The sequence below is a fragment of the Lepidochelys kempii genome, chromosome 8, assembly GCF_965140265.1.
Source record: "Lepidochelys kempii isolate rLepKem1 chromosome 8, rLepKem1.hap2, whole genome shotgun sequence".
In the NCBI taxonomy this organism is placed as follows: Eukaryota; Metazoa; Chordata; order Testudines; family Cheloniidae; genus Lepidochelys; species Lepidochelys kempii.
Genome location: NC_133263.1, coordinates 95,237,121 through 95,379,000, shown reverse-complemented (window position 1 = coordinate 95,379,000; position 141,880 = coordinate 95,237,121). Strand labels below are relative to the sequence as shown.

General features: G+C 46.4%; 6 protein-coding genes across 10 annotated transcripts; 1 reads left to right on the top strand and 5 right to left on the bottom strand.

The window, feature by feature from the left end:
- Positions 1-2,179: 2,179 nt before the first annotated feature.
- On the bottom strand, positions 2,180-13,539 carry TTC4 (tetratricopeptide repeat domain 4). 2 transcript variants are annotated; one of them, XM_073357609.1, is made up of 10 exons: positions 13,390-13,538; positions 12,374-12,491; positions 11,951-12,112; positions 10,913-10,990; positions 7,525-7,649; positions 6,518-6,604; positions 6,169-6,383; positions 4,896-4,977; positions 3,501-3,583; positions 2,180-2,423 (listed from the first exon to the last, which is right to left on the bottom strand). In XM_073357609.1, the coding sequence occupies exons 1-10, from the start codon at positions 13,495-13,497 to the stop codon at positions 2,321-2,323; spliced, it is 1,161 nt and encodes a 386-aa protein (XP_073213710.1). In that variant the 5' UTR covers positions 13,498-13,538; the 3' UTR covers positions 2,180-2,320. The 2 variants fall into 2 exon arrangements, with proteins under 2 accessions (XP_073213710.1, XP_073213709.1); XM_073357608.1 differs by lacking the exon at positions 2,180-2,423 and adding an exon at positions 2,445-2,826 and having other exon boundaries at positions 13,390-13,539.
- A 1,968-nt stretch (positions 13,540-15,507) lies between these two features.
- On the bottom strand, positions 15,508-41,309 carry MROH7 (maestro heat like repeat family member 7). Of its 3 annotated transcripts, XM_073357605.1 has the most exons (22): positions 40,938-41,309; positions 39,962-40,065; positions 38,707-38,790; positions 37,707-37,795; positions 36,788-36,914; positions 35,678-35,773; positions 34,561-34,665; positions 34,287-34,422; positions 33,057-33,169; positions 31,849-32,001; positions 31,194-31,348; positions 27,411-27,549; positions 26,334-26,497; positions 24,988-25,125; positions 24,725-24,839; positions 22,911-23,051; positions 20,961-21,122; positions 19,546-19,701; positions 19,160-19,282; positions 18,889-18,991; positions 18,293-18,355; positions 15,508-15,920 (listed from the first exon to the last, which is right to left on the bottom strand). In XM_073357605.1, exons 1-22 carry the CDS (start codon positions 41,170-41,172, stop codon positions 15,685-15,687), a joined length of 2,937 nt encoding a protein of 978 aa, XP_073213706.1. In that variant the 5' UTR covers positions 41,173-41,309; the 3' UTR covers positions 15,508-15,684. The 3 variants fall into 3 exon arrangements, with proteins under 3 accessions (XP_073213706.1, XP_073213707.1, XP_073213708.1); XM_073357606.1 differs by lacking the exon at positions 18,293-18,355; XM_073357607.1 differs by lacking the exons at positions 18,293-18,355; positions 18,889-18,991 and having other exon boundaries at positions 15,826-15,920.
- A 13,029-nt stretch (positions 41,310-54,338) lies between these two features.
- Positions 54,339-56,681, bottom strand: PARS2 (prolyl-tRNA synthetase 2, mitochondrial). 2 transcript variants are annotated; one of them, XM_073357602.1, is made up of 2 exons: positions 56,509-56,681; positions 54,339-56,022 (listed from the first exon to the last, which is right to left on the bottom strand). In XM_073357602.1, exons 1-2 carry the CDS (start codon positions 56,679-56,681, stop codon positions 54,567-54,569), a joined length of 1,629 nt encoding a protein of 542 aa, XP_073213703.1. In that variant the 3' UTR covers positions 54,339-54,566. The 2 variants fall into 2 exon arrangements, with proteins under 2 accessions (XP_073213703.1, XP_073213704.1); XM_073357603.1 differs by lacking the exon at positions 56,509-56,681 and adding an exon at positions 56,272-56,500.
- Positions 56,682-60,037: 3,356 nt separating this feature from the next.
- TTC22 (tetratricopeptide repeat domain 22) lies at positions 60,038-84,049 on the bottom strand. Its single transcript, XM_073357601.1, has 7 exons — positions 83,483-84,049; positions 72,749-72,804; positions 70,572-70,687; positions 69,663-69,781; positions 66,552-66,713; positions 63,847-63,999; positions 60,038-63,199 (listed from the first exon to the last, which is right to left on the bottom strand). Exons 1-7 carry the CDS (start codon positions 84,047-84,049, stop codon positions 62,669-62,671), a joined length of 1,704 nt encoding a protein of 567 aa, XP_073213702.1. The 3' UTR covers positions 60,038-62,668.
- A 1,635-nt stretch (positions 84,050-85,684) lies between these two features.
- CIMAP2 (ciliary microtubule associated protein 2) lies at positions 85,685-102,114 on the top strand. The gene is made up of 10 exons (XM_073358312.1): positions 85,685-85,734; positions 89,723-89,810; positions 90,378-90,548; positions 90,730-90,846; positions 93,653-93,790; positions 94,979-95,122; positions 96,289-96,453; positions 99,071-99,199; positions 100,436-100,566; positions 102,015-102,114. Exons 1-10 carry the CDS (start codon positions 85,685-85,687, stop codon positions 102,112-102,114), a joined length of 1,233 nt encoding a protein of 410 aa, XP_073214413.1.
- Positions 102,115-108,856: 6,742 nt separating this feature from the next.
- Positions 108,857-137,568, bottom strand: DHCR24 (24-dehydrocholesterol reductase). The gene is made up of 9 exons (XM_073357600.1): positions 137,285-137,568; positions 120,013-120,168; positions 118,520-118,625; positions 117,878-117,996; positions 117,524-117,787; positions 114,819-114,962; positions 113,877-114,074; positions 112,426-112,604; positions 108,857-111,306 (listed from the first exon to the last, which is right to left on the bottom strand). The coding sequence occupies exons 1-9, from the start codon at positions 137,513-137,515 to the stop codon at positions 111,153-111,155; spliced, it is 1,551 nt and encodes a 516-aa protein (XP_073213701.1). The 5' UTR covers positions 137,516-137,568; the 3' UTR covers positions 108,857-111,152.
- Positions 137,569-141,880: the final 4,312 nt, after the last annotated feature.

Here is a 141,880-nt window from a genome sequence, read left to right as displayed (position 1 = left end):
TCAGTATCTGCAGGTAAAGAGATTCTTTACTTCCTTTGGGCCAGGGACCTATAGTGTTATTGACCCTTACTGTTAGGAAATCTAGCCTCTAGCTGATCACATTACGTCTAACTATTCCTCCCAAAAAAAGTAAAGGCCCATCACACTGGCTGCTATGAAGTGGATCATTACTTTGGGGTTAATGAAAGTGGCTGCCCATGAAGTGGTGCTCACAACAACCCTCAGCCATCTCTTTAAACCGGCTATACATGTCTAGTTTTTAGGCTGTTCCTCATCATTTGATTCCTTCTGCATTGTTGCTGCTCTCTGCAGTACCTCACAGGTGGCTCTGTCTACCTTACGTGGAGTTAGTCAAAGCAGACTCTCCAGACCATCTTACACTGCCACTGAAAGGGGCTGTAGCTCAGCTACAACCAGAACCAGGGAAGGTTAAAGAGGCAACAGGTCAAAGACTTTTTTAAAGGGAAGAGTCAGGAAGCTTCCAAGCTTCCTGTGATCTTGTGTTTTGATGACAGACTGATAGTTTCTGTACGAGCAGTTGCCTGGCTTATGTAGGCAGCACCTGTGATTACTTTAAAAGGTATCTTTGGTATGTGGCACGCTTATTTGATCAAGCTATCCAGATAGGCTGTCTCCAGTGTGTGCACTGAAGTACAGAAAAGCCCAGTTATTTTTTTTCTGAATGGGCAAACAGGTTCTCTTGACCAAATAACTAACTTTGGATTAAACCCTAACTTTATACTGTATCTAAATAAAGGGGCATATGAGTACAAAATGGCCCATCACACTCGATAGGAAGCAAAATTCACCTCTGTTGACTTATGAACTAGGCACTTGGCTTATGTGCTGTACCATGGAGTGGATCTGTTCTGTGTTTATTGACAATGCTTTGATTGCGTAAACAAAGTTAAAATACTAATAGTTGTAGCCTTGAGCAATAGTCATTCCACTCAACAGTGGTGACAGCTGACCAGCCTAACTCCAAAGCCCCTCTATCGCTGTTAATTACTGGAGTTACTGAAAGATAGCATGATTGTGAGGGTAGAGCAGGGAGGCGGTGATCTGTTTTCTCTTCCCCTAGACTCACCACCTAGTTCTTATCTGTAAAATGGGTGTACTATTTATGCACAGTGAGGTGCTATGTAGATGTAAAGTAGTGTTCTGATACAGCTGCTTAGAGCTGCTAGATTAAATCCAGCCTTGATGTGAGATGCTCCAACCCCTTGAGAATCCTCTTACGGTGGGTTACGTTCTTTCGGGTAAAAGTTATATCAGCTTCTGTTAGAAGCTGGATTGTTTTTAACGGCTGATGCATTAGTTGGACTACACATGCAGTGTATCTTTCCACCTGTTATTGATCACTGTAGCTCTGGAAGTGGGGAGACCAGGGAGCTCTAGGTTAGAACCAATATTTTTAAAAATTATAAAAAATCTTAGAAGCTAGAGCAGCCTGCTATTGTAGAATCAGAATTCACTTAGTGCTAGCCCTACGTGACTACTGATTATTGAGATACACGAGGTTGTTCTCTCACTTTGAAACTACTGTATGGTATTTCCTTGAGGATATCGGCACAATTTCCCATTCAGGAATACAGTAAGGAAACTGAGCCAGCCTAATTCATTAGGCACCAACCTGTCTACTTACCATAAACATATTTATTTGCAATCTACATCAGACAAAAAGAAAGGGTAGTGAAAGATCAGTAAATGTACAGCTCTTAATAAAGAGCTTGGCATTCCTTCGTTCAATAGCACAGTGCATTAGTGAGTGAACTGCTGCTGAATTGATTTGACTGCTCCGGGCCAGTGGATTAATGCAGAGTCATCCAGTGCTACTAGAGGATATCCCAGTTCCACTGACTTCAAAACCAGTTAACTACAACCATTCCAGTGCTGGAGGTCAGCAGTGGAATTCTTCACTCCTCCACAATGCAAGTACATTGAAAATTGAGGTCACTTCATCTATAATTAAGGTTTGGCACATATGCAGAGCTGCTATTCATACACTGCACAAGGCTTAAGGGAACAGCAGTCCATTTCAATAGATTAAAGAAGACTACCATCCATTTATATATTTCGCGGGGGGGGAAGGGAACCAAGCTTCAGTCCGTATCCACTCAGAACTCGGTGACTTTGTTCCAAGGGGAGTTCTATATGTGCAAGAACTGTAAGACAAAGGTCCAATAGTGGTTACATTTATTTGAAGTAGAAAAAATTATTAAAATATACAGGTGGAAAGACTGAGTGTTCCCACTTGTGGATATGAACAATACAGCCCACAGCAAGGGTTTTTCTCGTCCCTTTTTGTGCTTGCACTTGCTCATTTTAGTCGATGCACCTTCTTGCCAAAAAAGTAATTCTTAGAGAAAGGAGAAAGCTTTACTAAAACCAAAAAAGTAGGTGTCCCAGCCTTTACGAAGTACCTGCAATGAACACAAAAAAGTAATTCATCCTCCTCCTTTCTACCCCAGCGTTATACAGAGTGAAAGCTTGAGCCCCTCTTCAACAATTAAAAACATTGGCTTCATGAGGGCTGATGACAAGAATTTTTGGCTGAATTCGCAGCGCCTGTTATATTGAGATCTGTGCATGTCTGGGGAGAGTGGTTCCTGAATCAATTCCTCTCCCCACAACTTTTCTAATTAAAATTAAGATAGTATTGTCACCCTGAACGTCACATTCATCCTGCCAGTGTAAAGCTGCAAGAGGCCAGGTTAGTGGCAAGGATTATGCATGCTGCTGAGTTTTATGGAATGATAGTTAAGATGCAGTCCTGAACAGCAAGATTCCGGGTCCGAGTTTTTATTGGTGACTTTGGAGCAAGATCTGTAGCAGGAAAAGAAGTGGTATGCTGACTCAGCACAGTATTCCTTCCCCCCACACACAGAGGATAGATTCTTTTTTAATCTAAAGGCACATGCTATTTTTTGTTGTTTTACACTGCAGGTTAGGGTCAGCCTGTCAGCTTCTGAGGAGCTGAAGTCAGTTTCTTTATCAGCATGGGTTTTTCTGGATCTCACATACACACTGTGGGCTGCTCATGTAGATACAACCATTTTTAAACAGTACCAGACACTTGATCCCTTCAATACACTCAGTCCACTGAATTCCATGCACTTGATTATTTCACTGTTAGGAAACAGCATTAATAACGGTGTGTGTGTGAGCAAAAACAGCAGACCAATGACAGTGCAATTTTCATATAACCCACTGAGGTGTTAAGTAAAGTGGCACAGAGGCAGCTTTCTACTGTTTCTGCTCTTCCAAACACACACACATTATGGATGCAGACCTGAAAACTAGCGCGCTCTGCCTCTCTCGTATCCATAAGCAGAGGAGGAATAAACCACAAAAGGTCTGACCGGGAAGTGTGATTTGTTTTGTAAAAAGCCATTTAACCCTGTAGAGGAGGCACCTGAATTTTACACGGAGAGCGCGACTCTACTTCTCCTCACGCGACAGATGAACGAACAAAACGCAATTCCAGGCCACTTGCTCACCTTTGGTGCTGCAGCACTTGTAGCAGTGTGTTTTCTGTGTTCAGCTGGTACATTTCTTCTCTTGCTTCATCTTCAAAATACAGCTGGATAAGATTTGGCATAAGGTTAAATATTTAAGATACTCCTGTGGGCAAGCCAGAGGTACCAGGGACACTAGCTAAAAGCCTGCTGAAAGACTTGTCATGATCATACACATGGTCAAACAACAGAGCATCTGCATGCGTGTTCTCTAGTCTCTAAAATGGATGTACCACTAAGGGCTCTTAGAGCTTCATATACCTAAAAGGGACTAGCAGGGGGTGGGGGAAAAAATCCAGAGACGTAGAAACCTTTCAACAGCTTGTTTTGTATAGATTGCAGGCTTTTTATTTATTTACTATCTACATGGCTTTCCCTATATAAACCAATATATACTTGATCTGTTATGACTGCTCTTGCATAGGACTGTCTCCAGCCAAAGAACAGTTGCATTAAGAAGGTGAAGCGCTCTGCCTGTCAATGAAGTGATGGGGTTATGGGAATCAAAGCTTTGGGACCACTTTTTAAAATTTCATCCCTAGTGTCACTTCATTATAGTTACCCAAGGGATAAATTTAGCCTGTTTTGTTTAAGAATCATTATTACAGCAGCTAGGTCTAAAACAAAACTTATCCCGACGTATTTAAGCCCCTTAGATTGCATATGCCTGTTGGCACTTATCAACAAAATGTCCATCCTGATAAAGTAGTGCCTGAGGAATTATCATGCTTTCAGAAAGGACTGCTCAGTGCACCAAGGGCCATCAATGCTGCCTGGGGATATGAAACTGTAGTGGGAAATAACTATCCCACATACTTGTATGTGAGTAATTCATGTTGGAATATACTGAAAACTACTGTAAATGTAGTCAGAGCCTAATTAAATTCTAAAGGGTTAATCTCATCAAGTCTCCATAGGTAATAGCATTCAACTCAGAGCTAGGCTACTTAATTCCAACAATTACCCCTATGCTTTTCTATCATGTGTTAGTGTACACATTATTTTGAACACTTTTCAGTAAATTATGGATTAAAAAGTTATTAGGTTAACAACCTATTGGTCTACTTCTTATTACATACATGGGAATCCAGGCAATAAAATAGCTCATAATAAAAAATATAAATCCAGAGAGAGAGAAATTTCACATTCTTACTTTAAACAGTGTTGTGTATTTCTAACAGCTGCAATAAATTTAGGAAGCCTCCTAGCCTTGAAATGTACAAATGAATTTGCGGCCCACACCTTTATTTCACAGGAAGGCATGCTAAACAAAAATGTTACATATATATTTTATATACTTAGCTGCTTATGAGAAACTAATTAAAAAAACCAATGTACATCTAAAATATAAAACAGAAGAAGGGTTAAATTTCCTACCTCTAGGTTGCTGGGATGATATTTTCTTTCCGAATCCCAAGGAGGTAACTCAGCAAACATCACCAGTATATGATCAATAAATCTAAAAGTCAAGGTGGATCTTGTTATGACCCTAGTCACAGCATTATACAGCATTCAGTAGCTACTATAAATCCATGCTAATAAATCTACTAGTTCAACTTCTCTAATTCATACATTTAAATATGAATGATGGCAAAGATTACAGTAATAAGCAGGTTAAACAATAGCTTCAAGACTAATTATCTGATTATGTTCAGGCCAATGTAAGTTTCAGAAACATACTCTTCACATACTGAAGTTTATACTTTGCTTTAAACACATACTTTCATTAACAACCTTCACAGTGCAACAAAAAATGTTACCAATAATGCTACCAAGGTTACCATTAATCTTTGATTTCAACGTTTTCAGGCATACTGCCAAGATAAATGTATATTTATTTAAAATTGATTTCCCCTCTCTGTGTTACTAACAGTGCCTTAGATCAGAATGAAAAACTTTCAAAATCTAATTTACATGGCACTGTTTATGCCGCCTGTTTACTTTTTGCACTTCAGTCATTTTACATAGTGAAACTGCTCTGGTTTGTCAGATTCACTTTCACTTTCTTGGATCTTGAACACAGTACAATGCTCTTGCTTTCCAACATTAGGACAACATTAAAACCCCTTACCTAACTATGTGCAATGAGATTTAAAACAAAAAATAATTAATATTACGTTTGGTTAATACACATGCCACCATAAAGTGTTATGAATTTCAAGTTCATTAACTTGTAACCCTGCAGGGCTAGAAACTAAAGCTCATATCAAGAGAAGGGGAGTTTCCCCCTTTCTAATGTGATGCAGCACTCACTTCAAGCCTTGAGTTAACAGGACACTATCAGGTCTCTAAGAGCTATTTTAGGTCATTTTTGGAGGTGTTTTATATTTATCAGCTTTAACTTCTCTCTTCGTTTGAGACCTGCACTACTGGACTCCTGGCACCTAAGGCATCTGGTGGCTTCAAAACACTGTCCTGATTAATTCCTAAATAGAGTTCTTGTAACATATATGGTATCGAGATTTCAGTAAGACATGCTTGAGATAACCTGTCACCTTTACATCACTATCATTAGATTTCCACACTCCTCCCCACTATGAACTCATAAAATCTAGATTTTGGCCCTGAACTACTTTGGAAGTCTGGTGTTATTTTGGCAAAGAAACAGAATATCTGATATAATCATTATTTCACATGAAGCAGAAATCACCTGCAGTCCTCGTGAAAAGCTGAGATGAAATCCGTTTGCCCATATTCGGGATAGAGGAAGAGCACAGGCCAGTTTAGATTGCCATTATCATCTAAGTAGACCTTTGTGCCCATAGCACTGTCAGAATTCAGTCCATTTAAAGACATCTCAGCCAGACCATCTGATATTTCATCTTCCTCCTTACAGGCCTCTAGAAACAGCTTGATATTCCTTTCCTACATTGAAAGAATCAATTTGAGAACATGACCTAAAAATCAAAGTTTAGTCACTTGAATATCTACATATGAAGAGCAACTTTTCAAAAAGACAACTTTTAAAAGAGAATCCTAAACACATCTTAGGCACATACCTTTATAGCAGTGAGTAAGACTTCCTTTTGAGACTGTTCCTTCTTCTCCTTCAGTTTTGCTTTCCTTACATCCCGCTGTTCAGCTCGCTGCACGTAATACAAGTTTGCATCACAGTCATGTGAAATAAGTCAACATCCCTCATTATTCTATTTTACTGAAAAGCTGTGAAACCAATTTGGGTCACCAGAAAAATTATCATTCCTCTCACTGCATCTCTTTACAGTGACATGGCTAGGAATCCCCATTCAATTCCACTTCATGGAAATGCTAGGTGATTTTTTTTTTTTTTAGTATTTTACTCACACTTTGTCCTTATATAGCACCTTTCTTCCACGCTCAAAAACTCTCTACAACCATTAATTAAACCTCCAACATCCCTTGTGAGGGAGGCAAATATTGTTATCCCCATTTAACAGAAGGTTAAAGAAGGTAAAATTATGCTAATTTCATGCCCAAGATCACCCAATGGTCAGCGAGAGACAGAAATGAACCCTGGACTCTGGGGACCTAAGTCCCTTGCTCTAACCGGCGGACTATACCTTTCAGGTATGGGAGGAAGCATTCTCATTCTGTGACAATAGTAGGGAATACCTGGCTAATTTCTGTCAATCATGATTTAAGAGGTCTCTTTCTTTATCTACAGAACCAAAGCCATAATAAGCAGTTCGGTCTCCAATATGGCACCCTGTCCCTTGTTAGTTACAGTGATGCTGGCTCCACTAGCTGTAAAATTGGATGCACTGAATTTGGACAAGACCTATACTCAAAAGTTAAAGATTGGAAGAGACCCATTAGGCTATCCAATCCATCTTCCATGATCTTTACATCCTGCTGGACAGAAACTGTATCACCCTCTGGAAAAAAATGATAATTAGCATTTATAAAGTGCCTTCCATCTGAGGATCCCAAAGTACTTCGCAAACATGAGGTGAGGTAATGGACTAATGGTCTGATCTGGCATGGTAAATCCTATATTGCCATGGGCAGGTTTTGTTTTGGTTTTTACCTTTAATCTGTCAGCTTTGGCTCTCGTTTCCACAAGTTTCTTTTCCTTCGAATCTATCCTCAGACCCTCCTCACACCATGCCATTGCTTCAGGGAAATTCTTTAATTCCAAATGACACAAAGCTCCTGAAAGAAATTTTAAAAATTCAGACACAGGACCAGTGTATAAATCTATTTATACTAGGGATGGGCAAACTTTTTGGCTTGAGGGCCACATCTAAGTATGGAAATTGTATGGCAGGCCATGAATGCTCACAAAATTAACAAATTCAGAGATATTAAAATAAACTTTATTTAATAAAGATACATTTTAGTGGAAATAAACATAAAACCTGATTTACTATTATAAATATACCATCATAACTTATTACAATAATTAAACTGAACTTACCCCCTTTCCACGCCCTTTCTCTCTAGCCTGGATTTGTTGGGCATCAACTTCCAGTCATTGGAACTCATTGAGATTCACCAGCTCCCTGCGCTCAGAAATCTCCCACATAGGTTCTGACAGCCCACAACTTTGAAAACTGCTATTGAGCACTCCCTGGCCAACTACTCTTTGCTTTATCGTCAACAATGGAAAATTAACACTACTAAAACATCAGAGTCACCTAAGCCAACAAGCAGCAGGCACGTGGGCTTGCACGTTCCAGGCTCTGATGGCATGTGAGGTGTGTTTGGGTTGTACAGCCAGAGTAACATGCATGTCCTCACGCTGGTCACACAGGTCCTGAACACGTGGGAGTGCCAGGCAGATGGAGCGGGGCAAGTCAGGAGCAGGGCAATGGAGCTTGAGGGCTGGATTAAAAGGTCTGACAGGCTGGACGCGGCCTGTAGTTTGCCCACCCCTGATTTATACAAAGAGTAGTCTATATTCCCCTCAATATAAACAAGCACAACTATGAAGTTTAATGACTTAAATGCGGCTATTTAAAGTAGCAAACACCATGCCTACTAGCTTGCTTTCACAGGATCAGGCTCAATGATAGGATTTCAGCAGGGGTAGCAAGGAGATAAGTGAAACAGAAGTCTCTGAAAATTGGCCAAATTCTTTGACGGTGTAACTGCTCTGAAATCAATGGAGTTATATGTCTTTACAACAACTTTAAATTTAAACTGCAGCAATAACCTTTTGGAGCTTTACTATTTTAAAGATTTAAGACTTGTCTCTTCTAGGAAGAGATCCTGAAGACTGAAGTAACAGAAATGGGATGAAATTCAATAGTACAGCATACAAGGTCATTCATTTAGGGTCTAAGAAGAAGAATTCCTGCTAGGGGGCTCATCAGTTGGAAGCAACAGACGAGGAGAGAGACTGATCAAAGATGACTAGGAGTCATCAATGTGATGCACTGTGAAAAATGCAATCCCAGGATGTACCAGGAGAGGCACTTCCAGTACAGATAGAGAAATATTAAATGCTATCGTATAAGGCACGGGTAAGACCTCATTTGGAATACTGTGTACAGTTCTGGTCACCCATGTTCAAAGAAAGATTAATTTAAACTAGAACAGGTGCAGAGAAGAGCTTCTAGGATGATCTGGGGAAGAGAGGGCCTATCTTATGAGAGGAGACTGGAAGAGATTCAACCTAGCAAAAAGGCGGCTGAGAAGGTATATGATTCCCCTCTATAAATACATTGGAGGGTGAAGAGCTATTGAAGCTAAAGGACAATGTTGACACAAGAACAAATGGGTATAAAGTGGCCTTGAACAAATTAAGGCTGGAAATTACAAGAAGGTGTCTCACCATCAGAGGAATGAGGTTCTGGAACAGCCTCCCTATAGGAGCTGTGGGGGCAAACAACTTAAAATGAATTGAGAGACAACAGAACAAATTTATGAGTGGAATAGTATGACAGGGTTGCTTGTGATGGTGGGAGGCAGAGTTCAGCAGCCCTGGGGATCCTTTCTGGTTTATGTGTTATCATAGAATCATAGAATATCAGGGTTGCAGGACCAATCCCCAAGTAAATCATCCCAGCCAGGGCTTTATCAAGCCTGACCTTAAAAATATCTAAGGAAGGAGATTCCACCACCTCCCTAGGTAACGCATTCCAGTGTTTCACCACCCTCCTAGTGAAAAAGTTTTTCCTAATATCCAACCTAAACCTCCCCCACTGCAACTTGAGACCATTACTGCTTGTTCTGTCATCCTCTACCACTGAGAATAGTCTAGATCCATCCTCTTTGGAACCCCCTTTCAGGTAGTTGAAAGCAGCTATCAAATCCCCCCTCATTCTTCTCTTCCGCAGACTAAACAATCCCAATTCCCTCAGCCTCTCCTCATAACTCATGTGTTCCAGTCCCCTAATCATTTTTGTTGCCCTCCGCTAGACTCTTTCCAATTTTTCCACATCCTTCTTGTAGTGTGGGGCCCAAAACTGGACACAGTACTCCAGATGAGGCCTCACCAATGTCGAAGAGAGGGGAACGATCACGTCCCTCGATCTGCTGGCAGTGCCCCTACATATACATCCCAAAATGCCATTGGCCTTCTTGGCAACAAGTGCACACTGTTGACTCATATCCAGCTTCTCGTCCACTGTAACCACTAGGTCCTTTTCTGCAGAACTGCTGCCTAGCCATTCGGTCCCTAGTCTGTAGCGATGCATGGGATTCTTCCGTCCTAAGTGCAGGACTCTGCACTTGTCCTTGTTGAACCTCATCAAATTTCTTTTGGCCCAATCCTCTAATTTGTCTAGGTCCCTCTGTATCCTATCCCTACCCTCCAGCGTATCTACCTCTCCTCCCAGTTTAGTGTCATCTGCAAACTTGCTAAGGGTGAAATCCACACCATCCTCCAGATCATTTATGAAGATATTGAACAAAACCGGCCCTAGGACCAACCCTTGGGGCACTCCTCTTGATCCTTGGGGCACTCCACCTGATCCTGAAAGTTCACGCTTCAGGGGTCAGGAAGGGATTCTCTCCCTACCCTGCCCGGAATGTATTCTAAGCAGGATAAAGCACCTCAGTAACGGATTTTCTTTCAGACGGAGAATACAGTGACAAGCACAAGCGCATTACAAACTGTCAGCCATTCAAGGTAGATAAACAAAATTATATTATAAAATGGAAACAAGTTAACTAACTTATAAAAAGTACATTTAGTCAAACATAATAAAAAAAAATCTGTCTACCCATAAGAACAGTATGTAACAAATTATCCTTACATAGCATTTTGAAACCTTGTCTTTTGATTAGTTAACTGAAACATCCATGATCATTGTGTTATTATACACAGAGTAAAATACTCCTTGAAAAAAATATAGTTTTGCAAAATAAAGTGACCCCCCCACCCTTTAGTTAATCTGGATTTAGCATTTCTAAATTACCTTTGTACTTCAAAATACTGCCATACTATCCATTTGTTTTTAAAATCTTACCTCTTATTATTGCTTTGAGATGGTTGGGTTTTAGCTTTCTTGCTGCAATCACATCACTGAGAGCAGAACGGTAGTTACCTATACAAAGCAAAACCTGGGTCAGAACATTTCACATGAACAACTTCTAAAATACAAGTAGACTTGAAGGCAACAGAAATCATTAGCCTGAGCCACAGCACAATGCATCTTCTATGACCACAAGACAGGTACAGATAGAGGTTGCACATTAATGACAATAGAAATAAATGATTGGGGTAAATCTGGTGCCCAGGAAAGTGAAGGGTGGATAACAGGAACTAGGACAGTCAATGCACAGACTACTACATTTAACATACAACAGACTGTTCTCAATATTTATAACTTCCTTGTTTTGTTGCATGGATCTCAGTGGGAGCTATGAGAATACACAGGCCTACCCAAAATCTGATGCACATGTATAGTTCTCTGTCTCCTTATCTCTTCTCTATAGAACCAGAGTTTTATCACTGTCCTCCTGCACCCAACCCCTGACCCAGGTTCACGGTGTTACTGCCAAGCCAGGACCTTCATCAAAGCAGCTCTAGGAATTAGCCCAGAGGAGCCCAGCATCAACCTGTTTACTTCACACTCCTCCCCAAAGCACTTTGCTTCGGCCACAAGTTTTAAATTTAGCAATGTGCAAAACAGAAGCTCCAAGGTTTGACCCCTGCAAAAAGAGTTAGAGCCACAGGGCTACATCACCTTGAATGGCCCCTTATGTTAAATAATCTGCTCGACCTTGTATTTATCTGTGACACTGAGTACCATTCCCAGACCTGAGGAACAAGAGACCTGTGTAGCTTGAAAGCTTCTCTCTCACCACGAGAAGCTGGTCTATTAAAATATATTACCTTGCTCACCCAGTCTCTCTGAGAGCCACAGGGACAGTTCTTGACTGTCTGAAAGTCTTTTAAAAATTTGTAACAGTGAAAGCACATGACATAAACAGGCAAAGCAATTTAGTCATTTCTGGTTACACAGAATCTAGGTCAGATATAAAATGCAACATAAGGACATTACCCAGATAAAACTGTGTGGCAGCTCGGTTAGTATAAAGCACAGCATTCAAATCTTGGTCACTGCATTTCTTTTTTAACCCTTCAGTATATGAGATTACAGCTTTCTTGTAGTTCTTTTCCTTGAAGTATTCATTCCCCTCATTCTTATAGGTGTTTGCTTGGTCTGCAAACACAAAACAAAACACCTTTCATTGTGCAATGCAATCAACAAATCGCCCCTGCCTATGACCTTAGCATACCTAAAAATTCAAACACCCCTTAGATACCCAATCCCCACTCACAGAAAAGCAGATGTCTAGAACCCACCACACCCACCTACAAACAACTAAATCCTCAAATCCCAAGGATAATCCCAAAGGGCAGTAGCACAACACCAGAATGGTGTGAAAGCAGAGATTTAAATTTTAATGAAATTATGAAATACCTTCAGGAGATCGATCCTCATCAAAAATGATTGACTGAAGGCATGCCAAATCAGGATTCTGTTCAGGATCAATTTCGGCAGGGGATTTCTTCATAAACATGGGGATCTTGTCAAATTCCTATTAATAACAGCCAGAGTGGAAAACACAATCACAGAATTGGAATTAAGTCCACATTTGGAAATCGTTAAGTCCTTATCAGTATGGTCTTGCAAAATATTCTCTTCAAGCACATCAACCCAGTCAGGGCATAGGTAGCCAGTACTACATTGAAGGAATGGAAGAAGCCATTCAGAGCACACCCACCTCAATTTGGGAGCAAAAGCCCCTCATCTGTGATTCATCTGAAGGAAAGAGGAGTTTCTCTGTCAGCATTTCAATGGGACATTTCATATCCCACACAAGATTTTTTTTTTCAACCTCTGTTGTTCCGATTGTCCCAGCATTAGGCCCACAAACTTTGGTGCCATTACTGCCTCCTCACTAGGGGAGATCCACACTATTCTCCAGGGCCCAGACTGATCTGACACCCGCATTTGGAGACACACACACACCACCTGCCAGCTCTGTCAGACCATCACAATCCCTCTCCAAAAGACAGGAGACCCCTCCCTGGCCCAAGCAGGACACCCTGCCAATACCCGCTCCTGTCTTTGCGCACCTCATCACTAGGGCCAGCTCCTTCCCCACCACCAGATCCCTCTGCCCCCATCTCTACAGCCGAGACCCCCTGCCCCCAAACACCCCTCCCATCTCCAGGGATAGTCCCCTTCCCCCCATCGCTGGGAAGCAGACCCCCTGCGGTCCCCAGACACCAGCCTCCATCTCTAGGGACGGCCCCCTGCCCCCCAGCAACGTGGACAACACCCCCCCTCCCCCCGGGCCTCCTGCCCCACCGCCCCCCACCCCTAGGGACAGCTCCCCTCCGCCTCGCCCCCCACCCCTTATCTCTAGGGACAAGACCCCGCTTGCAGGGTGGCCCCCCTCCCGCCCTGTGGCCAAGGCCCCCGGCCCGCACCTGCTCCCAGCTCTCCGGGTTGAAGCCCCCTGTGTAGCGCTGGGTTTGGAATTTGTCGAGGAAGGAGGCCGGCCCGGCCCCCTCCGCCTGCCCCTCGGCCGCCTCCATCGGCTCCGGCTCCGGCTCCGGCCGCCCCCCCGCTTGCTCCTTCCTTCCTGCCGCGCAGCCGCCGCCGCTTCCCCCGCGGCCCGGCCCGGCGCCCTCCGTTCCGCCCCGCCCCGCTCCTGCCCGAGCCCCGGGGCGGCGCTTCCGCTGGGGCCTGGGCCAACTGCCCCACGGGCACCGGACAGCCCCACCGCCCTCCCCGCCTGGGCTCAGGGACCGCTCCCGCCGCCCCCTGCAAACCCCGGGACAGCCCCCCCGCCTGGGGTCAGGGACCGCTCCCGCCGCCCCCTGCAAACCCCGGGACAGCCCCCCCGCCTGGGGTCAGGGACCGCTCCCGCCGCCCCCTGCAAACCCCGGGACAGCCCCCCCCACCCCCCGCCTGGGGTCAGGGACCGCTCCCGCCGCCCCCTGCAAACCCCGGGACAGCCCCCCGCCTGGGGTCAGGGACCGCTCCCGCCGCCCCCTGCAAACCCCGGGACAGCCCCCCCCCACCCCCCGCCTGGGGTCAGGGACCGCTCCCGCCGCCCCCTGCAAACCCCGGGACAGCCCCCCCCCACCCCCCGCCTGGGGTCAGGGACCGCTCCCGCCGCCCCCTGCAAACCCCGGGACAGCCCCCCCCCACCCCCCGCCTGGGGTCAGGGACCGCTCCCGCCGCCCCCTGCAAACCCCGGGACAGCCCCCCCCCACCCCCCGCCTGGGGTCAGGGACCGCTCCCGCCGCCCCCTGCAAACCCCGGGACAGCCCCATCGCCCTCCCCGCCTGGGCTCAGGGACCGCTCCCGCCGCCCCCTGCAAACCCCGGGACAGCCCCCCCCACCCCCCGCCTGGGGTCAGGGACCGCTCCCGCCGCCCCCTGCAAACCCCGGGACAGCCCCCCCCACCCCCCGCCTGGGGTCAGGGACCGCTCCCGCCGCCCCCTGCAAACCCCGGGACAGCCCCCCCCCACCCCCCGCCTGGGGTCAGGGACCGCTCCCGCCGCCCCCTGCAAACCCCGGGACAGCCCCCCCCCACCCCCCGCCTGGGGTCAGGGACCGCTCCCGCCGCCCCCTGCAAACCCCGGGACAGCCCCCCCGCCTGGGGTCAGGGACCGCTCCCGCCGCCCCCTGCAAACCCCGGGACAGCCCCCCCCCACCCCCCGCCTGGGGTCAGGGACCGCTCCCGCCGCCCCCTGCAAACCCCGGGACAGCCCCCCCGCCTGGGGTCAGGGACCGCTCCCGCCGCCCCCTGCAAACCCCGGGACAGCCCCCCCCCACCCCCCGCCTGGGGTCAGGGACCGCTCCCGCCGCCCCCTGCAAACCCCGGGACAGCCCCACCGCCCTCCCCGCCTGGGGTCAGGGACCGCTCCCGCCGCCCCATAAAAACCCAGGAACAGCTTCCCCGCAGGTTAGGGAGAGTTCCTGCTATGTCATACCCACCTAGGGACCACTCCCCCCACCCCCAGCCTAGGGTCAGAGACAGCTCCCCAACTGCCTAGGGATAGGGCTGAGTACCTGCTTCCCCTCTCTCCCCTCCACAAACCTAGGATCTGGGGGACAGGGACACCTCCCCACCTAGGGACAGGGCTGAGACACAGCCCCTCTTCTCCCCCCATCCCCACAAACAGGGCCAGCTCCCTCTCAGTCCTAGGGACAGGAGCAAAGAGAGGGAATATCTCCTGCCCCCCAAACACAACAACCAATGAGGAAAACCCAGAGGGGGAAACAAATGCATAGAGTCAGGTCCAGATACTGCCCTGGAAGAGTGAAGCCTGCTCCCCCACAGGAACAGCTCTACCCTTGGTGGGGGTGGTAAGAAACCACCCCAACTGTGTGGGTCAAGAAAGCTCTCAACTGATAGCTGGGCAGCAGAGAGCTCAGTGAGTAAAGAAACCAGAGACGCTCTCTGAGGAAGGCACTGGGCACTAACATCCAGCTATTACATGTGGCCAACACCCACCAACACTATAATTCTGCTCCAGAAAAGAAGTCAAGATTGCCTGGCAGGCTTTGTTCGCAGTAAACTCCCAATGCTCTTTATTACCCATGTTCAGTTCACTTTCTTTGGCATGTTAATGACCCTTCCAGAGTCCCTTTGATTTTCCCTCTGGTGGGAAAACAGAGCAGGCAGCCCACGTTGAGAAAAATAATCAGAGTCTGGCTGTGTCTGCATGGGGCTTAGTGGGGCATAAGCCCTGGCTTTCTTTTTGAGCCAGTTAGTGCTTGGCAGCTAATTTCCAGAGGTTGAGGGCATTGAACAGCCTGGATGAGGTGCTTTCGGTAGGAGGAGGATTTGGGGGGCTTTTGTGTTTCTCAGCAGAGTCACTGTTCACTTTGTGTTGCTCAGCCAGGCCGTACTTTAATTTCCAGTAAACTGCCAGGACACGTTCACGTGCCTGAGCAGCAAAGATACACACGGACGCCTCAGGGTCATGTATTAAGCCCCCGAGAGCTGAAACAAAAGACAAAATGTTTACTGGAAACTACAGAACTGTCATAAAAACCATTTATATCCAGATATGCACCGCACACCGGGGTCTTTGCATATTCACATTCAGCTGTCTGAAATACCATTCCTAAAGCCCTGCATTTCCCCCTCATCTACAGCACCTGTAACATATATCCCCCCCCCCCCCCCCCGGCTAGATCCTCTGCATCCTCCTACTCATCGGCAGCACCCACGGAACACTACCATAAAGTACTTAAAAGTACTTGCCTGACAGGACTTTGTTATGCTTGATGCCTAAACATGTGCTGGGTGCTTCACAGAAACTAGTCTAGACACTGTGCAGGTCCTGAAGAAATTATGATATAAGGCCTCAGTACTGCAAGTTGTTCCATGGGGGCAGATGCCTCCACCTGCAGGGAGCTTTACTGAAGTCAATGGGATTCTGCATGAGCACAGTAATCAGATCACGAGGAACAACTTGCAGGATTGATGCATAAGTTCAGACATAACACAACAAGTGAGGATAATAAAAGGGGAGTAGGTGGGGGGAAGGGAAGAGCTAGGAAAATGGTTACATTAATAAGATCTCACATTAACTCCATGAGGCATGGACACATCTATGAATGCTCAGATGCCACTCTGGTGCATGGGATAAAAATATCTAGACAGACAGCCACCCCAAGGAGCATGGAAGAACTTACAAAGGCAGTAGTGGGAAAATTAAAAAAGGGGCATCCAAGCTGATGACGGTGGCACAGTAGTGGAGATGGTGCATGAAAGGAGATCAAATCAAATATACACTTTGGGGCTGACTGATGTAAGGCTTTGAAAGAAGCTTGAATTTGATATTGTCATAAATATAAAGGCAAGGCTAACCACCTTTAAATCCCTCCTGGCCAGAGGAAAAACCCTTTCACCTGTAACGGGTTAAGAAGCTAAGATAACCTTGCTGGCACCTGACCAAAATGACCAATGAGGAGACAAGATACTTTCAAAGCTGGGGGGGGACAAAGGGTCTGTCTGTGTGTGTGATGCTTTTGCCCGGAACAGAGCAGGAACGCAGGTCAGAACTCCTGTAAAGGGTTAATAAGCAATCGAGTTAGATATGCGTTAGATTCTGTTTTGTTTAAATGGCTGATAAGATAAGTTGTGCTGAATGGAATGTATATTCCTGTTTTTGTGTCTCTTTGTAACTTAAGGTTTTGCCTAGAGGGAATCTCTATGTTTTGAATCTAACTACTCTGTAAGATATTCACCATCCTGATTACAGAGGTGATTCTTTTGCTTTTTCTTTAACTAAAATTCTTCTTTTATGAACCTGATTGCTTTTTCATTGTTCCTAAGATCCAATGGTTTGGGTCTGTGTTCACCTATGCAAATTGGTAAGGATTCTTATCAAGCCTTCCCCAGGAAAGGGGGTGTAGGGCTTGGGGGATATTTTGGGGGGAAGACGTCTCCAAGTGGGCTCTTTCCCTGTTCTTTGTTTAACACGCTTGGTGGTGGCAGCATAAGGTCCAAGGACAAAAGGTAAAAATTTGTACCTTGGGGAAGTTTTAACCTAAGCTGGTAAGAATAAGCTTAGGGGGTCTTTCATGCAGGTCCCCACATCTGTACCCTAGAGTTCAGAGTGGGGAAGGAAACTTGACAGATGTGGAAGGTGAAGGGGAGCTAGTGGAGGCATTCTAAGAAAGGGGATGATACAGTCATAACACAGAGATGGTTTTGGTTCAGGATTTTGGATGGATTGGACGGGGAATAAACTGAGTATGCAAGGGACCAGACAGAAGGAGTTTGCCGTTATCAGTCTGGGAGAGGATTAGGGAGTAGGCAAGTGCTTTTGCTATCAGAGCAGAAAGGAAGAAGCAGAATTTTGAAGAGTGATGGAAGAAGCAGCAACCTGATTTGGTCATAGCATGGACACTGGAGAGGAGACAAAGATGATTCAAGGTTACAGGTCTGGTTGACAAGAAGGATGGTGGTGTTGCCTACAACATTGGAAAAAGGGAATAGAAGAGTTTAGTTCTCATTATACTGAGTTTTGAATTAATGGTGAGCCAAACAATATAAGATGTTGGAGTATGTGTAAAAAAAGAGACTGAACTTTGAGAGATCCAGAGTGGATTTGAGAGTCATCAGTGTTGATAGAAGTGGTAGTCAAACACATGCGAGCAGGGGTGCCAACAAGAATAAAGCATAGAGGAAGAAGAGGTATAGAGTCAAACTATCACCGATACTATTTATACAGTTCCTTGCACAGCAAGAGTACTGATCTTTGTGCATATAAATCCCAGTGCCTCCTCAGACACACATACACACTCAGACACACACATACTCATCCAAGGCCACAGGAATTTAAAAATGAAGTCTTTACTTACCATTACTTATGATGTCCAAATCTTTCATTTCCATCATGTTGTCCATGTGCATAACCAGGAACCCTGAACATGCCATTAAAAGCAGGGCATTCCCATTACTCTCCCACCCTCCAATAGGGACTTCCACAGTTTTTGTCTTTCTCACAAGGATGCCCTCAGGTATTTGGACAAGTTCCTAAATCCTGAGATGGAAAAGCTAAGGAGATAGGACTTGATCAAAAAGCCCACTGAAGTCAACTGGAGTCTTTCCACTGACTCCAATGAGCTTTGGATTGGGGTCATACTGAGAGGCTGGCTTTCAAGATGATGACATACATTTTTGTAGAGAAATTTCTATAGGAGCATCCAGGGGAATTTTGGAGGTGCCCACAGGATTAGTTGCTGATGGGTGGAGCCCTTAGGGGTATTCTGATAGCATAAAATCCAGGAGTGACTCCTGTTTCTGTATTGCACCCAATACTAAATCCTATAAGGTCAAGAAATCAGGGTATCTGGCAAAAAGCAATTAACTTGCACTACTAGAGGGAACAGCGCAACAGACTGAAAAAGTGCTTCTATGGAATTGGCTAAAGAAATGCAAATTCTTCTGTATTTACCTATGAACATGGCTGCAGCCCTTCGTAAAGAGGGGTGTGTGCTGCTGAGGTAGCACTGGCTTTGGAACAAGAACCTTTGGACATTTTCTTGACGTGTCTTCACCTAAGACATCAATAATGCACAGAATGAAAGCTTAATGACAGGGATGACCCTACACAATCCCTCATGACCCTACCCGCACAGCCTGATAAATGGGTATCTTACTCTGTGTAAACCCTCCCTCAACCAAATCAACACACAGTTCTAACAATGAACGCAGAGATTACTTACAAGGTACTGACAGATTTCATCCACATCTTCTTGGTGATTGTGCCAGGCCTTCCTGTTGCCCACCTGTTTAGGTAGTCTCCATTCCAGGAGTCGAGAACATTCATCCAAGGCATTCTTACATTTCTACAAGACAGGATGGAGTTCCCACAGTTAAAAGACTGGAAATTGGCAATATTTTCCAACTGTTAATAACCTGCAATGAAAATGAATCTTCTGGAATTTCTTCTTCACAAGGTGATAGGGAAGCTCTAAGTTTTTTCCAGAAGGAAACACATTAGAGTAGATAGATTAGGAGAAGATTCTACATTGAAAGGTGGAGCAGGAGAAAGAGGTGTCTGGGGATAGTGATGATTGAGGCTCGGAGCTAAATGACTGTAGGAACTTGCCTCAGCCATGTCAGGGTTGCCCTCTTGCAGGTGCAGAAGTAATGGGATCAAGCTGTCCAAGACATCCTCCTCTTTCATAAGCCCCCGACTCTTCTTCACCTTCTTGACCATTTTTCCAAACAAGGAAATGGCAGCAGAACGCACATTCGCTCTCTCCTGAGAGACACACAAACAGAGGAAGTCAACAAGACAGGGGTCTTTTTAGTGAACTGTTGTACTCCTCTTGGTTTGTAATGAAAATTACTGGACTGTTTATGCTGCTCCATGATCCACATCAGGGTTTTTGACAAAACAATTTTTTTCACAAAAAATTTCTGTGGAAAATGTGTTTTTTGATTGAAAAATGTTGGCCAAAAGATTTCAGCGGAAAATGGGAATTGCAGTGCTCCACAGGAATTGTAGTCTGCGCCTTGTATTCCCATTCTCCTCTATGGGCCAAGATCCCGAGTTGGACTACATTTCCCATAATTCAGCAGTTCTTGAGCTGTGAGTCGGGACTCCCAAAGTGGGTCACGATCCCTTTTTAATGGGGTCGCTAGGGCTCGCTTAGACTTACTGGGGCCCAGGGCCAAAGCCCAAGCCCAATGGCTTCAGCCCTGGGCAGCGGGGCTACGGTTGCCTGGGGCTGAAGCCCTTGGGCTTCGGCTTTGGCCGTTCCTACCTGGGGCAGTGGAGCTTTGGCTTTGCCTCCCCAGCCCCACCTGAGGGTGGTGGGACTTGGGCAGGCTTAAGCTTTGGTCCCCGTTCCTGGGGTCCTGTAGTAATTTTTGTTGTCAGAAGGGGGTCGTGGTGCAATGAAGTTTAAGAACCCCGCCATAATGTATCACACACACAGCCTCCCTTTTTGGTAAGGGAAAGCTGTGCAACGTGGTGTTCGCGATGCATGCTATACAGATACAGGGCTTGATCCTTCAAGGTGCTGAGTCCCTCATCTCCTACTGACTTCATCAATCACAGTTGAGGGCACTCAGCACTTCACAGGTCAGTATATATGATAAGAGCTGAAATTGCTCTTCTTTCAACCCTGCGACTCCTTCGGTTGCACAAAGTGTGTTGTGTAATTGAATATGCTATGTACAACATGCGCAGCTGTAGCATGTGAGTATCACACCATGAACAGCCCCCATCACATGCTACAGTAGGGGCCTAACCTGTTAGGCATGGCTACAGCATGGCCTGTGCCTCCAAGTCAGAGACAGCAGGGTCCACTGGGCTGGGACAGGCACAACACAAATGTGGTGGGGCAGAAACAAGAATGAAGGGAATGAAAACAGGAAGAGTGACATTGTTTCATTTCTGTTATTTGATACAACTGAGTGCTGGTGTGCAATGGACATGCTCCTCACCTCCCCTTCCCTCAGCCCTTTCACACTAAAGTGCCACAAGTCCTCCTTTTCTTTTTACTGTTGTCTTACATCATCAAAGAGGAGCCTAAGGGGACTGGTGATGCAGCCAACATAACTTGCTCCATCCAAGCCTCTGAGAATCTTCTTCACATCAGCAAGAGCCTCCACAACCAGCCTCCCGTCCACTCCACACAAGCTGTTTATCATGGCTGGCACCAGGACATTTATCTCCTATACAGAAGAAGTTGATGCAGTAACCACCCCACACTGTCTCACCAAGGATTCTGGCTTTCAGTTTAAAAAGAAAACAATCAATGTGAGACATTAATTATCAGAGAATTTTTCCAAATACTGAAAAAGCCCTCAAGAAAATGGCAAGGTTAGCTTAAAATGGACTTTCCACAGAATTCATACCCTGTTCCCTGAAAATTACAGCCTACATCACATTCTTTCCCCTCCCCAATTCACTTCTTTGTCATAGCTATGGTGTGAGGCTTTTTTTGGCTCACCATGTGTGAATACAGGAGGCAAACAATAATAAAAACCCTTTGAAACAAAGCTGACATGAGGTTTTCTTTTCCCTTTTGTGTTTATTTCATTGCTAATGAAATGACTGATTTCTGCTCACGTTTGTATATAAATGTATAATACTAGTCCTCTTTAATATAATCCCGTGGTTTTCAACCTTTTTTTCCATTTGTGGACCTCTAAGACATTTTGAATGGAGGTGCAGACCCCTTTACAAATCTTAGACATAGTCTATGGACCCCCAGGGGTCCGCAGACAACAAGTTGATAACCACTATTCTAAGTAATCAACAATCTTTCACAGACCCCTTAGACATAGTCCATGGATCCCCAGGGGTTTGTGGGCCACAGGTTGAAAACTACTGCTATAATCCATAAACAGTTCTCAGATTGCATTTTATCTGGTAATGCAGAAATTTATTTCCTACCCTGTCTCTAGTGTGCAGTGTTAGATACCCAATGAGCAGGGCCTTACAAAATTCATGGCCATGAAAAACGTGTCACAGACCATGAAATCTGATCTCCCCCATGAATTCTGGTCTTTTGTGTGCTTTTACCCTTTACTATAGATTTTAAGGGGGAGACCAGTGTTTCTCAAATTGGGGGTCCTGACCCAAGAGGGAGTGGTGGGGGTGGGGTCGTTATTTTAGGGGGGTCACTGTATTGCCACCCTTACTTCTGCACTGCTGCCTTCAGAGCTGGGTGGCCGGAGAGTGGCAGCTGCTGACTGAGGGTCCAGCTCTGCAGGCAACAGCGCAGAAGTAAGGGTGGCAAGACCACACCATACCATCCTTACTTCTGCGCTATTGCTGATGGCAGCTCTGCCTTTAGAGCTGGGCTCCTGGCCAGCAGCCACCGCTCTCCAGCTGCCCAGCTCTGAAGGCAGCACCACCGCAGCAACAGCACAGAAGCAGTAGTGCAACCCCTCTTCCATAACTTTGCGGACCCCCCCACTCCCACCAACTCCTTTTTGGGTCTGGACCTCTACAATTACAACACCATGAAATTTCAGATTTGAATAGGTGAAATAATGAAATTTACGTTTTTTAATTCCGATGACTGTGAAATTGACCAAAATGGACATGAATTTGGTAGTGCCCTATCAATGAGAACATGCCTCTTCCTTGAAAGTTTCACTGATATCCATAGTAGCACTTTCAAGTCCATCCAGTTAAAAGGTTTTTTTATATGCTTTGCAAAGCTGAGATCTGAAGCAATATTAAATGCTGCTCACTGATCCCAGATCCAGGTAAATGGTTCTGGGCCTGCTTTGAAAGGGTGGGATCTGGAGCAATTCTAGATGCTGTTCACCTAGCCTTGGTCCAGGCCAGCAGTTTTAGTTCTGCACCAACAGGAATGGAATCTGTTTCATTTCCATCAGCAGTAGTTTCTTAGTGCTGAGAGAGTTACTCTAGATTTCTACTAGTGTTACTGATACTTCCGGAGCAATTACACAGATATTGACTGCGTAATGAAATGGATTCCATCTCACCTTCCCTGGCCAGTCTGCCATGGTGATCAGTCCTTTGACGCACAACGCTCGGATAATTGGATCTGGGTCAGTCAGTCCTTTCAGCAGACGGATCACAGAATATTTTTCTGGGAGCCGCTTTGCCTGTGGCATATGGAGAAGCTAAAAACACAAAGAGCAGGCCAATTACAGGCTGTAAAACAGAGGGCTGTCTGTCTGTTCTCTGGATGAACATTACCATGAAATTGTTGTAAATGCTCCAGCATGCATGAAGTCTATTTCCATGCCTAGAGGGGAATGAAGCCTGCTCCTTGTGCTCAAGGCAGGTAAGAATTTCATTCCATATGTTTATAGACTATCCCTCAGTGGGCATGAAGTCTATTCCATGCACCAACAACAAGTGCAAAAACCGTCCCTTGTGTCTGCAGTGGGCATGATGCCCATTCCTTGGGCTGACATAACGAGATTTTTGAGATTATGCAGGTGAATCATATGCTACCCAAGCAATGATCTCAGACCACTCACTCATGTGTGGGAGTCAGCGTGCTGGCCACATCCCCTTTCTGCTGTGCAACAGCTTTGTTGTTCCCATGCAAGCACCAGCCATGAAATTCTGGCCCCAACCAAGTCCAGGGGAGTTTGCAATAGACTAGGGCTGAGCTTCACTTTGGAACCCTAAGTGTAGGTCAATACTGGCTCCTCCCATTCCAGCCCCCCAGCAGTTACAAGGGAACTGGTGATTAGTTCTCAAGGAGAACGTTTAATGTCTTCACCTTGGCACCAAATGCTCCTATTTTGTTTCTACAGAGTGCTCACTGCTAATATTTATTTAGAGGTATTTCTACTATGCTTACCACAGTACCTAAGAGCTCAAGGGCTGTCTCTCTAATCCCTCCATCTCAGTAAAACCATGGCTAGTCGTTAGATTCTCTTAGAACTATAAACATCCATCACAAGGTAAAGGAAATTTACAAACATTCTTCTCCTTAGTTCGAACAATGAAAAATCTGTAGGTCAGGTATGAGCTGTAGCAGCAGGTGGCAATAAGAGTTGGAACTATACACACATTTTGCAAAAGGAAAAAGGCACTTGGGATACACACTGGACAAACATTTCAAAATAATTTGCCATTACGAAGGTGCTTGACTGTCCTAAAGGCGAAAATTCTCAAACATGGGTGCTTAAAGGTGGGCATCTAATTCCATATTTAGGGACTCAATTAAGCAGCTTGATTTTCAGAGGTGCTGAGCTCCTGCAACTACAGACTGCACTGGGAACTCCGGGTGCTCAGCACTTATGAAAATTGGGCTACTTATTCAGGTGCCTAAAGACAGAGTGGGTACTCAAAGCTAGGTACCCACATTTGAGAATTTTGGCCTGTCTATAAAAGATACTTACATACTATAAACCTACATTTAGGAAAAGAGAGGGAGCACAAACCAAAGCACAGGACTAAAAGGTTTCTATTCTGGTCTCTGCCACAGACTTCTTTATGTGACTTGGGGAGTTAAGGCCTTGTTGACGCAGTTTCCCCATCTGTAAAATGGGGTTGATAACACTCATCTACCTCAATGTGCTGCGGTGGGGAGAAATGTTCAAAGGGCCTTGAGATCCTCAGAAGGAAGATGCTGCAGAAGGGCAAAGTATTATCGCTATTTCTGACACACGCACATAGTCTCTTGAACACTCTCAAAGGCTATCCAGGCTTTCCCCAAATGCTCAGTGAATCAGATATAGGAGACACTTGGAGTTTGAGGTCAGCTGATGAGCCTAGAAAGGGAAGATGCAGCTCATGGTCTTTTGTACCACAATAGATGCAAGCCAATAACTTTTACCTCAATGAAAAAGGCCATCGCTGTGAGCTTGTGCTGTTTATCACCTCGTTCGAGGAACGGGACCAGAAGGTACAAGATCCGCCACAGCTCACAGCAAGAATAGTGGACCATGGCTCTGTGGGAGCAAACAGATGCCCTTATTACGGAGGAGGTGAGTCAGCGGGGTGTGTGTGTGGGGAAGTTGGCAGAAGGGAGGGATGGGGGGAAGTTGGCAGAAGGGAAGAATGGGGAGATCTGGCGAGAGCAAAGCTCTTGCCTCTCACCTTGCAAGCAGGCCTACCCCGCGATGGTGCTCCTCAGAGCTAGTGAGCAGTTCCCAGCCTCCCTCCTTCTCAACAGAGGTGAACTCATAGTGGCATCCCATTTTTAGGAGAAGGGTCTTCACGGTCTTCACAACACAGCTGCATTCAGAGTAAAACCCATATTAAAGCAACACTGGCCTTGCTCAGAGCAATCCTCTATCCCATCCCCCCAGATACCTGCATTGTGTCAAGACGGGACTCGCAGTACACTGCGATGTCATGGAGATGGCAACCCCAACCCTGCCCTGCATGTCCAATGCACAGTCACGGCACTGAGGCCTAAAACAGGCAGCATGGCCAGCCCGGTACTGCACACGAGACCTCCAAGGCCAAGCCCACACGGCTCCCATGCTGTACCTGCACTGCTATAACTGAGCCGTTGAGCCCAACACCATGCTGCGTGTAAGCGTACTGCACATACACAAAACTCCGCTATATCAGTGACACCCCGCCCTGCACAGCACACGTGCACGGAGCTGTAACATCACTGCTTGTAAGAGGGAGGAGCATTGGGGTGCTGAGGGGTGGCTTCACTGGAGTGAGCGTATGGAAAGCATGGAGCTACGATAGAGTCCTATAGATAATTATTTATTTGTATTACGGTAGCACCCAGGAGCCCCAGTCCTGGACCAGGACCCCATTGTGCTAGGCGCTGTACAAAGCAAGAAGTGAAAGATGGTCTCTGCCCCAAACAGGTTACATCTCAGCATGAGACAAGGCAGACAGACAGAGCCAAGCAAACAATGAGCCAATCCCAGGCCGCATGGCAGGCAGTGGTCTCAGCACCCCAGCAGCCTGACTGCTGTCGAGCTTTTTGTCGGCATTGTGGCAAAGGAGCGTTTAAAGAAGGGATTGGAAGTAGCTTGGCGGATGTGTATGCGGAACGCCACCCAGGTGAGAGGGTCAGTGAAGGTGCTTGTTTGACGGAGGCTGGCACTGGGGGCTGACTGGAGGTAAGAGTCGACCTCTCAATAGTGAATGAAAGATGATATGGATAAGGGATGGTGTCCCTAGTCTCTGTGTGCCAGAAGCTGGGAATGGGCAACAGGGGATGGATCACTTGATAATTATCTGTTCTGTTCATTCCCTCTGGGGCACCTGGCACTGGCCACTGTTGGAAGACAGGATACGGGGCTAGATGGACCTTTGGTCTGACCAAGTATGGCCATTCTTATGCTTGTATGATAGGGAGGGTGGGGACAGGCCATAAAAGGCCTGGAACATGATGACAAGTAACCTATCCAGGCAGCTGAACCCGGGGAGGAGTCTGATATATACAGTTAGCATCTCGACCTTTCAGTAGTTACCATGCAGGGAGGAGCTCCTTCCTGGAGACCCCACTGTCGGACAGGCTGAGCCCAATGCTATAGTGCACCTGAACAAGCAGGGCCATCAGGAGGCGGGGATAGAAGCGTGTCACCATCTGTGTGCACATGGATACAGATAACACCTCGCACAGAGCACTGGCTGCCTGAAGGAAGGAAACAAATGCAGGTAAAATCCTCTGCCTCTCCCCAGCACTTCTATTTCCTATCCAGTCCTCGGTTGCATGGACCCCAGCAAGGCTGCTTAGCCCAGGGCTTTGCCAGTAAGAAGAGGTTGCATTGTTTTGTCATGGTACCCCCACCCGTTCGCTTAATGCTCTGCATTGCCACGCAGGAGACCAGGGTTTCAATGCCAAAGAAGAGGCAGCGTGGCCTAATGGACAGAGCACTGGACTCGGATTCAGGAAGCCTGGATTCTGTTCCCAGATCTGCCACTGGCCTACTGGGTGACTTTAGGCAAGTCACTGCCACACTCTGTGCCTCAGTTTCCCCATCTGTGAAATGGGGATAATGATACTGACTTCCTTTGGAAAATGCTTTGAGTCCTACTGACCAGGACCAGCTATATCTGGGGCTGCTACCAAAGTGGGGTGCTCAGGCCTTGGAGAGAGGAAGCACTATGGAGATGGGAGGCAGTGCACCTACCCTCTGACAATGAAGGCAGGAGCGAGCCTGCTTGGACCCTGAGCAGGAGAAAAGAGGAGAGGGAGGAAGTGGAGTGCTGCAGACAGTGGGAGGAGACTGACTGCTCAGTCCCTGTTGCGGAAGCAGAGGGAATGGCACCAGTGAGTCCTCTCCAGGTCATTAAGTAGTAGCTAAATGGGCTCCACAGGGAGCTTTGTCCAGCCATGTATGACAAGACAGTTGGTGTCTGGGACACAGCATTTCCTGAGGAAGGCAAAGAAATGGAAAACGGGAGCATTTTCAGGGCTCTGCCAGAGATACAGGGCAGCTCTCCCCATCCCTTCCCCAGGGAGAATTCACAGCAATACATCCCTCAGACGTAGACCTCTCTCCTCTTTGAAGGAAGAGGAGAGTCATGTGTGAATTGTTTCTTACAGCTATAGGTATGAAGAAGGCTTTATCCTCAGAGGTGCTTGGCCTCTCCTGCAGCTCCTTCAGCAGCACATCCAGAAGTCTGTGGGAGTGACAGATTGCCTCTGTTTTGGCCAGTGTTCTCCACATCCCAGCTGCATCTCTACGAGTTGAGACAGACAGTTGCATGCTGGATCGGATACACATAGCTCTGCCAACACTACAGTCTGACTGGACAATTGACATCTAAGCTAGGGTCAGGGCTCCATCGGAGTGATGGTGACTACAGTGGGGCCTCATCCCAGATACCAAGAAAACAAAACTATGTACCTAAAGCAGTAAGTGACCCATGTTACATGTTCCATCACCTTGAGATAACATGGTGGGCTGAGACCACTGTCAGACCTGCAGTCTGCTAGAAGATAACCAGCCATGTTTTTTACCTAAAAGATACATTCAGGTCACACACATGCATGTGGGGTTTTCACAGATGACTGCTGGTTCTACACATATACCTCACCACGCTGCAGACCTAGTGTCTACATTGGGCTGGGGGATGTACAATCACAAATACACCCTTGCCATGAACAGACCATTACTTCCTGCAATGCGCGGGGGCTCCTAGCCCACTGTGTCCTGCTACCACCGGTATGGAATCTCCCACTCCTGGGAAGGATCGTCATGGAGGTGGAGACAAAGCACCTATGACAATATTTGTAGTCTTTAGATTCCCTTCACCCTGGGTTTAGAACTGGGTATGGGACTGAAGCTGCACAAGTGGCACTGGCTGATTGTCTCTTGGCTACAACTGAAGACAACATGTCCACATGGATTTTATTAGGTCAGTCAGCTGCCTTCGATATGGTTGATCATGAAGTGTGCTTAGGAGCAGATGGAACCCATTTGAAGTGGCTTTGCTCCTATATACATGGCATGGCTGAGAGAGTGATTACGGTGAATAGTTTGTCCACCCCCCAGACTGATTTTCTGTGGAATACTGTAGAGTTCTGCCCACACTTCTTGTTTCATGTGTACACAAGGCTGCTAGGTGGGTGACAAAAGAAACATGGGCAATGGTGCCAGCTCTTTGTGGACAATACCCAGCTGGATATCATCATCATTACAGCTGATTCGCTGGTGAAGGGGACTGGATGGCCCCAGGTCTACAGGAGACTTGAGCTTGGATGAGGCCGAGCTGGCTGAGATTCAGCCCAGACAGGGCAGAGAGATTGTTGGAAGGTTGTGGGACACAACCAGAAAAACTGACTAGAATCACATCACCTCCACTAAGCTCAATGAGGGACGACCATTATTTTTGAGTCAGTGTACTGCTCTGGGGTCGTACTAGACTCAAGGCTACTCCTGAAGCCCAGGGCACAGCCATGCCAAAGGGCTTTCTCCTCTTGCTTGGTAAGCCAAGTGTGACCTTTAGTTTGGACATGGGCACTTTGCTGATCTTATCTGTCACCTTGAGGTTAGACGCCTGTAATCCACTTGCCTCTTGGGGCTACATCTTGATACCATTCAGGAGCGAAAGTTGGTCCAGAATGCAGCAGTTCATTTCCTGAATGGAGCTCGACACTGCAAGCACATCACCTTGGTGTTCTAGGAGCTGCACGTGGGCTTCCAAGTGGAATTCCAGGGTGTTGGTACTGTGACACTGAACCCCATATTCTTCACAGTGATATTATGATGATACGATTATGACACAATTATGATGCATTTTATGCAAGATAGGTCACGTGAGATATCATTGAAAACGCTATGATTTGCGGAATATGATTATCCTATTTGTATGCATGTATCATTTTTGTATCTGAAGTCAGGAATATTGACTATGTATCTGTATTTCTAATGTGTTTACACCTGGGGAACACCCACTAAGCAAAAGCCTCTCAGTCTAGATGGCTGGCTGGGAAGGGCCCATTCAAGTTAATGAGCCATTAGAGAGAACAATAGGCCTTCGGAGAAGCTTATCTCCCACCTGGGGCACCTTCCTGAGGATGCTACAGACAGCCTCCAAGGAATAGCTGCTGTGACGCTACAGGTATATGTGACCTGGTCACCTGGTGCTGGACTCCATCTTGGGGTGTCAGTATTTTTCCACTGACTGGCGTGGGAACCAAACTTTGAAACAAAGGATTCCTTCCATATGCAAAAGCGATATAAGCAGGGGAGTGACATCATCAGAGTTCTTCACTAACTCCCCCACCCAAGGAGACTCCTGGAAACAGCTGAGGAACAAAGACTGAACTGTGGGAAGTGCTGGACCCAGACTAAAGGGATTTTTAGCCTGTGAATAGAACACCTGGGGATTTCAAGCTGTAAGCAAGTGCAGCTTGCCCCTTAAGAATCTACAGCCTGCTTGTATCATCACTTATGGTGAGAATTTGCTATTCATATCAAGCTATGTAGTACATTACACTTAGGTTGCGCTTTTTGTTTATTTGCTAGGTAATCTGCTTTGATTTGTTTGCTATCCCTTATAATCACTTAAAATCTATCTTTTGTAGTTAATAAGCTTGGTTTTGCTTTATCTAAAACTAGTGTGTCCCCAGTGTGTGGAAGTCATAACTCGGGGCAGAAAACTGTTGCATTTCCTCTCCACATTGAAGGAGGGGGCGAATTTCATGAGCTTACGCTGTACAGTTTCCTGTGCAGCGCAAGATGGTATAATTTTGGGTTTACACTCCAGAGGAGGTGTGTGCCTGAATAGCTGGGAAGTACCCTAGCTGGAGTCTTCCCATGCAGTAGCTAGTCAGAGTATCTGCATGTAACTGCAGCTGGGTGTGTCCCTACCTGCATGTGTGTTGGTGAAAGTACAGGCTGGAGCGAGTGTGTCACAGCAGTGCAGTGTAAAAGAGAGCCCAGGCTGGTGGGTCAAGGGGGCTAAGTGGTACCCCACTTCCAGGTGGCACTCCCTGGAAGTTCCCGGGGGGAACCCATCATGGGTACCAACAAAGAAAACCCTGTACTTCTGGGTTACCTGGGAGTCCATCTCTCCCCATAACATATTGCCATAGCTGCAGATTCTGAAAGCCCTCAAGCTGCAACACCCTTGATACAGAACAGTGGAAGTTGTGGAATGGATTTTCCCTCTTGGTCTGCTGCAGCCTGGACTGGTCACCCTTTGGAACACACCGCAAAGCCCATCTTTTACCCTGGCTGTCTGGGGAGGAGATAGGATACGGGTCGAAGAGGGTTATTCAATGGCCTGGGGAAATCATGTTTTGGGACTATATCTGACGGTAGCTGTGGGCGGGGGGGCAGGGGCAGTGGACTTCAGCCATCTACTCTGATTTTTTCCCCCCCAACTACTGAGAATTTTAAGTTGTGGTTAGAGGCACCCTGAGTCTAGGGAGAGCATGTTCAGCCTCTGGAGACAATGGTACCAGTGCACACAAGAACCCATGTACACATGCAGATTTTTGTTTTTCAGGCACAGGAAGCTGTATGTGTGGTCATGCGCCAGTTCTGCAGACGGAGAATTTAGCCTCAGGTGCTCTCCTCTGTGGGATTTCCCCCCTTCCACTCATTGCAAGCAAGCGAGTGACACACATCGAATAGCATAGTTAGTAAATGTCACATAAGGCATCTGGGCAAATCTGTGATTCGTGCCATTATGGGATGGAAGCCAGAGGGGGTATCATTTCTCAGTGGTTAGTGGTGTAATCTAACCTTGCAAGAAAGACATTTTCTGCACAGCAAGGAAGTTACTGCCAGTCTGAGACCTCTCAGGAGGAGAGGAAAGAATAAGGAATCCAAAGAATGAGCTGTCAGTATCCCGGTCATTAGGAAGTTTCATACCTGTCCAGTGGAAGCGGACATTTTAGAAGGGCTGTGGACACTTCTTCCATGAAAGCACGAGCCAGGAGGCATAAGGCCATCATCACTACCTGTCTGCCATGGGAATGATGGATGGCTCTGAGCTGGGAGTGGATTCTGTCCACAATCTTTGGCACCTAGAAGAAAACAATACAGCTTAGAGTGTGTGTGCGTGCACATGTGTAAGGGGTTCCTTCTGGGGTAAGAATCAGAGCATAATAGGGCAGACACTATTAATGAGAGCAATTCCACCTTCCTGGAGAGCACATCAAGCATCATTATAGAAGACCTCTAACTTTGCCTGGTCCTTCTCCTTGCCAAGGCAGGAGTGTTCCCAATGATAGATTTTCTAGTCTTTTGTAGGAGAGATTGATAGCTACAAACAAAGTTGAAGAGCAAATCAGTAGGACTTCTTTAACCAGAACAAGAGGGAACTGCAACAGCTTGAAGAGAACCCCTTGTGCTTCCAGATGCAGTCTTCAAGTCCCGAGACAATGGAACAAAGGCTCATTTCCCAGCTTTAGACAGTCCACTTGCAACACTTAAAATATCAGCATCACAATGAAGAAAGAGTCCCGCTGACAGTACCCCAGGACAGGAGATTCTAAATGCTCCCCAACTCCCAAGAGCCTAATACCTTCATCTGTATCTTATGCTTGTACTTCTCCAGGATTACATTCAGAATAGTCTTTGATGCTTCAATGGTGCTCTCATTGGCCTTCTTCAGGCTTTCTACAGCTGTCAGGAGAAGGTCTGCCATCTGGTCTGGGCTGAGAAATTGTCCAAATCCCTGGAAGAACACAACCAAAGCACCTGATGTAGGTGACCCAGCTGGACACCAACTCTGCCGCTGGCACAATTGATAAGCAGAATCCAGACAAGGACAAGTTTGGCTTTTTTCAACTTATTTAAGAATGAGCTGCCTCCAACAATTTCAAGGCCATTCAACCTTACCAATGCTTCACAAGAGCTCAACTGCTCTGGTGTGTGATGCGTTCAACCTTTGACTTTTTCCTGAGCTGCGTGTATGGGATCCTGTAAACAAATACCCTTGGGAGTATTATTTAGTCACTGCTTCAAACCAAATACTCCCGTAGATATTGTTTAGTCACTAGTTCAAACTATTCAGTCAGTGAGGCCAACCAAGCTTCATAGGTATCTTCTTTTGTGCTCACTGAGCCTTAGATAAAGGACAGGTAGTTATTATGTAAAATATAGATGAAAGGAAAGTATTATGGCTGACAGGCTCTGAGCAACAGCTGGTCAGGAATTTTCTGTTCAATTTTTCCAGAAAATTATTTTTTTCCTCACAAGAAAAAAAATTGAAATATTTCAGTTTGACATTAATCTGTATCCACCCGTGCTGCTGCACTATCTCATGGGAGTTCAGGTGCCCCCCATTTTCCAATATGGGCTGGGTTACAACTCCCATGATGCACCCCGGATCCTCCTCTGGCTGAACTGCCACAGTGCATTACGGGAAATGTAATCCACCTGGGGATCCTGGACTATGAAATGGAATGGGGGCAAGAGGCACCCGAACTACAACTCCCATGAAGCACTGTGGCAGCTGGATGCAATTCAATGTCAAACTGAGCCAAAATGAAGTATTTTGACATTTCCAAATTGAAATAATTTGGAACTTTCCATTCTGTGAAAAATGTTGATATTTAAATTTTTCATCCCAAATTGGGATGAAAAATGTTGAAATATCAGAATTTTCCACAGGTCAGAAATTCCTATTTTCAGCCTGCTCCGCTCTGCACTGTATATGAAGAGGCACAACACTGGGAACACACATGCAGGGTGTAATGAAAAGTATTTCTGGCTGTGTTGAGGATTCACCTTAACAATTTCAGAGATGTTCTGACAAGTCCTGGTGGGCTCGTAGATACCCAAGATCTCTTTGGGCATTTGATGTAGCATTGCTGTCACAGACCCCATCTTCCTCTCAGGTTCTAGGAGAAGACAATACGTTTGGGAAAGGTGGAGAGAGTCCAGAGGAGAGCAACAAAAAAAGAGGTCAGCTTTTCTAAACCTTTTATATGAGGAAAGGTTAAAAAAAAACTGGGCATGTTTGAGATAAGAAGACTGAGGAGGGGACCTGATAACAAATATGTTAAGGGCTGTTATAAAGAGGGTGGTGATGAATTGTTCTCCATGCTCACTGCAGGTATGACAAGTAATGGGCTTAATCTGCTGCAAGGGAGATTTAGGGTAATATTAAGAAAAACTTTCTAACTCTAAACACAGCTAAGCTCTGGAATAAGCTTCCAAGGGAGGCTGTGGAATCCCCATCCTTGGAGGTTTTTAAGAACAGGTTGGACAAACACCTGTCAGGGATGGTCTAAGTGTACTCAGTCTTGCTTCAGTGCAGAGAGCTGAACTTCATGATTCTCAAGGTCCCTTCCAGCCCTTCATTTCTATGATTCTGTGTTTGAAAGGCTTCCCATTTTGCTCTTAAAAGACTGGCTTCCTCCCATTCTCATTCATGTTCCTGAACCATAGCTGCACTTCAGGCTTGAAGTCACAGCGCTTGATGGAGCAGCAGGTCTGTTGCGTAACAAACACCCTACCATGGAAAATATCTAACAGCCTTATCCTATTCCCTAGAGAATATTCTTCACTGGTTCTTTCCCTCAAAACATTACGCACTCACAGTGACCTACAGATAGCTTAGTTCCTGTGGCATTCTCTGCCCTTACCCCCCTTTACAAAATATACCCCTTTTAAATGTAACCTTCATTAACAGTGGCCCTGCTCTCCATCCATCCCTCCATGAGTATTATAGTGCCACCCACCGACACAGCATCTGAGCACCTTCCACAGAAAATCAACAGCAGCAGCAGCAAAGTCCCTAGTGGGCTCTCACCTAAAGACCTATTGGGGTTTCTAAACTAGTCCATTTATAGCATAGAGAAGGGAAGACGGTCGTCTGCTTACAAGCTGTGTTCTAGCCTAGTTCTCCAAGAAGACACCTGTTCCTACAGGGACTCATCATCGTGTTAGGGTTCATGTCCAGCTGTACACAGGCAGGAGCTTTGGGTCCTCTGCGTTTGGAAAGCCCCCTCTTACCCTTTTGGCACCACATGAGGGAGTAGAGGAAATACAAGCCTTCCATAGCCTGGCGGCCAATCTCCTTCTCCGGGTCACCAACACGCAGGGCCAGCCGTCCAATCAGGAGCCCCAGCCTGGGGAACTCGTGTGACATCTGAGTGAAAATCAAAGGGGGAAGGAAACGGTATGGTGGTTTGGTGGACAAAGAGAACCTGTCATCAGTAGCCATAAATGTGCCACACAAGGGGAAGAGAGCATGGCATCAGGCTACCAGGGGTCAGAGATCACTCACACAGAACTTAGGATGCTCGACTGCCGCTTGTAACAGGCAAACACTGGTTTTCACAGCCCTCGCTCGCTCATGAGCTTTCTCTGATGTCATCCAGTGGGCCAAGTGCTGCAGGAATAAGCAAGGGAGGCCTGTGTTAGAAACTGCAGAACAGGGGCATGTGTTGCAGTGAACCCCGAAAGCTGATCTCTCTCTGACCTGATCACCACAGTATTAACCAGACAGGCTGTCTGAGTCCTGCTCCCTTGCAGGATTTGTGTCACAGACAATCCCCCTGACACATACCCCTATAAAGAGGTAAATCTGGCTTTAGCACCATACGGTTCACCCCTGTGTTCATCAGGATTGCAGTGTCCTGTAATCAGCCTACTGTGTTGAGGGACTGCTGCAGTATTCCATCCCTCCAAAGGGCTGGTCCCATTCTCCTTCTGAACCCTTTGTCATGTCCAGAAAGTCAGATAAGACTCAGGTAGATCTCACAATCCTCCCCATCCCTGGGCCTCAGGGACTTTCTAGGTAGGAAGCAAGGGAGTGAGTCTCCTCTGAATACCACTCCCCCATCCGTGGATCACTCAATCCCTCTGGAGAGGAAGGGAGGAGTGGGTCCCTCTGCACCTGAGAGCCATTCCTACTTTTCCAGGTCTGATAGCTTCTGTAGGAAGGAGGGTGAGAGTCTTTGCTATTTCGCTTCTGGTTTCAAACTCGCCCAGCTAGACAGGAGACCCCAGAGTTAATGCTCCACAATCTGATGCTAGAGACCCACCTTCCATTTCCATTCCTCTGAGAGAGGGACAGGGGAAAGGGAGAGCCTTGCCATAGCTGTCAGCGACTGGAAGGAAGGACAAAGGGAGTCCTTGGCTGTGAAGAACAGGACGAGCCTACTGAAAAGCTATATCAGATTTCCTTTCCCTTGTTTTCAATTGAAATGACTTTTTTCTACTGCCCTAAAGCAGCTAACACTACACGTGATCTCCGCTCTATGGAGCAAGATGTAGGGTCCCATTCGAGAGACAACAGAAACACAAACCCTCCCGTCTCTCCCTCGTACCCTCCACTCCTCACACCGCCACAAGATCACACTTCCCCCACCCTCTGCCCGTACCAGCTCAATGCTGCTTACATCCAAGAAGTTCTGCAGTTCAGCTGGGTTTGGCTTCTCTGACAGGAGAGCTCTCAGCATCACTTCCAGGGCATCCACAGTCTGGTTGTACAAATCCTGAAAAGACAAAGAAGAGCCGCAGCACTTGGCATCAGACAAAGCCTGTGACGTCTAGGAGCCTGTCTGTGGGGGTCTTGTGACACCGCACACACACTTTACAATCTCTGCTTCAGACCCCTCCATTGGCTGTTACTGCCAGAAGGCCTGATATGAAACCAGATTCTTGGTCATTCTCAGAAGAGGGCTCTATCTGCAGCATGGCATAGGACAGGGAAGTTGCAACACAATCACTGGGCTCTGGACACTGTTCGTGACCCAAAGCCCAGCAAGGACTCAGCTTCAGTGTGTAATTGTCTCAGCAGGGTGGAGAGAGCTCCTCCTTGCTCTGTTATCTCCAGTCTTTTTTCCACCTCACACAATGCACATGCCTCTTACGCACCAGACACCAGGGGGAAAGCTTTTTTAATCAGCTCTAGGCAAACCAAACTTCCCTGGAGAAAGAACTTTGATGTGCTGGGAAGGCTTGTGCGCACCAAAGATCCTGTGAGCTATGGTGGTTAGAGCTGCAACTCCTGGGAGGGACACCCAAGCTGGACAAGTCAAAGGCTGGGGACCAGATGAAAAGCAGCCCATGGGTCCTCCAGGTTGGGAGTCAAGTGATAGGCCAACCACCTATTCTCCTAGAAAGGAGTTAAGCTACAGAAACACAACTTCCCAAAGTTCTGCAGAAAAAAAGACGGAATTATCTGGGCCATGTGTTAAGAATGAAGCCAGCGTGTCTGCCATGGAAGGTGTGCCATTGGGCAGCTGGAGGAACACAGGAAAGGGGCTGCCTTAAAGAACCCCTCCATCAAACAGGACCTTGAGAGGGACCCTTATGGGACGTAACACATGGAGGACATGCAGAGAATGGCCCAGGATACACAGGGATGGCCGAGCCTTGTTTGTGCCTAAGCAACATTTGATGGTGCAGGAAGGATTCAGATTCAGATTCTAGGCAAGCCAAGGGAGTGGGTGTAAATCAACCAAAGGACACAGAGGCAATGTGCTCAGAGGAGGACAATGAATTACCTTCACATTTACTTTGTGGCCTTCCTGCCTTTGCAAGGCCTCGATTGAGGGCAGGGCAAAGATGCTGGCAACGCAGACAATAACCACATCCAACTTCTCTTTACCTTCCAGAGGCGGCTTCACTTTGCTAGCAGAAAAATAAGCACCCATTGGCATTCCTGCTGTGGAAGGGGCACCAGGGCTTTCATTTCTGTCACTGTGGGACCGTGAGAAAGGAAGGGAAAACGTGGCTGACAGAGGTTTGTGCTAATGCTTTCGGCATAAAGGAGCAGCATGGATGAGAACAGCAGGGACCGGGCTAATTAATATTATTGTTATTTGTGTTACAGTCGTGCCTAGAGGCCATAACTGAGATTTGGGCCCCAGTGGCCCCCATACATAGTTAGAGACAGGCCCTGCCCAAAAGAGCTTACAATCTAATTACCCAAAACTGGCAGAGGAAGTATCATTACTACTCCCGTTTACAGACAGGAAATTGAAGCACCGACTTGCCCACTCAGGAGTCTGTGGCAGAGCCAGGAAGTGATCCAGCCTCCAGAGTGCCAGTCCAGGGCCATAACCGGGAGACCACATTTCCTCGTCTGCTGGCAGAGTATAGGACTGGCATTGGGGAAAGCAGCAGGGGTGTGGCTATTCTGGCATCCTGTATCTTTGCTGGGGAGAGGATTAGCCCATACTCACAGGGGAACCTCTGCAAACATCTGAACAGAGTGGGAGGGGAGACTCCATTCAGACGCCATTCACAGTGCTTGGATTCAAGATCCTCCATGTCAGTCTGAACAACCCACCCAGCCAGACGGCGAGCAAGGTGAGTGCTCCCCGTTCCGTCCCTCTGAATGCTCGGCAATGGGAGCTGGACGTCCCTCCTGGGAGGTTGGGACTGCTGGCTCCACAGAGTCAGGGTGAGACATCCAAGTACCTGCAGTCTGTGATGAGCAGCATCCCCTGACGGCGCACGGCACTGGAGCGCAAGTCCAGAGAATCCTGCGGCAGCGATTTAATATGCTTCTGTGAATCTCAGAGGAGATAAATGTAGTGATGAGCTCCCAGCAGCCCTGCCAACCCCAGTGTTTGTCCCTCTGCCCTAACAAGGGGGTGACCCCAATCTCCAGAGAGCACAGGGGGGTAGCTGACCCCCAAGGCCAGACCAAAGTCCCAACCAGGCCCCCAAGTGAAAAAAAGCATAATGAGCAGCCCTCTCTGACCCTCTTGCCTTGTGTCCATGCTTGACAGTCAAAGTGAGCTGGGGCAAGTCCATTCTCTAGCTAAGCCAGGGATGGAGCTTTCTCAGTGGAGAGTCCTCTGCTGAGGAATTTACCACAGGAGATGTAGGCCAGAGCCACTCACTGGCTCCCTCTAAAGTACTCTGCAAGGCTCATTTATTCCAGTTGGTTTATTTTTGACCATTTTCTGTGCTGCCTCTTGGATTCTGCATTAACTCCCTCGCCCCAGGGGAAGAGATCCCTTGAACTGAGAGGTGGTTTGCCCGAAAGTTTGACCTGGTGCCAGACTGGTCTGCTGCTGCCTGGGCGGCACAGGTGGGCCGGTGGGATCTCCTTTGTGACGATATAATGCTAAGTGTTCTGGCTTTTGTATGGCGCTTGCAGTAGAGTCCTTCCAAATTAAATACACAAAGACATGCATTGGAACAGTGTCCCCGTGTCAGGAAAACTCACCACCCATGTGTGGCCCTTTATAGCTACCACCTCCCTCTATACTAACCTTTCTGGTTATTCAATGAGCACCTTTATTTGGATAACATGGATAACACAGCTCATTGCTTCTGGAGTGTCTGAGCTCTGTCTGAGCCCACGCCTGTGTCATCTGTGCTGTCGTAAGGCAGGTTAGGAGCAGCATTCCTTGAAATTCTAGATATAGCTCATCCATCCCACTCTGTCACATGGGCAGATCTTACTCACCACAATCTGCTTGACAACCATGAGTTTCTGGCTGTGAAGGGAGTTCGTTTTCTGTTCGTGCCTGCTGATACCCCTGTCAAGTTCCTTCATGGATCGTGGACCCACCCAAGCAAGGAAAGAACATGTGATATAAGTATGGAAAGGAGACAAACATCAGTCATTAGACACTGCTCCCATCAAAACACCTCCTGAAGATTCACACATTCTCTGTTGTGAAGCAATTATTAAATACACAAGTGCACCCCTGCCCCCCCCCCCAGAAGTAAAATCAGAAATCAAATTACTTGGCCCCTGAATGTGTGCGCTGAGTGGATGGAATGAGGTCAGAACCTTAGGCACTTAGAAGCACTGCATAAATGCCTAGCTGGATTGCGTGCATGATAAATGTCATGGGATGGTTGGATTAAAGTGCATAGAAGTGTGAGGGGAGAGAGACATTACAGCAGGGGCGGGCAAACTTTTTGGCCTGAGGGCCACATTGGGTTTCTGAAACTGTATGGAGGGCCGGTTAGGGGAGGCTGTGCCTCCCCAAACAGCCAGGCGTGGCCCGGCCCCTGCCGCCTATCCGACCCGCCCTGCTTCTCGCCCCCATCCAACCCCCCTGTTCCCTGACAGCCCCCCTGGGACTCCTGGCCCATCCACCCCCCTGCTCCCTGTCCCCTGACTGTCCTCCACCGCCCCATCCAACTCCTCCTCTCATTCCTGACTGCCGCCCAGGGACCTCTGCCCCGTCCAACCACCCCTTCTACCTGTCCCCTGACTGCCCCCGGAATCCCTGCCCCGAATGCCCCCCTGCTGCCCCATCCAACCCCCCCTTTCCTTCCTGATTGCCCCCTGGGAACCCCTGCCCCCATTCAACGCCCCTGTTCCCCGCCCACTGACCGCCCTGACCCCTGTGCACACCTCTGCCCCCTGACCACCGCCCCAAACTCCCCTGCTCTCTATCCAACCCCCCCGCTCCCTGCCCACTCACTGCGCTGCCCAGAGCGCCAGGACAGAGAGCCATGCCGCCCGGCTGGAGCCAGCATTGCCACTGCGCAGCACAGAGCACCGGGTCAGGCTGCGGCTCTCAGCTACGCTGCCACCGAGAGCATTGCACCAGTGGCGCGGTGAACTGAGGCTGCGAGGGAGGGGGAACAGCAGGGGAGGGGCCGGGGGCTAGCCTCCCGGACCAGGAGCTCAGGGGCCGGGCAGGAGGGTTCTGCGGGCTGTAGTTTGCCCACCTCTGCGCTAGAGACATGGAGCATGTTCCTACCATATTGCAATCATTCAGTGCCATCATCTCCAGTGCCGGCTGCACTTTGTCCTCCTTTTCTCCCACATCCTGCCTTATTGTCCCACAAGCTTCACTGGAATTTTCTGAATTTGATAAGAAGGGAGAGGGTAAAATTCTGCTGTAGCTGGTTAAAAGGGGTGCATGGTGGGGAAAAAGAATATAGAAATACCTGCTGCCCCTCCCTCCCTGGCATTCAGAGGAGGCGAGTCTTGTATGTAAGACACAGAAATGGGAATCAAGAGATGAGGATTTAATTCTCAGCTTTGCCACAGACTTCTGGTGTGATCATGGGCAAGTCACTTAACTTGGCTGCAGTGGAGAGAGGTGGCTGTCCGGGAGCAGTCGCAGCTCCCCGAGTCTCAGATGCCTCGTTCTGGTGCAAGATAAAGCTGCAGTGGAATGTGGCTTATGCTGCTGACTTAAAGGCCCTTAGGAGGTGGGTAGAGCCTCATGATCCCTAACCACCTCTCCACTCCTTCTTTACCACAGTCTGGTAATGCCTGAAAGAGCATCTCCAGCCCAGGAGGTGCATGCAGCAAAAAGAACTTGGCAGACTGGAGAATCCAGCCCAGTTTCTCTCAGTATTTCACTTCCCCATCTGTAAAGCGGAGATGATAACCCTCCCCACCTGAGAGGGGCGCTGTGAGGACTGAGGTTGGGATTTTCCCTGGGGGGTTAGGAACCCAATTCCCACTGAAAGCCAATGGGTGTTGAGTGCCCGCGGCACCTTTGAAAGTTGGAGCCTGATCCGTGAATGTTTGTGTGATATTCAAAGGCACTGTGGTGTTGGGGCCATACAAGCACCTTGGTAGTTAGGACGCAGTTGGGCCCAAGGCCTCCCAATGCCATTTCCTTGGAGATCTTTCTGGTTGGAGACACTGCAGCACCTAATGTTTATTGTGTGGATACTGTACGCACAGGCCTCTCACCCTCCCAGACACACATGGCTCCTCACCTTCAGAAGTGGCCTGTGCTGTGCAATGCTCCAACAGGCCATCAGGTAGAGCATTCTTGGTCACCACCACTTCCTCCAGCCTCAGAGGGCACAGCTGGGTCATCAGGACATCAGCCGACTCCTCGCCTCCAGTGACCAAACTCTTGGTACCTTCCTCCCCGTCCTGGGTCATAGGGGTGTGTTCGTGGACCCTCAGGGCGGTGCCTGGCTCCTCACCTCCATGGACTGGATTCATGTTCTCTCGCTCCCATGACTTGCTCAAGAGATACTGTTGGCTCCTGTGGTCTATGCCTGACTCCTCCTCTCAAGCATCAGGCTAAAGTGCCCCAGTGAACCACTTGCACCTTCTTGAAGAGGAGCATCCATGTACACATGCAGCCTTCCTGTAACAGAATCAGGAACAGTCATTTTACCCCAGCTTGTTATGGTTACCTACCAAATGTCACTGGTTTGAATATGCAAATGACGCCAAAGCGCAATCGATGTCATAACCATGTGTTGAACAGGCACTGGTGATGAAGCCAAGACAGCATCTATTAGCCAATCAGTTTCTTGCTTTGGACAATCACTGCCCTCAGCCACCTTACACAGATTACTGTGCAGCCTACTCTGAAACGTGAGAGCCTTGACTTCACTGAAGTGTAAATGCGCAATGAAATTAATCAAAGGCTTTTTCAATTCCAGTGGGAGTAGGATCAAGTCTTCAGGGGGCTGTCCAGTCCAGCTGGCTTGTGGTTCTGCATAACAGCTCATTTCCCTTTCAAACATACATTTCACTTCTCAATAATGGCCCCACACGTGTGCAATCAGCTGGGTACTGCTGTTTTAAAAACAATACAGTCTGTGTTCTTTGAGTTACACAAAAATAAAATCTTCCACAAATACTATAGATTAGCTAGGTATGAGAAGCACACAGAAGTTGCACTGTATAGCTAGGTAATAAACACTGTATGATACTCCCTGTTCTCATTTACACCAGTGTAAATCCAGGGTAACCCCAGTGTCGACAGAAATCAGTGAATTTGGCCCCAATCCTGCAATTAGATCTGTGAGCAGGGAGTCCCTGTGCAGGTGTGCAGCCCCAGTGAAGCCTGTGTCCATCAGCTGAGAGCAGAATTTGGCCCTATTTCTATTTCTCAAGCACGAAAGAAAAAGTTCGTTTGGGGAGAATTTATGGTTAAAATTCTTTACAATCATGCTTTCAATTTATTTTATCTCATCTGTGGCCTAAAGATGCTTCTCTTACCCAGCAGGCTAAATATATTTTTTAAAAGTAAATAAAATGATGCCAAAGCAAACTAAAAACCAGTGTGTTCAGCTTTTCCAGTTACTGGTGCTTTAAGGAAAATGCCAGTGTGCTATACAAGTTATTCTAATCACTATATCTAAGTACAAAGAAATGTAAACCAGTAAAAATGCTTGTGAATAATATTTAAAAATAGGAAGCCATCAAAGAGGAGGCTGCTAATTTGACAGTTGGAAAAATGCAGAATAGGACTGTAGAATAGCTCTCTTACTAGACAGCTGGAAAGGGACTTACACAGTTGATGTAAATATCTTCATTTTTAAAAATGAATGTAACAGAGTTTACGCAAGTGTTAAATTAACCAGAAGTGAATAAGCTACATCAAGGACTTTACAACTACTCAGACTCTAATTTCCCATGCTCTCTAATGGAAAAGCAGATTTTTGAATGTCCTATTCTGCATTATAAAGCGGTGCCTCCAGCTGAGAAGAATTATTAAAATGGCAGCCTCAATGAGTGGGATGTAGTACCATTTGTTCAGTGGAGATGGTGAATCCGTTACAGGTCTTTCTACGGACTACTTTGAGAACTCCTTTTTACAGCCTACATATTCTTATTCAGTATTTATCTAGCCATCTATAGCATTAGAATTAATCACTGCAGTTTTCAACCCTAGACTGAGGTTGTCGGGGAGAAGCTTCTAGGGCCAGGACCTTAGCTTGTGTAAATTGGTGTAACTCCACTGATGGACCTATGCTGATTTACATCAGCTGAGGATCTGGCCCCTAGCGTATAGCAAACTGTTAACACTTTGAATCCTGCCAAAAGCACCTTTAATGTTGGTCTGTCCGACCACGTTTGCGGGTCTAACTGAGCAGGAGGGAAATCGCCACATCTAATTACTTCTTGTCTGCGCTGGATGTTCTCAGCAGTCAGGTAGATTCAACTTCTTTCAGGAGATAACAATGACAGAGGAAAGCATGGACTAAGACTGACAAGGAGAGGTCACTGTAGCACGCACCAGCAGGGGGAGCTGTCACAATAGAGAGGTATGATGGAGAATTTGTCATGGAAACAAGACAATTCTCCCCTAAATGTGGGATTTAATGGTGTGATGTTGTCTGATTAAAATATAATTATACAAACCATTGTTGCTACTACTGCTATATAATTGCAGCAAAACTTATACAAAATATAACTCATGGCCAGAAAGGGTTAAACAGCTTGCAGGCTGAATGACCAAGAGCCCATCTTTAAAGTCATGTTAGAAAGGTATGTGAATGGTAATTAAGGCCATTCATGATAAATAGGCTAGAACTTTGAAATGCAAACCTATGTTGTTAGAAGTTAGAGGTAATATTAATTGTGTGTATCTTTGGTGCTAGCCATGTAAACAGACAGTTCCTGTCTGTCAGTATAACTATTAATTCAGAGATCAAAAGAACATCCTAGCATTTAAATGAATTGTAAACACGGGATCTCTCTGTATTCATCTCTCTTTGAAATGTACAGCAGATCATTGGTGAATGATGGCGGAACAGGCAATTGTCTTATATTAATTCATATAGTTAAGTACTGGTGATGGACCCACTTCAAAGATGCCCTGATTACCTATTGTTCCCAGAGGGACTCAAACTTGTCAAAGACGACCTGAAATTGTATAAAAGATCCTTGGGCCCTGATCCTTTTAATCTCAGATCTGCTTAAGCTTCATCAGGGGAAGTTTGAGTCATGAGATGAGATCCCAGTTCAGCTGGTCCATCCTGGATATGATATGGGACATTGGACTATAACCTATGAACTAAATTCTAAAAAGAACTCTTTGCAACTACAAAGCTCACCATCTCTGCTATTTATCTGAACCTCAAGAACTGAACTCATGTCTGTATATTGATCTTTTAACCATACTCTCTCTCTTTCTTTTTAAATAAATTTTAGTTTAATTAATAATTGGCTGTAGCATGTATTTGGGTAAGATCCGGAATATTCATTAACCTGGGAGGTAATGTGTCCAATCCTGTGGAACCTTTTCTTTTATATGATGAAATAAGATTTTCAGAAATCTTCATCATATTTGACTTGGGTACCTGGATGGAGGTCTGAGGCTGGGTTACTTCAAGGGAAGTGTGTTGTTGGCTTCTGAGCAACCAGTGAGATAATAAAGAAGCTGTTTTATGCTGGCTTGGTAAAGCTAAGTCTTGGAATATCCAACAGCTATTGGGGAATTGTCTACCCCATTCTTTGCAGTTCACCGTAATTGAGTGAACTCAGTTGGCCCACACTGGGACCCCGGTCACAAATGGATTTTCCTGATATTGAGTTTGGAGCAAATCCTGCCCTTGGTGTGTAAGGCCATGATTGCAGTGCAGTAGAACTGCCCATGGCAGTCCATATCATAGACAATCCAGGAAGTTTTTGGAAAGCATAGGGGACAATTTCCTGGTGCAAGTGCTAGAGGAGCCAACTGGGGGGGAGCTTTTCTTGACCTGCTGCTCACAAACAGGGAAGAATTAGTGGGGAAGCAAAAGTGGACGGGAATCTGGGAGGCAGTGACCATGAGTTGGTTGAGTTCAGGATCCTGACACAGGGAAGAAAGGTAAGCAGCAGGACCCTGGACTTCAGGAAAGCAGACTTCGACTCCCTCAGGGAATGGATGGGTAGGATCCCCTGGGGGACTAACATGAAGGGGAAAGGAGTCCAGGAGAGCTGGCTGTATTTCAAGGAATCCCTGTTGAGGTTACAAGGACAAACCATCCTGATGAGTCGAAAGAATAGTAAATGTGGCAGGCGACCAGCTTGGCTTAACGGTGAAATCCTAGCGGATCTTAAACATAGAAAAGAAGCTCACAAGAAGTGGAAGGTTGGACATATGACCAGGGAAGAGCATAAAAATATTGCTCGGGCATGTAGGAATGAAATCAGGAGGGCCAAATTGCACCTGGAGCTGCAGGTAGCAAGAGATGTCAAGAGTAACAAGAAGGGTTTCTTCAGGTATGTTGGCAACAAGAAGAAAGCCAAGGAAAGTGTGGGCCCCTTACTGAATGAGGGAGGCAACCTAGTGACAGAAGATGTGGAAAAAGCTAATGTGCTCAATGCTTTTTTTGCCTCTGTCTTCACTAACAAGGATAGCTCCCAGACTGCTGCGCTGGGCATCACAACATGGAGAGTAGATGGCCAGCCCTCTGTGGAGAAAGAGGTGGTTAGGGACTATTTAGAAAAGCTGGACGTGCACAAATCCATGGGGCCGGACGAGTTGCATCCGAGAGTGCTAAAGGAATTGGCGGCTGTGATTGCAGAGCCATTGGCCATTATCTTTGAAAACTCATGGCGAACGGGGGAAGTCCCAGATGACTGGAAAAAGGCTAATGTAGTGTCAATCTTTAAAAAAGGGAAGAAGGAGGATCCTGGGAACTACAGGCCAGTCAGCCTCACCTCAGTCCCCGGAAAAATCATGGAGCAGGTCTGTCTGAAAGAAAAGAACAAACTTTCTCCCCAACAAGGAGGGTCTGAAATCCAAGGGAACTTGCAACCTCACATCTAAGTTCCATGCATTTTTGTGAGGCTCTTAGTTCATCCCCTAGGTATGATTTTTCTTTTTAGAGACAGGCACCTTCTGTTTAAGGAGGGAATTCCCCCACCTTGTGCCAAATTAGCTTAGGGCCTGATTTTCAGTAGTTCTGAGCACACCACACTCCAGTTGAGTCAATAAGGGCTATTCTCAGCTACACTCGGACAATCCTAGGGACTTCAGTGGGTGTCGATAAAGAAAAATTTGACCCCTAACCTTTGGTCTCTCAACTGTAGCATCTTAGAGGCTTTAACAGCATCTGCTGTCGGATGTTTAAGTCAACCAAGTGAGGATTTTTATTAAGATAATGTTGAAGTATAAAGAAAACGGTACAGAGTTTAAGCATAGAAGTTTCTGGTTATCAGGGAATAAGGTACAGATTATCAAAGGGTGCGAAATTCGGTTTAGGAACGGGTGGCGTAAGGAATGCATAATCTGCAATCTCCCCGATTGGGGTAAAAGTTTAATGGGTCAAAGTACAGACATTGAGATATGGGGGTATGTTGTCCATATAATGGCTATGTTCAGGTGTGGAGTATAATGAGTGGATACGATGATGAGGATGGATCTATCCTCATTTGGTGGGATTTAATGTTCAGTGAGTTTATGGTTCCAGTTCATATGGTCCAATGGAAAAAGTCTCTCAGTCCCTTTCCCATAGTTGATGCACGATGTCCTACAGGCTCACACCTCCTGGTACTGTCGGTGGCCGGTGATGTGTTTGATGTAGCTGTCCCTGGACCATCGGATGGTGTCCGAGACCATGAGGCGCCGCATGAGCCATGCATAGCGTCGACCGATCCCACAGGTCTGCAGCACACGCTCTTTGCAGGGGTCCCAAGCGCCCAGGGCTCCAACAATCAGGGCATCCATCTGCACCTCGTAGCCCTTCGCTCTCAGGGTGTCGGCCAGGGGGGCGTATTTTTCCAGCTTATGAGCTCGGGCTTTGCAGAAGTCTGGGGTCCTGTTCTCAAAGGTGATGTCGACAAGGATGATCTTTTTCTGGGCCTTGTCGGCGACTACCACGTCAGGTCGCAACTGGCTGTCGGTACCAGGGATGGCGCAGTTCACGGTGACCTTCCCCAGGCGCGGTGCAATGGCTTTCACCAGGTGGTTCTGGATGGCGTTGTGGCGCAGCTGCCAGGCTCTGGAGTGGGGCTTGCAGCTACACAGGACGTGGGGCAGGGTCTCGTTGGAGTAGCCGCACTTCCTGCAACACTTGTCTTGGTTCCCGTGGCAGACGGTTCCGTTGAGCAGGACGCAGTTGAGCCAGGCGCAGTGGATGAACTGCCAGTCGGCAAAATGGGTGAAGCCGCCCTCAGCGAGGAAGTGGTTGCTGGCGTCCCACTTGCTGGTCAGTTCGAAGGCTTTACCCTGGTCCGGTTTATGCTTCAGGGTTTCCATGTACAGTGAGTGGATGGCTGCCTTCAGGGTCCTCCCCAGCAGGCCCCTGGCACTCGGGTTGACGATGGTGTTATTGTCGGACCTGATCTGCGGCACCAAGACTCCCAGCTCCTGGCGCTCCTTGCACCACTCCCAGTGGCAGCCAATGCGCTTCCCCAGGCGACGCGTGGCATTGCGAGCGTGGGACCACAGTGAAGCGATGTCGCGCCTGTCCCATCCGAATTTGCCATCCAGGGAACCGCTCAGGAAGCTGGCGGTGTCTTGGTTGGAGGGGGCTCTGCCGATCCGCTTCTTTGTTGTGTCATGGAGGACATTTGCTGCGATGTTCCTTACCATGGCATTGGGACAAAATCAGCAGGTGGAAGGCGTGGGTGATCACTGCGATGTCACACAGGTCACCCATGCGGGGGACATTGGCTCCGCCATGCCTGTGGGCGATATAGACCAGCTCGTTGCTGGCTCTCTGGGGAAGGAACAGCCACTTTTTCACCAGCTGCCGGACGATCTTGTCTGCCTTGTCTGCAAGATCTCCTGGATGGTGTCTTCGGGTGTCTGCCGGACACGGAAACCCGTCGGCGGGCCGAGGTGCTGGTACGCCTGCCCCTGTGCCAGGGGGATGACGGTCTCGCCCTGGATCTGGAACCCTGTCTTATACACACCCTCCCATACCCCTTCCTCCCACATCTTAGCTTTGCTTTGCATTGACTTCAATAAGAGATTAAGTAGCCTACGTCCCCAGGTGGGGATTAAAATTTCTAACTCACAGCCACGCCTGCGGACAACCGAAATTGGATTTTTGGAGAGGACAATACCACATTCTTTACTGATAGTCAAACGCAATGAACAAGAGAGTGAAAAGATTATAAATATTTTGTTAAACCCAGCAGAAGGGTTGGCATTAATGGCAATGGAACGTAAAGGCACAAAAACTCTGGGGAGAGCAAGACCACATCTTCCAGCGCCACTGAAAACACCCTCGTTTGCAGGGAAGTCAGCAGAGTGCGGGGTGGGCATCGGTGGTTTAAGAAGTATTTCCCATCCCTGTCCTCAGCTGAGAGACCCACTGTGTGGGCACTTCGTCAAGCCAGCTGCCACGTGTCTGGCCTCGCTGTCGTAGCAGCAGATTTCGGAGAGGCTCTGCTCAGAAAGGCGTAGCTGCTGGAACTAGAGGTGCAGGGGTGCTGCGGCACCTCCTGGATTGCAGTGATTTCCATTACATACAGGATTTGCACTTTGGTTCAGTGGCTCTTGGCACCCCCTCTATAAAAACTGTTCCAGCACCCCTGCTAAAAGGGGTAGAACCACAGCGCAATCTCCAGCCCTGGAAAGGGGGTCTGTTGAAGGACGGTCTGTGGAACGTGAGAGGCAGCACGTGAATTTTATTGATCTCACCCTTCCTCCCACGCCAACCCAGTGAGCTAGGCTAAGCAGACTTCTCAGACCCCGCAAAGACTTTAAAAGTGTCCAGTCTAGAGGCTAAGGCCCTTATGAAATATGGCTGAACTACGCTCGGTGCAGGACCTTCTTCCCCTGGGGGCCATCATGACCTCAGAGCGGCTCTGTCACAGCCAGATGCCACGATCCTCAAAGAGCTGTTACGTCTGCTAGGGAATCACTTGGCTGCAGTAGCACTCTGGCCATGCCTCCTAATGTGGGGTCTGTGGTGGGAGTGGCCTAGAGCCCTTCTCCCCATCCCGCAACCAGCTGTGTGAATCCTCAGCTGGCCATTTCAGTCAACATTGCTACAACTTTGCACTACCTGGGTAGAGGAGCATTTTAGCAACCAGCCAGGTGTGTAGGCCACTGCCAATTATTGGGATGAACTATAAATTATTCTGCACTTAGCAAAATTAAGGCAAGCTGGTCACAGTGGGGAATTGCTGTCACATGAAGTGAGCTTGACTCTACACCCTCTCTGATATGCTGGGGTAAGTGTCTGTGGAAAACAGGAAGTCTGGATATATTTCAGGGCTGCTGTTATGGGGAAGTACGACTGCTAGATTAACTGCTTGCTTAACAATTTTTTTGATGATATATTTTTGTAAACCCTGCTTCTTGCCTTGTGACTGATTTTGTTTGGTCAGCTATGTAACACTTTTCTTGATTGACATGTCTCTGTAACTTTTTGAGTATAAGAGGGGAACTGTGGGTTTGGGTCAAGCGGATTGCTTCATGGACACATCAAGAAGATCTCCAGCCCTAGGCAGAAGATTGGCCACTGGATACCTGAATACTGCTCCGAACTCCTGAAGGGTAATTATCAATTTGGGGTGCTCTATAACCTATTGTGTTTGTAAAAAGAAAAGGAGTACTTGTGGCACCTTAGAGACTAACCAATTTATTTGAGCATGAGCTTTCGTGAGCTACAGCTCACTTCATCGGATGCATACCGTGGAACTGCAGAAGACATTATATACACACAGAGATCATGAAACAATACCTCCTCCCACCCCACTGTCCTGCTGGTAATAGTGAGTTTGTGTGTGTGGGGGGGTGGAGGGTGAGAAAACCTGGATTTGTGCTGGAAATGGCCCAACTTGATGATCACTTTAGATAAGCTATTACCAGCAGGACAGTGGGGTGGGAGGAGGTATTGTTTCATGATCTCTGTGTGTATATAATGTTTTCTGCAGTTTCCACGGTATGCATCCGATGAAGTGAGCAGTAGCTCACGAAAGCTCATGCTCAAATAAATTGGTTAGTCTCTAAGGTGCCACAAGTACTCCTTTTCTTTTTGCGAATACAGACTAACACGGCTGTTACTCTGAAACCTGTTATTGTGTTTGTGTGTGCTTGAGACTAAACAAAGCAGTGACTTTGAGTTAAAGTATTCCAATGGTAATGCTGGAGACTAATAAAGTACTGGCTTTAAGTGAAAGCACGTGGTTTTGACTCATCCGTGCTAGCCAGATAGCGGATGGAAACGCTGCGTCTCCCTTGGTTTGTCCTGATACCACCTTGCATAGACTAAAGTTACCGAGAGCTTTGGGTTTGGGGGAACCCCGGGTAACACCTGAGCAGCACAAATGGGCCAGAACAGAGCTGAGGATGTGCCTCTAACAGGGGAGATGCCTTTGCACATCTTTCATGTGCCAACTTGTAAGCCACAACAGCTATCCAGCAGCCCAGTCCCAGCTCTTGCTTTGTATTCCTAGAGCTCAGGCACCAGCCGTGGGCTAGCCCTGCATTTGAGATACACATCCGTGGCTTCTCTCTCTACTCTAGAATCCTTCCAGCCAGAATTGCAGCAAGTGGCACGGATAACCAAGCTGTGAAGATCCACGGGTCTTGTACCTAGGTCCATAGAGCCTCAGGCAGCCTTTGCATTCCTGGTGCCTGCTAGTAACTAGTGAGCTGAGTGGCTAATGGAACCTGTGCCTTACCAGAGGCATGACCCAAAGGTGTACTTAGATTTTGAGAAAGCCTTTGACAAGGTCCCTCACCAAAGGCTCTTAAGCAAAATAAGCTGACATGGGGTAAGATGGAAGATCCTCTTCTGGATCAATAACTGGTTAAAAGACAGGAAACTAAGGACAGGAATAAATAATCAGTTTTCAGAATGGAGAGCGGAAATAGCGATGTCCCCAAGGGGTCTGTACTCGGACCATCCTATTCAACATATTCATAAATGATCTGGAAAAAGGGGTAAACAGTGAGGCGGCAAAATTTGCAGATGATATGAAACTACTCAAGATAGTTAAGTCCCAGGCAGACTGCGGAGAGTTACAAAGGGATCGCACAAAATTGGGTGACTGGGCAACAAAATGTCAGATGAAATTCAATGTTGATAAATGCAAAGTCATGCACATTGGAAACATAATCCCAACTAGACATATAAAATGATGGAGTCTAAATTAGCTGTTACCACTCAAGAAAGTGATCTTGGAGTCATTGTGGATAGTTCTCTGAAAACATCCACTCAATATGCAGCAGCAGTCAAAAAAGTGAACAGAATGTTGGGAATCATTAAGAAAGGGATTGATAAGACAGAAAATATCATATTGCCTCTATATGAATCCATGGTACGTGCACATCTTGAATACTGTGTACAGATGTGGTTGCCCCATTGCAAAAAAGATATATTAAAACAGGAAAAGGTTCAGAAAAGGGCAACAAAAATTATTAGGGGGTATGGAGAAGCTTCGATATGAGGAGACTGGGACTTTTCAGCTTGGAAAAGAGATGACTAAGGGCGATATGACAAAGGTCTATAAAATCTGACTGATGTGGAGAAAATAAATAATGAAGTGTTATTCACTCCTTCTCATAACACAAGAATGAACGGTCACCATATGAAATTAACAGGCAGCAGGTTTAAAACAAACAAAAGGAAGTATTTCTTCATAGAACACACAGTCAACCTGTGGAACTCTTTGCCAGAGGAAGTTGTGAAGGCCAAGACTATAACAGGGCTCAAAAAAGAACTAGAGAAATCCATGGAGGTCCATCAATGGCTATTAGCCAGGATGGGCAGGGATGGTGTCTCTAGCCTCCGTTTGTCAAAAGCTGGGAATGGGCAACAGGGGATGGATCACTTGATTACGTATGCTGTTCATTCCCTCTGAAGCACGTGGTATTAGCCACTGTCAGAAGACAGGATACTGGGGTAGATGGACCTTTGGTCTAACCCAGTATGGTCGTTCTTATGTAAATCTCTTCCCAATGGCCAGATCTTGCACACAAGAGCAGGAAGATTGACTGCGACACCAACTTATTTAGACTGTTTTGTGAATGTCTGAACGAGGGACTGAACAGGACTGTCATTTGCCAGTTTACCTAGGCCAGCAAAACATTCCAAGTCACAGTGCTACCTGAAGCATTTAGGTCTGATGCTATCTGGAATTTTTCAGAATTCCTTCACGTTGTTTCATAAGTTCAAATCACCACAGTTTAAATTGCCTGGTTTAATATTTTTTTGGATGGCATCTGAGGGAAGCTCGGGAAAGAATATGGTTGTATTTAAAGTCAAGATCCTGAAGTTGGATCCTTGCAGTAGGACTTTTGTAGAACCCTACTGAACTGGAGAGGGTGGGGAACCCTAACACTAATTCAAAGTGGCCTACACATAGGAGCTCCACCCATAGGAACCCTAACCCAATCTCTAAGTGGCCTATTCATAGGAACCCTATCCATGGACACAGGTATAATAGGCCAGGGGAGCTGCCAGGGCCGCTGGACCCCCAGTTGGGGGTTTGGCAGGCAAAGTTTTTGCTTTATTATGCCCCATGCAGGTTCCACGGCAACTGAGGAGGCAGTATGTGCTATTCAGCTTCCAGGGCTCATCCGTAATCTCCCTGGACTCCAGAGAGATTACTGAGGAACTGAGGAATCTGAGTAGTAAATACTGGCTCCTCAGCCACCATGGAACCTGCATGGGGCATATCAAAACCTTCGTCGAGAGAGATCTTTTCCCCAGGGTGTCTTGGGGTCTGGGGAGAGGTGGCATGGCACAACTGTGGCTGGCCCAGGGCTTCTCCGAGCAGGTGTGTATAGGGGGGAACTCAGGGTACCTCTGGGCAGGGGGGGGCTCCAGGCTGTGGCTGGCCCAGGGCTCCTCCGGGCAGGTGGGGCTCAGGGGAGGGGGGGGGGCTCAAGCTCCAACCAAAGCTGGGGTGGGGGTGGGGAGCATGTTCAGGCCACCGGCCAGCCCAGGGCTCCTCTGGCCAAGGCTGGGGAGCAGGGCAGGAGTCCTCAGGGCTCTGGCTACAGAAGGGGGACGCACAAGAAAGGGGTATCGCTGGGGGTTAGCGTCCCCGAAGGGGGGCTCCGCGTCCCCGAAGGGGGGCTCCACCCGCTGCCCATGACCTATCCCTAACTACAAGTGGCCCATGCTTTGGAACTCTAAGCTTGGGATGGGAAGCCCTACTCATAGGAACCCTAACTCCAAGTGGCCTGCCCATAGAAACCCAAACCCTAGGGCAGGGATCCCAACCCATAGGATCCCTAACCCTAGGGCAGGGAGCTCTACCCATAGAAACCCTAACCCAGATTCCAAGTGGCCTACCTATAGGAACCCTAACCCTAGGTTGGGGATCCTTACACACAGGAATCCTAACCCTCAGGCAGGGAGCCCTACCTATAGGAACCCTAACCCTAACTTCAAGAGGCCTAACCATACAAACCCTAACCATAGGGACTGAAGCCCTACCCCTAGAACACCTAACCCTAACTCCAAGTGGACTACACATAGGAACCGTAACCCTAGGGTGGGGATCCCTACCCACAGGAACTCTAACCCTAACTCCCAGTGGCTGACTCATAGAAACGTGAATCCTTAGACCGGGAGCCCTACCCATATGAATCCTAACCCTAGGGCGGGGAGCCCTACCCATAGGCCCACTAAACCTAGGTTGGGAAGACCTACTGATAGGAACCCTAACCCCAAGGCAGGGAGCCCTACCCAGTAGGAACCCCAACCTAACTCCAAGTGGTCTACCCATAGGAACCCTACCCCTAGTGCAGGGACTGTACCCACCACAACCCTAACCGGCCTACCTCAGGACCCCTAACCCGAGGGCGGGGAGCCCTACCCATAGGCACCCATGGGCATGAGCCTATATGCTAGTGCCAGAGTCCTCCCACCTGAATCTGAGTGCAGGACTGGGCCTATGTGACTGATATTAACTTTAATTATTTCAGATTAACATTTTTAAAGCACTTTGAAGAAGAGAAAAACTATGAACACTATTTTTCTGGGTTAGGTATTTGTGAAACTTAATTAAATCTGTATTCCTATTAACCTTCAGAGTTAGCATTTGGACTCAAATTAAAGTGAGAAGACAGTCAACTAAAACAAGGACAAACGTCTGTCTCAAGTTTTTTTTTTTAAAACCTATTACTCTAACCTGTTAAACAGGATGTGAGAATGCAACACCTGAAAGCGATCAGAGAAGAATCTCACCCTCTCCCCTTCATACATTTGACAAAACTGTGTCTAGTCAGTTTCACTGTTGCTCTTGCACAGACTGCTAGGGTCTGAGCCTGCATTTTCACTCAAGCATGGCACTACTTCTGTGAATACAAGTAAGCACACTTAAGTCTTGATAGGATCAAAGCCATGGTTGGTTTCCTCCTTTGTTTGTGTGGGTCCTTTACACAATCATAGGGGAGAGAAAAAACAAAAAGGACAGGAAAACATGATTGTGAAGTGACAGAAGTTAGCAGGGAGACTCAGACACAGGTGAAGGATCTGAAAGTACTTTTAACTCCTGTTTTGAAACCGATTAGATTTCAAGCCAAATATGTGCCATTAATACAAAGAGGCCTCAGTTCTTAGCAACACGTGAAGTCACGTGCAGTTTCCACTCAAACAAGAGTAATCTTTCACCTGAAATTGTAATTCTTAAAGAGGGAACTAGATACATTTAGATATGGATAAAACACCAAGGATCACAGACCAAAGACTGGAAGGTCAGAGAACTTGCACTTTACTTAGCAATTCAATTATGCCTTCTTTAGTAAGGAACATGATCTCCCCAGTGTTTTGATTCCAAACTTCAAACTCAGGGGGATCATCAAAAACTTTCTTCCCAGCTATAACAACATATGGGTAACCAAGTCTGTTAGCATCTTTTAATCTTTTACCAATGGTCAAGTGAGTCCTGTCATCCAGCACAGCATCCCCTTTAATCTGAGGCACGGCTTCAATCATACTGTCATACAAATTATCCATTAGCGCTGCACCCATCTCTTCCCTGCTGCCTTTCTTAGGGGGAATGAGGCAGACCTGGTAAGGTGCAATGAGGGTTGGCCAATGGATGCTGTCTTCTGTTGAAAGCACCTCGAGAGAAGCAGCCAGAATCCGAGTTATGCCCAAGCCATAGCAACCCATTTCTGCTAGGACAGGTTTGTTCTGGGCAGTGTGGAAGGTGACATTAAAAACAGAAGAGTACTTGGTGCCAAGATAAAACGTATGCCCAACCTCGATCCCTTTGGTCTCAGCCAGTTTTCCTTTGCAAACTGGGCAGTCTGTCTGGTCAGGATTTATTGTTTCTACATTGGCTGAAAAACTACAGTTGGAGCAGATCACCAGCCTGTCCTCTCCAATACCTGCGGGGACCTGGAACTCGTGGGACATGCTCCCCCCAATGCTGCCCGTATCTGCCTGCACTTTGACAAAGCGGAACCCCAAGCTGTTAAACACGTTGCAGTAGGCCTCACACACCAGGCTGTAGGTCTGGCGAGCAGCTTCCTCACAGGTGTCAAACGTGTACATGTCCTTCATGTAGAATTCCCTGCTGCGCAGCAAGCCAAAACGGGGCTTGGGCTCATCTCGAAACTTCCGTGTTATCTGATATAGCAGGAGTGGCAGCTGCTTGTAGGACAAGTTCCCTTGGGAGGCAATCAGGTCTGCAATGGTCTCTTCGTGAGTTGGCCCCAGACAGTACTCTTTGCTGTGCCTGTCTGCAAGTCGGAAGAGCTCTTTGCCCATTAAATCCCACCGCCCACTCGTTCTCCAGAGCTCTGCAGAACTTAAACTGGGCATATTTAGCTTCTGCCCCCCGATAGCCTGCATTTCTTGGTCTATCACCTTGACAAGCTTCTCCATTGCTCGAACAGTGTAAGGCATGTAGTAGTAGCAGCCAGGGCTAGAGGGGTAGATTAACCCAGCTTGTATCATCAGCCTCTGGCTCTTGCATGTCAGATCATCAGATTTGCTCTCCAGCCCAACCACACTGTCCTCTCGAAGATTCAGAGGCTGAAAGAGCTGGGACAGCACCAGACGCTTTGCTCTGTGAGGGGGACCATGGTGACACCTATAACGATACTGCTGCTGGAGGCCACGGGCTGTCAGACCAGGAAGCAATTCCTTCCATCCTCTTAGCAGCCATTTCATCCCAAGAGCCATGGAGGAACCTCTGTCAGACCTGCAGTGGGACAGAGTGCCAGGCACACAAAGCATTAGCATACCGATAGGAACATAAATTATTTTAGCTCAGGAACATCCCAAGCGAGGGCCACCTTCCACTGACAGAAGCGAGGGGCAGGCTGCAGCCAACTTCATGGCGCTGCGGAGGCCTGGCCCGCACCCTGCCAAGCCACGCTCCATCCTGACCCAAGGTCTCTGGGGACGCCGCTGGGCTCGGCGCTGCCAAAGGCGCCCGCGGGCGTCTCACCAGGGCAGGGCGCGGCAGGCGAGCCCGGGCTCCCCTCAGGCGCTGGGGCCCGGCGACTCTGCAGCGGGGGCTGCCGGCCGAGCTCCCGGGCTCGACCCCGGCGGCTGCGGGGCTGCAGAGGCCCGGGAAGGGTGACGGCTCCCGGGGTAACGGCCCCGGAGCTACCGGCGAGACCCCGCCGCAGCCTCCCCGCAAACCCAGCCCGGGCCCACCCCCGCCCGCGAGCAGCCGCCTCACCCCGTCTCCCCGCCCAGGGCCTTGCGATGTGCGCATGCGCCAAAAGGGGCTTCCCGGAGGCTAGGTCCAGCTCGCCAATCAGAAAGACAATGCCGTGGCACGTGATGCCCCCAGAGCCCGAAACGGCTCAGGGCGGGGGATATGCCGGAAGAAGCCTTTCTTCTTGATAACATAGAGAGGGTGGCTGGAGCAGGGACTTCCTTCCAGTGGAGACTCTCCTTCCGCTGGGCGGCTGTACTCTATGATCAGTGCTTTCACGGGCCGCTGGAACACCTTAACGGGGGAGGGAATCGTTAAATATGGAAATTTAGTCGCTCTAGCTGGTGTGCCGCTCTCAGCGCTAGCGGGCCGCCTTGCCCACGGCGGCAACGTCAGCACATGTTTTTCAAAATTTGGCGTTTTCAGGAAAGCACCGCCACCCGGAGTCATGTGATTACAAGAAGTGGAAGGTTGGACAAATGACCAGGGAAGAGTATAAAACTATTGCTCGGGCATGTAGGAATGAAATCAGGAGGGCCAAATCGCACCTGGAGCTGCAGCTAGCAAGAGAGGTCAAGAGTAACAAGAAGGGTTTCTTCAGGTATGTTGGCAACAAGAAGAAAGCCAAGGAAAGTGTGGGCCCCTTACTGAATGAGGGAGGCAACCTAGTGACAGAGGCTGTGGAAAAAGCTAATGTACTCAATGCTTTTTTTGCCTCTGTCTTCACGAACAAGGACAGCTCCCAGACTGCTGCGCTGGGCAGCACAGCATGGGGAGGAGGTGACCAGCCCTCTGTGGAGAAAGAAGTGGTTCGGGACTATTTAGAAAAGCTGGACGTGCACAAGTCCATGGGGCCGGACGAGTTGCATCCGAGAGTGCTAAAGGAATTGGCGGCTGTGATTGCAGAGCCATTGGCCATTATCTTTGAAAACTCATGGCGATCCGGGGAAGTCCCGGGCGACTGGAAAAAGGCTAATGTAGTGCCCATCTTTAAAAAAGGGAAGAGGGAGGATCCTGGGAACTACAGGCCAGTCAGCCTCACCTCAGTCCCTGGAAAAATCATGGAGCAGGTCCTCAAGGAATCAATTCTGAAGCACTTACAGGAGAGGAAAGTGATCAGGAACAGCCAGCATGGATTCACCAAGGGCAAGTCATGCCTGACTAATCTAATTGCCTTTTATGATGAGATAACTGGCTCTGTGAATGAGGGGAAAGCAGTGGATGTATTGTTCCTTTAGCAAAGCTTTTGACACTGTCTCCCACAGTATTCTTGCCAGCAAGTTAAAGAAGTATGGGCTGGATAAATGGACTATAAGGTGGATAGAAAGTTGGCTAGATTGTTGGGCTCAACGGGTAGTGATCAATGGCTCCATGTCTAGTTGGCAGCCGCTATCAAGTGGAGTGCCCCAAGGGTCAGTCTTCGGCCAATTTTGTTCAATATCTTCATAAATGATCTGGAGGATGGTGTGGATTGCACCCTCAGCAAGTTTGCAGATGACACTAAACTGGGAGGAGAGGTAGATAAGCTGGAGGGTAGGGATAGGATACAGAGGGACCTAGACAAATTGGCGGATTGGGCCAAAAGAAATCTGATGAGGTTCAACAAGGACAAGTGCAGAGTCCTGCACTTAGGATGGAAGAACCCCATGCACCGCTACAGACTAGGGACCGAATGGCTCGGCAGCAGTTCTGCAGAAAAGGACCTAGGGGTTACAGTGGACGAGAAGCTGGATATGAGTCAACAGTGTGCCCTTGTTGCCAAGAAGGCCAATGGCATTTTGGGATGTATAAGTAGGGGCATTGCCAGCAGGAGCTATTCCCCTCTATTCGACATTGGTGAGGCCTCATCTGGAGTACTGTGTCCAGTTTTGGGCCCCACACTACAAGAAGGATATGGAAAAATTGGAGAGAGTCCAGCGGAGGGCAACAAAAATGATTAGGGGACTGGAACACATGACTTATGAGGAGAGGCTGAGGGAACTGGGATTGTTTAGTCTGTGGAAGAGAAGAATGAGGGGGGATTTGATAGCTGCTTTCAACTACCTGAAAGGTGGTTCCAAAGAGGATGGATCTAGACTATTCTCAGTGGTAGAGGATGACAGAACAAGCAGTAATGGTCTCAAGTTGCAGTGGGGGAGGTTTAGGTTGGATATTAGGAAAAACTTTTTCATTAGGAGGGTGGTGAAACACTGGAATGCGTTACCTAGGGAAGTGATCGAATCTCCTTCCTTACAAGTTTTTAAGGTCAGGCTTGACAAAGCCTTGGCTGGGATGATTTAATTGGGGATTGGTCCTGCTTTGAGCAGGGGTTGGACTAGATGACCTCCTGAGGTCCCTTCCAACCCTGATATTCTATGATTCTATGATTATGTGAGAATCATAGCTTTCATTTTTTTTTAAAAAAGTAACCCACTAGCCCTTGTGGTTGTGGGGAAAAGTTTGCAAACGTGACCCATGTGTAAGTTAGAAGCTCAAAAACCATAAGGCAATAAATAAAACCCCCACCATTTATAAATGTTAAAAATGTCTTCCCGATTTTGGGGGCCTGACTTGTGATTTTTGAACACTTCTGGTTGGCTGTATGGGGCAGGATCAGAGCATATTTCAACATGGCAAACTGGCTTAAAGTTATTAACTCCAGACTGAGCACTAGTTTGACACAAAGTAGGGTAACCAAGATGTCCCGAAATTATAGGGACAGTCCCGATATTCAGGGCTTTTGTCTTATATTGGTGCCTTTTATCCCCCACCCCCGTCCCAATTTTTCACACTTGCTATCTGGTCACTCAAACACAAAGGGTGTTCTGTGAATGTTGCATGTATTCGTGTGTATGTCTACCCAGCCTGCAGCAGTGAGCCTCCCAGCCCAGGTCAACAGACTCGGGCTCAGGCTACAGTACTAAAGTTAGCCGTGAAGATGTTGTAACTCACATTCTGAAACCTAGGGTGGAGGGTGGGCTTCAGGGCCTAAGCTCCAGCATGAGCCATGACTTAGAAGCACTTTCTACACAGCTGTTATTAGTACAAGCCTGACTCTGTTGACCTGGGCTCAGAGGCTTGCTGCTGCACTACCGTGAGAGGCTCTTTCTCGTCTCCCCTCCCTCCCTCTCAGGAGTGGGGTAAAGGCTGTCAAGCAGCAAGTGCATTGAGCTTCCCTCAGCTGTCAGTCAAGAAAGAGTGGCCAGTAGGTACATTAATGCAGCAGAATTAATTTCTACAGACATTGCTTTGAAATGACGCAACATATTCCGAAATAGCTGGTGTGCTGTGACGGCTGCTTCTGACAGCAATAGGACCTGCCTCACTGTTTCCTTTTGTCCCCCACCCTGTTTGCTGTATCCACCTGTTGTCTCTCGTCACATACTTAGATTGTAAGCCCTTTGCACCAGGGACTGTCTTTGTGTTACGTGTGTGTAAACAGCACCAGGCACATTGTGATCTCATTCGGGGCTTGTAGGTGTTACCACAATAGCAAACAATAAAAAATAATAATGATTGAAACAATTTCAATAGACAGTAGCAATATGGAAGAAATGGCAAGTTTGTCCCTTTTTACACTTTCACAGTGTAAATGTCTTTATTTAATGAAAAATCAATATGCAGCCATTTTTATTTATATGTTGCCCGCCCAGTAAATATTGATAGAAATGCTGTAAGACTACATGTAATTATGAAACACATCATCTGTCTTCTCTGTAATATGTAATTTGCTTTCCATCTGTCTGTTTTACTGATGAGTCATAAATTGCTAAACAAATGTTATTACCTTCATTTAATAAATTATTTGACAGGAAATATAAATATTGTAACAATTCCATGGTCTTATAGGATCTTTGTGACTGTCACTATGCTGTATCTCCCCAGCCCTAAGGAGCTCCTCATTCCGTTTCAATGACCATTTGGAACTTGGGGTTAGAACAACAGTTGGGGTTAGAACTCACAGCCACTACCACTTGAGCTAAAGGAAAATTACCGCCTATAGGTGGCAACAAACAGCTAAGCAGTTCTGATTTCATCCAGCAGAGAGCAGTGGTTCACATACCTACTTGCTAGTTCATTGTACCACTACTTGGAAGCTGGGATACTCTAAGAGCGATTCTCAGAAACTGAGGATAATTAATTTCAGGCATTACCAGGCAATAATAATTAACACTTATATATTATTTCATCTTCAAAAATAATCTGGGAGCATCCTAAAAGGCAGAGAAACAGCAGTCCAGTTTCAACCACAATGTAGGCAGGGGCCCTTTCATTGTTCTGTTTAACGTATAGGAATTGGGTAGTATCTGTTTAAATAGTTTGTGAACCCTCTAGTAGTGCTCACTGTGTTCTGTGGTTTAGAAAGCTGCCAGAGTAGCAGTATATCTGTATAACTGATCTTGCATGTTGTGTGTATTGAGTAAACATGGTTATCTGGACCCCACTGTGCCCAGGTGGTTTCTACATACTATTATTGTTGTGCAGACGGAAAGAGGCCCAACTCTGTGTCTTGGTTCTTGTTTGTTATTGTAATTAAGTTCTTCCAGGGCCTGATTCCCTTCCCACCAAAGAAAATGGGAAATTTGTGACTTATTTTATGTGGGAGCAAGATTAGGCCCCCAGAGTATTATCATGGGAAACACCTTTCATATCTTTAAAACTCCATTAGAAATCCAATAGAAGTAGGTAGAGCACCTCACATGAAATAAAATATGGGTATGGTTGAGTGATGTGCTGCTAACAGTTACCCCCCCCAAACGTTTCCCCCTTAGACTGTGATAAACCTAGGTGCTGGAGGTATGCACATCCCTGGAAAAGGAGAGAGAATCTAGTTCTTTGAAGCAAAATGCTTTCTCATAACTAATGTAAAACCAGTGAATGAGGCACAGAAACTTACATTAAACACAACTTTGCTGGAAAGGCATATACTTTGTGCCGCTGAAATATACAGAGAACATTGACGAGAGAGAGAGATGAAACCCTTGCCCTGAGTTAGGAAAATATCCTCTTCCCAGCATTCTGCACCATCTGATGCACCCCAGCTAGAAGAACTTTGCCCCTCAGAAGTATTTTCATGAGCACCAGGCCAGAGTCAGCAATATCATCAGAGGCAGAGAAACCACCTCAAACTTCCTACCAATTCAGAAGAATTTTAGGTGCTCCCAGGAGCCCTCAACAACCATCATTAGTTCAGCTATTAGTATGGGTGGTTTAGTGGTAAAATTCTCACTGTGTGTGTGTGTCTGTTTCATACAGGTTTTTATATTGCGCTTATCACCATAGTATGGGAGATCCGTATTTGATTCCTGACCAGTGCAGAGCTGAGTTGGGGGATCAGATACTGTGGTGATGGGAGGCAATGTAAAAGCGTAAGGTAGAAAAGACTGAACATATGAGATTTTCTAGTATTCAACAGATCATGTTTCCTTCCTGCACTAAAATCTTTCTTACCTTATTAACAGATGTGTTATTCATTTGTTTAGAATGAAATCCAAGGATTGTGGCCTGATCATACATGGTGCTAAGCACCCTCAATTCCCAATGAGTCTGCAGGATCAGAGCTCTGCATTAGCTGCATTCACTTAATGAAAAAGAGGATAATTGGAATGCAGACCAAAACCAGCACAGAGGATATTCTACAGTGGATGAAATCACATCCCCAGAATGTAATGGAGGCAGAGTTGTCCCACAGTGGCAGATCTTCCAGCTTTGCCAGTAACTTGCTGTGTGGCCTTGAGCACATCACTTCAGACAAGGTCCATCCTGAGGAAGTGGGGGCCAGATTTTCAGAGGGGTTGAGCACTCACAGCTTCAAGTTAACTCAAAAATTGGAGGTTTCAGAGTAACAGCTGTGTTAGTCTGTATTCGCAAAAAGAAAAAGGAGTACTAGTGGCACCTTAGAGACTAACCAATTTATTTGAGCATAAGCTTTCGTGAGCTACAGCTCACTTCATCGGATGCATTCCAAAAATTGGAGGCACCCATAATCAGAGATCACTTTTCATTATTTGGTCTGTACCTCAGTATCTCCATTTGTGAAACAGATAGTAATACTTGGCCACTTCTGCACACTGCTCAGAGATCTGCAGATAAGAGTTAAATAGTTTATTGTCTACTGCCTGTTTGATGAGAACTAGAAGTTTTCAGACAGTATTTGCCAGGAGGCAGTTGTGCTGCATGACATGATGCCGACGTCGGTTGTTCAGAAGGAGAGTGATCGCTCATTTAGTTTGGGCTTGGAAAAGTCAGTCTTTATTGTCTCAAACAGCATCTTCACCAGCTCGGTATTCCCTCTGGTGACCATGGCTTTGGAGAGCTCGATCACCTCTGTTGTGTGATTGCGACACACCAGTCTCAGCTCCTGGTGGACACGCTGCTTTGGGTATTTCTCCTCAGCCTTCTTTACCCACAATTCTACCTCTTGCATCAGCATCTCGGCATTCACCCTCTTCTGACTGAACAGCATAAGAAGTGTCTCCATCAGGCACCGGAAACTCTCTGTGTAGGTGGAGCCCACATCGTCCAGTTCTATGGCTCGCTTGAAGCACCCAATGGCATTGGACTCCTCATTTTTAAGCCGCAGGCATTTCCCTCTAAGCAGCTGTATTTCCGGTAGTGTATCTCCCAGGTCAAACTCCATGGCTTTCGCAAAGAACTCCAAAGCATTGTCCAGTGCCGTCTCATCCACTGGGAATAGTTCCCGCATGGCATCAACACCCATGTAATAGTAGACCTAGAAGGACATAATGACAGAATGACTGCAGATTCACAGCCATGGTTTACAAGGAAACTGCAGAGCCTTTTACTACTGCCTGAGATGACTGTACTACGCCAGGGTAACATTCGTTAGCAGAATCCACCAGTGGACCATGCAAAGTGGCCACAGCATAGTCGATGCTCTGGGCCAGTCTGCATACATTATACACAACCATCATTTGAGCACTCCAGTTCACCTCCCTCCACCTCCAGCTCTTAGGGTACGTCTACACAGCAAAAGCTGGGCACAGGCTAGCTTGCCCAAGCTAGCGTGAATCCAGCTAGCACTGGTAACAACGGCAGTGAAGACAATGCGCTGTTGGCTTCAGCAAAGGTAGTATAAGTCCAGCAGGGACCCTGAGTACATACATGGCTCGCTAGCTCACCCAGGACCCCATGCTGTGCTATCTTCACTGCTAATTGGATTCAAGCTAGTTTGTGTAGGCTAGCCCTTGTCCAGCTTTTCCTGTACAGACGTACCCCAAGAACCAGGTCTGAGACTTCAATGTTTCTACATTCTATTGTTCCTCTTGTTTCTTTAAGCAGTGAATGTAAATAAAAACATGAAGACATGAAAAAAGCAGCAACTGATCTCACTGGGAGAGCATCTGTGTATTTACTCACCTGGCCTATCTCCAGGTATGTCTTCAAGCACGGACAAACCTTTACAACACTTTCAAGGTCCTCTTTAGCACTGGTGAGATTTTTCCTGTCTGGCATGCCTCCCAAACCCATCTTTGCACGTTCCAGATCTCGCAGATAGAGCTTAATGTGGATCTAAACACAGGAGGAAACTCATTCTGGTATACATCCAGTTTCAATGTTATCCCTCCTGCCACAATATCTGGGGTTAGTTCATGCTTGTAGGGCCGTTTTAACATATATAGCACTAAGTATATTAATATTAGTAAAAAAAAAAATGGAACACATTGGGCCAGATCCTCAGCTGGGGTTAATCAGTGTAGCTCCACTGCAAGCCAGGTTACATGAGCCCAGGAGCTATCTATCTTGACCATTACCAAAGTGTCTGAGTGCCTAGGACAACATAGTTCCACACACCTCCTGGAGATGTGTTGACCAGTTACTGGAATTCCCTTTCACAGTGATGAGGATGTAAATACCAACTGATCTAATGATACTATTATACGAATAGGAATTGGGGAGCACTACATGCTTCTGTCGGTTGCACCACTGCACCCCATTGGCGACCCTAGGAGTTTTACCTGAGTAAGAACTGCAGAATCAAGCCCTTTGTTTTATATTGTTTTGTAGTATTCTGAAGCTGAGTCTATTTAAGACACAGTCTGGCTTTTAGAAACCGCCCTAATGCTGCATTTTTTGGGCTCATACCTGCATGCAGCTGAGCTTCAAGAGAAATTAGAAACCTCCTTTGAAGGATAGGTCTAGTCACATACTAAAGATACCCAGGACAGCCTGAACATTCACTTGTGAGGCAACTTATTTCTTAAGCAATTGAATATTTCTTGTCTTAAAAAATAAATAAAGTGAGAATTAATCTCAGGTTTATTTAAAAACTAACCAATCAACTCCCATTTCAATACTTTGCTGCTGTTATAATAGGAAATAACCAGTAACAATACTCCTGGCTATTTGAGGTAGGAATCATGAACACCATTGTACAAATAAGGACACCCGGGTACAGACAGGTAGAGGGTAACACTTTCAAAAGATCCTAAGTGATTTAGGAGCCTATGTCTCATTCAAAGTCCATAAGACTTTGGCTCCCAAATGCCTGAAAATTAGACTTAGGTAGCTGAGTCACTTATTAACATTTGAAAATGTTACCCTAGGTGACAAGGAGCCTCTGGCAGAGCCAGAACTGAACTCAGATCTCCAGACTGGCTTCTTAACTATAAGACCATTCTTCCTCCCCAGCTTATTTTCCCTTTGGGTGACTGCTTTGACTATCACATAACATAGCCCAGGACAATGATAGCTTCTTTTCTAGTTGTTTAGCTTCGGCTATCGGGAATCCCTAGTGGAATCCCCTGGCACAGACAGAGCCATTTCCAGGAGCCATCTCAGTGAAAGGCTCCTCTGATCATGAAGAGGAATTTGACTCCTGAGTACAAGGCCAGGCCTGGTGAGCCCCATTTTCCAAGAGAAATCTCCCCTGGGGCCTGTATCCTGGGTGAATCAGCTGGCAAGCCACTCAGGGATAAAGATGCTTATTCAAATGATGCCTCCAATATTCACCAGTGGAACGGAGAGGCTGCAGATCTTGGCAAATGCCCTCTCCAGTTGGCTGACTGCACTCAGCTGGCAGGGCTTGAAAAGCAGATTAATGGTCTTACACAGGGATTCTGCATTTTGGAAGTTCATAGATCTTCTGTCAAATAAAGCCCTTAATAGAAACATACAGAGTCAGGCTGACTCCTGGAAGGAGGGAGGCAGCAGTAGGTTTTTATTCTGGGTGGAGAGTGGCAGCAAACCAGCATTACCTTCTGCTGGAACTCAAGCACCTTCCTAAGATTTGGGGCCCCATCCGAAGGCCACTGAAGTTAATGGGAAGATTCTCATTGACTTCAATGGGCTTTGGATCAGACCCAAGAGTCCACCAACCTGCTCTTGTGTAATGACACCGTAAGAGAAATGTTGATACCTTGATGGGCCAGATCAGTTTCCATAATTATTAATATTTACAGCAACAATGTACATCTCCTATGATGCCTTTTACCTAGAAGCAACAAACTAAACAGAGGGATCATTTCACCCACCACTGATATACAGCCACCTCTGGGGTGGAACATGGCCGCTGTTTCACACCACAGAGCAACACTGTACAACAGGTTAGAAGAGGAAATGAAGGGTTCTATATGCACATGCTTACTTAGTTTCTTAAATTAGGCCCCAATTCAGCGGAACTTTAGGCACCTGCTTCACTTTCAGCAGAGCACATACGCACATCTTTCACTTTCAGCAGGTGAGTAGTTCCATTTCAGTCGGCGGCACTGCACATGTGCTTAAAGTGATGAATGTGCCTACGCACTTTGCTGCAGCGGAGCCTTACTTTTTTAAGGTGAGGATGCAGTCCCTTTTGAAGAAAATGGTATGTTCCAATGGGCTTCCCAGGATGAGCTGAAGCCTGTGCAAGGTGCCACTCCAGAAATCAAAACAACATAGACAGAAATGTGAGTTATTGCGTTTGTTTGGTAAGTTTAGCATAGGCTAAAATCTTGTGCAAATGACGAGGTTGCTAGAAATATTGCCACAAGGCCAGTCCCTGGCAAAGGTAGGGGCTGCTCTGGCTCTGGTTCAGAATGTAGCATGGGCCCTTGAAGATTTGGTGTCAAAGACAAGCTACGTACCTTGGCCCGCGTGCAGTAGGCCTGCCAGTTGAGCTCTGGATCTTGTAGGACATCTAGCGCCATATTGCAGATTCCCATAGCCATTTCTTGCTTGCCCAGGAAGTGGAAAATTTTTGCCAGTCGGTTTAGTGTGGGAGGATTGTCATTAGCTATTTCTATTGCCTTTTGAAACCAAGAAAGCAAAACATATTTCCATCAGTGAACTGCCCCTTACTGTACTGATCAAACATCCCTGAATTCAGTTGGACCGTCTGTGTTATTCACAGACTGGCTTTTGTGACTGACTGACTAATTTGTTGAGACTCAGATGATGAGTCAAAAGCTGTATGGGTACTGACTCACAATGGCGTGGTATTTTTAAATATGCCGATTCCTGCACTCTGCTTTACTGCTGTGTCAAGGTTCCTTCCCCACTCTGAACTCTAGGGTACAGATGTGGGGACCTGCATGAAAACCCCCTAAGCTTATTTTTACCAGCTTAGGTTAAAACTTCCCCAAGGTACAAACTATTTTACCTTTTGCCCTTGGACTTTATTGCTGCCAGCACCAAGCGTCTAACAGATATATAACCAGGAAAGAGCCCGCTTGGAAACATCTTTCCCCCCAAATTCCGCCCCAAACCCTACACCCCCTTTCCTGGGGAAGGCTTGATAAAAATCCTCACCAATTTGCATAAGTGAATACGGACCCAAACCCTTGGATCTTAAGAACAATGAAAAAGCAATCAGGTTCTTAAAAGAAGAATTTTAATTGAAGAAAAAAGTAAAAGAATCACCTCTGTAAAATCAGGATGGTAAATACCTTACAGGGTAATCAGATTCAAAACATAGAGAATCCCTCTAGGCAAAACCTTAAGTTACAAAAAGACACAAAAACAGGAATCTACATTCCATTCAGCACAACTTATTTTATCAGCCATTTACACAAAACAGAATCTAACGCATCTCTAGCTAGATTACTTACTAAGTTCTAAGACTCCATTCCTTTCCTGTTCCTGGCAAAAGCATCACACAGACAGAGAGAGCCTTTGTTTCTCCCCCCCTCCAGCTTTGCAAGTATCTTGTCTCCTCATTGGTCATTTTGGTCAGGTGCCAGCGAGGTTATCCTAGCTTCTTAACCCTTTACAGGTGAAATGGTTTTTACTCTGGCCAGGAGGGATTTAAAGGTGTTTACCCTTCCCTTTATATTTATGACAGCTGCCCTCAGGGCTTGGCATCCACATGCCCTCAACAAACATGGTTGCCTCAACTTCTCATTTCACCTAGCCAACAAGAGGAAGAAGAAAAAGCTGGTCATTTCTCCTAAATATTTAGGGGCAGATTCTGATACCCTGTCTTATTGAGTAGCACCTCTCTCCATGCATGATCCAGCCCCATTAAAGTCAATGGGATCATTGGCTGAGCATAAGCTACCCATTGTAAGGAGAGGCATTAGATTCTGACCCAGAATAGCCACCACCCAATGATTCCTTCTGCTAACTCAGTAGTAACCATAACCTGTATCATAACCCCTGGCCTTCAACCCAGGCCCATGGGAGCAGCCACACTTCAACCCTCCATTTGGCAGCCTGCTGACAAGGTCTGACCCAGGAAACACAGCCCCAGTTTGAGGGCCCACCCCTGACATCCTATTGATGGAGTCCCAGAGCAGCCGATTGGCCCGCTGGCCCTACTTAAGTCAGGAACAGGACAGCTGTCTGAACAACTAGGATTCGCCTTTTACTGGATTGGGTGCTTCCTGCTCCCCTGGCTTGGCTCCTGACCTCTGGCTTGTGATTCTGATCTCCCGGTTTCCTGACCCAGCCTGACTCTCAACTCCTGACTTTGGACTCCAGCTCTGACCACTAGGTCTGGCTGCTTACAACTTGGCCTTGACACCCTGGACTAATAAACACCTCAGTGTCTGCATTATTTAAGACAGGACACAGCTACTACCTCAGAAACAGGAAGCACCTTAAAGTTTCCATATCATGTGCTCTTTTTTTAAAACTCCAAAGTAATTGGCTTAGGTTAATGCACCAGGCCCATTACCACAGCATCTTCGTGCCTGATTAAGGGCTGTACAGATCCAGGTCTGGAGCCACACTATCCCAGCAGGGAACTCTGGGAGGCAATGCAGGGAGGGTATGGTTGTGTATGAGGTGAGCTTTGCTGGCCATTGGGGAATGGGGACTGGGTTATAGCCCTGCCTCCTTGCCAGCCCTCCATAGAGTGGCACGTGCAGGCACTGGAATTGTACCTGCACTCTGTATAGGGCATTGAAAGGGGGAGGAGACTCCTCCTTCCTCCCTCTTCATGCACTCCCATAAGGCTAGACCCGACTAATAACGGCAATAGCCTTAGCCGCTGTTCTTGGTAGAGGTGGATGTCAGCCCAAACCATGGCTCAAGCCACCCCTGAGTTCTGGGAGAGTTTAGCTCTGGATCCTGACTGGGTGGGTGGCTTGGGCCTGTACATGCCAGCGCTGCCTTGTGTGATTATAATCTTAACTGAGAGCTGGCAGGACTACTGAGTTGCACATGTAACCCAGGCAGGGCTGCCAGTGGATCATGTGGTTCCTCAGCTTCTGTGCTGCATTGGGAGCAGGGCTGTAGTCAGAGGGAGGCTCAGGTGCTTATATAAGGTGTGGAGGCTGGGAGGGGTAAAACAAACACCCGGCTAATCCTTCTCCCTATTCCTCGGGACTCTCCCATCCCTAGAACTTCTGCACCCTTAACAAAAATTAACTCCTGTATGCTTCCTCTAGCCTCATCTTACAGCTTGGGCCCCTGGGCTGCAGTAAGGGGTAGCTCTTGTTATCAGTGGAACAAGGCTGATTCACATCACCTGAGAATCTGACCCAGTGTCCTTGATGGTGAGGTCTGCTTGTGTAAAACAGAGATCCTAAGCTCTGCTGGCTTTGCCTGATACGTACTGCTCATTCTGGAGTGCCTCAGAGTAGGGAAAAGGAGGCATGAGGATGGAGTGATGGGGAAGGAGCAGATAAGAAGGGAATGCAGAGGAGAGAGATGGCAATCTGCATGGCTTATGGGGGATGTAGGTGTAAAGGAGTGAGCAATGGGGACTTCCACAAGTCTTCTCATTACACCCTAGCAATGAAGTAAAAAAGCACCTTGCCAAAGCAATCAAGGGGCCCAGTCCCAGAGTAACCACAGTCATGGATCCCCATTGGGGTGGTGGAAAACGTCTCTTTCCTTTCCAGCAGCATCCCGAGGTAGCACCAGGCCAGAGCTAGAGGGGGTGGAGAACAAAAGTCAGAGCAGGTTAGCAGTAAAGACACTAATATTAGAAGCTATCCATCCTGCACAATCAGGCTGAAGGGATATTTCACTTTGGAAACAAGAATTCACTGAGCCGCTTTGGCAAAAGATGCATTTCAAAGTTAGTTTAGTTTAGTGAATTTAGTGCTTCTGAGAAGTGCCCAGGAGCCTGGAGTACTTGGTTTATCTGCAGCATGAAGACTGACAGTGCAAACTGCCCACGCACTGACCTGCCCATGTACTTCAACCCCACCCCAGATCTCTAAGGGGTCAGAGGTTAGGTAACTTTCCAGGATCTGCCTGCTCTCTGGCTTCTCTGCTGAGATTGCCAATAAGCTGCAATTGTACTGCTGTTGAAAATGTTATTTCCCTGATCTCTGTTGACTAGGAACTGGACTGAGACCATCAGTTTATTTCACCCAGGCCACCCAACAACCATTGTATGATAACTTTTAGACCCTGATTCAGCAAGGTGCTTCAGTACGTGACTAACTTTAAGTATGCGACTAGTCCCATTTGCTTCAATGAGACTATTAATGTACCTTAAATTAGGCACTTGCTTAAGCACCCTGCTGAATCAGGGCCTTAGTGGCTACCAGAAATGGGATCTGTAGGTCCTTAGCTCTTCTGCATATAAGACCATGTTCATGTATGAGCCTAACCTTAGGCAGGCAGGTGTGAAAAGCTTGGTGAGTTGCGGTCTGAGCCCTGCTTCTCATGCAGAGGAATGGAGTGTGCCTGGAATGAGCTGGTTCTCATACCTCTGTAGTGAGAATTTGAGGACTTGGTCACTTGTCGAAGCAGAGCCAGCGTTCTGTTAAAGGAGGGCAGCCGCTTCTGCTCATCATTTCCCTTGTTCATCAGGATCCCATCTAATCTGTAAGAGCAGGAGCAGTTTGGTTACTGGATCCTAGCTACACAAATACCTCTATCAATAGGACTGCTTTCCTTAGCAAATAGTGCTTTGATTGCTCAGTATTACGGTTCACTTCAGTGGGGGTGGCTTACTAGTCACAGCTCATGTATCACACCCCTAGAACAACAAATGCATGATATTAATTAGACTTTGCAGTTACACAGCATCCAAGGATCATCCAAGGATCTCAGAGGTGGATATTGTTCTCCCTGCTTTACTAGAAACCGAGGCGCAGGGAGGTAGAGCAAGTTGTCCAAGGTTACACAGCGAGTCAACAAAGAGTCAGGATTGGAACTCAGGGGCCTGATTCTCCACTGCATTGCAACAGTGGAACATAAGGAGTTGCCATACTGGATGGGACCCACAGTCCATCTAGTCCTGTATTCTGTTTCTGACAGTGGCCAGCACCAGACACTTCACAGGAAAGTGTACGAACCCTGCAGTAGGCAGATCTGGGGTAATCTGCCCCCCACAAACGTCTACTCCTAATCCCTACTAGTTATAAATTGTTTTGAGCCCTGAAACATGAGGTTTTATCTCCCACCTGATGCTCTTTTTGCTAGCTGTAACTATAATTAAGGCTGTGAATCTGTCACGGAGATCATGGATTCCATGACTTTCCGTGACTTCTGCAGCGGCTGGTGCTGGGTCAGCAGCAGCAGTTTGGATGTGTGGGAGGCGACTCAGGGCTAGGGGCAGAATTTCAAGGCCCTTTCTTAAGGGCTTAGTTTTATTTCTCCAAATCAAACAGCACAACGCAAATCTACTCATGAAATCAGGCCCAGACCCAGAGTGTCCTGTGGGTCTCGCTCTCAGCTGGGCTGCTTGTTTGGCCTGTTATCTAAGGGCCAAGGCCCAGAATTTAGGAGCCTAAATACCTTTGTGGATCTGGACGCAGTGATTTGCAGTCTATCACCTGATCCCTGGCCTCAGAGCCATCACTGGAGAGGCAGGTAACTAGGCAAAGGAGGGCTAGGCCCAACTCCTTTAAAGGGCCAGCCACCCTATGCCAGGTAGAATGAACTCTGCCCTCACTATTCACTAATTCAGTGCCCATGGCCATGGTATCTGAGTTTCTCTATGAAGCCCATTCTCCTACCAGGCAGAAAGAAAGAACGAGTCTGACATAGGGTGAACTGCGGGCCCCACTGAGATAATTGGGAGTTTTGCCACTGAGCTCAATGGAACCAAGATTTCCCTCCCGGTCGTGTACACAAGTCCTCCTCTGTCTGTGGAATCCACTTCCCCCTGGCATTTGGCGCCATTGTACTGTGATGCTAAGTTGGTTTCAGTTCCCCTGATGCATTACCTGTTTTCCACTGCTTGCTAGCCTAGGCCTCACTAGAGGGGTGTGCTTTGGTTTGCTGTGCACTAAAAAGAGAGTGAAAAAAGCCACTCATCTCTACATAGAAAATCCCTTTCTCTGCACCCTGGGGCAAATCCTGATCCGACTGAAGAAATGTCTCCCATAGTGCACCACAGCCAGGGACACACCACCTCCCCTCCATGGTCACCAGAGAACAGGAAATGTTGGCCTGTGAGGAGTTCCTACAGGGAATCAAAGGTAAAATGCCCCTGAGAAACCAGAACAAATTAAACATGCTAGTAAGGAAACAACTAAGGAAACTCCCTGGCTTGTGGCTCAAAGAGATCATTCTAGGGGATCTGTCACAGGGATTTTGATAGTGTCCTGAATGGGGTCTGAACAGACTGGCTGTTTAATTCACCTGGAGAGAGATGTTAACTAGCACCTGTCACCTGGGGCAGTCACAATCCATTCCAGACTGGAGCTATCGGTCCCTGCTCTCAATGCTTTTGCCTTGGCTGAGCCAGGCGTAGGCATCTCATAGTCCTTGCTACAACTGCCCAAGAAACAAAGCAGATGGTCTGCCAGGGTGCAGGCAAACTCCCCCATTCCAGTGTAATCTGCCACTGTTTATTTCTCATGGCACCCTTGGAGAAGGTGTTTGGTGCTGTTCCGCTCTCTTATTCCAGCTCCGCGCCAGGCACTCCGTCTCTTACCTGATGTACAGAGTGGCCATAGTGAAGTACCAGCTTCTCTTCTCCTCCAGGGGGATCTGAAATAGGGAAAGGTTTGTAGGAAAGTCATCATTAACACCTGAAAAATCGCCCTCCCGAATCCAGTGGCCTATGAAACTAGACATCCAGAGGCAAGACGAACGTGCACTTTGCCAGGAAAACAACACTCAAAACTTTCTTACTTCGCTACTCAATAAAAGACGCCGGGCCAGATCCTCACCTGTGTAAATCAGTGTAGCGTCATTGGCGCGCCATGAGTTTTTACCAAGCCAAAATCTGACACAAAGGCTCCCTCTGAAACAGAGGCGGTCCCTTTCAAAACCCATTCAGTATGTCATGAAAACCTCTGCCCTTTCACGCTATCCTTTAAGTTCCACAGTAGACGTTGCACTTTCATCCAGGGATCTCAAAGCACCTTGTAAACACGCAGGAGTGAATCCTCAACCCACTGGGGGAGTACCCCACAGAGAGTAACAGCTGCAGTCTAGTGCCTTGAGCCAGAGCGGGCAGTCAGGAGTCTGCTTATGACTCTGCCAAAGACTTGCGGTGAGACCTTGGGCTTATGTGCCTCAGTTTCTCCACCGGTAAGAAGGGACAGTAATGCCTATCCACCTTTGTAAAACCTTTTGAGGTCTATAGTGTCAATGGCAATTGGTTCACAAGCAAAGCACTAATAATTCCATTTTATAGAGGGGGGAAAGGATGGTCTGAGGAGTCTGTGGCAGAGTGAGGACTAGAACACAGGAATCCCGACTCCCAGGCCACAGGGCTACCCATTAGAAGGCACTTCCCTGAATGCAGGTGTCCTCACAGACACATGGATTTCCTCTCTTCCCCCTATTTCCGCAGCCGGGCTATACCATTCCACTCAGGGTGGTTTATTAGTGCTTACTCTGTTCTGTGCAGATTAGAAGAGGGTTTCCATGAAGTGTGTGTCTGTATAAGTCTGCATCCTATGAGGTTGTTGTATACATTACTGTGTTTAAAAATGGTACATAGCAGAGCCAGTCTGGGCCAGCAACATGGAGATAAGGCTTGTCAGGTTCTTTGCCTGCAGCACAGTCCCCTCACTCTGCTCAGAGAAGAGAGGGCTTTCTGTTTAAATGGGAATTGCACAGGACAGTGCAATGGGGTAAGTCTTGGTGGACAGTACATAACGCAATGGGCAGAGGGATTGCAATATTAGCCAGGTTAGCAGTTTCCAAGAGGTGGATGCAGGTACAATTAAAAGGAGCAAACATTCTCAGTATTACTTATATTATTCACACTGCGCTCAGCACTGCATAGGGCACACAAAGAAAGCAAGCCCCTGCCCCAGAGAGCACAAGTCTCCAAGGCTGACACACAGAAGACGGCACATGCTGGGGGATCAAGGGGTGGGGATGGTTTAGCGTGTTCTTGTGATGAAAGCCGAAGGTTGAGGCAAAGCAATGCCTTACAACAATCCTGGCTCCCGCTTATCGTATCCAGAACAGAGCGATTCCCTACTGTAGCTGCTCACTGCGTCATTGGCATGGACAGCGGCTTAGCAAGCACAGGCCCAGCCAGCCAGTTGCACCAGTGAGGTGGAGAAACCAAATGGACAGTTTTCCCAAACAAAGTATCACCTTCCTGCCCTGTGCTGAGGATTCAGGGAGGAAGGAATTGGGGAGGTTAGCGAGGGTTACACACAGTATTTTTGCTGCCTCATGCAGGCGCACAGGGAGCAGGAGGTAAGGGCCGATTTGTCTCCACTCACTTTGCAGAAAGGATGGTCTCATGAGCACAACACAGTGCTGGTAATCAGGAGATTTTGGAGTTCTGTTCTCAGCTCTCCCAGAGGCCTTCTGTGTCGCCTGGCTCAGTTCAGAGTCTTCTTGGTAACTGCACTGTGCACGCAGTGTTGTTGGTACTGTATTAGTCCCAGGATAAAGTCTGTGCTTGTCTCTCTCCCCAACAGAAGTTGGTCCAATAAAAGGTATTACCTCACCCACCTTGTCTCTGCATTGTGCAGGCTTTCACTCTTGTGCAGAGTCACTATAAAAGTTGCCAATCTGCTCCGATTGTGTTTGCACCCACTTTTCACTGGTGTAAATAACACACAAGGTGCAAGGCCCTGGAGCATCAAATCTGCAGTGTTAAATCCTGGCCCCCCAATGAAGTCAAAACTCCTACATACTCTGTAGGACAAGGATTTAACTCATGTGCCTCAGGTTCCCTATCTGCTACAAGGGGATGATAATAATGCCGTCCTCAGAGAGGGGTTGATGCTAAATTTATTCATGTTTGCAAAGTGCTTTGAGATGCTCAAACAGCAGCAGCTGCAGAGGTGCAGAGGGCTAGCATCTTTCGCTGGTGTGTAAGGGAAGGACAAATGGGGATGTACGACAGGAATAACAGACGCACAAATATAAAGCCTTCAAAATAGCCAGGAGATTCTGTGGTGAAGAGCTGTCGGCTTGTTGGATCTAATACCACGTAGGTGGCAGAAATATGTTCCAATGAAAGAGAATTCTCAGTGCACTATAAATATCTGAAAGCACTTGGCTGATATTTAACCTGCTGCTGTAAGCAGAAACGCCAGCTCACTGCAGAAACGCCAGCTAACAGTGTTCCAGGTGCGTAGCTGCCCTAAGGGACAGTTTTGTGAGCCAAGCGACTGGTTCCAAATGTCTAAACTCTGAGAGCACAGCCCCACACCGTGCCTGCAATGACCCTCTCATCCTGTTGCGGCCAAGGAACTGACTGCCCTTTGGGAGGATGCTTAGACATCAAGGCTGTGAGTGTCGTGCATGGGCAGCCTGGGGAAGATGGTGCCTGGCAGGTGTGCAGAGGCGGAGCCTTTTCCCCACAGCATCATTGCAGTTTTTGTGATCTCCCAAGTCCAGAGATGTCTCTGGGGCACTAGGCTCCTGAGAGGAGATGGTGGTGGTGGCCAGGAGGTGAGGCCACTGCCCTGCCCACCCTCTGCAGCCAGCCCGCTCTGCTAAAACACAGGATAGCAGATGTGCTCACATTGTGTGCTGGGAAGCTCCAGGGAGCCTTATGTCTTCCTGCAGCACAATGCTTTCCCCCCGTGGGGCAGGAGGCTCCACAGCACCCCAAGGTGGGCTGGTGTCCAGGGGTATGTCTATATTGCATTGTACACCTGGGTCTGTGGGACCCGGGCTTGTGGACTTATTTCCAAGCCCATGCTGCATCCACACTGCATTGTAAACCTGGACCCAGCTCTCACAGCCGTGCTAACGCATCCATATTGCACCATGTAGACCTTCTGACTTGGGTCTGTGGCTTGACCTGCATCCACACTGCAAAATGACCGCTTGGACCCAAGTCACAGCGGGACTCAGGCTCTGACCCACTCCACTAGGAGGGTCCTAGGACCTGGGTCCTGAGTGCTTGCTGACCCGAGTGTGCGTGTGGACAGAAAAGGGGCTTGGCTGAAACCTGAGTTGGAGCCCGAGCTTAGTATGCATTGTAGACATACCCAATAGGGCCAACCCAACTTTAAACATCTCATGGCACATTCTAGTAACAACAGGAGTTTGCCCTGCGGACGGTTGTTGGCTAGCATTCCCCAGCCCAGCTGTTGTGCACCATGGTGTGCTCCAGCCGCCTGCCTGGCTGCCACCACTCCCCCAGAGGTGGCTGCCTTTCATTCACGGGAGAAGTGTTTCTGCAGACCCTCGCTCATTCAGCCTCCACTGATACCAACGTTAGGAATGCTGAATCAGGTGCTCCGCACCAGCAACTCCCTTGATTTCAATTGGATTTGTGGGTACTCAGCACTTGTGAAGGTCTTACAGATTGTTTGGGAAGCATGTGGGGATCCTCTAAGGTTGGAGGGAGGAAACTTGCACTCCTAGTTCATTAGAAGAACTGAATACAATTGGAAAGGCTATTCCTCCTCCCTGGCTGAAGCTGAACCAAGCACTGTTCCTGGTACTTTGCCCATGATCTGTTGAAAGTGAACCAGCTTTGTGATCTATACTCCCATCTGGTGGCTCTGTTCGCATTTAATTGTAATGGGTTGTGGGCAAAGTGCTAATTGCTATTCCCTTTAGACCTGGCGGTGGAGCAGATTTTGCAAGTTAATGGGTTTGGAGAGCGCTGAGCTGGGCTGGATTGTTTAGAAGGTATTCCGTTTAAGTTTCTTTTTTGATTTCTTTGTGGGTTCATTTTATCTGTGCACATAAATAAAATAAACCCATACTTAAATGGCCTAGCAAGACTATGGATCATGATGCAGAAGGAAGCAGCCAGCACTAAATGAGAAAGGAATTCGACACATGATTTTGATGCCTAACTTTTTGGATGCCCAGCTTGAGACATGCCTAAGGGGGCAAGGTTCTGTAGAAAGTGTTTAGCACCCAGCCCTCCAAAAAACAGGTCTCTTTAAAGTGGCTCAAGTTGGGTACCTCAAAATTAGAGCTGTGCGGAGAAAGGGAATTCTGTTCCAGGGAGGACTGAGATGTTTCAATTTGGAATGGAACCCAACAATTTTGAAAGTCTCCATGAAAGGGAATGGAAGCCCAGCTGAGGGACATTCTGCCCAGCGGGCTGCCCCTGAGCTGAGGACTCTGGAAGCTCTGGCTGCTGAGGAGCCATTAGCTGGCGCTCCGAACTTCCGGGCTCTTTGGCAGCCACCTGGTGGATTGGCAGGGAGCTGTAAGTCCGGGAGCCCCAGCTGAACAGAGAGCCTTGGAGCTTGGGAGTCGCAGTTCCCAGGGCTTCTTGGCTCCCCACCAGGCAGGCTGCCTGAGAGTTTATAGCCTGGAAACCCAGATTGCCCTGGTCAGCTGTGGAGGGCTGGGTGGGTGAGCTGGCAGGAAACCAGGCAGTTTTCTAAACTTGCCCGGCAGGGCGGGATCCATTGGAACTTGGTCAAAAGGGAGCCATCACCATGAAACTTTTCCAGTTTTACCACTCGGCATTCTAGGAGAAGCATTCCACTGGGGAATGTCTAAGCAGTTCTACTCAGAATCACTCATCACTCCTGACAAGCCGCCTGGCTATGTTCCCTGGAGCCAGGTTGTGCCTGACCTTCAGTGGAAGAGCGAGAAAGCAGGAGAGGGCACCAAGACGCTGCCCGCCCCTTGTGCTTTGCTAAGTGCAAGTCTGATAGCCACCATTTTGACCAACACCCCAGAAACTGAACCAGGGATCACCAGCGTTAAAAAGCATAAGCAGCTACAACCTGAACTAAAGACCCAGCCTCTGCAGCTGGAGCTGTGACAGATGCACACCTGCCGTGGACCCAGCGCTGTGCAGAATGCACAGCCCGACAAGGTTCACACTCATGGCTCCAGAGGGGGCAGGCCTATGCCTCCACTCCCTTGTGCAGCAGAGCAGACAGTGCACCCTGGAACAGAGAGATGCCTGTGCTGACCCGGACCTCGGGGAGGCAGAGCACCTGCCTGAACAATGCCTCTTGGCGCTCCCACTGAACAGGGTGTCTCCACCACACAGTGCAGGGCTGGGGCTGGGGCTTAAAGTCTCACTGGAGCTTTTGCTAAGCTCTCCAGCTGGGAGAGCAGATTTGCCATTCAAATCCCTCATTTTTTAAACCGAAACCTGCTCCTTTCCCAACACTTCCAGAGGTGTTAGGTTGGGCTGCTCATTGGCAGGGACACCTACAGGCAGTTTAGACACAACCAGCACCCTCAGGTGCTGCAGAGTTCCTGCATGCACTTTCCCCGCGGCTGCAGGGCTTTAGTTTAGTTACAATTCCACTTGGCCCTATAGTAGATAAGATCTGCCTGAGATTATTCAAGTGAAGGGCATGAATGCTGCTGGACTAGATTTACTAGGAGCCCCTCAGAATCCTACAACCTGCCCACATGGCTCCAACATTTTTGCAGCTGTCAACATTGTAAACACCGCTCCCCTCCTAATGTCTTAAGGCTGGTGGCCAGCACGGGAATGGTTTGAGCAATCCACAGAATAGCTGATAGAAGAGTCAATTATTTTGTATATTCACAACCTTTTTCCTAGGCAGCGTCCTTGCACAGCGAATAGAGTGGCTGGCAGGGGCAGGTACATAAACTGGGTGGTTTGGATAAGAGGATCAGCAGTGCCAGGGCTGGATCTGCAAGTGATGTATGTTGGCATCACTCTCCTGAAATCAATGGAGGGACATTGATTTACACCAGCTGAGAATCTGGCCCTTAGTGTTTACAAGGGAATAATGTTAGTGGAATCATTGAGCTGGGATTTATTGAGGGGAGAAAGCTCACACCTTTCTGATAATTGCTGCTTCGGTCTGTGTGGCTGCAGACTTGGGACTGGACACTGGTGAGGCTCCATCTACACCATGTATATTGCCGTGTTATAACAATAGTGCCCCATTCATTCTAGAGCATGGTTTGGCCTGGCCTGTGTGGATGGGACCAAACCATGTTAAGAGTCATGTTACTGCGCCACGTTAGAGTTCTGGGCTCTACCATCAACACAGGCAAGGCCAAGCTGTATTATCACCCAGTCAGGGCACCATCCTCAGCCAATACCCTGTGGAGTGGAGTCGAGCACAGTCCGGCTGCCTAGCCTGGAGGAGACCAAAGCACGTCTATGCAGCCTTTCAACCAAGGTTCAATCATGGGTTCAACTTAACTGTGGCCGAACCAAGTTCCGACAGGATGAAGCTGTTTCATGGTGGTGTTAAATCAAAGCTTGTGCTAGCCAGGTCTCTGTAATGTTCACTAAGCACTCAGGGGTCAGGTGCGTTGCAGAGAAGGCAGCGCACTTTGACTGCATCAGTGCCCACCGCAGCCTGCGTCTGCTCAGGTGGCTGGAATCACCATTCGGGAAGGGGAGGAAGCTGAACACAGCCATAAGCATAACCAGCCCCACACTGGGAAGTTGAGAGCCATTTCTACATCCCAGAGACGGTAGCTATGTCGACAGGAGAAGCCCTGCTGTCAATATAGCACTGTCTACACCAGGAGTTCAGTCGGTATAACTGCATTGCTCAGGAGTGTGGATTTTCCACACCCTTGAGCAACGTAGTAATGAATATGACATAAATTGCTAGTGTAGACGAAGCCTCTGTTAAAATGTCCCCGAATGTAGGGACCATTCAGATTCCCATCCCAATATAAACCCACCAGCTGGGTCCTAGCTACTTTTAATATTTATATTACAGTAGCATCTAGAGGCCACAACCGAGATCAGGGCCCATTGTGCTAGTCACTGGACAACCACATAATGATAGAGAGCCCTTCCTCCCAAACTTTTAACACTCCAAATAGACAAGACAGTCACAGGATGGAGGGAAGGATGGATTCTTATTCTTCTGATTCTGGAGAACTGAGGCACACAGAGATTTAGGTAACATAGGGAGAACTAGGAGCGGAATCCAGATTTTCACAGTCCCAGTACTGTGCCTTAAAACTCTCCTTTGCCACGCTCACTACAAAAAACTTGACACCAGTCAGGCTGAGACCACATTTATCAGGATGACCAATATTGTCTCCTTGTTTCCTTGTGCTCCCCTGTCTGTCTGTGACCATCTGTTGTCTCTGGTCTTATCCTTAGATTGTAAGCACCTTAGGACAGGGACTGTTCTTTTGTTCTGGGTTTGTGCAGTGCCTAGCACAATGGGGCCCTGGTCCTGGGCTGCGGCTCCGGTAATACAAATAAAATAAATAATTATAATTCACCGCAGAACCTTCTTGCTCTTTATACCTTGCCCTTTTAGAGGTGACAAACTGAAAAGGAGACGTTCGGTTCTGAGGTTACTCTCATAGCAGTGGAAGGCTGCAGAAGAGGATTTCCAACTCTGCCTGTGTTGATAGGGCGATTTCCCCAGCTGCTGTTTGCATATTCTTGGGCCCCCCTCTCTGAAACACACACTTGGCCAAGTCCAGCTGCTTTCTGGAGTTATCCTGCTTTCTGCCACTTCACACAGACCGGCGGGGGTTAACAGCAATATGAACAGAAAGCAAATTGTCTCCAGGCTCTAGAGATGTCTATAGCAAGGTGGCTGGGTATGAACTGACCACTGCTTGCCTGATCCTGGAGAACCATCCTAAGGGCTAAAATAACATCTCTGTGGGTAGTCTGGGGCTTTGGTGGTGGGCTGGAACCTTTCACGTCTGTATCACTGGCCCAAGCCAAGAGTGCCTGTTTTACAGCGTCTGCTGGGCCTGCTCGGTGGATAATCCAAGGATTGTTTATCTGGTGCCTTTCATAAGCATGGCTTTGTCACAAGAAACATCAGCCTGTCTACACTGTCAAGGGCCTCAGGAAAACAGGGCTAAGAGCTGTAATGCAGACAGGTCCACCCCACGTCCTGGGATCAGAAGCCTGCCCAGCTATTCCAAGGTTTTCATGCGCACAGATCGCTTTGACTGTGTTACATGTGGCTGCTGACACCCTGGCAGCTCCTTTCTGCTCTGCAGTGTTTAGCTGTGATGTCCCTCCATGTGGGGACAACTGTGCTGTCCGTGAGTCCACTTATGACAATAGCCTCAGTGATGCGCTAAATGACATAGCTCAGTGTTAGACCATCGCCTTAGTCACACCGAGCGGCCCTGCATCACTAACCCCCTGCTTTGTGCAGAATGGGGACTGTGAAAAGTTTAATGCCAGACTGCAGAATTTTAAATAGCCGCTGAATCCCCTGTAGCAGCACTGCCTACCCACTCTGGCTTCAGGCTAGCGTCTGCCTCAGTTTCCCCCCACTTGGGCTCCCAGTAAGCTCAGTATAGGCTTTCATGTGTCCTGTAATACCCCTTCTTGGGGTCTGGATACACAAGAACTCCCCTAGCCTTCCTAGGTGGCTCCCAACCTTTGGTGCAGTGATCCCAGGCTGGGCCCTGCTGAGTCTTTCCTCTAGCAGACTTCCTCTCCACCCGCCAGCCATCCTCGCTGGCTGCTGCTCCCTGCTGGCTTGAACCCTCCTGCCTGGGCAGTTGGGAGAGTCTCTGAGCAGCTCATGCTGCTCTCCTGCTCCTTTGAGTCCCTCCCTGCTCTCCATCTAGCAACAGCAGCTCCCAGGGCTTCCTACCTGGAGTCTCCCCTTTGATTCTCTTCAGGCTTCTCTGTTATCTCCACCCCCAGAAGGCCTGATTCTAGCCACACAAAATGTGACACTGCTCATCTCCACCTGGGGAGACAAGTTAAGTGGGTCACAGGTGGGGCCCTGGACCTATCTCTCCTTAAAGGGCCAGTCACCCGGTGACATCCCCCGCACCTAATTAAAATGAAAAAAATGGTCTGATAGTTTTCATCTTACTGAAACAACAGAACATCCTAGAACAGGGGGTCTAGAGAATGATGCAGCATTTATTCTCTTACTATGCATTTTCATCTGTTTCTCTATCTTAGAGTTCTCTATCCTGCCCTTCACTGAAATGTTGCGAACTCTTGGGATTGTTTTTTTAAAGCCCCAGCTCCAGGAGTGATGTGATTCCATGAGAGTCTCAGCTTGCATTTAAAAGTAAAAGCAAGTTTCTAGCCCTCAGGGTTGCAAAGAAGAGGTTGAAAATGTACCCTGAGCGCAGCCTAAAGGCTCAGGAAACAGGAGGCAAAGAAAAAGAATCCCAGATTAATTAGCTGTACAAATCTCATGATTTGCTAAGTCTATCTCAGGATTTTCTGGGGCTTTACTCATGATTTTTGAATGTTGGGAGTTGGCAACACTATTTGCAGTGTTCCATGTTATTTCCATGATATTAGAGAGACAAGGTGGGTGAGCCAATATCTTTTATTGGACCAACTTCTATGGGTGAAAGAAACAAGCTTTTGAGCTTACCCAGACTTGAAGAAGAGCTCTCAGCTCAAAAGCTTGTCTCTCTCACCCACAGAAGTTGGTCCAATAAAAGTTATTACCTCCCCCACCTTGTCTCTCTGTAATAGTTATGAACTTCCCAGGTAACATGTCTGGGGTCAAGAATTTAAGGAATGAACTAAGCTGTAGCACTACTGAGCATTTTGATAGCACCTTCTAGCTGAAGGCCTTGAAGCCCTTTCCAAACACAGCTGGGAGAAGTATTTGCACTTGACACAAAGCCTTGAGCTGAATGGCTTAAGGAAGGACATTTTCTGCGGCTTTGCCAACAGAACACAGTTAGTGTCTTGAAGCAAATTCAGTGTGTGTGATACCCTGATGCTCCATCCGTTCTGATGTCTCAGAGAGCGTACACCGTGCAATTCTTATTCTAACGATAAACTCTCTCCAACCAGCTCTCCACCCAAGCGCTCCCCTTAAGTGAGCATACCAGCCACCTGCCTTTTATGAGCTCCCAAAGGGCAGCCACACACTGCGTGTGCAGAAGGACGCGCCTTTGTTTGAACAGCTAGAGAAGATAAGGCTGGAAGTGCAGAACACTGCTTATTCTGATCACGTAAGACCAGAGTAACTTAAAATGGGTTTAAAACTTTCCACAATCCCATCCAGCTACAGAATCGTGTTGCCTTTAAAGGGGCTGATCTGCATAGAGATCAACAATTTTAAGTGACACAGCACGAAGGAGGGCGGAACACTAAGATAGGAGCGATTCCCAGAAGCTTTCTCCTGGCAGGACTTTACTCCCTCAGGCTTATACTTGTCTGCACTGTCATACCCAAGCTCAGCTATTAGCTGGTAAATTAGTTCCTACTCTAGGTTCCTGCTATCATAATGAACCCATGATTGAATTGCTCTGCCCAAAGGGTAGAGGGCCTACAAAGACACATGGCAAGTACGTCCGGTGATACCCGACAGCAATCTACGCATTGGTAGGAGCTGTGACTGACCTGCTCCCCATAAGCAAGAGCCTTGTCATAGAGCATGAGGCCGGCAGTCAGTTTCTCCATTCGGTCTTCTTCATCCACAAGCCCAATGTCAAAGACGTAAGCGTAGCCCTGCTCTGCCAGGCAGCGGGCCGCTCGGAGCCTGGGATCCCCCTGAGATGCGTCTTCTGAGCCCAGGCCCATTAAGTGGGCTAGTTTCTTGGTGCAGTCAGCCTCTTCCTGCTCGCTGTCCAGCCTGTCATACACACAGGCCAGGTTGGCCCAAGCATTGAGGTTGTCAGGGTCCTCCTGGGAGATGCTCAGGAAGATCTCCTTGGCTTGCTCCATCTCCTCCAGGTGGAAGGAGAAGACCCCAAGCAGGTTCCTGATGGCGAATCGCTGGGAGCCAGACTCAAGCTCTAGCTCATACATCAGGCTGTCTCGCTTAAGCTTCATGTCCCTCCCTCTGAAAGTCACAGCAGAGCAGGGCTCGAAGTTCAGGTTCATCTCCAGGTGGAAGTGACCAGGAATATAGTCCATCTCCTCAATGAGCGTGTCAATATCCACCTCGGCTTCCTCCGGGTTCTCCATGGGGAATTGCTGGGTATATCCCCACGCAGGGCTGCTGCAGTATCTCCCAGTCCCAACCTTTCCCTCCTCCTCTCTGACAAACCTGCAATTCTGCTCTCTCAAACCTGCAATTCTGGTTTAGCTGATTCACATGCAGCCTGGGAGGAGTCCTGAATGGAAGAGGCACCTAGCCACGCCTGTCATTCTTCAAGTGCCTGCTTGGCTAGGACTGTCAGTGAATCTCAAGAGCCCAAAACAGAAAAGTCTGCTGGGTCCATTCTTGCCTGTTGTCCTGGCAGGGGCAGGTGCAGAGGTGGGCTGCTCCTTGCAGTGCATGCTGGAGCGATCAGTCCCATATTCCCATTTCCCTTCTTTGGTTTGTATTCTGTAGTGTGTTAACGTTTGTTGTGCATTTTGCTCCAGGCCATAAAACGCCTTTGACAATAAAAAGTCTGGGCCAAATCCTGATTCCCTTACTCCAAATCCCCATCAGAACGGGTCAGTAGCCGAGCCTGATCATGGACTGCACAGCGGAGCCGCTTCTGGACCAGATTCAGGTGTTTGAAGCCAGAAGCGCTCCGCTGCGGGAGTGGAGGGGCTGTGCTGCAGTCACAGTCCCTCCCCTGGGGCTCTGCACAGGCTGACTCAGCTGGCCAGAGCAGAGGGAGCAGCCAGCCCAGGCTTTCCCCACCGGCTTCACCCCCACATGAGAGGGCCCAGCAGGCTGGTTCAGCTGGGTGGTGTGAGAGAGTGGATCCGGCTCACCCTCGACCTTTCATCAGGGGGCGGGAGCAAGGTCGGGAGCATTGTGGCTGGTCCCCGTGCAGGAACGAAGGAGTGGAGGAGACTCTTGTACTCTTCTTCTCACCCCTTGGAGTATCCATTCTGTGCCAGCCACAGTGTATATTTAATGAGGATCAGCTGCACTCAACTAACACTGCTGCTGGGTGACCCTCGGATAGGCATCTCCGAGTTGGAGCCTGGAGCAATACCTGAACAGGCTACAAACCAGTGTTAAGAAATAGCAATTTGGTCCCAGTAATGACCACAGCCTCCGGCTGACAGCCAGAACCAGTCACAGGGGGGTGGACAAGAGCTCTGCTTTTCAGTCTTATGGGCTCTGTGGGGCTGTACAAGGATAATTAGAGGCTCTGCAACACAGTTTTCCTATTAATACAGCTTTGGCTTTCCCCTTTCTAAAAAGGCCTTGTGCAAAGGGTCCATCTGCTCTCTGAGCCCCAGGCCCATCCGCCGAGGGATTCGTCTGCTCTCCGAGCCCCTGGCTCATCCGCCGAGGGATCCATCTGCTCTCCGAGCCCAGGCACGTCTGGGCCAGGGGCACGTCTGCTCGCCAAGCCCGTGCACATCTGGTAAAATGTAGTGTATCGAAACTAAACAAGGATCAAACAGTGAGCTCAAAACAGCTGCATTCCTCTCCTCTCAGGCAGGGCCTGAACCTGAGCTGTAATGGGTACAGGAGGCATTGAGCCAGAGGCCCCAGCCCCGTGCAATGGGTTGCCTGGAAGCACCGCCTTCATGGGAACAGAAAGGCAACAAGTGTATGGGGTTGTCATGGCTGCAGTATTCCGGAGCTGCTGGGAGCGTGCCAGTCGAGTGGAGGGGGGGGGGGGTCCCTCCATCCCCAGGGAGCAGAGAATGGCAGTAAAGGGCTTTACAGGTGCCCCTTTTGGCACTCAGACAGTCAGGTAAGAGTCACCCAGAGGAGGCTCCACAGGGGACGGGCCTAGCCTGCAGCTGACTTGGCTTTCCAGAGTCAGTAGAGAACTGTGCTCAGCTCCTGTCTAACTCTTAGCTTCTGAATCATCTGCACACATATTCTCCCCGTCCCCCAAACACCCCAGCACACAGATATCACACACCCACATTCCTGCAGACAAGAGATCACACGCCCCTTGGCATACAGATCACACACACCTGGCCATGCAGAGATCACATACACACATGCATTCACAAGTTCACATGCTTATTACACACAGAGAGTGCATGTACCCACATGCAGGACTGTCAAGCTGTGATACTTCGAATGGGGGAGTTTCCAAGGAAACAGAAATGAGATTTTACATGTCTCTGAAACACACAGCAGACTCCTTCTTCATACAAGGGAGATACTTAAAAAATATCTTCATGTTAATGCAAAGTGAAGGAGTCTCTCTGCAGTTGATTGAGCCGGGGGCAAGTCTGAACACATTCATGCAGCTACTAGTCACACACACGCACACGTTCGTACCTATACATTACAAGCTCCTGCAGGATATTTTGCCTATACAGTAGTAGGTTACTGTAATCTGACTGAATGGATCCAACGAGCCAGGACTCCATTCTCTGAGAAGTCCTTTTCTTCAGAAATAAGCCAGCAGGTCTGGGGGGCCCTGGATTTTTGGCTGACCCTGGCTTTCTTTATGACTTCCCCCATTCTAGGTAAAAGTGAATTTCATTTCAAAATACTGCACGTCACACCTGATGTTTTAAATGGTCTGTCATATGACTGACAATATTTTTTAAAGTACACACGCTGATCTCTGCTTCCCAGAGGCTAAGCTTGAGCCGTTAGGCACAGCCACATGTAAGGGGTGGTGCTGAGCTGAGTCATGCTGCCCCAAAGAGCCACATTTCCTTCCCGCTCCCCACTTGCTCCTGCGGGGGAAGCAATCTGCAACAGACCCTTGCCACGTGCAGATCACTTCCCCCACATGCTGGCTCAGCTGTGCTAGCTGGTACCCAGGAGAGTGGAGTCAAGGCATTGCCCACTTCCCATGCATGTCTGCCCACTTCCACCTGCATGGGTGGGATCCAGTGGTCTTACAAAAACTCTGCTCTCTTTCTCTGCATTGAGACTAGTGATCTAGAGAGGCTGCACTGGGGTGGGTTTGGGGGATCATACTCCCCCTTATAGCCCTGCATGACTGCATCAAACTGCGCCACAGTGTGGCCCTGTGTTCAGTGATTTTGCTTTGACTACATTTTTTGAATCGGTACAATCATATGGTCTCCAGTATGTAGTGTATATTTAAGGATTTTGAATCCTGTTTTTAACAACACAATGATACATGTACTGGCTGAGATTTTCAAAGTCAGGTGAGGGACTGAGACACACAACTCTTTGACAAGCTCTGCCATAATATATTTTAACTGGGTCAATAAGCTTTTTAACCAGCTCATTAACCTAAAATACATTGATTGGGGTTTCTCCCTGCTTCTCCTCCTTATTTAAAATGACCTGTGTTATTTATTCAGAACAAACACCTATCCCTTAAATCACACTTAACCCTCTTGGAACTGTGTTAGCCTGCAGTGCCTTTACTAGTTCACAGTTGTTGAACAGCAGGAGAGAGAGATTTTGTTCATTTAGCTCACACAGCAGCAAGTTTTCAATCTGCTAATAAAATACAGAAACATTGCTAGCTCATGATAGTCCCCTGTGGCCTTGAAACCTATGAATCTGTATGCCTAATTCCTGTTTGGGGATTTTCAAGGGTAATACCTGGCACGAAGACTCTGATCCTGCAAACATCTACACAGGTGAGTAACTTGATTCACATGAGCAATCCCTTTGAAGTCCTTTGACTTTTCACAGCTAGGCATTATCGCATTACAGTTTGCAGGCTCAAGGCCTCATATACGGCTTTTCACCTGCAAAGTGCTTTATGAACATTAATTTATTTTAATTAGTTTAATTTGTACAATATAGAAATATCTATTTAAATGCAGGTTTCAGAGTAACAGCCGTGTTAGTCTGTATTCGCAAAAAGAAAAGGAGGACTTGTGGCACCTTAGAGACAAACCAATTTATTTGAGCATGAGCTTTCGTGAGCTACAGCTCACTTCATCGGATGCATGCCGTGGAAACTGCAGCAGACTTTATATATAATGCAGAGGAATTTGGCAAGTGAAGGGTCAGATTTCTCAGCTGTTGTAAAACAGAGCTACACCAGTTTACATCAGCTCAGAATGTGGTCTGGATTTTTATTGATATAGTTTGTGTCAGAAATTCTACTGGGAATAGCTGTGTTACCAGGGTTTGAGTCCAAGCTCCCTTTGATTTCTTCAAGAGTGTTGGCTACAGAATGGGGCACTTGGAGGTGGCACCTTCCAGATGAAACAGAAAGCCAAGGTTCTAATCATTCGTTGTCATTAAAGATCCCACAGAGAACAGTTGTTCAAAGACATTGACCCCAAACTTAGGTTAAATCCAATGGAATTTTAAAGAAATATTAACATTTCCTTATAGTGTTTGCAATCCAAACGTCACACCATTGACTGCTCATTTTAGGGAAATTGACTAGATGCAAATAAAAATGTGGAAATGGCCAGTCTGTTTTCATTGTCTAAGTTGAGAGAAATGGAAAAACAAAAAGCATCCACAGTGAAGAGTAAATTTGATTTTTAAAATTCTGTTTTAATAGCCTGAGGTTTTAATAACATTAGGGATGGATATTTGTTTGTTTTAAAACATGATTTTTAAACTGACAGTGGCCCTTAACTCTATTATCTTGGCCAAATTCCAATTTGGATCATTTGCTTCTGCCTACCTAAAAACTCTCTGTAGTTTCCACTGGAGAAACTTACTTCAATTCCTGTAGAATTACTCTGTGCTGTTAAAAGAAAAGGAGGACTTGTGGCACCTTAGAGACTAACCAATTTATTTGAGCATGAGCTTTCGTGAGCTACAGCTCACTTCATCAGATGTTTACCGTGGAAACTGCAGCAGACTTTATATACACACAGAAATCATGAAACAATACCTCCTCCCACCCCACTGTCCTGCTGGTAATAGCTTATCTAAAGTGATCAACAGGTGGGCCATTTCCAGCACAAATCCAGGTTTTCTCACCCTCCACCCCCCCACACAAATTCACTCTCCTGCTGGTGCTAGCCCATCCAAAGTGACAACTCTTTACATAATCAAGTCGGGCTATTTCCTGCATAGATCAAGGTTTTCTCACATCCCCCCCACCCCCATACACACACAAACTCACTCTCCTGCTGGTAATAGCTCATCTAAACTGACCATTCTCCAGGTTTAAATCCAAGTTAAACCAGAACATCTGGGGGGGGGGGGGTAGGAAAAAACAAGAGGAAACAGGCTACCTTGCATAATGACTTAGCCACTCCCAGTCTCTATTTAAGCCTAAATTAATAGTATCCAATTTGCAAATGAATTCCAATTCAGCAGTTTCTCGCTGGAGTCTGGAGACAGCTATCATGATTCACACTAGAGGTGGCTGCATTTCAGCAGTAGATAAAGTAGTGTCTCTATGTAATTTGTACAGTACATTAGCTTAAGGGCCTTGATCATGCAAACATTTAGTCTTGGGCCCTGTGCTTACTCTAGTGAGTAGTCATCCCATTCACATCCAGGAGATTACTGACTGCAGAAAGCGTTTAGGCCCCAAACCTGCAAAGATTTATGCATGTGCTTCACTTTAGGCATGAGTAATCCCTCTGAATTTAATGGGACTGCTCACAAAATGAAGCACTTGTCTTTGCAGTATTAAGCAGTCCAGTACTAAGGGCCTGATACAACATCTATTGATGTCCGTGAAACCCTTTGTACAGACTACAATAAACATTGGATCAAGTCCTAAATGTTCACAGGACCAGGACCTATGTTTGTAAAAAATTAATCCTGTTTTAACTCAAAATTTACTGTATATTTACATCATCCTTCGCTAGATTTGATGTGTCAGCAGTTTATCCAAAGTGTAAGAAACCTGGTACATACACACAGGCGCCCTACTGCAAAAAGGTCTCTTCAGAGTTGGTGAGTCTGTCTCTCTATTTTATGTACAAAACAAACACCTTTTCAGCTCCATATGCAGAACTAAACTAAAAATTATATGTTTGGATTCTTTTTCCAGAATTCAATTTCCATGAAAAATCTGAATGGATCCATTCTGCTGCTTTCAAATTAATTTGATAATATCACTGAATCTAATCGAATCAGTCCATTTAATGTAGGTCCAATGGCAAAACTCCTGTTGATGTTCATGATATAGGATGAGGCTCTCTCCAATGTAATTTATTTCTCAGTGTAATGTGTACTTACAGAACCTTTGAGTAGATTTCCTGTGTCAGCAATTTATCCAACGTGCCAGGAATCTGTGGGTGCAGATCCTCAGCTGGTGTATCTTGGTATAACTCCACTGACTTTATCTCTCTCTCTCTATGTGCCTGTAGCAAGGAGAATTTGCAAACAATATGATTAGAATTCTTAGGGCCTGATTCACCACTGTAGCACTCCATTTTTCAATGGTATTGCATCACTGTAAAACTAGCTTAACTCAATGGTAAATCAAGCCTTTAGTTTTAACCTTACACTTCATTTTAGGGCAGAAAGGTAGGCCCAGGCACCTACAATATTGACCATGGAAGCTTTAGCTCCTCTGTGCTGCATGAGAAGGCTTCAAATTCTGGCTGGGCCAAAGCAGAGGAAGCGGCACGTCTCACCCAGATGCCCCATTTTAATTTTAAGGAGACATTGAAGAAACGCAAGTATCTGGTGAGATCTGAATTTGACTTTTTTCCCTATGTGTGGACGAGAAATCTGACTGTTTCTTCTGGTTTAATCTTTCAGCTGTTAAATGACACGGGATAGATTGAACTAGAGGTGCTGTGATTTGCATGGGTAAATTAGAATCCTGGCTTTGTTATTAAACTTTTAAAATCTTTTTCTCAATAAGAAAGAAAAACTGGGCCCAGGAACTTACAACATCAAAGATTTTCTGCAAGAAACCCGACCTGCAAGCATCAGAGGTGTTTGTGACACTGGAGAAGAGAGGTTTAGAGACTTCATTAGGGTATGTATCGGATTCAAGCAATAGATACTGCAGTACCTTGACAAGAAACATGTAAGGCAGATAATCTGGTACCTCTTGTTGCAGAGCTAAATATTATTATTGGATCACCTAATAATATGATATACACTTTTGGGGGCCAAAACAAGTCCCTTTTACAGCTGTGCAAAATTTAAAAGTACAGTAGGTAGTGCAAGAAATAATAAGGGCCAATGCCTGGCTATGTTTCCTGATTGCTGTTCAATCTCCCAGTTGCTTGATTTGGATGATGTTACCACTAATAGGGTTAAAGAAAGCTGCTTTCTGCTCATTGGTGCCTGACATGGTCTGTTGATAGCCGAACCAAAATCATCCTAACTAACAAGGGAGTTATTCAAAGGGAGCAGATCTAGGGAAAAACTGAACCACAATATCAGTGTTTTCTATTTCACATTATTTAGGTGCCCTATTTATGTGGGACCTACACTGATTTCACTGGGGAGTTCTGTGTAAGGTATAGTTCTGGGATTGAGCCCATATGCTTGTGTGTATATACTGCAGGCTATCCAATCAGTGTCTATCGTAGATATTTCTCTAATGCGCACCATCTTACTACCTAAATATTGAATCGATATGCAGTATCAGTGTGTTAATGTACATGGGGCGTACACATTTACATATATGTCCTATCCTCTGTGAATCCAGAGTATACACAGGATAGTGATAGTTAATTTTTAAATTAGCTTTTCTATAGAATAATGCTCTGCAAATATTCTACTAGCCCCAGAACTCCCTAATAAAGACTTCTAGTTTCACCAGGATGTGGGGCAGAATGCTGGTAGGCACTGGCCGCTTTCTAACCCTTCAGGCTGGCCACTTTTGCCATCCCACCGCCTGCACTGCCTGGTAGAAGAAATTAAAAACTGCGTCATTTTAGTGGAACATGACTCCTCCTCTATAGGGCCTGAACAACAGTCAAATATCCTGTGTCGCCCTCACCACAGCCATAGAATGTTGTGTTAACACTCGGATCCGTTGCATAGCCACGACTGCTGATTTTACAGTCGTATGTGTGAATCAACAGTGACGCGCAGTGGGAGCTTGCATGAATCACAGCTTACTGTACTTGCAACAGATCTGCTGGTGCTGGCCAGGCATCGGGTGGCCAATGAAGTCACAGACTTCCTAATTTCATAGTTAGAGATTTCATATCTAATTCGCTTTAGTATCTTTTCAGGTTTTTTTAATCAAGAATCTTCCAAGAGGCCAGATTTCCCTTTATTTGCTTGGACAGATGCAAAGATTGTACTTGATTATCCTTCATATACAGAATGTAGCAATCTGTACCTGGCCAGAACTGCCAAACTGTAGAGAGGCAGCCTGAGCCAATGCATTGGGAGTGAAGAGGAGATGTGGGGGTGAAATCCTGCTCCATTAAAAAATCAATGGGACTTTTGCCATTGGCTTCAGTGGGGCCAAGATTTCACCCAGAGATTCTATTCTGGGCTCTGCCATACACTCACTTTTTGTCCTGGGACAAGTTGTGTCACTGCTCTGTGCCTCAGTTTCCTCACCTGTAAAAGAATAATCCTCTTTGCAAAGGGCTTTGAAATCTAGGGATGAAACGTTCTGACTAAGTATTGGGTAATGGCTGAACTTAGAACCAATTCTCTTTTTAGAGTTTTACCCATAACCCTCACTGATTCCAATAGGAAAGGAGTAAAGGGCTGTATTCACCCCAGAAATACAAAGTGGCATTTGTACAGGCATCATAAAGATTCAGAACTTAATTCTGTGCTGTAGGCTTCACGGCCTGGAGGCAAGTGAGATTTGACTCTAATCTAGAATTGGGGAACAGCTGCCCTCCAGGTCCAAACGGAGCCAGTTTGCATGGAGGGGATGTGGTAGGGCAAGGGAATTGCTGTCTGATCTGCTCTAAAGGGGGAGCTTTGGTATTCCTTACTGGGATTCTCTTTAGGTCATCTAGAGCATAGTGTGCCCGGGGAACACCCCCATGGAACCTTCCTCTCCTTGTATTCCTTCACTCGGGGGCCATGGTAGGAGGATTGTCCAGGGTACTAGGACTTGGGAGACCCAGGTTCTACTTCCTGGTCCTCCACAGCCCTTGGGCAAGTCTCTAGGCTTTTTTGTGCCTCTGTTCCTCATCTGTACAATGCAGATGACAGCCCTGTCCTGCCTCACCGGGGTGTGCTGAGGACATTAAAGACTGAGAAGTGCTTTGCGCTCACCTGATGCAAAGCGCTGTCTAAAAGCTAGGTATTGTTAGTATCACCACCGACAATTGCAGTCCCTAGGCTCCTATGAGGCACAGTGCCTCCCTGGGGCAGGACGTCTCCACAGAGAAATGCCTAATGGAGAGGAAGGTCTGCAGGGCAGAGACTGAGGCTTTGGATGTTTGTGCACTACCTAGCTCCAGAGGGCCCAGATCTCAGGGTACGTCTACACTAGCCGCCGGATAGTGAAAGATCTATCGGGGATCGATTTATCGCATCTAGTGTAGATGCAATAAATCGATCCCTGATCGCTCTGCCGTTGACTCCTGTACTCCACCCCAGGGGAGTGGCGGCAGTCGACCCCGCACCGTGAGGAAGCGAGGTAAGTCGACCTAAGATACGTCGACTTCAGCTACGCTATTCTCACGAATCTTAGGTTGATCCCCCCCAGTGTAGATCAGGCCTCAGTTAAGACCTCTGGGCACTACTGAATTACAAAGAGTCACTGCTTTTAATATGCTTGAAATGGCAGAATCTGGCTCTTTATTGGCAGAAATCCATTTTTGTTCTTAATCCTCTCCCTCTTCTTTCTGCAGGATTGCCATCCTGGCCCTGGGACTTACGGCAAGAATGGAAACCCTTATGCCCTGATTGAGGAGAAGGAGAGACGCTCGGCAAACTCTCAAGGGATAATGGACAGCAAAACCGAAAAATCTGTCTTACCTACTGCTGCGGCAAGTCTGCGCTATTTGTTTTTCATTTAGCTCCCTTATTGACTTGCACACCAGCCATTGCCCAGGGCTTGAGTGACCAGGAAGAATGAAAGTGAGGGATCTGTGGGAGCAGACCTCTCAGGGTATTTTGCTGCCTTGTTCATTACAGTGGACCATAGCAGCGTGGTTATGGTCTCCATCTCTTGGCCAATCAGGAGCCCTCAGGTGTCTCTGAAGGCTCAGGGAGGCACCAGCATTTGCTGTTCTCTCTAGAGAGGATGCAGCCAGCTTGCAGGGGGGACGGGGGAAAGGAGGCTGGTCAAGCAGCTTCCGAAAGGGAAAGAAAAGTCGGTGAGGTTCATCTGAAGAGGTGGAGGCTTCCCAGCCTCACAGGATCTGTAGAGGAGAGAGCCCCCAGAGGCTGGAGCTGACCTGCATCAATGGCTGCTCCACGGCTCCCTCTGGTGGTACTGGCCCTTCAGGGGCTGTGCTGCCATTGGTGGAGCCTACCACAGCTGCTCAGTAGGGGAATCCACAGGAGATCTTGCAGCCGGCCTCAAGCTTCAGTGGAGCACGAACTCGTCTAGATTACTGCCCAGAGCCAGTGGGATGGTGCAGGGGATGGTGCCACAGAGAATGGCTGCTTCCCCTGCTGTTCACTTTCCCACTCTCAGAGGTGCACATGCAGGATCCCATGGAGATGGCACTGTCCCCATTCTGGGTCTCTTAGGTTCCTCCTCCATGCCATGCGCAGTGGAGACTAAGCAAAGGGGATGGTCCAAGCCACTTAGTTTAAAGGCTGCCATGCTGAGGGACCACCCCTTGCATTCTGATGGTGAAGCTTTTAGTTGAGGGTACAGAGAGCAATTTGTAATGGATGATTGAAACAAACAGGCGGCTACTCGTTTATTATTTGACCACTCAAGAGCGAGCAGCATGGGTGAGAGGGAAAAGTCATGGGCAGAGCACAGGACATGGCTCTTTGGGGCAGGGTCTGCCTCTCACTAGGTATTTGTACAGCACTAAGCACAATGGGGTCCTGATCTCAGTGAGGGCCACTGGGTGCTACTGTAATATATAACAGCAATGCTGTAACTGTCTAGCAACTAACCCGTAGTTAGTGTCCGGCTTCCAATTGAGCACGACCCAGGACTCTGCTCCCTAACAGAGCGCTCACTAATGGTTGCTTTTGCTCCCCGTTGACTTTAGGGAAGTGGTTTGGGGCCAGCCACCTACAATCTTAAAAACAGTACAGATGAGATGTTGAAACGTGTGGTCAGTATTCGCGGCCCATATGACACCTTCACAGGAGACAGGTCAAAGCCTATTATCTGTGGACATTACGCTGTGGAAGTACGTACCCTTGTAAGAGTTGAGGTTTTAGTAAAACACCCTTGCCTTGATTAATAACGCAGGAACTCGTCCTGCGGGTGTGACATCTCTCAGAGTGCTGCCAGGAGAGGGGTGCTGTCAGGTTAGAGAGCATAGTTTTAAAACCCGTCCTTGCCGCTATTATTGACAACTTAGATTATTAAAACTGAGGGCCAGATCCACGGCAGGGGTAAAGCAGCACAACTCCTTTGAAATCAGTGAGGCTACAATTTATATGACAATCTAGCCCTAAAAAACGAATTTTCTTTTTGCGACCTAGGCTGTGTCTACACTATGGAGCTCGCAGCGGCACAGCGGTATAGCTGCAGCTGCACCGCCGTAAGGTCTCCCGTGTAGCCGCTCTTTGCCAGTGGGAGACAGCTCTCCTGCTGGCCTAACTAAACCGCCCCCCACAAGCGGTGGTAGCTAGGTTGTCAGGAGAGCCTCTCCTACTGACATAGTGCTGGCCACACCAGCGCTTTTGTCGGTGAAACACATGTTGGTAAGGGGTGTGTATGTTTTTTTCACACCCCGACCGACAAAAGTGGTAGCATAGACAAAGCCTTAGTTTGCTTGCTGTTTGCCCTTCATTTGGTAGGGACAATGAAAAGGACTCACGGCTTCCTCTCCCTACTGGCCTGGGACTGGATTCAAACCAGAGACCTAAAATGAACAAGGTTGTCTATGAGCAGTCTTTTTGCCTTGTTCCGGATGGATTCTGAGGAGGTATTCCTTTAAGAACCTCTGTTTGGAAGTTGCCTTCCTGCCTGGCAGCTTGGGGGATACCTCTCACCTGCTGGGGTGCGGAAGGCAGTGGAGTACATTTGTTACACTCTGGAAAGATATCTGCCCTAGAGAGCCCAGGGTGGGGCAGAGATTGTGCAGGGAGGAAGGAGGATGTGATCGATGTCAGTGACAAGGGAATCAAGTAGTCAGTGGACTCTGAATGAGGGTCTATGGACCTTATCCAGCTCCACTGAAGTCCATGGTCTCTCCCTGCCAGGCTTCACCTGGGGGCTGGATTGGACCCGTGAGCACAGAGATACAGGAGAGCCCCTGTGGCCGGCACCAGCAGGGCCTTGCTAGACAACTACGTCACATTTTCTCCAGCAGCAGCAGACGTCCCTTCCTCTCTTTCATCTCTTTAGAAGAAATGCATCGAGCTCGGCCCCAGCAACGTCAAGAGCTTTGTGGAAGAGCTGGACACCAAGGACAGAAAGAAAAATGGTGTTTTCAGCACCCTCGCTCGGAACCCCGGCTGCCCCACGGAGCGGATCTTCTGGACCACACTCAGCCAGTGTCCACGCGCCACGGTCAGTGACACCATGTTCCTTTCCTCTCCTGTCTCTGCTGCATATGTTACTGTGCAGGACGCCATCTGCTGCAAATACACCACATGGCACTGAGAGAGACTGAGGCTAAAGGGGAAGGCGGGAAAACCACCTGGACCCTAGGACTGGGACAACCCCAGGTGAAATGTGCAGATGAAGAGCAACCTGTCTGGATTGGGACAAGGGGTGATTGTGCTGGATTGAACTGCAGAGCTCTCACATAGAAGGATGGTCAGCCATTGCCAGGGCTTCCCTTTCCTGGTCACCTGCAGAGGATTCTCCGTGCAGTCAAAATTTGCCATGAGGAGGGATGGGGCAGAGCTGTCCAAAGCCATGGTCTGATTGGCCTTTCCTCTTGTGGGGTCACAGCCATGCACCATTGCCCAGCTGATAGCTCATCACCAAAAGCACCAGGGAAATCCCTGTGCCCATGATGGGCTGGAGCGGGAGGAAATGAGTCGCCTCATGATCTTTCCCTTCTACTTCTCAATTATTATTAACAAAGGCAGCTGAAACCTTTATTCCTCCCCCTTCTCTCATGCCGACTCCTCTCAGCTCTTTGAGTTGGAAGCCAGTTTTAAGGCTCCCAACTGAGTACTTAAACTAACATGGCAATTTTAAAGGAGCCCAGGGGCTGAGGAGGCAGCTGTGGGGAAAACACCTGGAGGCATTCAAAGGCCTCCCTGTCTGCACACACGAGCCTGGCTGCCTTTCAACCTCAATCTGCAACCTCTGGAAACTTTACACTAGTTTAAAAAAATTAATGGGGTTGTAAAATAGCTCCCAGGTGAGTTATTACCCAGGGTGGGGTGAGCATGATGTGGCCATTATCCCATGAAAGAGAGCACTAGGGCTAGTTGGGGTGGCAGGGAAAAGGAGGGGGCAAATAAAGGGGAAACCTGGAGATGTGGGTACATTAGAAGACAATGAAAGAATAACAAAATAGCCAAAGGAGCCCTGGAAAGGTGAGTCAGCCCTTTACATTCCCTCCTCCTCCGACAACCAGCTATGATTCATTGTGGAAGGACTCATTGCATAACCCCCCTAATATTTTTTTGAGTAAAATTTGGAATTAACAGGTAGTACAGTAACAATAACCACACTTGGAGAGCAATAAGCCTCTCCGGGTTGTGTGTTGCCTGGCTACAAGTAAACTCCTCGGGCAGCAGCAGGCATCTGGCAGAACATAGCACCCCTCTACGTGCACTGGTAGCCAACCCCGCTGGGGCTCTTGGAGCTAAATTAAAATGACGGCATCCATTTGCTCAGCCACGCATTTTGAAAGAAGTGCTTCTTAGCATCTATTATTTTTATCACAAGTTATTTGAAAATTTAGCTCTTGTCATTACAATTGGCATTTTTATGGTTCCAGCTGACAGCATCTTGCAATGTGCTCTCATGTTGCTCAGGTAACTACTTACGGCCCCGATTCAGCAGCTTTAAGATGAATTTTGAGTAATCCCAACCCAGTCAGCAAAGCACAATACAACATGCATAACTTTAAACATACGCTTTTCATGGGATTTAAGCATGTGCTTAAAGTTATGCACATGCTTAAGTGCTTGCAGCATAGGAATTAAAAGTAACATCATGGGGTTCAATGGTTAGAGGCGCCCAGTGATTCCAGATCAAATGTGCTCAGTTTATAAGTGAAAAGATAGTTTATCTAACCACCCACATTGCAAACTCACTCTGGGACCTGAAGGTCGAACTGGGTTCTTTCTTCTTCATGTATCATCAACAATAAAGATCTATCACTGGACTTTAGCTAACGGTTTTGTTCGTTCAAGAGAAGGATTAGAATTCAGATCACTGTCTCTCAGCTGTGTTGGGTCTTCAGGGCTAAAAGGATTAAAGAGTAGTTAACAATTTGACAGCCATAAACATCAGCAAATATAATTCTGAATTCAATTCACATGGGGAATAAATTGGATGAAGTAAGGAGAACATAAGAATATACATAAGAAAGGCCATACTGGGTCAGACCAAAGGTCCATCTAGCCCAGTATCCTGTTTTCTGACAGTCACCAATGCCAGGAGCTTCAGAGGGAATGAGCAGACCAAGTAATCATCAAGTGATCCATCCCGTCACCCATTCCCAGCTTTTGGCAAACAAAGGAGGTTTTTTGCATAGTCCTGTTTCAGATTCAGGCTGTATTGCAAAGCTCCCTCTGAATTCAGTGGGAACAGAAGGGTCAGGCCCATACCATGCCTGTATGACAGGATGTTGCGTATCAGTAAAGGTGGATATCTACACCACAGTTGTTAACAAATGAGTGGTGGGTCACTCTATTGAATTCCAACTGCAAATAGCAGGTTGGAGGCTTAGTACAAGCGAGAGTCTCATTTCCAGCATGCTGCTCGTTTTGTCTTTCATGTTTCTGGTGTGCTTATTCCCACCACTGCAGAACAGCAATGACTGTTTCCTGCATTTAATACTTCTCATGAAGCAGCCTCTCAGTGCTGTGGCTACCAGAATACAACAGAATTAACCGAGGCCCCAATTCAGCAAGATACTTAAGCAGGTGCCTAACTTTAAGCACGAGTTAGGTACCTATGTAAGTACATCAATGATTTACCGGTTGTCACTTTGTTGTAGTATGCTGTAGGGCCAGGCTCACATGATCCAAAACCCGTGGAGCGATCAGAATACTTCAATCAACCTCCATTTTGGTCATCTGCAAAAAGGGTTGACAGGAAAGCATATCGCCTCTTTATTGGAAACACGGTGAGTGGAAAAATCTATGGTAGGAATAGATGTAGGTGCATGAAAATGTTCATGCTGTCTGCTTCTTCCATGTCACACTCACGCCCTTTACTGATCTTTCCACTGGAGGTCCAAATCCTTCTAACCCAAAGAATGCTGCTCTACAGCTTTGTCCATAAACAGGTTTCAGAGACACAGACAAGCTTTCGAGCTACACAAGCCTCTTCTTCAGAGCTGAAGAGCTCTGTGAAGCTAAAAAGCAGGTTCAATAAAAGCTATTACTTCACCCACCTTGTCTCTCTCATATTCTGGGACCAACACAGCTACAACAGCACTGGAAACAACATTGCTGGAATGGACAGTAGAGACTCTGCGGTACTTTTTATAAGAGAAAGCGGTTTAGCTCTGCCTCCTTAGCCAAAATTCCTGGGACACCCTTCTCCTCCCTCATCAGTTATGCCGTGTATCAAGTGGTTACTGCTCTCCAGCCAAGTGATTGTATTTCAGGAATGTTCTAAGTTACGCTGCACATTTTAATCCTTTAGGGGGCAGGGCAACATATACACTCAAAAAGTCACATTTCTATTATTGAAAAAACAGAAAAAAAAGAATTTCTTTTAGCAGCAGAGTGCTGAAGGGATGGTGCTGGTAACTGCTCCTTCCCTTAATGCCCTTATGTCATCTGTAGTAATAATCTTCTCAAGTTTCCCTTAGTGAAGTAGAACAAAGCCTGAAGGGCTCAAAGAAGCCAGGAAAAGCTTTAATGTGAAGTAGTCCCTATGGTGAGGGATGAGGAGCAGACTCCTTTGCAGTTTCCTGCCTTTATGCAGAAGAGTAGGCAACAGGCAATTTGAAAAAGATCAAGAATGAAGACTGCTTTGTAATTGATACAGGAACTCCACAGATTAAATTACAGGGGTAACATTGCTATAACTTGACTAGAGCTAGTTCTAGGCTGTTGGGGAAATCACATTTCAAGAGAATGGTGCCCAACATCTTCAGGGAAATTGGAACTGTAGGATCTGATTATGATGGTTGTTGTATAGACTCTGAACCCAAATGGAAGGATCCAGCCCTAATTCCTCCATTCTCACATACAAGAGGTGGTGGTGGTGATTGTTGTTAAATATTCCAGATTCTTGTTTTCAAACTGAGGCCCCGATCCTGTTGCCACTGTAGTCACAGGCAGAACGTCACTGGCACATGTATAATTGCACCTTTAACGATGCAGAACCATGTCTGACTTCCTTTTTTCAGAACCCAGTTGGTGTTGGTCGCTATGACATCACAAAACAAGAAAAGTGCAAGTGGAATACTAGATACCGGTCACTTTATCAGTGTGAAACACACCGTTATCTGAGTAATCTGGAACAGGATGCATACTTACTGTAAGTGAAATGTACTATGGGTAGCATGAAGTTAGTAATGTTACACTGGTATATGGTAGAACCTCACTAATTCTCACCAGTGAATGCGAGACCCAGTATAAATGACTGACTCTTGAAGATTGTTAAGTGAGGGCCCAAATCCTGCCTCCTGGGAAGGAAGAGATGAAGGCTGGAGCCTGGACTTCAGAGAACTGGGTTCAATTCCCTGTTCTGCCACAAATTTTGGCAAAGTCACTTAATTAATCATTGCTTCAGTTACGCTTCTGGGTTCTAGTCCCTCCCCTGTTGCTGGATTGCTGGGTGACCTCAAACAAGTCATTTCACCACCCCGTGCCTCAATTTCCTCCTTTTAAAACAGGGATAATAAAGCTTACCTCCTTTGTCAAGTGCTTTGAGAGCTGCGATTGAAAAGCATTAAGAGCTAGCCTGGTATGTTGTACAACTAGGGCACCCCCTGAGGGTGATGGTTGGTGCCTCTGTTGCCCCATATGTCCTTCCCTGGCTATGGATGTTGCTGCAGAGCTGGTTCGGAATTCGGGGCGTTGCCCTCCAGCTATCCGTTTTAGGAAGGATGCACCCTTCCAGGGGGCTTAATGCAGTCCAAATGAAAAAAGCAAACCAAATAGTCCTGCAGCTCAGAAAACAGTCTGGGCTCACCCTGTAGCTCCAAAAGGTCAGTAGGCTCTGTGGAGAGGACTAGGCTCTTAACTCCTTATATGGCCAAAGGACCTAGTCCGAGGGCCCTGAGCTCTTAAAAGAAAACCTAAGCAAATATGGCCCCTCTACTTCTTTAGAGGGGACCAGACAGAAGAGGCACTTCAACACCTTTCCTGATAAACAGTACCTGCATGGTAGGGGGGTTAGGGAGCTCCCTGATCAAGCTTTAGTCACTTCAGTGGCAACCACAGTCTGGGTTTGGATCCTCCTTTTTAAGATTCACCCCTTTGCAGGCTTGACAACCCTCACAGGTGTACCAGGTTGAGGCTGATTATGCCCAGAGGAGCTTTTTAATCCTTCCTGAGCAGGGTGAGGATCTGCCCCACCATAGGGAGGTATTATTAGTTATGAGACCTCACTGCAGTAGTTCTCTGCTTTGGAGTGAGGATTAGCAAGGTTCTGTTATAGGACGGAATAAAGGTCTATCATAGTTCTGTTAAGGTTTGTTTACGTTTTCCTCTCTTGATCTCTAAGAGTTGTTTGACTATTGTCTGTGCTGGGGTTGCAAAGATGTAATTGAGGGCAGCATTTTGTGTTGCTGCAACTAGAGTTCGCTAACACATCTTGAGATGATGTAAGAGAATCCAGCTTTCACTCTCTTGTAGCTGTTCACTCTCTAGTTAACAGTCAAGCTTGTAATAACTTCATTTTTATCAACGCAAGCTTAGACTAAAGAAAGATTAATACAGTCAATAATTTGAGTCTACTTGTTTTTTCCTCCCCTTTTACAGACAGCGGATCAACCCTGTTAATAGAGGGCATTGGAACAATTTGGTTTCTGCTGCAAATGATCCAGATACCTCTGCACAAGCTATTGCTACTTCAAACTAAGTGCATGCTGTAAAGCAGCAGGCAGGTGGAGACACTGTTAAATAAAGACTGATTATAAGAAGGACAATACTTACAACGTACAATACAGCTGCACACAAGTCAAGATAGTCTAAAACGACCTACAGTTTTGCTCTGCAATAACACACTTAAAACCCACCAGCAATCTTACTTTTTCTTTCTGTGATTGCAGTTATTTTCACTTTTGGTTGTGTATACATGACATAAATTTATGAAGAGGATATTTGGCAGAATTTTAGATAGGTACATTTTCTTCCCCAAAATGGGAGTGCTGGTGGGTAACTCTTTGAATGTTAAATATTTCCTTTTCCATCAAATTGCTTCATTCAAGAAATTGCATACATATTTTTTGTAATATAAATGCAAAGTTCTGTACATTGCAACTGATGGCTTTTGTTCTCACACCAAGCAAAAGAATTGGCCAAAGTCAGTACAAATCAAGTGGCGCTGCATTCTCAAAGGATGGCGGTTACATTGATTGAAAAAGGAGAGCCCTTTTGTGGCCAGAACACCAGATCTAGATTTCAGTGACATTACCCAGAATCTGTGCAGTTTAAGTAGATAAAGCATACTTCAGAAGGCAAAGCTAAAATCATCTACTTTATCAGCAAAATACATTTTTTACATTGTAAACTTGCCAACACAAAGCAGTAGTTTTACACAGATTAGAAGTGAATATATAACAGTACTTCATTTCATTTTGTTCTTTTTCTGAAAATAAAGATACTTACCATTGCTTTAAAGCAAATAAAATATTAAATATATCCTTGTTTTACATATAAGGTAACAGATGGAGAAGCAACATGACTGACCCAAGTCACACGGCACATCAGTTTCAGAAGGGGGACTAGAAGCCAAAACTCATGCCTTCATACTCTAACTACCAGACTAGTCTGTATGCCAGCAATTGCAGCCCTGTTAGAAAAGGGCTGGCAGTCAAATCAATAGGGCTAACTGCTAATCCCTCCAATTCAAAGCTCACAGATATGAATCATTGACAGGGAGAGGGGAGATCAATGGTTGTGTTTTTTAATATTTCTTGCCTGGTTTTTATAGGTAACCGCTTGGTAGAGGCTGTACTGCTCTTCCCAACTTGTCGAGACTTTTCACATGCAAAGAGTTGAATCTACTTGTCATCCAGGGATATTGGTAGAGATTGTTTGCAAAACACTTCAGCTGAAAGGTTTTACATAAGCATAAAATATTATTTTATTGTATGACTGGCCTGTCCAGACAAGGTCTGCTGTGGAGCCAGTGGATTAGGGAGAGCACAGTGGCAGGAGGACTATGCTTAGAGGTATCATTGGATCCCATAAGAAGTTAACCCTAGAGGCCGTGAAGAAGGCCAAAAAGGTGGTTGTTGGTTGATAAGTAAGAATGAGTATGGGTAGTTACTGGAGAAAGTGAGCAATAATAAAAATATCTGGGCTGCTCAGGGTTAACCTTTGCAAAGTCTAATAATGATGTGTATACCCAACTAGAATAATTAAGTTTAATTGTAATTAGATGTCAATTGTGGCTGATTAAATATACTTATTAGTCTGCAATTACTCTGTGGTGTAAGGCATAACTGAACACAGGTAAAAATAGGGTGAATGAAAGAAATGCAGATTCTTGGAATAGAAAGAGTGAGTTAAGGAAAAGGTTGGTCCCTGGAGGGAGAGTAGGATGGAGATATCTGTATTATTTGGTGGGCAAGTGCAGGCGAAAGAAGAACTGGTGGTGTAACATAGGAATCAAGGCCCAGATCCACAATGATACTTAGGCGCCTAATCCCCATTTTTAGGCACCACTGTGATCCACAAAATCCTTGCTTGGCTATGTTCAACCCTGTAGGCACTTAAACTCATTTGGCACCTAGGTTTTCGCAGTAGAAGTTCCCTAGGTGTCTCTTTCTGCCTCTGGACATGCACACTTCTGCCTTGCTCTAGGTGTCCAGGCACCAACGGCAGCCTAAGCTCCAGAGTGATGCACAAGGATTGCAGAGGAAAGATAGGTGCTTCTTCGCCTAAGTTGTGTGTGGGGCCTGATCCAGTAGGCAAGCTCAGAAGCTGCCCAGCTCCACCCAAAATGGGGTGGGGAGTATCTCCCTTGTCACCTTTAGTGCAGTGGTTACAGCACTCACTCAGGATGTGGGAGACCACTTTCTAGTTCTCCCTTTGCCTGCGGAGAAGAGATTTGAACAGGGACCTCCCCACAACTCTCAGCTGAGTGGCTGAATCACTGCACTATGGAATATTCCAATGTAGGGCTCCCTAACTCTCCTATTCAATAATTGCGTAACTAAGTATTAATTGGGCCAGAGTAAGTGAGAATGACTCTGTAGCCCAGTGGCTGGGGCACACCCCTGAGAGGTGGCAGATCCCTGTTCAAATCCCTTCCTATCAAGCAAAGGGGCAATCTGAACCAGTGGTCTCCCACATCCTGAGAGAATGCTCTAACCCTTAGGCTAAAGCTTATAAGGGAGGTCCTCCCTCTGCCAGCTGTTTTGTATAGTTAGGTAGCCAGTGAGCATGGCTACCAGATCAGGCCCCACACATGACTTAGGCAGAGGAGCACCTAACTTCTTCCAGTTCATGGATCACAGACAGAGACAGACACCTAGCTCTGTGAGAGGAGCAGGGTTTAGGACACACCCATTTCATCAATATCTTCCTTTGGCTAGCTTAGGTAGTTCTCCGCCCAGCATGCTGGCTTTGCGGATTGCATTCTAAGGTGCCTATCTCTCGCTATTCCTTCTATAGGAGCATAGGCACCTAACATGGCTTTTCTAGGTGATCTTCTAGGGGCCTAAGTCCCTTTTGTGGACCTGAGCCCAAACGTTATCAAAGATGCAAGTCCGATCCAAAATAATTTAGATTGTTCAGGTGACTGGGCCAGCAAATGGCAAATTCATCACAGTTCAGAAAAATTTAAGTTCGGTAGTCTCGCAGCCAAGACCCAGTGTAACAGCTACATGTCATCCTGATCAAGAAAAAGGTCTAAGTTAACAAAAGAAAGTCACTGAAGCCTTCAGTCCACTGCAATGTTTAATTAAGGAGTATATTAAGAAGACAGAATTAATCCACCACCGCAGCCCTTATTGGACCCCATTTGGAACACTGGTCACACTGACAAAGAAAGGAGATTGTCCTGAAGACGATGCAGAGAGGGAAACAAGAAAGATGACTGGCATTATTATATCTTGACTTTAGTAAAGCTTTTGATACTGTCTCCCATGAGCTTCTCATAAACAAACTAGGGAGATGCAATCTAGATGGAGCTACTATAAGGTGGGTGCAAAACTGGTTGGAAAACCGTTCCCAGATAGTATCATCAGTGGTTCACAGTCATGCTGGAAGGGCATAAGAAGTGGGGTCCTGCAGGGATCAGTTCTGGGGTCCAGTTCTGTTCAATGTCTTCATTAATGATTTAGATAATGGCATAGAGAGTACACTTACAAAGTTTGTTGATGATACCAAGCTGGGAGCCGTTGCAAGTGCTTTGGAGGATAGAATTAAAATTCAAAATGATCTGAACAAACTGGAGAAATGGTCTGAAGTAAATAGGATGAAATTCAATAAGGACAAATGCAAAGTACCCCACTTAGGAGGGAACAATCAGTTGCACACATACAAAATGGGAAATGACTATCTCAGAAGGAGTACTGTGGAAAGAGATCTGGGGGTCATAGTGGACCACAAGCTAAATATGAGTCAACAGTGTAACACTGTGCAAAAAAAGCAAACATGATTCTAGCATTAGTATTCTAGTATTAGCAGGACTGTTGTAAGCAAGACACGAGAAGTAATTCGTCCACTCTACTCCATGCTGATTAGGCCCCAACTGGAGTATTGTGTCCAGTTCTGGGCGCCACATTTCAGGAAAGATGTGGACAAATTGGAGAAAGTCCAGAGAAGAGAAACAAAAATAATTAAAAGAAAAGGAGTACTTGTGGTACCTTAGAGACTAACCAATTTATTTGAGCATAAGCTTTCGTGAGCTACAGCTTACTTCATCAGATGCATACTGTGGAAAATACAGAAGATGTTTGCTTTTATACACACAAATCATGAAAAAATGGGTGTTTATCACTACAAAAGGTTTTCTCTCCCCCCACCCCACTCTCCTGCTGGTAATAGCTTATGTGAAGTGATTACTCTCCTTACAATGTGTATGATAATCAAGGTGGGCCATTTCCAGCACAAATCCAGGTTTCCCCCACACCCTCCCCAAACAAACCCACTCTCCTGTTGGTAATAGCTTATCTAAAGTGATCACTCTCCTTACAATGGCAGGTTTCAGAGTTTCACTCTCCTTACAATGTGTATGATAATCAAGGTGGGCCATTTCCAGCACAAATCCAGGGTTTAACAAGAACATCTGGGGGGGGGGGGAGGGGAAGGTTAGGAAAACAAGGGGAAATAGGTTACCTTGCATAATGACTTAGCCATTCCCAGTCTCTATTCAAGCCTAAGTTAATTGTATCCAATTTGCAAATAGAAAAGGAGTACTTGTGGCACCTTAGAGACTAACCAATTTATTTGAGCATAAGCTTTCGTGAGCTATGCTCAAATAAATTGGTTAGTCTCTAAGGTGCCACAAGTACTCCTTTTCTTTTTGCGAATACAGACTAACACGGCTGCTACTCTGAAACCTGTCAATTTGCAAATGAATTCCAATTCAGCAGTCTCTCGCTGGAGTCTGGATTTGAAGTTTTTTTGTTGTAATATCGCAACTTTCATGTCTGTAATTGCGTGACCAGAGAGACTGAAGTGTTCTCCGACTGGTTTATGAATGTTATAATTCTTGACATCTGATTTGTGTCCATTTATTCTTTTATGTAGAGACTGTCCAGTTTGACCAATGTACATGGCAGGGGGCATTGCTGGCACATGATGGCATATATCACATTGGTAGATGTGCAGGTGAACGAGCCTCTGATAGTGTGGCTGATGTTATTAGGCCCTGTGATGGTGTCCCCTGAATAGATATGTGGGCACAGTTGGCAACGGGCTTTGTTGCAAGGATAGGTTCCTGGGTTAGTGGTTCTGTTGTGTGGTATGTGGTTGCTGGTGAGTATTCGCTTCAGGTTGGGGGGCTGTCTGTAGGCAAGGACTGGCCTGTCTCCCAAGATTTGTGAGAGTGTTGGGTCATCCTTCAGGATAGGTTGTAGATCCTTAATAATGCGTTGGAGGGGTTTTAGTTGGGGGCTGAAGGTGACGGCTAGTGGCGTTCTGTTATTTTCTTTGTTAGGCCTGTCCTGTAGTAGGTGACTTCTGGGAACTCTTCTGGCTCTATCAATCTGTTTCTTCACTTCCACAGGTGGGTATTGTAGTTGTAAGAATGCTTGATAGAGATCTTGTAGGTGTTTGTCTCTATCTGAGGGGTTGGAGCAAATGCGGTTGTATCGCAGAGCTTGGCTGTAGACAATGGATCGTGTGGTGTTGTCAGGGTGAAAGTTGGAGGCATGTAGGTAGGAATAGCGGTCAGTAGGTTTCCGGTATAGGGTGGTGTTTATGTGACCATCGTTTATTAGCTCTGTATTGTCCAGGAAGTGGATCTCTTGTGTGGACTGGACCAGGCTGAGGTTGATGGTGCGATGGAAATTGTTGAAATCATGGTTATCATACACATTGTAAGGAGAGTGATCACTTTAGATAAGCTATTACCAACAGGAGAGTGGGTTTGGGGGGGGGGGGGGGGAGAAAACCTGGATTTGTGCTGGAAATGGCCCACCTTGATTATCATACACATTGTAAGGAGAGTGATCACTTTAGATAAGCTATTACCAGCAGGAGAGTGGGGTGGGAGGAGAGAAAACCTTTTGTAGTGATAAACACCCATTTTTTCATGATTTGTGTGTATAAAAGCAAACAACTTCTGTATTTTCCACAGTATGCATCCGATGAAGTGAGCTGTAGCTCACGAAAGCTTATGCTCAAATAAATTGGTTAGTCTCTAAGGTGCCACAAGTACTCCTTTTCTTTTTGCGAATACAGACTAACACGGCGGTTAGTCTGAAACCTGTTAAAATGATTAAAAGCCTAGAAAACATGACCTATGAGGGAAGATTGAAAAAACTGGGTTTGTTTAGTCTGGAAAAGAGAAGATTGAGAGGGGGACATGGTAACAGTTTTCAAGTACATAAAAGATTGTTACAAGGAGGAGGGAGAATTGTTCTTCTTAATCTCTGAGGATAGCACACGAAGCAATGTGCTTAAATTGCAGCAAAGGAGGTTTAGGTTGGACATTAGGAAAAACTTCCTAACTGTCAGCGTGGTTAAGCACTGGAATAAATTGCCCAGGGAGGTTGTGGAACCTCCATCATTGGAGATTTTTAACAGCAGGTTAGACAAACACCTGTCAGGAATGGTTTAGATAACACTTAGTCCTGCCATGAGTGCAGGGGACTGGACTAGATGACCTCTCGAGGTTCCTTCCAGTCCTATGACTCTATGATTATTTAGACTCCTAAGAGAAGTTTAAAGATAGTTGGGTCAATATTTACCCAGAGAGCAATTAAAAATCTACGCCCCACTCCTGCATGCCGCTCTGCATGGGTGGGCCCCTGTGCCAAGGTGGAGCCCCACAGATTTCAAGAGGTCTTCACACTAAGCAGCTTGCAGGACTGGGACCCCAGTCTCTCAACAATCTCACTGCACTCTATCCTGTAATTTCCAAATAGCCCTCCTTTTCACAGCAATCCCAGTAACAGTGCCAAAAGCACAGCAGAGAACAAATACATTTTTTAAAACATATTTTATTTAGTCATCCATAAAAAAACAACATTTTAACAGTACAACTGGTTATATTTTTAATTGTAATAGCTCATACAGCCAAGAATTTCAAACTCCATCAGCAACGATGTGCATATATGAGAGAGAGAGAGAAAAAGAGTGTGTGTTCATGATAACCATAGTTACACATTAAAATTATGTTGTACCAAAATTTGCAAATGCATATTATGAAGTCACAAATACAATGTATAACAAAAGACTATGAATACACAAGTTAGAGACATACTATTTTGATTTAATATCTTTGCATATCCTTTTTTTTTTAACATTGCCTTTTAAAAGCTAAGTGAACCAATTCTCGCTCAGTGCAGAGTATCCTACAGATAATAGGTGAAATCATGGCTTTACCATGAGAAAGGGGTAGTCATTATTGTGCTGCCCCAGGAGCAGACTGGAAGGTAGATTGTGACGCAATCACAATTTGTTTTCCCAGTAACCCTTGCTCCAAGGTCTATACCTGGCACAGCACACATCCTCTAGAGCACTGACATAGCTGTGCTAGTCTGCACATTGGAGTGGGAGCTGAGCCTTGGCCCCACCCATTCCCCACCCTGTTGCACTCATGTATGTGGATGGAGCGGGATGTACCTGCTCTGCATTGGTTAGGTCTCCCCCTGGACTGACACACACAGTATGGGCAGCATACATAGGGCCTTAAGGGGATGACTTATATCCCTTTACTCCCCCGCATGGCAGCACCAGCAAGGTTGCAGTCTGGCCCAGTATGCATCACAGAGAGTGAATGACCAAGTTTATTTTTCATTACTGCCTTATCAGTGGTTTAATCTGCATCATAAATGTCCATCTATCAATAAACAATAATTGGTTTAGCACTGAACTAGAACAAAAAGGAACCCCCCCCCCACTAGCAATTGTTTTATAACTGTTTTCACATTATGCAAAATGCAAGAACATACATTTCTCTACAAGCCCAACAAATGTTAAAATAATAACTAAGTAGTTTGGACCAGATGTGAACTCAATTTAAAAAATGTTGTACCAAATGCAATGTCAAAATTTTTCCACGCTCATGAAACACACAGTTAGAAAAGGGGCTTGAATAGTAAGCACTCTGTAGATTTTTCTAATGTTATTTCTTCTCCAGTTGGCTGAAGGATCTTTTTTTTAAACCTATCAAACTAATCCAGCTAAAATGGAAAGCAAAAAGTCAAAGCCATGTCTTGTGTATTTCAAACTTCCACAACACAACTGGGTTTTAGGTTGTCCCCTACACTTATCACCAATATTTATTCAAATGGATCTTATATAATTAAAGCATTAATGTTGACAATAGGTCCTTTAATTTCCCACCCCACACCCAAAACATAGAACGGTCTGAAGTGGCCCATATCTTCTCCAACTGAATACTTATAAGGCACTAAAATTAACCATAATAAAAAGTAAAACAGACCCCATGACAAGTAACAAATTGTACTTAATACTAGTCTATATGAAATAGCAGCAGAGATTTTCAGTAGTCTAGGAAGCCAAAATGTTTCCTATTCCAATCATATTAATTACATACTGATAACCAACCAACCAAAAAAAAAAACAAGAAGATCCCTAAAACTCATGACCACTTACACAATTATAAACAGAATCAGTACAAATGAGATAGGCACAAGCAAAATGGATTTTCTTCAAACTTTGATATTCAGGTCTGACCAGAAGATATTTGCCAATGACCATTTATTTACCGGCATTACTAATGCGAGTTTAGTCTGAAGATTTCAGTAACCATCTCTAAATTGTGTTAACCTTTAACTTCTCTTAAATTTAAATCCTGCACCAGTTACCGATTTGAAATAGACATTTTTAAAGTCGTAATTAATTTGAAAATAATTCTCTTAACTTTGGCACCTAACTTTGTGACCTCCTTACCTGTCTCAGATGTACACTGCAATAAATAACCGATTTACTTAAGTATCTTTGTCTTTCCAAATTTTTTCCCCTACAGGTTAGAAATATGTAAATTGACATCTACATCACTATGTCTGCAACTAAGCTACAAAGAGAGGTGGCAGGCTAGGACTTTGATTCCTTAAATGAAATTACTATGAGTTGGGGAAATTGTTTTCAAAACATACTAACAATTATTGAATGTGAATTTATAAAATAGAAATCTGTATTTTTAAACATCAACATGAGCTTATTTGGACAGTGATAAAGCTTTTATAAGGATATACTGACTACTACAGGTAAATCCATCCTTCCCTGATTGCTTGCTTAGGTTAACCAGACTCAGTGTCGTGCTGCTTTGCAGATTTTATCATACACCTCTGGAAAAGCATCCTTGCAATTCATTTGCTCCCTCAGCTTGTGGTATAGTGAACCATCAAACATATCCCAGAATTCCTCACGGTTCATATAGCAATCTGCATACAACATCTGGAAACTGAAAGAAAAAGAGGGGATCAGGAATTAAATCTTAATACTGTTGCAAAATTTCAGGTAGAAAAAAAATGAAGCAATTGAGGATGAGCTATACATTGTAAGGATACACTGCAAAATATTTTGAAATACTTTTTTAAAACAAATGTACAGATTAATTACCATAAATTATATTGGATAATTATTCAGCCAGTCTGATGGCTGAACATTGACATCTCTTTTGAAAAAGCGGTCATGATGTACAATGGAAAAGCCAACAGAACATTCCATTATCACTGTTTGGTGAGGTGGGGAGATAAGTTAAATATGAAAATATGCTTTTAAAATATATTAGTGTACTTCAAATTATTTCTTTCCCAGTTAGTTTCTTGGTTTTTTTTTTAAATTAGTTTTGCTATGACACTAATACAGAGAGGTAAATAGCAGATACATGAAATTTGAATATGTTTGGGTAAATTATATGGTCAGTTTAAATATTGTGGAATAGGTTATTTTTCTGAAACATAGGCTTCATGACTTTGCTACCAAACCATAGAGAACTGGATTTGGTATCAGCCTATGCAAAATTGTAGGCGAGGTCCCCAGCTCCGCTCTGGCTCCTTTACACCATGTAAGAGGACTAGTGCAGCACAAAGAGGCTCTAAAAATCCCATTTGTGGCCCAGCAAAAATTTCCTGGTGCATGACCTACAGAGGGTAGCCATAAAGCTTTTCCTTCCAAGGTGATTCCAATCAGTGCTGCAGTCTACAGGGCAACCAGCAGAGGCTGCTGTAATGCAGACACGCCACTAAATAGCAGACAGGCTGTTTAATTTGCATGTGAGGCCTTTCCAGCCCCTGGAGCAGCCGAATATCGGGAGGGTGCAAAAACAGTTTAAAGCCACCTTTAGCCACCACTCCCTCGGGGATGCAAATTCTATGCTACTTAGAGGCACTGCACAGAATCTCAACCAGCATGTTTTTTTGTATGCAAGCAATGATTAAAATTAAAAAAAGACAGTCATACTGAATATATAAAATCAGAATCAGTACTTAAATACTGTAATAACTGAAAGTTAAGTAAATCTGATTAAGCTGCAAGGCAATAAATTATATGGTGCTATCCTGAAGACGAGGACTCTTACCCATGCACATTTCTTACAAACTTTTCCATTTGTCTCATAGATGCCCTGGCTTCAAACTGTTTTGTTTTAGGCTCTCCATAAGCTCCTATATCTACATAGAGCTCCATTTCATCTCCTTTCGGGTGGACCATGCCAGGGTTATTGGGTAATATGAAAGGACATAACCACAGTGGGTAAACCTGCAAAGATAATTTTGTATCACCAATTTTAACAGTACAAAATATCAGTTATCTGTTAATAAAGCATGAAAAAACAGAGAGAGAAAATTGCACAACTCTTCTCCAATTTTCAGTACAGAACTTATACAGATGCCCCTTTTCAACTCATAGAATCACAGAATCTTGGAAGGGACCTCAGGAGGTCATCTAGTCCAACCCCCTGCTCAAAGCAGGATCAATCCCAATTTTTGCACCAGATCCCTAAATGGCCCTCTCAAGGATTGAACTAACAACTCTGGGTTTAGCAGGCCAATGCTCAAACCACTGAGCTATCCCTCCCCCCTTCTGCTGTTCCAACTAGTTTCACCTTATAGTAAAACTTACACAAGTTGAATAAGATACCAAAAAGCAAGGAAGAAAGTCAGAAAATGCAACAAATTAGTGCACTATATATATCAGTGTTTCTCAACCTTTTTGTGCTGGCGAGCCCCTTTGGACTTAAAAAAAATAAATCATGATACTCCCCTCCACTCCCCGAAAAAATTGTGACCCCCCCCAATTTAAGCTTGTGGCGCAGGGCTGAGACATATAAATTAGCTTTGTGGAGCCCTCTGTGGCATGGGGCCCCATACAATTGCCCTGATTCCTATCCCCTAACGGCAACCCTGCTTGCGACCCCCCTAAACTTCTCCCACAACCCCCCGAGGGGTCATGACCCCCAGGTTGAGAAACACTGATCTAGATAATAAACGGAATAGCTTTAAAACACTAATGAAAAACTGTCTCAGATCCCAAGTCATTAACTGAACTCATATTTAGATTTAAATTACAAGTAAAACTAAAGGAGTGAAAGGCATTTTACTGGTACCCGCTAAGACCAAAGTTCAAGTCCAGAAGTCTGTATTTCTTGAAACAACTGAAGTCAATGACTTGGAAAGCAAGTGTTAATTCCCAACACTCTTTTCGGGGCTCAAGTGATTTTGCAGAAATAGAAATCTGATTTCCAATTTTGCCAAGTAAAAAAGGATAAAGTGATAGAATTTTCTTTTAAAAATTGTGAGTTAAAGCTACAAAATCAAGTATTTCTGAATATCAAGTTTTTCTTGCTTCTTTTTGTTAGAGCATTTCATTTTACCTGCCGCCTAATAGTATTTAATTAGTTGGCAAAATTCTCTCAAATTTAGCATACTGATATATATTTTCTGCAACAGGCACTACTGTGTACTAATGCCAATAATCACCATTCATAGGGCAATCTTCCATTTACCAGGTTTTAGAGAAATGTGTTCTTACATTCAGGTCGCTGTGGAAGGTACGGATAGATTTTTCAAGGATTTTCATAGGGACCAGCATGTCTTGTACAACATGATGTTGCTCATACAGCTTTCGAATAGCTTCTCCTTGTGTCAGTTTTAATAGTGAGATTTTTGGAGGAACCATCCAGCCAAACAGGTAACGAAAAACAGGGTTATTGCCAAAGGGAATGATATCCTTTAAGAGAAAATGGAAAAAAAAGAAAAGAAAAAAAGAAACTGGTAGTAAAATCAAGTGAGCTGAAAATCAATATTTCAGAATTTGGATTTTGAAAGCAACATTAAATCATATTTTCTTTCAATAGTTTTAATTGCTGATAGTCACATCAGGCTACATTAATACAGGTACGAACAACATGCAACCCTAAATTCAACAATGGGGACTTATGTAGTGTAAAATTCTACACTAATGCTTATCATGACAATAATTTAGATGATGAAATTCAAAGTGGTGGTTCCACAGCAACCCTGGGCACAGCTGGGCACATGTAGGCAGAGTAAATTCTCAGCCATAAGTGTGCATTCGTGTTTTTGCACTGAATTTCCTGGTTTTATCTTTTTAAAGTCCCAGTTCAGGAAAGTACTTAGAACATGCCTGATAAAAGCTAAAATAAGTTTTTTAAGTGCTTTCCTGAATGTGGGCCTAAAAGAGAAACTAAAAAGGGAAGGTGCTGGCAATATTATCTTTTACAGTCATACATTTATATAAAAAAAGTCAGAAAGGAATGCAAAAATAGACATTGTCACAAGAGAAATCCCTAAATCTGCCACCACTTCATTTGGATTTCTGTCTTAAGGAAAGGAGTTACTCACCTATGATGGACATAGGTGGCTCCCAAGGGAAAAGAACATTGGCTGTGCAGTGAGTATGTACAAAGTACCCCAAAACAAATATTAAAATCTTCTTTGTCTAAAGTCTTACTTGGAGTTCCCAGAAGATACTCCTGGTATGTCGGTGGTAGTAATGTCTTGAGGGAATGTACTCTATTCCAGTTTGATTAGCCTTCAGATACTTCTCCCCATGCTTAAAAAACCATGGTTTGTAGTAGTTACCAATTCTGTTTATCTGAAAATAAAGATATATTACATATCAGCAAACAAACACCAATATAAAGAATAAATATCCCTTACTTGAAAATTCAGTAATATAAATGTTCATGGTGCCCCCAGATTTTTTCACTTTGGAATTACACTAAGGAAAGAACAGTCTTAATGCTAAGAAAGCGTTTCGGACTTTTTAAACATGATTTTCATATTGTAGTGTGACCTTGTGGATAAAGCACTGGATGGGCACTCAGAAGACCTATATTCTACTTCTGGCTCTGCTGTTGGTCTGCTGAATGGCTGTGGGCAAGTACTTGTGCCTTGGCTCCCCCATCTGTAAAGTGGGAATTATGATGCTAATCGCCTCTGTAAAGTACTTAGAAAGCTACTGAATAAATGTTCTATTTAAGAGCTAGGTATTATTAAGTATTATTTACTCCTGGGGAAATTCTGCGCCAAAAATTTAAAAATTCTGCACACAATATTTTAAAATTCTGCATATTTTATTTGTCAAAGTAACACAATATAATCATGCCAGTTTCAATTATTTTGGAAATTTATTTCAACATACCTCCAGCAAGTATGTTTGTAACAATACAAACAACAAAAAAGATTCCCCCAGGAGTAGAGAAACCCCTGCACTCACATGGATCCTCACTGCAAGATCAAGTTATAAGTTACCAGATGGAGAAGGTGGCAGAGAGCAGGTTAGTCAGTTGAGAGAATGCATTAGCTTAATGGGGTCTGTCCCCAATCTCTTCCCAGGAAGAGGTGAGGATGCTCCCTGTTTCTCTGAGGGCAAACAGACCCCAAGACCCACTTAGCTGCTCTTAGCCTCCCACCCTTCTTCAGCTCCCCATCCCTCAGGATCCAGGGACTGTTCCCCCTCAGCTGCTTCTCCCACACTCACCCTCCTCCCTCAGGAGCATGGTCCTCACCTCTCCTTCCCCTGGCGCTTTACTCCTCTTTCCCACCCCACTGCCCCCTCCCGCACCCCTACCCCACTGGGAGCTCTGTGGTCCCACTGCTTCCCCCCCATTCTCCCCAGCACTGGGGCCCCTCTGCTCCACCCCGCATCATTGGGGCACATATGCTCCCACCTACCCACCCCCTCCACAGGGTACCCTATGCTCCCACCACCACCACTGGGGACCCTGTGCTCCCCCTTCACACCCTGACTGATCCCTTCCTTGCCAGCCCCACCACCAGAGGCCCTAGGACAGTGCAGAAAACTGACTGCGGGAGCCGCAGCTGGAGAACCCCAGCTCCTGGAGGAGAGAACCTGCCCGCACATTGCTGCAGGTAAGAGTTCTGCCTGGAGCTGGGGTGTGTGCCATGAGCAGAACTCTGGTGAGAAACTTGGGGGTGGGAGGGAGATGCCCCCCTGCCTCCCTACATGGTGCTCCTGGCCAAGGCTCCCCACAGTTTCCCCACTGCTGCTTGTGTGAGCCCCATACCTCTGCAGGATGGGGGCACCGATGGGGACATGGGGTGTGCACTGAGGCTGCCTCCCAGAGAGGACTACAGTCAACTGGCTGTATGGAGGTTTGCGGCGGAGGGCCGGAGGGAATCACCCTACAGCCCCCTAGTTTCCCCCGCCCCAGACATGGACTCAGCCGTGAGGCTGCACCCGACCCTGCCACAGCGCAGGGGCTGGGACTGCCACAGAAACACCACAGGGCCCTGTCCCTTTGCGCCAGGCGCACCGCGATAGTGAGCGAGAGGGAGTCTCGTGCGCTTGCCCAGGCCTGCCCCGCCAAGGCAGTGATTTACGTCTCTCTCAGCTGCTTGTGTTGCGCTCGCTCGGGACTGCTGCCCATAAGGGGTGCATGACCCCTCTCGCGGCTTCTCTTTGCTTCCCCATCAGAATCTATTATTCTGCAGAGAAAACAAAAAAAATTTGCAGGGGATATGAGTTGTGCACGTCTGCAGTGGCACAGAATCCCCCAGGAGTAATTATTATAGTGTGCCAATGTGTGTGTCCCATAAGCTTTCCTCATTAAGGATGAATTAAAATAAGGTTTGGCCTGCCCAAAGAAAGTTGAGTATGGGAACTGATGTCAGTACTCTAGGAATGTTACTCTGTTCTCAAGCCAGTAATGAACTAACAGCCTCAGTGTTTCTGTAGAGCGGTCAGCATTTCGGAAGAGCTGCCACAAAAGAGACCCACGGCATGTTAACATTAACCCTGATTTTCTAGTCAGATGTTAGTCTGGGTAATTGCACTGTGACTACATCTCCCTCCAGATGTGTTTCCTATCTTAAAGCATTGTGTTGTTCCTATATACTGTTCAAGTTGGTTCTTTTCTTCTTGGAGTTGCAAGGCAGCATCTATTATGTATGCTAGAGATGGGAAAAGACCTGTCACTTTAGGAAATATATGAGCTTACAGTCTGAATTGATAGTTACCTGCAAAATTCTAATGTTACGTATATTCGACCATTCAAGCAAATTCAATATCCATTAAAAATATACCTCTTGTACTGATCCTATTACTGTTTTCGTTTTACTGTCATACACTGGAATATTTTACATGCAAGAGAACTAAAAATCTTATTTAAGAATAGTATTCCTTTTAGTTACCTGGCTGTCTTCAGCTTCATCAGTCAAGACTCCCGTCATAATGACTGCTTCTTCCAAGGAGTATACCAGTCCTTCCACAAAGTTATTATCTTTCTTTTTAGATTCCTCAGTAAACTTTTCACAGATCTTTTCCAAACCTCTCACAGGCTTGTAATGTAATTTTACATATTTCTTAGCAGGAATTATTTTTATTTCCGCAGCAACAAGGAATCCCAGAGTACCACAAGACCAAGGCACTGCATAAAATAGGTCTGAGTTTTCAGCCTGCAAAAAGTACGTCATACTAAATCATATGTCCATCCACACAACAACTGATAACATTGTAAATCATAGCAAAATAACATTTTATCTTACTGGTGTACATCTCACAAGGCTTCCATCAGCAAGAACAAGTTCGTAGGCCAAACAGGTATGTTGAAATAGTCCATAGATATGGGATGAAGACTCAATGCCAGTTCCCATGATCAGACCACCTTAACAAGAGAATGTAATCAATTGAAACATATTTCCCTTTAAAATGAAAATAGTCTGAGAACAAAGACGAAAAAAATTAAATAGGGCTTCTGGAAAATGAAGTCTTTCATGTTGTTCCTGGTAGCAGTTTTAAAGAGCAGATGCATGTCTAAAATATATCATATGCAGTGTTGTTGTAGCTGTGTTGGTCCCAGGATATTAGACAGACAAGGTGGGTGAGACACAATCTTTTATTGGACCAACTTCTGTTGGTGAGAGAGACAAGCTTATGAGAAGAGTTCCATGTAAGCTCAAAAGCTTGTCTCTCTCACCAACAGAGGCTGGGCCAATAAAAGTTATTACCTCACCCACCTTGTCTCTCTAGATAATGTGTGATAGCAGAATACAAAATTCAGCAAGAATTTAAAAAAATATATATATATTTCTGAGAAAACCGAGACTGAACAACATAGTAAACTGCATAAACAGCTATTTAAAATACAGCAAAAGTCATGCTTTTTAACCATTATAAACAATTCTCACCTACTGTGAGATCATCGAGTTCTGGTACCACTGGAAGAGTCCAGCCCATAGGATTCAGGTGAGCTGTCAACTGCCCCATGGTGACCAACGGTTCCACACGGACAACCTAAGAGAGAAAGCATTCAAGTATTAATGCTGACACCACACAAATGTTAATCACACTTCTTATTATCAATTCTGCTCTTTAATTTAGACACTCAGGAGTGTAACGAAAAATAGTTAAGAGACTGTTCCCCCCTCCCACCTACCACATCTTGAAAAGAAACGTGTGGTTCAATCTCCAAAACATAAGTCAAACTGATTTTTCAGAGCTCAGCTTGTTAAACAGATGTTACATGTTTAAAAAAAAAAAGCACTACGCAATCCTTTCAAAATCTGATATTCATAATGCGTTTACTATTTGTAAAACTACTTTAAGGCTTAAATTTCATGGAAAAGTGTGCGCACACTTGGCAGGATCATGTTAGTTGCACAAATCCTGCAATATGCATGAAGCTGGGGTTATGCAAAGGTGAACCTATGGTTGTACAACTTCAGTTTGTAACTACCCACAGGATTTGCACAAATCAAGTACGTGCGTTATTTAAATGGAACCATTTTGATGTGTTGACTTGACACTGGTGCCTTGAATCAAGGATTTACCATAACACTTCAGAACAGGCAGAAGTGTCACCATTAGTGAGGAGAGGAAAGTATTCCAAAAAGTTTCAGAATCTCTAACATCAGAAATCAGATGCAAAGGTGTCACAAAGGTGTACAACACCAACTGATGTGAATGGGCATTGAGTTTTCTGACACAACTAGACCTTGTTTATTAAAGGATAATAGTTTAATTTAAGATATTTTAAAGATCTTCCTCATAATATATACCACACTTAACAAAAAGCCCAAATAGAGCATTAAATATATATTAGTTAATTTTACCATTATATTTGGAGTTTCCCCAAACCCTGTCTTCAGTACCTGGTGGAAAGTTCAGGAAGGATTGCTCTCTGATGATGTGAGGAGGACATGACACAGAATACCGAATAGTCACAATCAGTGCTCCAGATCCTATGTTATGAGATTACATTCATCCGGTACAGATTCCTCCCTCTGCCTTTGTCTATACTAGAAAATTTTATTAGTTTAACTTGAAATCAATTTTAGTTAATCTAGCTAAACTCATGAAAATACTCCCTTCTAGTATCCAAATATTTCCTGACCACTCAGAATATGGGTCTGTTAAGATTGTCTGTTTCCCACGCAGAGGCACAATGCAGATGTGTTTGGATTTCCAACACTGTAAGGGAATATTTAAATCCAAAAGGACAAAAAAAGCAACAACCCTTTTCACATTAAAAAAGGCTGACATGAGAACATTCACTCTTGGATTTGTATAATTTTTTAAAAAGTGGGTTTCAATTACCTTCAGGGAATTTAGTGTCCTTTTAAGCAATAATCATAATAAGTGTTGTAAACTTTAGTACTAAATGTAAAAATTTTAGTATTACCTGTCTTTCAATGTCTACCTCTAGAATGTCCATTAAGTTGATCACTATATTCTTATGAGTCTTCTTGTACTTTCCAACACGAAGTGATACTGTTAGCCAGCCAGGTCGGCCAGTACACATGTATGTTTTCCCGCCTTCATTTTTCCATTCCTGCACCTGTAAAAGGTTATTGTCATAGTTCAGGGCAATTCCTCCTTGTGGTCCAGCAAGGGCAAACACTCTTAAGCTTCCAGCCCCCCAGCTGTTGACTCCACTGAGCAGAGACATGTATCTCTCTCCCTCCTAACCAGGATGTTTCGAGGCTGCGCATCTCCCAGCCTACACTGTGAATTTCCCAGCAAAGTTAGACTGCCTCTGCAGGCTTGCTTTACTTTCCTCCTCAGAGATGGTAAATAGTGTAATTGCCACAATTAAGTTATCACATAGCTCTTTCTAAGCAAGCACATTTATTATTAAGGAAAAGCATTAACAACAGAAGAACCTACCATCATGGTAATAAGCTTACCAGAGATCACCCTGACTTCAACAAGGGCTCCAGCCAGCCAACAGTTGTTAGCTCACAGCAAGCCCACTCACGTATCTGAACGTCCCTTCTTTATATATATATTTTTTTAAATCTGTCCTCATGCAACAGGTGATCAACAGATAAAAAGGTTCTCTCTCCCCTTTGCCCCGACATCAAGGCAAAGCTTCAAAAGGCTGAGTTCTTCTATAACCAGAGTAATTGTATCTGCATATCCTTTCTCCTAGAGATTTCCTGGGAAACCTACTTAACTTTAAAAGTTCATTATTGTCTTGGTCCCTTATTTCGAACAGTCCTTTAAACCTCATAAATAGGGCTCCATGTCTGTCACAGAGGTTGTGAAAGTCACAGATTGCGTAATTTTCCGCGACCTCCGTGACTTCTGCAGCAGCCGATGCAGCTGACCCCAGGGCTGCCCAAGCAGCTGGCTTCGGGGACCACCTGAGCAACGGTCCCAGGGGATGGCCGGAGCAGCCACTGCTCAGTGGCCCCAGCAGCTCCTGCCGCTGGGCCCACTCCGGAGCAGTGGCCCCCACGGGACCCGCTCCCTAGCAGCACTCCCCCACAAGATTTAGTCAAGAGTATTTTTAGTAAAAGCCATGGACAGGTCATGGGCCGTGAATTTTTGTTTATTGCCTGTGACCTGTCCATGACTTTTACTAAAAATACCCATGACTAAATCGTAGCCTTACTCGTAACACTTCCCAGGGTTTCAGATATTACATACAATACCACAATAATATATAAACATTTGCATTTTTAATAACATGAACTCCTAAGATACTTAAAGCTACTTCAATAAGGTATGTTGGGGATATTGCAGGAAACTGCCATCTCTGTCACAATTATGATTAAACTGACGCTGTGAAGTACAAAAATCTATAACAAAACTGTAAGTAAAAACCTCCCCCTCACCCCAATTTGATAGTGTTTAACTATATTATTCTACATATAATAGAATCATAAAAGTGTAGAACTGGAAGGGACATCAAGAGGTCATCTAGTCCAGTCCCCTGAACTCAAAGCAGGGCTACGTAATAACTAGACTATTCCAGACAGGTGTTAGTCTAAACTGTTCATGAAAACCTCCAATGACGGAGATTCCACAACGTCCCTAGGCAATTTATTCCAGTGCTTAACTACTCTGACAGTTGAGAAGTTTTTCCTAATGTCCAACCTAAACCTCCTTTGCTGCAATTTAAGCTCATTGCTTCTTGTCCTATCCTTAGCCCTGGTCTACACTAGGACTTTAGGTCGAATTTAGCAGCGTTAAATCGATTTAAACCTGCACCCGTCCACACAGTGAAGCCCTTTATTTCGACTTAAAGGGCTCTTAAAATCGATTTCCTTACTCCACCCCTGACAAGTGGATTAGCGCTTAAATCGACGTTCCCAGCTCGAATTTGGGGTACTGTGGACACAATTCAATGGTATTGGCCTCCGGGAGCTATCCCAGAGTGCTCCATTCTGACCGCTCTGGACAGCACTCTCAACTCAGATGCACTGGCCAGGTAGACAGGAAAAGAACCGCGAACTTTTGAATCTCATTTCCTGTTTGGCCAGTGTGGCAAGCTGCAGGTGACCATGCAGAGCTCATCAGCACAGGTGACCATGATGGAGTCCCAGAATCGCAAAAGAGCTCCAGCATGGACCGAATGGGAGGTACGGGATCTGATCGCTGTTTGGGGAGAGGAATCCGTGCTATCAGAACTCCGTTCCAGTTTTCGAAATGCCAAAACCTTTGTGAAAATCTCCCAGGGCATGAAGGACAGAGGCCATAACAGGGACCCGAAGCAGTGCCGCGTGAAACTGAAGGAGCTGAGGCAAGCCTACCAGAAAACCAGAGAGGCGAACAGCCGCTCTGGGTCAGAGCCCCAAACATGCCGCTTCTATGATGAGCTGCATGCCATTTTAGGGGGTTCAGCCACCACTACCCCAGCCGTGTTGTTTGACTCCTTCAATGGAGATGGAGGCAATACGGAAGCAGGTTTTGGGGACGAAGAAGATGATGATGAGGAGGAGGTTGTAAATAGCTCACAGCAAGTAAGCGGAGAAACCGGTTTTCCCGACAGCCAGGAACTGTTTCTCACCCTAGACCTGGAGCCAGTACCCCCCGAACCCACCCAAGGCTGCCTCCTGGACCCAGCAGGCGGAGAAGGGACCTCTGGTGAGTGTACCTTTTAAAATGCTATACATGGTTTAAAAGCAAGCATGTGAAAGGATTACTTTGCCCTGGCATTTGCGGTTCTCCTAGATGTAGTCCTAAAGCCTTTGCAAAAGGTTTCTGGGGAGGGCAGCCTTATTTCGTCCTTCATGGTAGGACACTTTTATCACTCCAGGCCAGTAACACATACTCGGGAATCACTGTAGAACAAAGCATTGCAGTGTATGTTTGCTGGCATTCAACCAAAATCCGTTCTTTCTCTCTCTGTGTTATCCTCAGGAGAGTGAGATATAATTCATGGTCACCTGGTTGAAATAGGGTGCTTTTCTTCAGGGACACTCAGTATAGCCCATTCCTGCTGGGCTGTTTGCCTGTGGCTGAACAGAAATGTTCCCCGCTGTTAGCCACGGGGAGGGGGGAGGGTTGAGGGGGTAGTCACGCGGTGGGAGGAGGCAAAATGCGACCTTGTAACGAAAGCACATGTGCTATGTATGTAATGTTAACAGCAAGGTTTACCCTGAAAGACTGTAGCCACTGTTTTATAAAATGTGTCTTTTTAAATACCGCTGTCCCTTTTTTTTTCTCCACCAGCTGGATGTGTTTCAATGATCACAGGATCTTCTCCTTCCCAGAGGCTAGTGAAGCTTAGAAAGAAAAAAAAACGCACTCGAGATGAAATGTTCTCCGAGCTAATGCTGTCCTCCCACACTGACAGAGCACAGACGAATGCGTGGAGGCAAATAATGTCAGAGTGCAGGAAAGCACAAAATGACCGGGAGGAGAGGTGGCGGGCTGAAGAGAGTAAGTGGCGGGCTGAAGACAGGGCTGAAGCTCAAATGTGGCGGCAGCGTGATGAGAGGAGGCAGGATTCAATGCTGAGGCTGCTGCAGGACCAAACCAGAATGCTCCAGTGTATGGTTGAGCTGCAGCAAAGGCAGCTGGAGCACAGACTGCCACTGCTGCCCCTCTGTAACCAACCGCCCTCCTCCCCAAGTTCCATAGCCTCCACACCCAGACGCCCAAGAACGCGGTGGGGGGGCCTCCGGCCAACCAGCGACTCCACAACAGAGGATTGCCCAAAAAAAAGAAGGCTGTCATTCAATAAATTTTAAAGTTGTAAACTTTTAAAGTGCTGTGCTTAAAGTGCTGTGTGGCATTTTCCTTCCCTCCTCCACCACCCCTCCTGGGATACCTTGGTAGTCATCCCCCTATTTGTGTGATGAATGAATAACGAATGCATGACTGTGAAGCAGCAATGACTTTATTGCCTCTGCAAGCGGTGATTAAAGGGAGGAGGGGAGGGTGGTTAGCTTACAGGGAAGTAGAGTGAACCAAGGGGCGGGGGGTTTCATCAAGGAGAAACAAACAGAACTTTCACACTGTAGCCTGGCCAGTCATGAAACTGGTTTTCAAAGCTTCTCTGATGCGTACCGCGCCCTCCTGAGCTCTTCTAACCGCCCTGGTGTCTGGCTGCACGTAACCAGCAGCCAGGCGATTTGCCTCAATCTCCCACCCCGCCATAAACGTCTCCCCCTTACTCTCACAGATATTGTGGAGCACACAGCAAGCAGTAATAACAGTGGGAATATTGGTTTCGCTGAGGTCTAAGCGAGTCAGTAAACTGCGCCAGCGCGCCTTTAAACGTCCAAATGCACATTCTACCACCATTCTGCACTTGCTCAGCCTGTAGTTGAACAGCTCCTGACTACTGTCCAGGCTGCCTGTGTACGGCTTCATGAGCCATGGCATTAAGGGGTAGGCTGGGTCCCCAAGGATACATATAGGCATTTCAACATCCCCAACAGTTATTTTCTGGTCTGGGAAGAAAGTCCCTTCCTGCAGCTTTTGAAACAGACCAGAGTTCCTGAAGATGCGAGCGTCATGCACCTTTCCCGGCCATCCCACGTTGATGTTGGTGAAACGTCCCTTGTGATCCACCAGAGCTTGCAGCACTATCGAAAAGTACCCCTTGCGGTTTATGTACTCGCCGGCTTGGTGCTCTGGTGCCAAGATAGGGATATGGGTTCCGTCTATAGCCCCACCACAGTTAGGGAATCCCATTGCAGCAAAGCCACCCACTATGACCTGCACATTTCCCAGGGTCACTACCCTTGATATCAGCAGATCTTTGATTGCGTGAGCTACTTGCATCACAGCAGCCCCCACAGTAGATTTGCCCACTCCAAATTGATTCCCAACTGACCGGTAGCTGTCTGGCGTTGCAAGCTTCCACAGGGCTATCGCCACTCGCTTCTCAACTGTGAGGGCTGCTCTCATCCTGGTATTCATGCGCTTCAGGGCAGGGGAAAGCAAGTCACAAAGTTCCATGAAAGTGCCCTTACGCATGCGAAAGTTTCGCAGCCACTGGGAATCGTCCCAGACCTGCAACACTATGCGGTCCCACCAGTCTGTGCTTGTTTCCCGAGCCCAGAATCGGCGTTCCACAGCATGAACCTGCCCCATTAGCACCATGATGCATGCATTGGCAGGGCCCATGCTTTCAGAGAAATCTGTGTCCATGTCCTGATCACTCACGGGACCGCGCTGACGTCGCCTCCTCGCCCGGTATCGCGTTGCCATGTTCTGGTGCTGCATATACTGCTGGATAATGCGTGTGGTGGTTGATGTGCTCCTAATTGCCAAAATGAGCTCAGCGGCCTCTATGCTTGCCTTGGTATGGCGTCCGCACAGAAAGAAGGCGCGGAATGATTGTCTGCCGTTGCTCTGACGGAGGGAGGGGCGACTGACGACACGGCTTACAGGGTTGGCTTCAGGGAGCTAAAATCAACAAAGGGTGTGCCTGTACATCAAGGAGTATTTCAGGCAGGACTGCACGGAGGGTTCCAATAAGAAATGGTGCACCAAAGTTATCGTTGTTATTGGAACAAGGAGGTTAGCCTGGCCTCTGATTGATACATGGCTAGATTAACCTCGCTGCGCCTTCTCTGTGACTGACTGCAGTGTGATCTAGACAGGGGAGGAGGAAAATGAGTCCAAAACAAATCTGGTCTATTTCTTGTTCTGACCCACTCCATCGATCCTTTACATCTTTGGCTGGCAGCAGACAAAAAAGGCGCGAAATGATTGTCTGCCCTTGCTTTCACGGGGGGAGGGAGGGTGGGAACGGGGTCCTGACGATATGTACCCAGAACCACCCGCGACAATGTTTTAGCCCCATCAGGCATTGGGATATCAACCCAGAATTCCAATGGGCAGCGGAGACTGCGGGAACTGTGGGATAGCTACCCACAGTGCAACGCTCCAGAAGTCGACGCTTGCCTCGGTACTGTGGAAGCGCTCCGCCGAGTTAATGCACTTAATGCACTTAGAGCATTTTCTGTGGGGACACACACACTCGAATATATAAAACCGATTTCAAAAAAACCGACTTCTATAAATTCGACCTAATTTCGTAGTGTAGACATACCCTTAGAGGTTAATGAGAACAACCTTACTCCCTCCTCCTTGTAACAACTTTTTATGTCCTTGAAAACTTATCACGTCTGCCCTCAGTCTTCTCTTCTCCAGACTAAACAAACCAACGTTTTCAATCTTTCCTCATAGGTCATGTTGTCTAGACCTTTAATCTTTTTTGTTGCTCTCCTCTGTACTTTGTCCAGTTTGTTCACATCTTTCCTGAAATGTGGCACCCAGAACTGGACAGAATACTTCAGTTGAGGCTTTATCAGTGCAGATTAGAATCAGGGCTGTCCTTAGGCATACACAGAATACGCAGCTGCGTAGGGCACCTGAAAATTTGGGGCACCACTGGGTATTAGTGATCACCCTCCCAGCTCTTCCTATCCCTGTTCTGACCCTTCCTGCAGGCTCCCACAGCTAGCTGCTGCAGTCTGGTGACTCTTACTCTGGAGGGGATCTAGTACCTTAAAAGTGAAAAAGTCTTCCAGCCTGCCAGACCTATTAGCACAACATTGAAACTGTTAAAGAGCCATTCAAGTGGTAATGAAGCCATTTAACAGGCATTTGCCAACCCTCAGGTGTGTATATATATATATATATATATATATATATATATATATATAGGGTCAGTTTCTGAATTTACTGACAAAAACAGTTATGCATTACTGTAATATTTACTCAGAATATATTAGTCTACAGGACCTTCATTTAAAATTTGCTTTAAAAATATTTCATTAGTGAGTTGGTGAAGATTATAAAATCACATCTCTAAAATATCCTCGCATAGATTTTTAGATGTACAATCATCTTTAGCCTTAAATGCTTGGATCTTCAGACATAGAGTTTTTTAAATAAATCCTTCAAAAGACCACCCTTACCTAAAATACACATTTTAATTTTAATTACTATAGTAAAAAAAACTTGCTTCCGAAGTCTTTCTGTTCTTTCTGTCCATCCCTTTCTTCCTTCACCCCCTCCCCATCCCCACACCCCCGTTGAAGAGAGCCCTAAAGGAACAACACCCCTTTCCTTCCAGATAGCCTGACAAAGAGTTTCCCTTTCTTTACTTCTGTCTGATGAACTAGTTTTAAGAGAACCCTCCAGCAAAATCAGTACCTAGTAAGATATAAAATCCTTTGTTGTGCCTAAAATATTTGGAAACGTATTTTTTAAAGTTGGTGAAATTTCATAAACATGTCTATTTTTATGGAGATCACATAAAGTAAATTAGTGTTCCCTTTTTCTAAAAGCAATGAACATTGTTATAAACACACTAAACCTCTGTGACTGATTAATTTAAAATAATGCCTTTGTTTCAGTGAGTTAAATATGTAGTAATCTGGAATGATTACTTTATGAAGGTTTAAGAGTACATTTAAAATATAAAATCAGCTGAGAAATACTGATTAAGAAAATGTAAAACAGAGAAGAGCTGCATCATGTATTCCATAATATGTAATGTTGTATTCAGCACGACAGCTGACTCGCCCTTACTGCAAAGTTTTTGCAAATAAATCTCTGACAAACTTCAGGGCATATCAAAAAACCTGTGACTGACATTTTTTATTCCCAAATTTAGTGCTTTTAATTTATGTCCAATCTTCATCATCTGGCATGCAGTGGAAAACATGCTCCGTTTTCTTTAGAAAGAAATTGCAGAAGAGGCTTTTTTTCAAATGTCATTTGCTTCATTTGGGTTCATGGATTTGGCTGGAAGGGGGTGAGCAGGGTGGGGGAGGGAAGAGAGGAGGGAGACAGTGGGGAGAGGGCGGGGCCTGGGCAGAGTGGGGCAGGGCCTGGGGCAAAGCAAGAGTGGAGTATGGGTGGGGCCACAGGCAGAAGAGATGAGCTAGGGAGCTAGCCTCCCCAGGCGGCAGCTTGACCCACTGCCCATGACAGCAGGTAGCAGGGTGGCTCCTGCACACCCAGCATGTGCTGCAGTGTCCTTAGGCAGGGGCCGTATTCACAGAGTTGTATGGGCTGGCGCCACGCATTTTGCGTGAGGGAGAGGGTACTGGGGTCTCTGCGGGGAACTGTGACTCTCCGCTGCCATGAGGTGGGCCGAGCGTCTCGGTATCCTTTGCTGCCTCATCCCTCTCCCCCCGCACCCAGACCTGGGCTGCAAGCCTGGGCTGCCGTCGGGCATAGGGGCACCAGTTTAATAATACTGCGTTAGGCCCCATAAATCCCAAGGACGGCCCTGAGTAGAATGGACGAATTACTTCTTGTGTCTTGCTTAAAATACTCCTGCTAATACATCCCAGAATGTTGTTCATTTTTTTTGCAAGTGTTACACTCTTGACTCATATTTAGCTTATCAGTCCACTATAACCCCCAGATCTCTTTCTGCAGTACTCCTTCCTAGGCAAAAAGAAAAGGAGTACTTGTGGCACCTTAGAGACTAACCAATTTATTTGAGCACGAGCTTTCGTGAGCTACAGCTCACTTCATCAGATGCATACCGTGGAAACTGCAGCAGACTTTATATACACACAGAGATCATGAAACAATACCTCCTCCCACCCCACTGTCCTGCTGGTAATAGCTTATCTAAAGTGATCATCAGGTTGGGCCATTTCCAGCACAAATCCAGGTTTTCTCACCCTCGACCCCCCACACAAATTCATTCTCCTGCTGGTGATAGCCCATCCAAAGTGACAAGTCTATCACCAGCTGGCTATCACCAGCAGGAGAGTGAATTTGTGTGTGTGTGGGGGGGGGGGGGGTGTGGAGGGTGAGAAAACCTGGATTTGTGCTGGAAATGGCCCAACCTGATGATCACTTTAGATAAGCTATTACCAGCAGGACAGTGGGGTGGGAGGAGGTATTGTTTCATATTCTCTGTGTGTATATAAAGTCTGCTGCAGTTTCCACGGTATGCATCCGATAAAGTGAGCTGTAGCTCACGAAAGCTCATGCTCAAATAAATTGGTTAGTCTCTAAGGTGCCACAAGTACTCCTTTTCTTTTTGCGAATACAGACTAACACGGCTGCTACTCTGAAACCTTCCTAGGCAGTCATTTCCCATTTTGAATGTGTGAAATCAATTGTTCCTTCCTAAGTAGAGTACTTTGCATTTGTTCTTATTGAATTTCATCCTGTTTACTTCAAACCACTTCTCCAGTTTCTCCAGATCATTTTGAATTTTAATCCTATCCTCCAAAGCACTTGCAACCCCTCCCATCTTGGTATCATCTGCAAACTTTATAATGTACTTTCTATGCCATTATCTAAATAATGGATGAAGATATTGAACAGGGACCCCACTCAATATGCTCTTCCAGCCTGATTGTGAACCCCTGATAACTACTCCTTGGGCATTGTTTTCTAACCAGTTATGCCACCCACTTATAGTAGTTCCATACAGGCTGTGTTTGTTTATGTCTTTCTGTCACTAGTGTGGTTTGAATATTCCTATTTAAAATTTTAATAGCATTTAGCAGACATGTTCCAAACTGATATATACTAGCTTGTGAACTTTTTAGTAGAATACCTCTGGTGGTTCTAGTTATCTGAATGTAGCAGCAGTAATAAATCCATATGCCTGAGCGTTAGTCATGAGAGTCAGAAAATGACTAGCAAATAATATTTTAAAATCCACAGGCTAGATGGCAGGGGGGCAAACCATCACTGGCATAAGTAGGCACCACTCCATGAAAATCAGTGAGACTGCATCTGATAATGCACAAAAAATCTGGCTTATAGTCTGAAAGAGAACTGACATGGGGAGGGTGTAGAGGGGGAATCTACATACCACATGCATGTATCTAAGTGTACATTTACAGATCTAGTATGATTCGTATTTAGAGAAAAAGAATCACAGGCAATATATTATATAATATAGCCCACTCCTGAGGACTAAAGAGCTTGAAGGATACACCAAACAGACTAATATCCGGTGTACCTATCATATTTGAGATGAGTGTAACAAACAGGAAAAATGGAGCAGTCAAGAATGACAGAACTGCCATAAATATTATGCAACAGAAATAAAATTCCAAACTCCCTTCTAGAAATCATGGCAGAAGTCACAGCAGAAGAAAAACAAACCCTACTGTGATGTGGCTGACCAGGTGCCCGCTCATGCCAAGGGACCTAGGCCTCAACTGACACTGACAAATGCATAGCTGGAAACAAGTCTGGTTCAGTTGTATGTTAGTATTGTTAAAATAGGTATTAGGTTTATGAAAATATGCTAAGTGTTTACACTCTATGAAATGCTTTTAAGTGGCTGCATGCAGTAATCTCTCTGATATCTGTATCACATGCCATAATATAATAGTTAAGTGTTTGCTCTGTATCAGTAAAAGTTTACACTCTGAAACTGTAAACTGCCACAGTCAGGAGAGAAGCATTACCAAGTGTGAAATACTAGTTTACCACAGGAGTTATCATCTCCTGCCCAACAAAAGAAGGCCCACAGATGCCAGACAAACCATTGTAGAACATCAGAGGACAAAAGACTTTGTTAATTGCTCTCCCCAACACCAATGAAAAGGAGACATGCATGGGGGCTTGTCCCACCAGTGTGGACTCTAGGAGAAGGGAATAAAAATCTCTGATATGAAGGAAGTGCATCTCTATGCTGCTTGGACTTGGGGCAGGCAAGATTTTCAAGCATAAGCAAGGGATCCCCAGGTACTTAGCCTGGTTTAGCCCTAGATGACACATGGAGCTTGCATATTACAGCAGCTTCTATTTCCTTTTGGAACCTAAGACCAATGTTCCCTCTAATTTTTGACAGGCCGTGTGTGCAAAAAATTTCTTCTGTGCAAATTGTTGCTCTTCTGTGCAAATCTTGGTGTGTGTGATTTTTCACCGTGTGCGTGAGGTTTAGGATACATGTGCGTGCGCACACACGCACAGCTTAGAGGGGACAGTGCCTAAGATGAACTCATTTGTGCATGTATGTTTACTTGCATTAACCTTCTAAATAATCCTTATTTCTTTTACTTAGTTAATAAATCTTCAGTTAATTTATTCTAGGATTCGCTATAAGTGTTGTCTTTGGTGTAAGATCTAAAGTGCAATTAACTGGGGTAAGTGACTGGTCCTTTGGGATTGGGAGTAACCTGAATATTATTGTGATTTTTGGTGCTAAGAGACCATCTATCACAAAGGCAAGTTTGCCTAGGTGGCAAGATAGACTGGAGTATCCAAGGACACTGTGACTTCATGGTTAGGCTGTTATAGTGCCTGAGGAGTTTACACTTGATACTTGGTTGGTGAAATCTAAGTATAGAACTCACAACCAGTTTGTGCCCTGGTTTGTAATGGTCTGCCCTGAGGTTAGCTCTCACCCTACTTAGCCACTCCAGACATCTTGACTTACTTCCATTCTCAATTATCTATTTGAACTAATAATGAAATGTAGGATGTTCAGATATGAAGAAAAACAATATTAATACACAATATTAAATAAACCATCCAGCAAGGGATAATATGCATAGTGATTTTTATAAGAACTGTATTAATGAGACAACCAGATTTTGAATGTTCAGTTATTCATACTACAGTTTATACAAGAGCTCCCATACAGAATCCCAAACCCAAAGCACAGAGAAGGAAAGAAAGAAATTTAATGGATTTTAGCTAAGAGTTGTGTAACCTATGGCCCCAGCTCTGCAACTGCATCAGCACAAAAGGATGCAATTCTGTAATCAAGTACTAATTTCATACAGGAAAAGAAAAGCAATTGGTGGGAGTGTCGAAATCATCTATACAAACATACCAAAGACAGACTTCAGCATGGAACAAAGAGACTGTACAGGGTTATTCATTTTACTGTATATGTATTTATTAGGACTAGTAATGTATCCACAATGATTTAAAAATGTAAAGTACTATATGAATAATATATGTTATTGGCAAGGTAAGGATATGTAAATATATACTTATGTTATTTTAGTAACAACAACAATGTACATTTATTGTCAGTAATATAACTTTTTTGCACACCCATAACTAAGGCTACGATTTTGTCACGGAGGTTGCCAAGTCATGGAATCCATGACTTCCAGAGATCTCTGTGACTTCAGCCAGTGGAGGCTGGGAGCTGCAGGGTCTCCCCACCACTCATAGTTGCTCAGAGCTTGGGGACCCCGCGCCTCGGGCAGTGGAGGTACCCCACAGCTCCCGGCATCCATGGGTGGCGGTGGCCCCTAGGAGCTCCCAGCTGCCGTGGGCAGCAGGGGGCTCCAAGCCATGTCAGGAGGACCCCACAGCTCCTGGCTGCTGTGGGCTCCTGCAACTCCCAACTGTTGCAGGGAGTGTGGGTCCCCGGAGCTCCGAGCCACGAGTGGCAGGGAGACCCTGCAGCTCCAAGCGGCGGGGGACCCTGGAGCTCTGAGCCGGGGCCCATGCAGCTGCCCAGCTGTTGTAGGCAGTGTGGGGACCACGCGGTTCCCCATTTTGTCACAGATATTTTTAGCAAAAGTCACAGACTGGTCACAGGCTTCCGTGAATTTTTTTTTTTTATTGCCCGTGACCTGTCTGTGATTTTTACAAAAAATATCTGTGACTAAAATCTTAGCCTTACCCATAACCTAAGGTCAGTTGCTTTAGTAGGAACTGGGGAAGGATTTAGACAAACAGTAATCTGTGCCCAATTTACATGTTACTCTTATATCTAATAGAGAAAGAGCAGGGAGACAGTCTTTTGTTCTCACAGTTATGGGTATGATGGCATATTGCATTGTTTTGTGCTGCAATGTAAACTGCAGAGTAAAATACAGATGCATTGATACAATTTCATTGTCTTCCTTTCTTTTTTTCTTAATATCCTCTTGCTGTAATTGGGCACCAAAGACTGGATTCAAATCTGGACTTGCAAATGAACATTACAGAAAGAGACAGATAAGCAGAGAAGTATTCACCAACTCCAATTCATAGATTCCAAGACCAGAAGGGACCATTGTGATCATCTACTCTGATTTCCTGTGTAACACAGGACATACAACCTCCCCAAAATAATTCCTGCAGCGTACCTTTTAGAAAAAGTTCAAATCTTGTTTTAAAAAATTGTCAGGGATGGAGAATCCACCCCCAACTCTTGGTAAATTGTTCCAATAGTTAATTAACCTCCCTATTAAAAATGTATACCATATTTCCAGTCTGTATTTGTCTAGCTCAGTGATATTCAGAGTGAGGCTTCCAAGCTCTTGCTCTTTAATGTGTCACATGAGGTTTTTGCAGCACATGATATTAAAACAGTGTGATTTAATTATTAACCAGTATGAGTTATTAACCAATCAGGATGCTTATGGTTATTAACCAATTCTAGTTGATAAAATAATAATACTTGGTCAATCATTTTGCTATGCAAATCTTTATATATAAACTAAACATTTCTCGTCACACTGTTTAAATATGAGTATAGAGTACTATAGTAAATGAAACAATGAATTCACACTGCTGTGGCTCTTTTGAGTAATGCTGATCGCTAATTTGGCTCCTGAACCACTGAGGTCTCTGTTAAACCCTTTGTTAAAGCTATTACATAAATGACACCATCCCCCCTCAACAGGAAACATATCAAGTTGAAAAAAACCAATAAAACCATTATTATTAGTGTTGTGCTATCTGGAGCAGCTCATGACTCTGAGTGCCGACCTCAGGGCAGGCTGTCAAAAAGCAGGGCATACATCCCAAACTGGCTGTATATTCTATGATTAGATTTTCCCAACCCAATAACAAATGTGAACTCTGAAGCACTATAACGATCTTACCATGGGGTCCCAGACAGTCCCTTTGGGCACTCCAGTCCATCTTGACACCCACGCAAGCTAGACTTAGTGATAAATGGTCACTTATACCAAAGACCACAAAATATTCAAGTTGCTCCGAGTACCAAGAGAGACACTTACCCCACATCAATTTGTACCTCAGATCTCACACTAAAGACAACCCTATACACTCCTAGGGGAATTCTGCGCCAAAAAATATAAAATTCTACAAAATTCTGCATATTTTATTTGTCAAAATAACACAGTATAATAATGCCAGTTTAAATTATTTTGGTAATTTATTTTGAAATACCTGTCAGCAAGTATATCTGTAATAATAGAGACAAAAAGATCCAGGAAATGTTTTTTTGACAAATAGATTCCTTACAAGGCAAATTAATACAGAACTTTGAGCAATTCATTTAAACTACAACATAGAAACATATTTCCTGCACCCCCCAGGAATAGTGCAAAGGCTTGGGGGAGTCACAGGTAATGGAGGAGCTGAGGGAGAGGGAAGGAGCCTGGGAGTGAACCGGGAGGGTTGTTGGGTGTGCATGGGAGAAGTATGGAACAGGTATTTGGGGGGCGGGGGGATTGGTAAGGAATTGGAGAGCCTCCCCCATGCAGACCATGACTGAGCCTTAGCCTCTTCCATTCAGTCAGACATATCTGCCCTCCCCTGCCCCCGTGTGGCCCCTGGCTCAATGCTGTCATCCCACTAGCTTCTGAGCCCCCGGCCCTGTCTGTCCCCCCATCAAGTTTTCTGAACCCCAGTCTGTGACCCCTCTCAGCAGCTCCACGTGCCCCACTCTGTCTGTTATCCTCCCCCCTCCCGTATCCTGTGCCTCCCAACTTTGCTCCATCATGCTGTGATGAAGGTAGTGGGCTTACTGCCAGTCAGCTGCTGCTGTCTGTTCTGGCGCCACAGTGGCTTTTGAACTGCAGCACTTCTCAGGCAGAATGTATTTTTTGAGCAGAAAAAAAAAAAATCTGTGCCAGACATGAATTCTGCACATGTGCAAAATTCCCCCAGGAGTATCCTATAGTAAAGTAACTCAGGATTTATTAACTAGGAAAAAGAAATGAGAGAGTTATTTACAGGTTAAAGCAGGCAACACATATATACAAATGAGTTACAATCTAGTTCCAAAATGTGACAGAGTTGTAGTATAAATGTCTTTTAAGGCTAACCAGGTTGACCTTGGGCATCTCTGCTTTTGTTTCCTAATTCCGGCCCAGTGAGAGTCCAAACGGCAAAGAGATGAAGAATGTTCATGTTATTTTGTTCATCCAGAATTCAAGCTGATGGCACAAACTTCCTTGCACAAAGCACCTTTACCATTAGCCCAATCTTTGTATCGAGATGCTTCACACTGGCCCACTTAGGTTTGATAATCCTTCTTGATGGCAGGGGAACCACTCCTCCTGCCTCAGTTCACAACTTCAGAGCAGGCATTTTTACAGACGTAAGTTTCCTTTTACAAATTACCTTATAGCCTGGGATACAGACATTACAAGTAAGATTAATGAATGCAGCAACTTACAGGCATTGTAGAGTCTAAACACAACCTTGCAAGTCTAACGCTTATCTTGAACAATACTAACATATAGGTGACCTGGTCTGGTTTCCGGCTATGAATTTGCTCATGCTCAACTGATAACTACAGCCTTGGCATTAGCTGGTACCTGATACACCAGAATCACAATTAGATTTATAAAAATGGTGCCTATCCAAACACTCGGGTGTCCTTTCTTAAAAATGCACCCAAAGTGCTACAGTACAATTTAAGATAACCTAGCATCAGAGAGTCAGGCTATTTCTGAAATGTCAGACTTCCCTGGGAAAGGCTTGTGTGGTCTAATGACCCTGTTGTGAGCTAGCTAGTGGGAGCTTTAACTCCTGGTAGGGCTACCCCACCTGGACAGATCCCGGGGTACGGACCAGATAAAAAGCAGTCCTCTGGTCCTCCAAATTGGGGTTTGAACAGTCGGTCAACGAACTATTCTTGTAAACAAGTTTAAGAATTAAGAATAAATTTAATTTAAGAATAAACAATTCCCTACCTTTGCAATGGCCCTGCTAAGTTTTCAACTGCCTGGGAAAAATGATAAGTTTTGAAAGATGCCCTGAAGATCATCAAATTCAGGCTGTTTTGGACCAGCAACACAAGTAAATTCCAAAACTGAGGAACTCTCACAGAGAACACCCTATCAGCAGCTCCCTTGTTTATATCCATAAAGCTCCAGTTTGAGCACCGGTGCTGACCTCAACTATGGCAGTATGTCATGGAGAGAGACAGTGTCTCTGAGTGAGAAGGTAAATGGCTTAGGGCTTTAAAGGCTAAAACCAACAGCCCAAGTTTCACATGGAAAACCACAAGCAGTCAAAAAGAAAAGGAGTACTTGTGGCACCTTAGAGACTAACCAATTTATTTGAGCATAAGCTTTCGTGAGCTACAGCTCACTTCATCGGATGCATACTGTGGAAACTGCAGAAGGCATTATATATACAGAGACCATGAAACAATACCTCCTCCCATCCCACTCTCCTGCTGGTAATAGCTTATCTAAAGTGATCATTCTCCTTACAATGTGTATGATAATCAAGTTGGGCCATTTCCAGCACAAATCCAGGTTTTCTCACCCTCTGCCCCCCCCCCCCCCCACACACACACAAACTCACTCTCCTGCTGGTAATAGCTTATCCAAACTGACCACTCTCCTTACAAATGTGTTATGAAAATCAAGGTGGGCCATTTCCAGCACAAATCCAGGTCTTCTCACCCCCCCACCCCCAACTCACTCTCCTGCTGGTAATAGCTCATCCAAACTGACCACTCTCCTTACAATGTGTATGATAATCAAGGTGGGCCATTTCCAGCATAAATCCAAGTTTAACCAGAACGTCTGGGGGGGGGGGTAGGAAAAAACAAGGGGAAATAGGCTACCTTGCATAATGACTGCAGTTTCCACAGTATGCATCCGATGAAGTGAGCTGTAGCTCACGAAAGCTTATGCTCAAATAAATTGGTTAGTCTCTAAGGTGCCACAAGCACTCCTTTTCTTTTTGCGAATACAGACTAACACGGCTGTTACTCTGACACAAGCAGGCAGTGCAGATTGCAGAGCATTGCTCCCAGCAAGATCCTTTACTCACAAGGAGGCAGCTCCAGGCTGCACCAGCTTCTAACAGAAGCCAGGGCAGCATGTGCCCTCTTAGGCCCTTTCTTAAACCACAACAGCTAGCTGAAGTTAACTAACATGTTCTAAAAAAAAGGATCTTATAATAATCTCAGATTGAGTTTACCACCAAAGCCAGACAGGGTCTCCTCCCCCAGCGCCCCAGCTTTCTCCTCCTTCTTGCCATCCCTTGCACCTCCTTCCCCATCAATGTTTCCCCTCACCCCGAACCCCACCGCAGGGTCCCCTTGATCTCACCTGTGCCTGGATGTGGCGGACACGCTGGCCGTGCTGCCGGGGGGCACTGTGCAGCCTCCACACGGCCCAGGCCCGCAGTTGGTAGTAGATATCGAAGAGGACAGAGAGGGGCAGCAGGAAGAGACAGACGAAGACCCAGCGGTGATGGACCAGCAGGTACTCCAGCCCCTTGTGCCGCACCCACAGCGCGAGTAGCAGGAGCCCAGCACCCAGCGATAGCAAGGGGTCCATCCCAAGCCCCTAGAAGTCCCTGCCTGCGCCCTGCAGCCCTGCCCCTCACCAAGCCCCTCCCTCACCGACCTCTGCCCCCACCCCTCACAGAGCCCCTCCCTCGCCCCCCCAACTGACCTGTGCCCCCACCCCTCGCAGAGCCCCTCCCTCGCCCCCCCAACTGACCTGTGCCCCCACCCCTCACAGAGCCCCTCCCTAGCCCCCCCAACTGACCTGTGCCCCCACCCCTCGCCGAGCCCCTCCCTCGCCCCCCGCCTGACCTGTGCTCCCACCCCTCGCAGAGCCCCTCCCTAGCCCCCCCAACTGACCTGTGCCCCCACCCCTCGCAGAGCCCCTCCCTCGCCCCCGCCTGACCTGTGCCCCCACCCCTCGCCGAGCCCCTCCCTCGCCCCCCGCCTGACCTGTGCCCCCACCCCTCGCCGAGCCCCTCCCTCGCCCCCCCCAACTGACCTGTGCCCCCACCCCTCGCCGAGCCCCTCCCTCGCCCCCCCAACTGACCTGTGCCCCCACCCCTCGCCGAGCCCCTCCCTCGCCCCCGCCTGACCTGTGCCCCCACCCCTCGCAGAGCCCCTCCCTAGCCCCCCCGCCTGACCTGTGCCCCCACCCCTCGCCGAGCCCCTCCCTCGCCCCCCCAACTGACCTGTGCCCCCACCCCTCGCAGAGCCCCTCCCTCGCCCCCGCCTGACCTGTGCCCCCACCCCTCGCAGAGCCCCTCCCTCGCCCCCGACTGACCTGTGCCCCCCACCCCTCGCAGAGCCCCTCCCTCGCCCCCGACTGACCTGTGCCCCCACCCCTCGCCGAGCCCCTCCCTCGCCCCCCCAACTGACCTGTGCCCCCACCCCTCGCAGAGCCCCTCCCTCGCCCCCGCCTGACCTGTGCTCCCACCCCTCGCAGAGCTCCTCCCTCGCCCCCCCCAACTGACCTCTGCCCCCACCCCTCGCAGAGCCCCTCCCTCGCCCCCGACTGACCTGTGCCCCCACCCCTCACAGAGCCCCTCCCTCGCCCCCGCCTGACCTGTGCCCCCACCCCTCGCAGAGCTCCTCCCTCGCCCCCCCAACTGACCTCTGCCCCCACCCCTCGCAGAGCCCCTCCCTCGCCCCCGACTGACCTGTGCCCGCACCCCTCGCAGAGCCCCTCCCTCGCCCCCGACTGACCTGTGCCCCCACCCCTCACAGAGCCCCTCCTCACCTTTATACCCCCCCACTGACCTCTGCCCCCACCCCTCGCACAGTCCCTCCCTCGCCCCCCTGACTGACCTGTGCCCCTGCCTCTCGCACAGCCCGTCCCTTTCCGGCTCACCGACCTCTGCCCCTAGCCCCTCACCCTCCGCCCCTGGCGGAGCCCCGCACTCAGCCCCGTCCCCTCTTTGCTCCGACCCGCTCGCGCGCTGCTGCCCTCGCGCTGCCAGCCGGCTGCCGCCCGTTACTGGCAAGGACGCAGCACGGTCCACTGACGCCCCTACCGCCACCCTCCGGTCCGGCCCCGCGCCAGCCCCTTTCGCCTGATTGGCTGGGCCGCCGCACTCAGTGGTGAGGCGAGGAGAAGGCATCGGCCAATGGGAAGATAGGGAAGGGATCGGACCAGGCGCTGCGCGGCGGGATTGGCTGGAGGCACAGCCCTCAGCCGCCTATCGGGGTGGGACGCGGGCACAGGGGTGGGAGGGGAGAGGAGTATTTGTGAGCGGGCGGGCGCGGGTGGGATGGGGAGAGCCGAGGGGAGGACTAGGGAGGTTGGGGGATGGGGAGGGCCAGGGGACATGGGGATAGGGATAAGGGATGGAAGGGCCAGCAAGGTTTGGGGGATTGCAAAGGCCAAGGGCGGGTTGGGATGGGAGGAGGGGGAGACAGGGATGGGAGGGCAGGGGGGCTTGGACAGGGTCAAGGGGGCTTTGGGGGACAGGGAGGGTTGAGGGGGGGTTGAGTGATGGGGAGGGCCAGGGATATGAGGATGGCGACTGAGGAGGCTGGGCTGGCATCAGCTCAGGGCGAGGTGCGGTGATGAAGCTGTATGGGGGCAAACTTGCTTCATGTGCTCCTGACAAGCCAGACAGACACATCTCCCTGGGCCCCTCGTGCGATGGGCCCTTTGACACCAGCACAGGGAATTACTATGTGGCAGAACATCCCTCATGCTATAGCAGGCTACCCCAGAGAAAAAACTCCTGTCCTTGGCATGATGCTATGAAGTGGCAACAAAACATCCCCAGACTGTGCCTCACCCCCCTGCATCAAGGCCCAAATGTGGGGTGTAGCATGTGACAACCCAAAATGAGAAACACAGACACACACAAATGAATCATGCGAGAAACTTAAAATGCTGTGGAATTCATTCCTTTAGCATAGTGGTTCTCAAACTTTTGTGTTAGTGACCCCTTTCACATAACAAGCCTCTTGAGTGCGACCCCCCTGCATAAATTAAGAACACTTTTTAATATATTTAACACCATTATAAACGCTGGAGGCAAAGCGGGGTTTAGCGTGGAGGCTGACAGCTTGCAATCCCCCTATGTAATAACCTCAAGACCCCCTGAGGAGTCCCCAACCCCCAGTTTGAGAACCCCTGCTTTAGCATAACGCCCCCCCAGCCCCCTGTTTAACCTCAGTGTAAATATTTGCTATTCCTAACATTAATAATTTAACAACTAAAGTGAAGAGATATAAAATTTGTGTGGAATGTAGGGAACTTTGAGCTGAAGGGAGTGGTAGCCCTTGAAATGAGAAACATTTGAGGTATCTGGCAGATGTGTCTCTAAAGCACAATGATACAGCTCCATCAGGCAGTGACAGAATGCCACTGCAGCATAGTGCTATCAGGTGGTGAGATGAAAGTTCATTATACCAGTATGCAATATAATGATGCTGCATCAAAGCACCACTGCAGCACGACATGGTGTCAAAACACTGCCACTTTCAGATACAGCATGCTAATGTGATGTCAAACTGTGTCAACACACTGTGCTGCAGCATAATAATGTGGTGTCAAAACATCACATTTGAACAGAAAGCAGTGATGTGGTGTCAAAAAGTCACTATGGCATGACGCATCACAGTAATGTGTCAAAAGGGACCAATTTTGAGTTTGAAACAAATAGCACATTTTGAGCATTGCGACTTTTGGTGTGAATATTTCTCCTGCTTTTATTAACTGCTTTGAGGTCCAATAAAAGATCACTGATTTTATTAAAGTTGGACCAACTTTTAGTTAATTTTGTTGCCCAGGCATATATGGCAATACGAGTTGCCATATACACCCTTCCATTTCTATGGGGAAAGCATCAGAACAGCACTGGGAAAGAACAGGCAGAGCCCCCATACTAGTTTTTCACGAAGGCTCAGCAATTCCCACTGAGAACAGCTATTAGTCATGGTCTTTAACAATAAACATGTTTTTCTTCCCCTTCTCTCATACTGGGCCAAATTCAGCATAGGGATAAGTGGGCATAATTCTCACTTTCACAAGAGATGGATTGGCTCCCTTTGTCTGCTGGTTAGGACGCTAACAAAACAACCAACAAAAAATAGGTATAAACTCTTACATGTTCTTCATGAAAATTTTAATAGAAGGCGAAAGATAACCAAAGTTAAACAGAGAGAAGTGTCTCGTCCACACTTGAAACAGGATACTCTGATAGTATTGAATGAACAGGAGGATAATCTTTGGACATAAGAATGAGCAAAAGAAATTTTAATTGAGTGACAACATAATTTATTTTTAAAGGGACACTGTTGACTTCAATTTAAATACTATCTCTTGAAATTATTTTATATAGAGATGCTTTAAAATTTGTTCATAATGGTTTTTTTGTTCTTCTGTTGTTGTTTTTAAGGCCCTATCCAGCAGAGGGGAATAGAAGGGTCCAAGAGTACAACACAAAACACTGCTTTGAGATCGGACGTGCAACTGACCATTAATATAACAGTGAAATGGACTATACATAGAGCAATGTCAAATGCACAAAGTAAAGGAACTGATGAAATGGAGACAATTTTTTTCATGCCAGCTTCTTTCAGTTTTAGTAATTGTAGGTGTTACTTGCAAGAATGGTAGAGAAAACAAAATTCAGACAGAAATCTAATTTTCAAATCCACAATCTTCCTTTGGTGTCTTCTACAAAAGTAAAATATTAAATCTGATTCATCAATCAATTTACTTTGTGGCCAACGTAACACTGATTGCCCTTGTAATTGTATACAGTACTCCCATGGTTTAGGGAATAGGATTTATTAGCTTACAAAAAATCTTATGAAAAAAGAATGAAAAGATTGGGACCGTTTACTTTAGAATATAAACTCTCCAACTTCAGAGCATAATCCAACCTCAGACTAATTTTCCATAACTGCCTACCACAGTGCACCTTGCAGTATC

Excerpts from the sequence above, each read along its gene's own strand:
- TTC4 (XM_073357608.1), bottom strand. The coding sequence starts at position 13,497 with ATGGAGGCGGCCGAGGGGCAGGCGGAGGGGGCCGGGCCGGCCTCCTTC. Across the intron at positions 12,492-13,389 it reads ACCCGGAGAGCTGGGAGCAG|GAATTTGACAAGATCCCCAT; the intron begins GTGCGGGCCGGG and ends TGTTATTAATAG. Across the intron at positions 4,978-6,168 it reads GCTTTTCACGAGGACTGCAG|ATTTATTGATCATATACTGG; the intron begins GTGATTTCTGCT and ends CTTGACTTTTAG.
- MROH7 (XM_073357605.1), bottom strand. The coding sequence starts at position 41,172 with ATGAATCCAGTCCATGGAGGTGAGGAGCCAGGCACCGCCCTGAGGGTC. Across the intron at positions 25,126-26,333 it reads AAGGAGCTCCTCCCTGCATG|CTGTGTTGTGAAGACCGTGA; the intron begins GTAACTACTGAA and ends CTCTGAATGCAG. Across the intron at positions 19,702-20,960 it reads TTAGGCTCCTCTTTGATGAT|GAGAGAGCGAATGTGCGTTC; the intron begins GTAAGACAACAG and ends TGTGTCTCTCAG.
- PARS2 (XM_073357602.1), bottom strand. The coding sequence starts at position 56,681 with ATGTTATCAAGAAGAAAGGCTTCTTCCGGCATATCCCCCGCCCTGAGC. Across the intron at positions 56,023-56,508 it reads GCCCTGGGCGGGGAGACGGG|GTCTGACAGAGGTTCCTCCA; the intron begins GTGAGGCGGCTG and ends GTCCCACTGCAG.
- TTC22 (XM_073357601.1), bottom strand. The coding sequence starts at position 84,049 with ATGGAGAACCCGGAGGAAGCCGAGGTGGATATTGACACGCTCATTGAG. Across the intron at positions 72,805-83,482 it reads CTCTTGCTTATGGGGAGCAG|ATCCCCCTGGAGGAGAAGAG; the intron begins GTCAGTCACAGC and ends TCCCTATTTCAG. Across the intron at positions 70,688-72,748 it reads ATGGCCACTCTGTACATCAG|ATTAGATGGGATCCTGATGA; the intron begins GTAAGAGACGGA and ends CTGCTCTTACAG.
- CIMAP2 (XM_073358312.1), top strand. The coding sequence starts at position 85,685 with ATGGCAGTAAAGGGCTTTACAGGTGCCCCTTTTGGCACTCAGACAGTC. Across the intron at positions 90,549-90,729 it reads TGAAGAAACGCAAGTATCTG|AAAGAAAAACTGGGCCCAGG; the intron begins GTGAGATCTGAA and ends TTTCTCAATAAG. Across the intron at positions 90,847-93,652 it reads GGTTTAGAGACTTCATTAGG|GATTGCCATCCTGGCCCTGG; the intron begins GTATGTATCGGA and ends TTCTTTCTGCAG.
- DHCR24 (XM_073357600.1), bottom strand. The coding sequence starts at position 137,515 with ATGGACCCCTTGCTATCGCTGGGTGCTGGGCTCCTGCTACTCGCGCTG. Across the intron at positions 118,626-120,012 it reads AGGTAGACATTGAAAGACAG|GTTGTCCGTGTGGAACCGTT; the intron begins GTAATACTAAAA and ends TTTCTCTCTTAG. Across the intron at positions 117,997-118,519 it reads ACTCGATGATCTCACAGTAG|GTGGTCTGATCATGGGAACT; the intron begins GTGAGAATTGTT and ends TCTCTTGTTAAG.